This window comes from Somniosus microcephalus, chromosome 11 (assembly GCF_052327205.1).
Source record: "Somniosus microcephalus isolate GS21.2 chromosome 11, FLI_Smic_1.0, whole genome shotgun sequence".
Classification (NCBI taxonomy): Eukaryota; Metazoa; Chordata; class Chondrichthyes; order Squaliformes; family Somniosidae; genus Somniosus; species Somniosus microcephalus.
The window spans coordinates 24653512-24797690 of NC_140997.1; the positions used below are offsets into that span (position 1 = coordinate 24653512).

General features: G+C 44.8%; 1 protein-coding gene across 5 annotated transcripts; it reads left to right on the forward strand.

Annotated features, from left to right (window-relative positions):
- Positions 1-10997: 10997 nt before the first annotated feature.
- Positions 10998-107830, forward strand: LOC147110395 (uncharacterized). 5 transcript variants are annotated; one of them, XM_086000370.1, is made up of 20 exons: positions 10998-11045; positions 16646-16763; positions 24610-24739; positions 32520-32613; positions 34600-34750; positions 36709-36880; positions 43474-43599; positions 50883-50948; positions 54421-54543; positions 55494-55649; positions 63268-63321; positions 64499-64716; positions 66441-66520; positions 72432-72524; positions 85510-85590; positions 87960-88067; positions 98088-98209; positions 99874-99996; positions 105499-105556; positions 106046-107830. In XM_086000370.1, exons 2-20 carry the CDS (start codon positions 16664-16666, stop codon positions 106118-106120), a joined length of 2130 nt encoding a protein of 709 aa, XP_085856496.1. In that variant the 5' UTR covers positions 10998-11045; positions 16646-16663; the 3' UTR covers positions 106121-107830. The 5 variants fall into 5 exon arrangements, with proteins under 5 accessions (XP_085856496.1, XP_085856498.1, XP_085856499.1 ...); XM_086000372.1 differs by having other exon boundaries at positions 24613-24739; XM_086000371.1 differs by lacking the exon at positions 10998-11045 and adding an exon at positions 11067-11384.
- Positions 107831-144179: the final 36349 nt, after the last annotated feature.

Sequence of the window (144179 nt, forward strand, 5' to 3'; positions counted from 1 at the left end):
CCTCTAAGGCTTGTATGTCCTTTCTCGGATAAGGAGACCAAAACTCTGCAGAGTACTCCAGGTGTGGTCTCACCATAGCCCTGTACAATTTGTAGTAAGACATCCTTATTCTTATACTCCAAAATAAAGGCCAACATTCCATTTGCCTTCCTAATTGCTTGCTGTACTTGCATGCTAACTTTGTGTTTCCTGTACGAGGACACCTAAATCTCTCTGTTAGCCATGGATAGATCACTTTTCCCATGGAGTTTTTATTTCTCAATGGAATACATATTCGTTGAAAATTTTGGAATATTTCTTTAAACGTTTGTCACTTCTTATCTACCATCATACCTTTTAATCTAATTTCCCAATCTACCCTAGCCAACTTGCCCCTTGCACCTATTATTTAAGTTTAAGACTCCTGTTTCACACTCAAACATAATGTGAAATTTTATCATAGTATGATCACTCTTCCTCAGAGGATCCTTTACTATGAGATTACTAATTAACCTGTCTCATTACACAATATAAGATCTAAAACAGCCTGTTCCCTGGTTGGTTCCATGACGTATTGTTCTAGGAAACTGTCTCAAATGCATTCTAGGAACTCATCCTCCAGACTACCTTTGCCAATTTGATTTGCCCAATCTATATGAAGAATAAAGGCCCCCCATGATTATTGTATTATCTTTGTTACAAGTTCCTATTATTTGTTGATTAATACTCTGCCCAATGGTATTGGGGGCCTATAAACTACTCCCATCAATGTTTTCTGCCCCTTGTTATTTCTTATCTCCACCCATACTGATTCTACTTCCTGATCTTCCAAGCCAAGATCCTTTCTCACTACTGTCCTTATGTTATCCTTTATTATCCGGGCTACCACCACCCCCCCCCCACCTTTTCCATTCTGCCTGTCTTTTTGAAATGTCAAGTACCCAGTAGGTGGAAACTCCCTCAAGAGTTCGACTACAGTGGGTGGAGGCAGTGATCCAGATTACCAGTGGCAGCAATCGACGTGACACCAAGGTCAGAGGGGCCCAGTTCACCTGACTGAAGGAGTGTACGCCATCATTTTCAACCACTGCAAAGCCTGTATATGGTTCTCTACTGAAATTAAGTGTTTTTTTTTGCATATACCCCCGACTACACCCTGGGTACAGTGTGGATGCTACAATTAGTACCAGTGTCCAGATTAGGAGGGGCATAAATTAGCCTGGATTCCTATCTCTGGTGTTCCTATCCAGTGTTTCTTACTGTACATACATGTATATAAAGCAGCAAGGCCGGAGGAAAACGTAGCTCGGGGGCCAGCTCCCCAGAGGGTGAGTTCGCGCGCATGTTCTGCTGCACAGGATTCTGATGAGGACCTTGATGGGGCGGCCTTCAGAAGCAGGGTGATGGGCATGCACGCCAAATTGCTAGGTGCAATGGCAAGCCTGCTAGAGAGCCTCTTGGCAATATCAAGGAGCATAGAGGAGTCTGCCTCCAACATTGCACAGGGCATCTTCAAATGTCATCAGAAAGCCCTACCTCAAACTATTGCAACAGTAAGAAAACCACTTAACCGAGCTGCCCCTTTGGCTTTTTGGGTAAATGGGTTACATGGTGTGGTGCTTAGCAATACAGACTAGCAAGGTCTCAGCTTCGATACGCAGTCTGCACCGAGTTAAACGATCTCAGCTATGGTGGCAGTACACATGCTACAGTCGGCCTCACCATCCTGGGCTAGGGAGGGACAAAAATAATATTCACAGTATTCCAGCTCCTGAATGCAATCCAATGATGCCTGCTCGAATGTGTGTGGGCTGGGCTTGGTTGTAATGTATGTATGTATGAAAGTCAGACATGGAGTGGATATATTGCAGGGGATATATTGCTGGGAGTACTTTTTATGTACTTTTTACTATACTGTGAAGCATATGAATTGCTGGGAGTACTTCTATGTATGGACTTATTAAACTCTGGGCATATGAATTGCCAGGGCGAATTAATAAACTGTGGGCATATGAATTGCCAGGGCAAATTAATAAACTGTGGGCGGATGCATTGCTGAGGATGCTTCTATGTAAGCTTGAATTTTTAAACTAGTGTGAATAAAGATCATTTTATTTATAACAAACTTATCTGTCATTGTTACGCTTATTTGTAATTCTCAAGGTCCAAACAGTAGTAGGAGAAAGTCTTACATATGATAGTGAGGAAGAAAGCTGTAGACTGCAAGGAGATATCAATGGACTAGTCAGGTGGGCAAAAAAGTGGCAAATGGAATTCAATCCGGAGAAGTGTGAGGTAATGCATTTGGGGAGGGCTAACAAGGCAAGGGAATACACAATAAATGGTAGGATACTGAGAAGTATAGAGGAACAGAGGGACCTTGGCGTGCATGTCCACAGATCCCTGAAGGTAGCAGGCTAGGGAGATAAGGTGGTTAAGAAGGCATACGGGATGCTTTCCTTTATTCGTTGAGGCATGGAATATAAGAGCAGGGAGGTTGTGCTTGAACTGTATAAAGCACTAGTTAGGCCTCGGCTAGAGTACTGTGTACAGTTCAGCTCACCACATTACAGGAAAGATGTGATTGCACTCCAGAAGGTACAGAGGAGATTTATCATTCTAAATTTGCTGCTTAAGTCCGTGAATGAATGGAATACCTTTCAAGCACTACCAGGTCTGAGTGAGCACCAATTTTGCTCTTGGTGCTGAAGCCCAGTAGCAATTTGGTTGAGACTATTCCAGATTGACAGGATAGGATGAGAGAGTGGATTCATTCCATCAGTCTGCACTGGATTCAAACCCAGGTCAATGTTCTAACCCACTGAGCTACCCTGTGCCCTTGGATCACATAATCTGACGCACATAAATTTCTGTTTTGTTACATTGCTGCACATAGCTATACAAGGCAATAATCCAACTGAAGTGGGGTCAGGTGAATACATCAACAACAAGAGCAAAGCTCAGGCTTGTAACTGTCAGCTGAACCCTGTCTCAAGCTCATCATCTGTTACTATTTATTAATGATACCAAATGGTGAATTATCATTGCGGTGTGCTTTATTTTTCTTCCTTTTATTCCCTCTGGAAGGTGGTGACTATAGTTGGGCTATGGTTCTACAGGCTTCTGGCATCTCGTCCAAGTGGCTGTTCTTCCATGTGTGAGCCCTGGTCAGTAAATGGCAGTATCTTAGTCAATTAGGGAGGCATTACAACCTAGCAAGATTCCAAACCAGCATTAATTGACAATTAAAATGATTCTAAGTTGCAAGAAGAAAAAAAACTTTCATTTGCCTTATTGGTTAAAGCACCGTTCCAATTTCTAATGCACTCTGTAAATCTCATTGACCTCCTGATGTTGTTTTGCAGATATGGATGATCATCTTAGGCAATGAAACTACTGTAGCTTGTGGCTGCAGGGAAAGTTGCACGGATTCCAACACGGAGGAGAGCTGCAAAGAGGTGATGGGCATGAAGTATTGCATCAAGTGCTGCCTGAATCCTGAGTGCAATGCGGAGGTGTTGTCCAGTCGTGGCACATGGATAAGACAGATCACGTGTAACACGCTTATTATTCTTTTGCTCGTCATTTCAACCAAATCAGTGGTACAGGAAACTCTCGATTTACCGGCACCTAAATAACCGGAAATCTCTGTTAACCGACAAAATTCAGGAGTTGGTTCAGGTAAGTTTTACTTCATATTAGTGGCCGTTCCTGGATCTGTGGCCATGTAACCGGGGTTCCTGCACCTGTTGCTAAGCAACAGGGACATTTGGTCTGTGGCCGGAGTTCCTGCACCTGTTGCTAAGCAACAGGGAAGCCTGGATTTGTTGCTGTGTACGGAGCTCTCGTACCTTTTAACTATACCTATCTGTAATCCGGACTTTTTGATAAACTGGCCCCACGCCGGTCCCGGATAAAAAAGGCCATGGAGGGATTTGACGACAAGGATGAGAATTTTAAAAATTGAGGCATTGGTTAACTGGGAGCCAATGTAGGTCAGTGAGCACAGGGATGATGGGTGAACAGAACTTGGTGTGAGTTAGTCATCAGCAAACAAGAACATTTTCGGCAGAGGTCTTAGTTTGGTTTGCAGACGGTGGAGATTGTACAATTTGCCATCTGTCTTGAAGCGAATATACACTCCTTTAACCAAGTTCCTGAAGGCATTAGTAAGCACAGAAACAAACAAGGTGGGAGCTAAAACACAACCCTGTTTGACTCCATTGAAGACAGAGAAGGGGTTGGAAACTTCAGCATCTTCCATGACTCTGGCCATCACGGAACTGGCAGATCATCTGGATAAACTTTTCAAGACAGCCAACTTTGGCCAGCAGTTTCCAGAGGCCCACTCTGCTGACTGCATCAAAGGCCTTTGTGAGATCAACAAAGACCCAGTAAAGGTAAAGTTTTGTTCTCAACGCTTTTCCTGAAGTTGTCTGGCAGTAACGACCACAGTAATACCTCTGCCTTTTCTGAATCCACACCGGCTATCAGGCAAGAATTTCTCAGCTATATGCTCGATGTAATGATTTAGGATAATCCTGGCAAGGATTTTCCCTGCAATGACAAGTAGGGAAATTCCTCTGTGATTGTCACACACATATCTACTGCTCTTGTGTTTGAATAGATGGATAATGGCTGCATCTCTTATACTTTTAAGGGATTAATTCTTTTCATCACATCAGTCGGAAAATATCAGAGACTGAGCTAGTTGGTATCCTCCAGCTTGATATGTTTTAGCAGGTATAGCATCAGAGCCTGGATCCTTGCCACTGGAGAGAGACTTGATAGCCTTATTGGTCTCAGGCAATGAAGGTTCTTCAGCAAGAGACACTATGATCGAACTTTGAGGTAGTTGATCTATGACCTGATTTTCGTGCTGTATTTAGTATATTCTTAAAATGGTTCGCTGATCCGTCCAAGAACTGGGTCTGTCAGTCAACAAGATCGAGCCATCAACAGTCATTAGGGGAGTGGTGCCTCTAGGGGACAATAGGTGGTTTGTAGTGCCTCATAGAACCTTTTCATATCATGCATATTGGTGTACATCTGATTTTCCTCAGCTTTGTCACTCCACCACTTATTCTGCATGGCTCACAGCTTTGTTTGAAGCTCACTATGCTTATTGTTGTATGCAGCTTCCTTTGATGTTGATGGTCTTTCAACCATGCTTGGTGAAGGGTGTGTTTCACAATTCAGTGATCTCCATGTCATTCTCATCAAAGACACTATATATATGCAAATTATTATTGCCGATTCCTCCACAAATATAATTTTGACCAAATAGTGCTTGTTACATATCTCGGATAGAATTTTCTTCCTACTCACACTGGAGTTAGTGGAGGAAAATTTCACCCACACAGCCTAATATACACTAATACATTTTGATTCAATGCTAAACAATGAAACACAGCACATCTGATCATTAGACATTAACTCTGACATAATACTCCACCTCAGTTTGGTTTGCATTAATTCTGAACTGAGAGAAAGCGTGGATGCAATTGAAGAGGGGAGCTTGTAAATTTAGAGAGTCTATGACAATATTGGCAGTAAAGAATCATTCATTTTTAATTAAAATGTAAATGCTGTGATATCGTTTTTGTATTGGGGACAAGGTGGGTTTTTAGGTTTGTATCGTTGTATTTCTGCAGTGATTTGGAGGCAGCACAGGTCAGCTCTAGAGGTAGCTGTGACGCAAGAGCAGGGTTAAGATAAGGCAAAGCAACTTCACACACATTCACTGCCAATTATGCCCCTTTTTATACAATAGGATAGCATACAAAACACAGTGCAATCACAGACAACCGTACCAAGGACAGATATCTCACAAAATTGAACCTAATGCTTAGAGCACAGAAAGACATAGAGAAACTGTATCGGAGCACCAGCAGGCAGATTACAGCACCTATAGCCTAAAGCCTAATTCAGTGACCTTTGTTAACTCTGCTTTAAAGAAAGAGTATTAAACTATGACAATATATAGGAGAACTTTCCATATCCAAGAGAACTGAGAAGCTTCACTACTGGCGATCTGCGCAAACATTTTAGATCAATTTAAAACTATGGCATGCAGCTTGAGCAGACGTCTGGCTGAAGCACATAGCCTTCTGCAGGGTTATTTATGGTTGTTGCAGCAAAGATTATGCTGGTTGGTTCATTGGTCTACACATGTTTGGACTGTCTCAAATCTGATATTCAATCACTTTTTTTCCACTCTGTACCAGCCATCTTCATCATTTCTTTGCCCCACCTCATCCCAATAGCTGAGGTGATTACTAAACCAAGAATGTTTGTCATTTAAGAGAATTTGCCATCTGAAATATTTGTATTCAGTTACAGTTTTGTTGGCTGTGCCCCTTTAGAGGCGGTGCAATGAAGGTTCACCAGATTGATCCCTGGGATGCGAGGGTTGTCCTATGAGGAGAGATTGAATAGATTGGGCCTAGACTCTCTGGAATTTAGAAGAATGAGAGGTGATCTCATTGGAACGTATAAGATACTAAGGGGGATTGACAGGGTAGATGCCGAGAGGTTGTTTCCCTCGGCTGGAGAGTCTAGAACTAGGGGACATAGTCTCAGGACAAGGGGTCAGCCATTTAAGACTGAGATGAGGAGGAATTTCTTCACTCAGAAGGTTGTGAATCTTTGAAATTCTCTACCCCAAAGGGCTGTGGATGCTGAGTCATTAAGTATATTCAAGGCTGAGATACAGGAAACTTTCGATTTACCGGCACCTAAATAACCGGAAATCTCAGTTAACCGGCAAAATTCAGGAGTAGGTTTTACTTCATATTGTATTTGCCTTCCTCTGACTGTTACTGTGCAAGGGTGTGGCTGCAGCTGTTGCTAAGCTACAGAGACGCTTGGAACTTGTGGCCATTGTTCTACACTTGTTGCTAAGCAACAGGGTTTGTTGCTTTATACGGAGCTGTCAGCTCTCCCTATCTTTTACTATAGCGTTCGGTTATCCGGAGTTTTTGATGAACTGGCACCACGTCGGTCCCGTCCGTGCCGGATAAAAAAAAGTTTCCTGTAGATAGACTTTTGGACTTTAGGGGAATAAGTGGATATGGGGATCGGGCGGGAAAATGGAGTTGAGGTTGAAGATCAGCCATGATCTTATTGAGTGGCGGAGCAGGCTCGAGGGGTTATATGGCCTACTCCTGCTCCTAATTCTTATGTTTTTTTTAATTAGTTCCTGGGATGTGGGCATTGCTGACAAGGCCAGCATTTATTGCTCATCCCTAATTGCCCTCGAGAAGGTGGTGGTGAGCTGCCTTTTTGAACCGCTGCAGTCCGTGTGGTGAAGTGCAGCCAGAAATCGAGGAGCAGCCACCTTAAAATAATGGAAGAGGGGCTGCAACCTCTCACACTCTACATAGACGTGGAACACGGAGCCCTCCAGGCCGCAGAAAATATTTTCTCAGTATAAGTAAGTATAACCTGGCAGCGGACAAGTCTTCCCACTTGCATTGTTCCACGGAAGCTCAGTGTAAGCTCGAGGAACAGCACCTCATCTTCCAATTAGGCACTTTACAGCCTTCCGGACTCAATATCGAGTTCAACAATTTCAGATCATAACCTCGACCCCTATTATATTTTTATGTATTTTTTATCCACACCTTTGGTTTGTGCCTTTTCCTTTTTTTTCCTCTCCCCATGGCAGCGGTCTCTCATTCTGCCAGCGCATTTCACACTTCATCTAGAGCCATCTTTTGTCTCTTTTACCTGTCCTATTACCATCTCATCTCGTCTTGAATACCTCTTAATGTCTCTTCACTTCCCTTTTGTTCGTTCATAGAAACATAGAAGATAGGAGCAGGAGTAAGCCATTCGGCCCCTCGAGCCTGCTCCGCCATTCAATGAGATCATGGCTGATCATCCAAATTCTGTACCCTGTCCCTGCTTTCTCCCCATATCCCTTGATCCCTTTAGCCTTAAGAAATATATCTAACTCCTTCTTGAATATATTTAATGAATTGGCCTCAACTGCCTTCTGTGGTAGAGAATTCCACAGGTTCACCACTCTCTGGGTGAAGAAATTCCTCCTCATCTCTGTTCTGAATGGCACACCCCTTATCCTTAGACTGTGACCCCTGGTTCTGGACTCCCCGCCATCGGGAACATCCTTCCTGCATCTAGTCTGTCTAGTCCTGTTAGAATTTTATAAGTTTCAATGAGATCCCCTCTCATTCTTCTAAACTCCAGCGAGTATAAGCCCAATCGACCCAATCTCTCCTCATATGTAATTCCTGCCATCCCAGGTATCAGTCTGGTGAATCTTCGCTGCACTCCCTCGATGGCAAGAACATCCTTCCTCAGATAAGGCGACCAAAACTGCACACAATACTCAAGGTGTGGTCTCACCAAGGCCCTGTACAGCTGCAGCAAGACATCCTTGTTCCTGTACTCGAACCCTCTCACTACGAAGGCCAACATACCATTTGCCTTCTTAACCGCCTGCTGCACCTGCATGCTTACCTTCAGCAGCTGGTGCACAAGAACACCCAGGTCTCGTTGCACTTCCCCTTCTCCCAATCTATTGCCGTTCAGATAATAATCTGCATTCCTGTTTTTGCCACCAAAGTGGATAACCTCGCATTTATCCACATTATACTGCATCTGCCATGCATCTGCCCACTCACCCAACCTGTCCAAATCATACTGGAGTTTCTCGGCATCCTCCTCACAGCACACACGCCCACCCAGCTTTGTGTCGTCTGCAAACTTGGAGATATTACATCTAGTTCCCTCGTCTAGATCATTAATATATATTGTGAATAGCTGGGGTCCTAGGACCGATCCCTGCGGTACCCCACTAGTCACTGCCTGCCACTCGGAAAAAGACCCGTTTATTCCAACTCTTTGCTTCCTGTCTGCCAACCATTTCTCTATCCAAGTCAGTACCTTGCCCCCAATCACATGTGACTTAACTTTACACGCTAATCTCTTATGCGGGACCTTATCGAAAGCCTTCTGAAAGTCCAAATACACCACATCCACTGGTTCTCCCTTATCTATTCTACCAGTTACATCCACAAAAAATTCCAGTAGATTAGTCAAGCACGATTTACCTTTTGTAAATCCATGTTGACTTTGTCTGATCCTGTCACTGTTTTCCAAGTGCTCTGCTATTACATCTTTTATAATGGACTCTAGCATTTTCCCACTACCGATGTCAGGCTTACTGGTCTATAATTCCCTGTTTTCGCTCTACCACCTTTTTTGAATAGTGGGGTAACATTAGCTACCCTCCAATCCATGGGAACTGTTCCAGAGTCTATAGAATTTTGGAAGATGACCAGCAATGCATCTACTATTTCTAGGGCCACTTCCTTAAGTACCCTAGGATGTAGATTATCAGGGCCTGGGGATTTATCAGCCTTCAATCCCGTCAATTTCCCGAACAACATTTCCTACAAATACTGATTTCATTCAGTTCCTCCCTCTCATTAGACCCTATGTTCCCCGACATCTCTGGGAGATTATTTGTGTCCTCCTTTGTGAAGACAGAACCAAAAGTATGTATTTAATTGGTCAGCCATTTCTTTGTTCCCCATTATAAATTCCCCTGATTCTGACTGCAAGGGACCTATGCTTGACTTCACCAGTCTTTTTCTCTTCACATATCTATAGAAGCTTTTACAGTTTTTTATGTCCCCTCAAAGCTTACTCTCATACTCTATTTTCCCCCTCTTAATTAATCCCTTTGTCCTCCTTTGCTGAATTCTAAACTGCTCCCCTCCCCCATTTCCCAGCCCCCAAACTGGCCTTTTAATCGGTAGCAAAATACTGCAGATGTTGGAAATCCGAAATAACAACAGAAAATGCTGGAAAAACTCAGCAGGTCAGGCAACATCCATGGAGAGAAATTTGAGTTGACGTTTCGGGTTGGACCCTTCTTCAAAACTGGAAAGAAAAGAAACTAGATCGGAGGCAGGGCTGCGATCGGACAAAAGAATAAAAGAAACAAAAGAAGTAAAAGAGATTAGAAGCTAGACGAGATGGTAATAGGCTGGGATTAGGTGTAAAGTGTACTGGCAGGGCAAAAGATAGCTGCCAGGTGTGAGAGAGAAACAAAAGGAAAGGGGGGGGGAAAGGAGTGGAACAATTACAAGAGAAAATGAAATGGGGGCCGAGCTTATGATCTGAAATTGTTGAACTCGATATTGAGTCCGGAAGGCTGCAGACTGCCTAATCGGAAGATGAGGTGCTGTTCCTCGAGTTTACGTTGAGCTTCCGTGGAACAATACAAGAGGCCAAGGACGGTGAGGTCTGAGTGGGAATGGGGCGGTGAATTAAAATGACAGGCGACCGGAAGCTCGGGGTCACCCTTACGGACTGAACGGAGGTGTTCCGCAAAGTGGTCACCCAATCTGCGTTTGGTCTCCCCAATGTAGAGGAGACCGCATCGTGAGCAGCGAATACAGTATACTAGATTGCGAGAAGTACAAGTAAATCGCTGTTTCACCTGGAAGGGGTGTTTGGGGCCCTGGACAGTGGGAAGGGGGGAGGTATAGGGGCAGGTGTTACATCTCCTTCGCTTGCACGGGAAGGTGCCAGGCGAAGAGGAAGGGCTGTTTGGGGTGATAGAGGAGTGGACTAGGGTGTCTCGGAGGGAGCGGTCCCTGCGGAATGCTGAAAGGGGAGGGGAGGGGAAGATACGTTTGGTGGTGGGATCAATCTGTTTCATGTCCTGCCTTTTTTTCTCAGTTCTGACGAAGGGTTTCGACCCGAAACGTTGACTCTATCTCTCTCTCCACGGATATTGCCTGGTCTGCTGAGCTTTTTTTCCCCCCAGCGTTTCTCTGTCGTGGTTTAGATCTTCGGAAACTGGGCGGTCGCCATGGTAACGTGCCCTGGAAGTGCTCGCTCGCTGACCCGGCGGTGACGGTGAGCGCGGTAAATGCGAAGGTGGAAACGGCGGTTGGAGCGAAAACAGGGGGTGGGGCGGTTGGAGCGAAAACGGGGGGTGGGGTGGGGCGGAGCGGACGGAGGGGGTGGAGCGGGGCGGGGCGGGAGAAGAAGAGAAAAGAAGAGCCGAGCGATCGGAAGGAACACAGGTGAGCGGCGACCTGGGGTGGGGAAAAGAATTTGGTGGAGCCGGGGCGGGAGGGCGAGCTGAGACAGAGACACGGCTCCCCAAGGGAAGCAGGCAAGCAAGCGCGGCCGGGGGTGCCCTGAGGCCTGTGGTCTGCTCGGCCCTCTCCCTCACCCCACACACCCCGGGGGTGGAGAGCCTTTCACTGCACACGGGGATGAGGGCAATGGCAGCAGTGAGGCGAAAGCCCCGGGGAACCCGAGCTGCCCTGCCGCCATTTTCTGGTTAGAGGGAGTGGGGTGGGAGCTGCTCACTTCCAGCTGCCATCGTGTTTGCTGTTTTGTTTCACTTGTAACTTCAGGTAAGGGTTTGTTTATTCTCTTTTTTAATTGTGTGTATGTGTGTTTATTTCTTTAAACTCAAAGTTGCTCAGTCACTTTTGAGAGTTGCACCAGCTCCCCGATTATTAAGCAAGACCGCAAAATAAAACTTTTCTGAACTGTGTGCCATATGTGAAAAATGGCCTTGTGGGGGACCTAAGCAGTTATATCCCAGCATGAATTAGCACTTAATAGTCCAATTTCACAGCTTTTCAGTAACTAATATTTCATCTATGATATATCCCCCCCCTCCATTTATTGTGTATCTTTGAATTCTCTGTTTTTGAATAGAAAATACAAAGCTCAAGTCAAATTGTTGCTGCTTTGTAACAGACGAACATGCTAACGGAAAGGTTTTTGAAAAGTGCAGGATGACAGGTGCTAGAAGCCTGTTGCAAGGATTCGAGGAAGGCTTCCCTTTGTATACAGATCATCATTAAATAAATTGATGAAGCGATGTTGATTTTCGAAATGATTCCATGCTTACAAGTTGCGCGAGGTTTGCAGAATATGTAGGTGTACAAAATAGGTGGGAAAGGTACTTGTTCAAAATATAAGGATGTAGACCTACCAAAACAACCAGGACAATGATCTGGATCATTCCTGTAATATTCAAGAGAGAGAATGAAATGACAATCTCCATGGGAGAAGTGGTAAGAAGTAAGGTGTGAAATTGGACTATTAAGTGCTAATTCATGCTGGGATATAACTGCTTGGGTCCCCACAAGGCCATTTTTCACATGTGAGCATAGGCAGACTACTTGACCATAGGGCCAGAGGGAGAGAATCAAAGCAGAGCCGGATCCTGTCCTCTGATCATGGTCACACAAGGGCACTTCCAGCAATTCAGCAGTGGAAATATTAATGCATATTTTTCACTCCCTAACCCAGGAGTGTTGAGGGCAATTATAGAACCCCTGCTGGGATCACCTAATTCAGCGGGGACTGGGAATCGAACTTGGGACCCTGCTGCTCCATGCAGCTTAGCTACTTGCTTTAATTACTTGAGCCATCTGGGAGAAAATTAGATCGTTTCAAACAGACATGTTAGGATTCAGTTGGAGGGAGTGATTTGTGCAAATAATATTACTGTCTTTCCCCCCCCCCCCCCCTATTTGTTTTTACTTCCCTTTATAATTGGGGATAAAAAGAAACAAAATAATTTCTGCGTACAGTTCTGGTCACCACATTACAGGAAGGATGTGATCGGATTAGAGAGGGTACAGAGGAGATTTATGAGGATGTTGACAGGACTGAAGAATTTTAGCTATGAGGAAAGATTGGATAGGCTGGATTTTTTTTGGAACAGAGGAGGCTGAGGGGAGATTTAATTGAGGTGTATAAAATTATGAGAGGCCTAGATAGAGTGGATCTGAAGGTCCTATTTTCCTTAGCAGACAGGTCAATAACCAGGGGGCATAGATTTAAAATGATTGGTATGAGGGTTAGAAGGGAGTTGAGGTGAAATTCTTTTCACCCCGTGTGTAGTGGGATCTGGAACTCGCTGCCTGAAAGGGTAGTAGAGGCAGAAATCCTCATCGCATTTTAAAAAGTACTTGGATATGCATTTGAAGTGTCATAACCTACAAAGCTACGGACCAAGAGCTGGAAAGTGGCATTCGGCTGAATAGCTCTTTTTCGGCCGACACAGACACGATGGGCCAAATGGCCTCCTTTGCCGTAAATTTCTATGATTTCTTTAAAACAGAATTTGTAAATTGGTATCAGTTTGACTTGTATTCAGTAACAGTTCACTGGCATGTAATTTAAACACAGATTTACGTAATTACAACTGTTCTTGTACCTTGATTTAGTTTTTATGTTTATAATCAGTGCCACGCAATTATTGAAGAATAATAAAGCGTTACAACTCCCCCTCCCCCTTTCAAACTGGCTATTTCTGATAGCTGGTTGTTAGCATTTCCAGCTATGGATTTCTGCTCATGTTTAACCAGCTTGTCACAGAACTGCCTAAGAAGTCTCCGAACTTCAAAAAATGTAATTTGGAAAGGTTTGGATACACCATATCACAGGCTTGCATTATAGGTTTGTGACCGTATAAATTAAGCACCTGTCTTCAAGCATTTTGTATTTTTAATCTGTTGCTATTAAGATGCTAGTTGACTGTGGGGGAAATGAGCCTTCAATTTCATTAATTTTCCCAAAATGTTCTGTACATTTCCACTGATTTCTGCCTTTGGACCAACTGGGAGATCTGGCTTCTGTCACAAAGTACAGAATGTTGAGGGAGAAAATAAGAGTAACTCAACCTCAGCACTACACACAAATACTGTCTTCCTCCTCCTTTAAATAAAAAAATAAAAAAAACCTTGGCTTTGTGACATGTATCACATTCCATGTATACAGGTTTGTGAGTTTCTTATCTGCTGGGCCTAGATTGGCGTGTTCAAGGGATTGGTAACTGGGCCAGTGGAGCAGTCAACGCCTTTTACCGTGCTCCATCCTAAACAGGAAGTTTGTGCAGACTTTTTATAAACTGCTTTCAACCAGCTGTCTCTAAGGTTCAGTCATTTCAACTTCAGTTGTATTGTGTTGGCAGATCAGTGAGAACTACTGATTCTGTGCCTTAATTTTAAATGCCGGTGCATGCCACGTATTCAACCTTCTTGCATCTCCCTGATACAGGAAACTTTTTTTTTATCCGGCACTGACGGGACCAGTGTGGTGCCGGTTTATCAAAAAGTCCGGATTACAGAGAGTTATTATAGTTTAAAAGGTACGAGAGCTCCGTACACAGCAACAAATCCAGGCTTCCCTGTTGCTTAGCAACAGCTGCAGGAACCCCGGCCACAGACCAAGCGTCCCAGTTGCTTAGCAACAAGTGCAGAAACCCCCGATTACACAGCCACAGATCCAGGAATGGCCACTAATATGAAGAAAAACTTACCTGAACCTACTCCTGAATTTTGCCGGTTAACCAAGATTTCTGGTTGTTTGGATGCTGGTAAATCGAGAGTTTCCTGTAGTTTTTATGCTCGATCAGTGAGGAATTTAGTTCCACTGTTCACTCGGATAACCCACTGCAGATTCCTTGGGATAGGGTTTCCTGCCCTTGAGTAAAATGTACTTGACGGCCAAACAATTTTTTTTTCTTAATAACAGAAAATGCTGGAAAAACTCAGCAGGTCAGGCAACATCCGTGGAGAGAAATTTGAGTTGACGTTTCATTTTTTCTTGTCAGTTTGCTCCCCCGCTCCTAAAGGTGTTTTCATTGTGGTACAGTTCTTTCCCCATTACTTCTAAAGTCTGCATGATTCACGTGGCCCTCGACAGTGAGTGAAAGCAGGCTAACTTATTCCGAGGCGCATCACAAACCAGCATGTTCAGTCCTTGCCCAATGTCCAGGTGCGCACTTCCAGCACGAGTTGCTGAATAGCGATCGTGAGCAGGAATGATGGTTAATTTTTATCTCCCTAAGCAAAGGGCACCGAGGGTAATTGTAGTATCTGTACCATCACTCCAGCTGAGAACCGCTAGCCCAGTGTGACCAGGGATTCAATCGGGGACTTCTCTGGCCGAATGGCTCAGTTACTCACTGGGTCCTATTCTGCACCAAGTTCAGCTCTCCCATCACCCCAGTCATCTCTGGCCTACTTTTGCTCCTGGTCCCTGAATGTATCAAATTTAAAATTCTCCTCCTTGTGTCTAAATCCATCCATAACCTCCTATTTCTGTACTCTCCTCCAGTACTACAGCTCTTCCTGAACTCTCCACTGACTCCAGCCTTTTGGGCATTCATCCTTCCTTCGCCCCTTCACTGATGACCTAAGCCCCATGCTCGCGTTCCCTCCCTAAGCTTGTCTGTCTCTCCACCTGCTTCACTTCCTTTAAGACTGTCCTAAAACCGCCTCTGTGGCCAAGCTTATGATTACCCCTCCTGGTAACTCCATTTTTGGCTCAGCATCCATTTTTTCCTTGCTTCTCTGTGAAGCTCCTCGGGGTGTTATTCTATTAAAGACACTATATAAATGGAAGTTGTCAGATTGCTTAACAATTCTATCAGTGGAGCACACAGTAAACAATTTTAAGAGAACTTTGCAGATGAATGAAGATTTAATGTTGTAAGGGTAAAACAAAAAAAATTCTGTTACGTGTTAAAACATGATTTCCAACTGCAAAACACCAAGTGAGAAACAGGCAGATATGGGGGAGAAAAGCCAGTTGCGGGTTTTTCCAAGCTGCTCAGGCACACCTCCTGGAGGCTGACTTAAGAGCAGCATTGGCAGAACCTTAAAATCAAGGCACTTGCCATATTCTCTGGAAGAAGGAAGTGTTTCAGTGGAAGGGAGGACCGTAACATTTAAAACTGGGCAGTGCAGTAAGTGTTGACAGTGGCTTCGGTAACTCTGTAGTGAAATGTATTATTTCTATATTGTTCCACACACTTAATAGTAAAACTGACCAAAATGTGGGTGTCGAAGATGCTTTTGGAGAAGGAGTCAGTGAGAATTGGAAAGCTTTATTTATATTGGTCCATTAGTTCCAACTTTACTGTCACACTTTAAAAGTACCTCTTGCTGTTTCAACCCAACAACTGTTAGTCCATTTTTTGCACACCACCTAAACAATTAGATTTACTTTAGGTACAGGAAACTTTGTGCTATCCGGCACCGACGGGATCGAGCTGTTGCCGTCCCATCAAAACTGCCGGACAAACCAGCGCTAATGTTGAAACATACGGAGATTTTGAGCTCCGTATTTGGCAACAAACCCCGTTGCTTAGCAACAGCTTCTAAACAGTCGGCCGTACCTTGCAAGTGTCTCTGTAGCTTAGCAACAGCTTCAGCGAGACCTTGCAGAGCCTGACTGGTGGAAAAAAAAGCAACGAAAGGTTTTTTTTCTTAACGAAACGGCTCCTGATTTTTGCTGGTGACTCGAGCATTCCGGACAGTTAACCTCCAGATAAACCAAAGTTTCCTGTACAAGGGATCAAGTGGTGTACGGTATTACAAATTGGGTTAGAGAAATTCTCAATAGTTCTGATCCATGCATAGCCTTTTTTTTTCCAAACTGTTCATTTATCCAGATGCAATTGTATTAATTGTGGGTTGTGGCAAAAATTTGTACATGTAGTCAGAACTCAACCGGGAGGTTGTGGTTAATGTGCATTATTGGGCAGAATAGAGGGAATCCTGTTGTTCCTGACCCAGGAAAAGACCAGTGCTGGCATCAGTTCAAAAAAACAAACTCATTCTCACAATATGAATTTCTCTCTTTACAGTTGTGAGTGGGACTGCAGATGGAGCCAGAGGAGGGAGAGGAGAGTGTTATTGTAATCAGCGACACTGAAGGAGAGAATGATGGTGAAACTTCAGTGTTCATTGTAGAACATTCTCCAGGTCTGACCTTGTTTAATAGCTGATGAAGATTACACACTTGAAGCATTGATTGATCTTTCTTTCCTTACAGACACTGCTTGACCTGCTGTATTTCCAGCAACTTCTGTTTTTATTTCAGCCTTTGTGATTAACATAACTGAACTTTTCTCACATGGCAGCTGTTGATGATTCTGCCATTGCCATTTACACCTCATCTAGGCTCATCTTTTGTTTCTTAACTTGTCCTGCCATCATCCCTTTTTGTCTTTTAATCTCTCCTGCCTTCCATCCTATCACAGACCTTCCCTTTTGTTCTTCCCTTTCCCTTCCCCTGCACTTGCTTAAAAATCTGTCGCATCTCTAACTTTTTCCAGTTCTAACGAAGGGTCATCGACCTGAAACCTTAACTCTGTTTCTCTCTCTACAGATGCTATCTGACCTGCTGAGTATTTCCAGCATTTTCTGAGTTTATAACTGAACTCCAATTAAGGATTTGGAACCAAAATCATTTAATTTCCAAAATCTTACAATTTGAACATTGGGGCAAACACTGTCGCCAGTGGTGTGGTCTGTGGAAAAATATAGCACTTAAATTTTCAAATCCTTGCTGCTTCCTTTTTTTTTTGAAAGCGTTTGATTTGTAGCCTCCATGTTATGTTTGCTCATAATGAACACTTCAGTAGACGGGTGTGCAGACCTGCTCCCAGGCTACCACTGATTTGGCTTTTAAGCCTGCTGGTGTACAGTGAGGTGGCAACCACATGTTGTTGTATTGGTGATTATTGAAATGCGTCAAGCACTTCAACACCTCCTCCTTTTATTTGTTTTCATAGTTTACTGGGCTGACAAAACTTTGTCTTCAATTGCAGACCTCGAGTGGTTCTTCTTTTGATAGAACTCATCTGATTGCAAAGCGACTCCTGTAAAATCCCCATGTCTCTCAAATATTTTTCATGGAGGCTGTACTGACTCTCAAATACATTTTTAAAAAAATCTTGAAATTGCCCAGTGAAGAATTAATTTTGCTTCGAACCCAGAACTTAAAACTTGTTCTGCACGATCATATAACTGGCTGCACAGAGCCCACCAGTTGAGCGCTGCAAGTTGGGTCTAATAAGTGTGCACAGTTAGGTTATCCCGAGGTTCTTGTACCAGCCAGGTTAAACCACAGTTTACTCAGACGGCCAGCTGTTTTGAACAGGCTGCTGCCCCACTGCATGGGAGGCAGTAGCATGTCTGGTGTGAGGCGGCAGCAAATCTGAACGTAGACCCACAGTTTGAGAGCCACTGTTCTACAGTGTTTCAATTCCTCTGCTTTTAGGTAGTCTGTATGTAAGATTTTTGTGCGGATTTTTTTTTTCAGGGCAGCACGGTGGCATAGTGGTTAGCACTGTTGCCTCACAGCGCCAGGGACCCGGGTTCGAATCTGGCCTCGGGTGACTGTCTGTGTGGAGTTTGCACATTCTCCCCGTGTTTGCGTGGGTTTCCTCCGGGTGCTCCGGTTTCCTCCCACAGTCCAAAGATGTGCGGGTTAGGTTGATTGGCTATGATAAATTGACCCTTACTGTTAGGGGGATTAAATACGTGGGGTTACGGGGATAGGGTGGGATATGTGTTGGTGTAGGGGTTACGGGGATCGGGTGGGATATGTGTCGGTGCAGGCTCGAGGGGCTGAAATGGCCTCTATCTGCATTGTGGGGTTTCTGTGATTTCTGTGATATCGTGAATGGAAAACACCTGCTTTTGTGTTGCCAGAAATTCAAAGTGTCAGTTGGCACAGAAGTACAAGTATTTTTTTAATGTGATACTAAAGTAATAATGGATGGCTGCGTGCACTGAGGAGTACATGCAGTCAACTGTAGGTTGATCGGAGGATAACATTGCACGTTGAGTCATTCAGTTGACCTGATAGTACAGGTAGACTACCCTTTATCCGAACTTCCGAAACCCTCTAAAAACCGAAGGTTTTTTCGTTCAGCGTAAGTCGTGCGCACGACCCCCGCCGGCCCCGACCCCGACCCCCCCGCCGACCCCGACCCCCGCCGACTTACGCTGAGCGCCAGCGTAAGTCGTGCGCACGACCCCCGCCGGCCCCGACCCCCGCCGGCCCCTGTGGTGTATGTGCCTTTAAGAGCAATTATGGTGTATGTGCCTTTAAGAGCCCCAGGTGTGCGTAATGCCGGTAATTGCCACTTGGGCTATATAAGCCTGTGTATTGTGTATATCCTTTAGAAACCCCCCCCCCCAGACTTGCTTAGTAAATACCTATGAACCAACTCCTGTCTTCAGTGTCTTTATCTACACACGGACACTACAGTGGCGACGAGAATGGAAACGGACTTACCTGCAATTCGGCAGCACCTCAAGGACATCGATTCCTCCAGCGTCCAGAAGACTCAAGGAAGTAAGAGAAACTGTGGTTTCACCAGCTGGCCAAGCTGGTGACAGGTACTGCGCTAATCCTTCCTGGGCGTCAGGCTGGAGCTCCAGCGGCGGGCTCTACAGCTGAGACAGGCAGCGAAATCGGAGGCAAGCAATAACGGACTGGGAGGGTGCACTCGAGAGACGGCCGGCGCGGCAAGCAGGTCAGCGTTTAGACCTCCGTCGGGAACGAGTCTCCAACAGTGAATAAACGGAAACCACAGTAAAACAGTGTTGTTATCGGTAGCAGCGGCGGGAAGCGCCATATCGTTGCTACAGAGAGAAAAAAAAAAAGCGCGGGAAGCGCCATATCTTTTCTGAAATGCCTAAATCTGGTAATATTGAGGCTTTTGATGGCGAAATAGAAGATTGGACCACATACGTGGAAAGAGTAGAGGTTTATTGCACTGCAAATGGAATAACAGATGAAAAAAAAGCTTCAGTACTTCTGAACTTAATGGGCGCGAAGACATACGGGCTGTTACGAAATTTAATCACTCCAGCCAAACCAAAGGACAAGACTTTTAAAGAAATTGTTGATACCCTGCAGGAGCATTTAAACCCAACACCGCTGCTGATAGCGGAACGATTCAAGTTCTTCAAGAGAAATCAACACAAGAATGAAAGTAACGCTGATTACCTAACCGAATTAAGAAAGCTATCAAAGTACTGCCAATTCGGAGCAGGACTATCGGATTATCTTCGAGACAAATTTGTTTGCGGTCTCTTAAGTGAAGGAACACAAAAAAGACTGCTTTCTGAAAAAGATTTAACATTGGACAAAGCTTTCAGTATGGCTATATCATACGAAGCAGCAGCAAAAGGAGCTGCAGAGATACAACAAGAGACACAGGACTTCGGCACCCATAAAATGACACACGAGTTCGGAAGATGTTATCGCTGCGGCAGATCCACCCATAACCAGAGGGACTGCTGGTTCAAGGGCAAAGCATGCAGGCAATGTGGTAAGATTGGACACATTGCACGGGTATGCCAATCTGGACAAAATAAATCCACTGACAGAAAACAAAAAATCAATAAAGAAAAGTACAGGAAGGTACAAATGATGACGGACAATAGCTCCGAAGACCAGAATAGCGATAGCGACTCCGGAAACAAGAGACTAAGCTGTCTCAAATTACATAATGTACTTGCCAAAGAGGATTACCAAACCATTTGGGTTACCCTCACAATAGCAGGGTCCCCAGTTAAAATGGAGCTAGATACAGGATCAGCTCTAACCGTAATAAATTGACGAGATTACGAGAGGCTATTTTCGCATATACCTCTAAAAGACACATCCATTATCTTAAAAACATATACGGGGCAGAAAGTCTACCCAAAGGAAAAATAAGGGTGCCTGTGGTATACAACGGCAAAGAAATACAAAAGTTGTATTTATACATTCTACAAGATGGTGGTCCACCGTTGTTGGGACGTGAATGGATAAGGAAGATATGTTTAGACTGGCACTCCATTCAGGCACTGACGGTGACCAGTAAGGAAAAAACAATGATGACATCATACCTGAACGATTAAAAGACATCTTGGCCAACGCCAAAGAAGTGTTTCAAGAGAAACTAGGAACCTTGAAAGGCATCACCGCCTCAATAAAAGTGGAAGATACAGCAATTCCAAATTTTTTTAAGGCAAGACCGGTGCCATACGCAATACGTCCGGCAGTCGAGGCAGAGCTGAAGAATTTGGAAAAGGCAGGCGTATTATCCAAAATAGATTGGAGCGAATGGGCAACACCCATCGTTCCAGTCATGAAAAAAACATTGAAAAATAACTCTGAGGAACAGAAAAAAATTCGCATCTGTGGGGACTTTAAGGTGACTGTAAACCCGGTCCTTCACATGGTACAGTATCCTCTTCCGAGGATAGAAGATATTTTCGCCTCACTATCCGGAGGGAAACGTTTCACAAAAATTGACTTGGCACAGGCATATCTACAGATGGAGGTTGAGGAGGCCTCTAAAAAGTATCTCTCAATAAACACACACAAAGGCCTGTACCAGTACAATCGACTGGTTTTTGGAATAGCATCAGCTCCAGCTATCTGGCAAAGAGCTATGGAGCAAGTCCTGCAAGGGATTCCGGGGACTCAATGCTACCTAGACGACATCCTTGTAACAGGAGAAAACGACAACGAGCACCTTGCCAATTTGGAGCAGGTGCTCACTAGGCTGAAAGAACGGGGCCTACGAGCAAATCGCCCCAAGTGCGAATTTTTCCAAAATCAGATATCATCTTGTGGCCACATAATTAATAAGGAAGGGTTGCATAAGTCACCTGAAAAAATTGAAGCAGTTATAAAAGCCCCAGCACCTGAAAATGTTTCACAATTAAGGTCATTCCTGGGATTAATAAATTACTATCATAAATTTTTACCGAACTTATCAACTATTCTACACCCTCTTAATGATCTTCTACACACAGGAGTGATTTGGAAATGGAACGAAGACTGTAAACGTGCCTTCCATAAATGTAAAGACTTAATCACATCCGAGAAAATTTTGGCTCATTACAACCCATCACTACCAATCAGACTGGCGTGCGATGCGTCCCCTTACGGCATAGGAGCGGTATTGTCCCATAGATTGCCTGATGGCTCGGAACGGCCGATAGCTTTTGCGTCACGCTCATTGAACTCAGCTGAGCGTAACTATGCCCAGATAGACAGGGAAGCACTCAGCCTGGTATGGGGAGTGAAGAAATTCAACCATTACCTACACGGACAAAAATTTACCTTGCTGACTGACCATCAACCCCTCATCTCCATATTCAACCCTAAAAAAGGTGTCCCCATTATGACGGCACAAAGACTACAGAGGTGGTCCCTTTTTCTAGGGGCACACCAATACAACATTGAATACAAAGGGTCAAAACAGCATGGGAATGCTGACGGTTTATCACGCCTACCGTTGCCAACGATAGAAGAGGCACCTACAGTAGACCCAGTAGAGATATTCCACTCTACCATAGTGGAATGTCTACCGGTGACAAATTCTGCCATTGAAAGGGAGACAAGAAATGACTCTACTCTCTCACGGGTCTACGATTTAACAGTGAAGGGATGGCCAGCACATGGCGAACCACTGTTGCCAGCATTCTCGCAAAGAAGAGAACAGCTGTCAGTGTGCCGAGGAACCTTGACGTGTGGCTCCAGAGTGGTGATTCCACCCAAACTCCAGGATAAAGTGCTAAAGGAGCTTCACGAGGGGCATCTGGGTGGAGTGAAAATGAAGAACCTAGCTAGGGCGTTTGTATGGTGGCCAGGTATCGATGGAGACATCGAAGACATGACCAAGAGCTGCCTAGGATGCCAGAAGGTCCAAAATGCTCCGCCACAGGCCCCTCTACATCCATGGGAGTGGCCCTCATCTCCCTGGCAAAGGGTACATATCGACTTTGCTGGTCCATTTATGGACTCCATGTTCTTAATCGCAGTTGATGCACACTCCAAGTGGCCGGAGGTAATAAAGATGTCCTCCACCACCACGGAAAAAACCATCACAGTATTAAGGACCATATTTGCCAGGAATGGGCTGCCGGAGCAGATATGTTCTGATAATGGACCGCAATTTGTGTCCGAAGAATTCAGAAAGTTCTTAAATTACAATGGGGTAAAGCACTACACGTCCGCCCCATACCATCCCGCCACCAATGGATTGGCTGAAAGGTTTGTCCAGACCTTCAAGAAGGCCATCAAGGCCATGGGTAATGAAGACATAAAACTTCAGCACAAGGTGGATAACTTCTTATTTGCATATAGGAATGCAACGCATATGGTTACTAACCAAACTCCCGCCATGATGTTCTACAATAGAAACCTAAGATGCCGGCTGGATTTGGTCAAGCCCAACATCCGAAGGGACGTGGAGAACCGGCAGTTTCAGGGCATGAATGAAAGGCCAACTAGGGCCTTCCAGATAGGCCAACCGGTTTTGGCCCGGGACTACCATACCGAGAAATGGCAGCCTGGAACTATCTGCACACGATTAGGACCACTGATGTATACCGTGGACATCGGAGACAGCATAATAAGGCGCCATGCTGACCAAATCATCAAGTCATCCGAAAAGGGACAACCTACACCACCACTTTATACATCTAACGATGAAGTAGAGATACCCATATCTACCTCCGATCCGGTGATACTGGAGCCCGATGAACCCGACACTGGCCTTCAAGCCGAATCAGCCTTGCCAGAAGAACCTACTACACCACCAGAAACTACTACACCCCCGAGGCGTTATCCGGACCGAGTCAGGAAGCCTCCTGAGAGACTAACTTATAATTAATTAATACAGCAATGTATATTATTTTGCATATAACATGTAATTAATAATTACTTAAAATATGATGTACTAGTTAGCTAGAAGGGGAGGAATTGTGGTGTATGTGCCTTTAAGAGCCCCAGGTGTGCGTAATGCCGGTAATTGCCACTTGGGCTATATAAGCCTGTGTATTGTGTATACCCTTTAGGAAACCCCCCCCCCCCCCCCCCCACAGACTTGCTTAGTAAATACCTATGAACCAACCCCTGTCTTCAGTGTCTTTATCTACACACGGACACTACAGCCCCGACCCCCGCCGACTTGTGCTCAGCGTAAGTCGGCGGGGGTCGGCTTACGCTGAGCGTCAGCGTGGGTCGTGCGCACGACTTACGCTGAGCGTCAGCGTGGGTCGTGCGCACGACTTACGCTGAGCGTCAGCGTGGGTCGTGCGCACGACTTACGCTGAGCGTCAGCGTGGGTCGTGCGCACGACTTACGCTGAGCGTCAGCGTGGGTCGTGCGCACGACTTACGCTGAGCGTCAGCGTGGGTCGTGCGCACGACTTACGCTGAGCGTCAGCGTGGGTCGTGCGCACGACTTACGCTGAGCGTCAGCGTGGGTCGTGCGCACGACTTACGCTGAGCGTCAGCGTGGGTCGTGCGCACGACTTACGCTGAGCGTCAGCGTGGGTCGTGCGCACGACTTACGCTGAGCGTCAGCGTGGGTCGTGCGCACGACCCCCCGCCGACCCACCTTCCGAAATTCTCCGAAAACCGAAACACGGCTGGTCCCGAGGTTTTCGGATAAAGGATAGTCTACCTGTACAAGCAAGTCCACTTTTGCTGTTTGATCACATTTTGCCGGTATTTATTTGGAAACTCTTAAATAATTTTGCAACATGGGGGGAGGGTGGAATATCCAGGGGATATAATTGAAAAGGAACTCTTGATGGTTCTGCTTATTGTAACCTTGGAAGAAGCTGTAACGTCTCAGCTGTCCTCGGTTGAGCTGTATAGGCCTCGGTTGAATTTTGTGAATATTTTACATTCAGTTTCTCGTGTTTGTTCACTAAAAGCATTTAATTGCGTTCTTCAGTCCCTTAAGTCTAGCGAGTAAATTAGTGGATATTTCAGTTTTGATGAAATCTGTTTCATTTCTTCGCAGAAGTTGCTGATGCATCCAAGGAGAAAAGCACGGAAGTAATTGACGAAGAATGTGGGCTTGCCATTACATACAGTAAAAAGGGCAATGTGTTGCCACATGCACGTTACGACTGTGTGGAGCAAGACTTTATGTATGTAGCACTGAGGGTTGGTTGAGAACATCTAGTTAGGTGTGAAAGCCTTTCAAGTTTAAATAATCTGATACTTCTTCATCTCCTGAAGATTTCAGTTGAACTCTCTTGTTGCAGTGATTATATGCCTGTAATGCAGTAACTTATTGTATTAACAACAGCAGCAACTTGTATTTATATAGTGCCTTTGACATAGTAAAACGTCCCAAGGTGCTTCACAGGAGTATTATATTCCCCAGGGGAATGGTAGTACAGTGGTTATGTTACTGGACTAGTAATCCAGAGGCCTGGATTAATGATCCGGAGACGTGAGTTCAAATCCCGGCAGCTGGGAATCCATAGTGTTGTGTGGCACTACCACCGTGCTAAATGGGATAGATTCAGAACAGATCTAGCAGCTCAAAACTGGGCATCCTTGAGGCGCTGTGTGCCATCAGCAGCAGCAGCAAAATTGTATTCCACCATAATCTGTAACCTCGGCCCGGCATATCCTTCACTCTACCATTACCATCAAGCCAGGGAACCAATCCTGGTTCAATAAGGAGAGTAGAAGAGCATGCCAGGAGCAGCACCAGGCATACCTAAAAATGCGATGCCAACCTGCGGCAGCTGTAACACAGGACTTGCATGCATGTTAAAAAGCGGAAGACCGGGCTAAGTGATCCCACAATCAACGGATCAGGTCTGCAGGTCTGCAGTTCTGCCACATCCAGTCGTGATTGGTGGTGGACAGTTGAATAACTAACGGGGGGAGGAGGAGGCTCCATGAATGTCCCCATCCCCATCCATGGAGCCCAGCACGTGAGTGCAAAAGACAAGGCTGAAGCGTTTGCAACCATCTTCAGCCAGAAGTGCCGAGTGGATGATCCATATCGGCCTCCTCTTGAGGACCCCATCACAGAAGCCAGTCTTCAACCAATTCGATTCACTCCACGTGATATCAAGAAACGGCTGAGCGCACTGGATACAGCAAAGGCTATGGGCCCCGACAACATCCCGGCAGTCGTGCTGTAGATTTGTGCTCCAGAACTAGCTGCGTCTCTAGCCAAGCCGTTCCAGTACAGCTACAACACTGGCATCTAGCCGACAATGTGGAAAACTGGCCAGGTATGTCCTGTGCATAAAAAGCAGGACAAATCAAATCCGGCCAATTACTGCCCATCAGTCGACTCTCCATCAACAGCAAAGTGATGGAAGGTGTTGTCAACAGTGCTGTCAAGCGGGACTGATTCCCAGTTTGGGTTCTGCCAGGACCACTCCGCTCCAGACCTCATTACAGCCTTGGTACAAACCTGGACAGAGGAGCTGAATTCCAGAGGTGAGGTGAGAGTGACTGCCCTTGACATCAAGGTAGCATTTGACCGAGTGTGGCATCAAGGAGCCCTAGTAAAACTGAAGTCCATGGGAATCGGAGGTGGGGGAGAACTCTCCACTGGCTGGAGTCATACCTAGCACAAAGGAAGATGGTTGTGGTGGTTGGTGGTCAATTATCACAGCCCCAGGACATTGCTGCAGGAGTTCCACAGGGCAGTGTCCTAGGTCCAACCATTTTCAGCTGCTTCATTCATGACCTTCCCTCCGACATATGGTTTAAAAATGGGGATGGTCGCTGATGACTGCAGTGTTCAGTGCCATTCGCAACTCTTCAGATAATGAAGCAGTCCGTGCCCGCATGCAACAAGACCTGGACGACATTCAGGCTCGGACTGATAAGTGGCAGAGTCATTGCCTGGCACTTGTGTGGCACGAATGTTATATCTCCAACAAGCGAGAGTCTAACCACTGCCCCATGACATTCAACTGTATTACCATCGCCAAATCCCCACCATCAACATCCTGGGGGGGGGGTCACCATTGACCAGAAACTTAACTGGACCAGCCACATTAATACTGTGACAACAAGAGCAGGTCAGAGGCTGGGCGATTGTCTCCACTCCTGACTCCCCAAAGCTTTTTTACCATCTACAAGGCACAAGTCAGGAGTGTGATGGAATACCCTCCACTTGCCTGGATGAGTGCTGCTCCAACAACACTCGAAGCTCGACACCATCCAGGACAAAGCAGCCCGCTTGATTGGCACCCCATCCACCACCTTAAACATTCACTCCCTCGCGCACCGTGGCTGCAGTGTGTACCATCTACAAGATGCACTGCAGCAAACTCGCCAAGGCTTCTTCAGCAGCACCTCCCAAACCCTCGACCTCTACCACTTAGAAGAGTAAGGGCGGCAGGCGCATGGGAACACCACCACCTCCAAGTTGCACACCATCCTGACTTGGAAGTATATCACCGATCCTTCATCGGCGCTGGGTCAAAATTCCTGGAACTCCCTCCCTAACAGCACTGTGGGAGTACCTTCACCACACGGACTGCAGCGGTTCAAGAAGGCAGCTCCCCACCACCACCTCAAGGGCAATTAGGGATGGGCAATAAACAAATAAAAAAAAAAAAGGCAAAAAAATTGTCACCGAGCCACATAAGGAGAAATTAGGGCAGATGACTAAAAGCTTGGTCAAAGAGGTAGGTTTTAAGGAGCTTCTTAAAGGAGGAAAAAGAGGCGGAGCGGTTTAGGCACGGAATTTCAGAGCTTAGGGCCTAGGCAGCAGAAGACACGGCCACCAATGGTTGAGTGAATATAATCAGGGATGCTCAAGAGGGCAGAATTAGAGGAGCGCAGGTATCTTGGGGGTGGGGGGTTTGGGGGGCTGGAGGAGATTACAGAGATGGGGAGGGGCAAGGCCATGGAGGGACTTGAAAATAAGGATGAGAATTTTGAAATCGAAGCATTGCTTAACTGGGAGCCAATGTAGGTCCGCGAGCACAGGGGTGATGGATGAGCGGGACTTGGTGCGAGTTAGGATACGGGCAGCCGAGTCTTGGATGACCTGAAGTTTACGTAGGGTAGAACGTGGGAGGCCAGCCAGGAGTGCATTGGAATAGTCAAGTCTAGAGCTAACAACGGCATGGATGAGGGTTTGAGCAGCGGATGAGACGGGTGATGTTAGAGAGGTGGAAATAGGCGGTCTTCGTTATGCCACGGATATGTGGTCGGAAGCTCATTTCAGCATCAAATATGACACCAAAATTGCGAACAGTGTGGTTCAGCCTCAGACAGATGTTAGGGAGCGGGATGGAGTCAGTGGTTAGGGAACAGAGTTGTAGAAGGGACAAAATAATGGCTTTGGTCTTCCCAATATGTAATTGGAAAAAAATTCTGCTCATCCAGAACTGGATGTCGGACAAGCGGTCTGACAATTTAGAGACCGTGGAGGGGCCGAGAGAAGTGGTGGTGAGGTAGAGCTGGGTGTCGTCAGCGTGCATGTGGAAACTGATGCTGTAATTCCCTGATACCTTCCTCTAAATTGGATAATGGTATTTTTTCGTTCCAGTAACATCAGACAGCGCACTACATTATTTTTAGTCAGTATGTTTTCTAGGGTTGTTGGTGGGTTTTGTTGAGGCCATAATGTATATATTTTTAATTCAAGAGTCGGATGATCTCTAAAGCACTTGTGCTTCATTCATAATGAGTTTATGGCCGCAGTGTCCAAACTACAGCCTGTGGGGCATATGAAGCCCTCGTGCTCTGGCAAACTGAGGCATCTCAGTCCTATTTGTGTTTATGGGGTTCTGGCGAAAGGGCGTCAACCTGAAATGTTATAACTTCCTCTCTCCACAGACGCTGCCTGACCCGCTGAATGTTTCCAGTATTTTCTGTTTTCATTTCAGATTTCCAGCAGTTGTAGTGCTTTGCTTTTTATTTTGCTATTGGCTGGTTTATCCTGTTTGGATTCATTGGGTGAGCCTGGAGATTTAGTTTTTAATGTTATTTCCTCATTGGCAGAGATATACTAAATTGGAACACCAAGATCTGTTGGTGTCAGCAACTTGAAACATGTGCAAATGAATGGGAATATTTGGATTTAAGCGTGGTGTGTGTGTGGGGGCTGCAAGGCTCCGTAATAGATGTGTTTGGCCCACAGTCAAAAAGCTAGGATATTTCTAGTTTATGGAATCACCTGAATCCTTTGTAAGTCTGTATTTTAATATATAATAACAATGTTATTTCTCTGTGATCCACAAGTTTAAATTCAAGGAATTCTGCAATGGCTGTCACATAGAAACATAGAAGATAGGAGCAGGAGTAGGCCCTTCGAGCCTACTCCGCCATTTAACGAGATCATGGCTGATCATCCAAACCCTAGCACCCAGTCCCTACACCGACAGCCATCCCACCCAAGCCCTATCCCCGTAACCCCATGTATTTAATCCCCCCCTAACACTAAGGGTCAATTTTTATCATGGTCAATCAACCTAACCCGCACATCTTTGGACTGTGGGAGGAAACCGGAGCACCCGGAGAAAACCCACGCAAACACGGGGAGAATGTCTGTGCAAACTCCACACAGTCACCCAAGGCCGGATTTGAACCCGGGTCCCTGGCGCTGTGAGGCAACAGTGCTAACCACTATGCCACCGTGCCACTCGCACAGTTAGTCTGTCAGTGAGGATATTATCATGATCTAATTGAGGTGTTTAAGATGATTTGCTAGAGTAGATAGAGAGAAACTATTTCCTCTGGTCGGGGAGTCCAGAACAAGGAGGCTTAACCTTAAAATTAGAGCCAGGCCATTCAGGGGTGATGTCAGGAAGCACTTCTTCACACAACGGGTAATGGAAATCTAGAACTCTTTGCCCCGCCCCACCAAAAAAAAGGCTAGGTCAATTGAAAATTTCAAAACTGAGGTTGTTAGATTTTTGTTAGGCAAGGATATTAAGGGTTACGGAACCACGGCGGGTAGATGGAAATAAGGCATAGATCAGCGTGCGTGAATTTCAATTCAGCAACAATTTAAACTTTTATATCTTTGATTTTTTTTTCTGGTCAAAAATGTCTTTGTTGGGAAATGGAGCCTTTTTCAACTTTGTTATCTAGCATCATGCACTCTCCTAGTAACACTCATTCTTCTCTGCTCCATCAGTGCCTCTTAGACTAAACATCAAAAGTGCATCCCCTCTGTACTTGTTTACATTTTTTCCACTTTCTAAACAAGTCATCCTCTTGGCCCTTCAGTAGATTGACACTTTTGTGCCACTTAATGGACAATTTTAGACCCCACCAACACTGAACTGGGTTGAGATCTTCCAAGCCCATATTAGAAATGTAGATGAAGGGTTCCAGACCTGAAATGTTAACTCTGTTTCTCTCTCCACGGATACTGCCTGGTCTGCTGAGTGTTTCCAGCATTTTCTGTTATTTTAGAAATGTAGATCCCTGGCAGCAAGCCGAAAGAAATGACTTCCATCCCATCAGTCTGCTAGATTCTAATTCAGGTCCAAGGCGTGAAGGAGCCATGTATTTACCTACCGCATTAACCCTCTCATCTCCAATTCAGAGTGGTTTAAAAATAACACTGCTTCATATAATTATTTTAAAAATGAAGGAGGAAATGATTACAAAGACAATAATCTCATCTGAAAGGTACAATAATTTGGTTCACAACATTCAAATCGTGTCATTGAGAAAATGTTTAATCATCTATAGTGCACCTCACTTAAATACACAATTCACACATGCTTTGACCAAAAGAGTGGGGAGATTCGGGGAATAGTACTGGGAGGTGGCGTTATCTCATCCTGCTTTCACGTCTGAAACTCGTCCATTAATTTTCATGCTCTTTTTCTCATTTCCAAGAGGAAGGAGAGGAGTTAACAGTTGGGCCACAATTTCCTGCAGCTAAATACTGGGAAGACCATCATCTTTGTCCCTGTCACAAACTCCATACCCTTGCTGCAGACTTCATTCACCTCCATGGCCACTGTCAGCATGAATTAAACTGTTGCCAACGTCAGTGTGCTATACGACCCCTAGCTAAGCTTTAAACCTCATATCCTCTTATCACCGACTGGCTCCGTAACATTACTCTTCCGCACGAGCTCAACCCACCAGCTGCTGAAACCCTCATCCACGTCTTTGTTACATCATGACTCAGCTCTTCTAATGTTCTCCAGCCAGCCTCCCATCCTGCACCCACTGTAGACTTTAGCTTATCCAACACTGCTGCCCGTATCTCTCACCAAGTTCTGCTCACCCATCATCCTGCCCTACATTGGCTTTGGGTCCCCCCCATTATCTCAAATTTAAAATTCTCCTCCTTTGTGTTTAAATCCCTTCCTATCTCTGTAACCTCCTCAAACCCTACAAATCCCCACACCCCATTAACTGTCAGTTCCTCTGACTAGCCCTTATGCATCTATCACCACCCACCCCCCACCACCATTGGCCCCATGCCCTGAAAGTCCCTCCCTAAACCCCACTTTTCAACAACATCAACAACTTGCATTTATATAGAATGGTTACAACACGGAAGAAGGCCATTCGGCCCGTTGAGCCTGTGCCGGCTCTCTGCAAGAGTACCTCGGCTAGTCCCACTCCCTTTCCCCATAGCCCTGCAAAATGTCTTATTTCAGGTACTTATCCAACTCCCTTTTGAAAGCCGTGATTGAGTCTGCCTCCACCACCCTTTCAGGCAGTGCATTCCAGATCCTAACCACTCACTGCGTGAAAAACGTTTTCTTATGTTGCCTTTGATTCTTTTGCCAATCACCTTAAATCTGTGTCCTCTGGTTCTCAACCCCTCCGCCAATGGGAACAGTTTCTCTCTATCCACTCTGTCCAGACCCCTCATGATTTTGAACACCTATCAAATCTTCTCTGCTCTAAGGAGAACAACCCCAGCTTCTCCAGTCTATCAACGTAACTGAAGTCCCTCATCCCTGGAATCATTCTAATAAATCTTTTCTGCACCCTCTCTAAGATCTTCATATCCTTCCTAAAGCGTGGTGCCCAGAATTGGACACGGTATTCCAGTTGAGGCCGAACCAGTGTTATGCAGGTTCATCATCATTTCCATGCTTTTGTATTCTATACTTCTATTCATGAAGCCTAGGATCCCGTAAGTTTTTTTTAACTGTTTAACCTGCCTTGCTACCTTCAACAATTTATGCACATATACCCCTAGGTCTCTCTGTTCATGGACCCCCTTTAGGATTGTACCATTTAGTTTATATTTCCTCTCCTCATTCTTTCTACCAAAATGTATCACTTCACATTTTTCTGCATTAAATTTCATCTACCATGTGTCCGCCCATTCCACCAGCCTGTCTGTCCTCTTGAAGTCTATCATTATCCTCCTCACTGTTTACTATACTTCCAAGTTTTGTGTACACCCACATCCAAATTACATGTCCCATATGTTTCACAGAGGCGTAATCCAAAAAACTGGACGGCAAGCTATAGAAGGAGATATTACAGGGCTGACCAAAAGCTTGGTCAACGCATGGTTTTAAGGAGACTCTTGCAGGAGGAGTATTTCCTTAAAACTCACCTCTGGTCAAGCTTTTGATCACCCCTATTAATATCTCCTTATTTGGCTCGACTTCATAGATATAATCAAACATATATATATATGGAAGTGATTTGGGACATTTTCTATTTTAAAGGTGCTATATAAATGCAGGTTTGTGTTATCTTTCCCAAATAAAGCACAGGGTTAAAAACTACCTCTTGCTCGTATTTTACTGTATCTAGGTGCGCATAGCATGGATCCCAACAACGCAAGGCAGTTGGTGGGAGTGAGGCATCTGATGATTATTGAATTCCAGAGTTAAATAATCAGTAACCATTTTCAACACCTATCTTCAAAGTTTTAATTTAAGGAATTTGATAGATTATATTCTTCCATAAAGGATTTAAAATAAAATGTCTTGTCTGTTTTAGGCGCACAGAAAATGAGATATCGGAGCCTGCGGGCAACAATTTAAATTTCTGTGAACAGTGCTATTGTTACATCTGTGACAAGCCTGCCTCCCAGGTGGGTAGTTTTTACACAAATCATATTGCATCCTTTTATGGATTAAATGTGTAATGGTAAAACATTATGATGTCCTGAGAGAGAGAATTTAAATTTAGTTATCAGTCCAGGAGTTTTTCCAGGAATATTGTTGAGAAATGGCTGATAGTACCCTGACCTGCAGGCCAGTTGCATGCAAAAATATTGTTGCGATTTAGTTCTGAACATTAGTGTCTGTTTGTACTGTACCAGATGGTGCAGTATCTGATGGTTTTTCTACGAGTGGCGTGAGGAGCATGATCGTACTGGCTGCTTGCACCACTCTTAATTCAAAGAAAACAGGGCTAATAAGGCACAAGATCAAAGAACCCAGGTTCGATTGCTGTCTGAGATGAGTTAGCTGGATGACAATTGGCCTTCGAACCCTGGGCTAGGGAAGGAAAGGAATGGAGAAAATGATGTATGCACACAGCTCTGTTCGTGGCTCTCTGACTGACTTTCTTGAGAGCTGATGGGAGAGTCGGCACTTTGCTAACGCTAGAAACTTAAAGGCAGTCCAACAGGCTGTCTGTGTATTTCTTAAACAGTTTGCTTTAAGTTTTTAAAAAGTTAACTTTGCACCTGAAGCAGATGCACAATGAGGCCAGCCCTTCAAAGTCATCGTGCTGATATCTGAAATTGGTGGCATAATACTGAAGTTTAGCATCAGTGCAGTCAAATGATAGCTTTACATTGATGCAGAGTACAATTAGCATTAAGTAAGGATTACTGCATTGAACAGGAGATGGTGAGCTGTCAGTTTCATGGCTACCTTTATTTAATATAAATGTGCATTGACAGTAGGCTATTTCCTTCTAATCTGCTTTCAGTGCCGTAGAAGTTAAAAACATTGTTTTTCCCTCGTAAACCTTGTAAGCCCAAACATTTGGTGTGCATCCCAACAGGCAGACTCATTTGCTTCCCATCTCATTTTCTCTTCTCTTCCCCTGAAAGTATTTTTATCTCTTGGGTGGTGATTTTGTTTGCTAACTCGTTCCTAGCTCAACAAACCATTCTCTCTGGAGTATGTCTGTTAAACTGCTGGTCTTGACTTGAAGGGGAACCATCCATTTTATTTGTGTTTTGAGTTAATGGCCCAGAAATTCGGGTCTCCACGGTTGAGTATGCACGGGGTACTCACCCGTAGGCCCAATGGAAGTGCCGGTTTCCTGCATGCACTGCGCATGCGCGGGAAACCGGCACTTCCGTTCCTCTGAACGAAGGGGTTCAGAGGTCGAACGCGTGCGCAGGAGGGGCTGCGCGTGCGCATCGAAATTCGTTTTTTTTTTTACAGGTTTTCCCGGGAAGGTAAGCCTGCAGAAGTTAGAAATGTAAAAAGCAGGCGTAAGGCCTGCTTTTTACAAGGTAAGTGGTGAATTAATTAAAATTTAAAAAAAATTTCCACAGGTTTATTATTTTAAAATACTTTAAAGCAAGGTAAGTTTATTTTTAGCCCCGTTAGAAAATAAAAACATTTTCAAAAAATTAAATTATTTAAAAGTTATTTCATGTAATTTATAGTTTATTAAAAAAATGTGATTTTTAAAAATGTATTTGAAGATTTAGTGCTGTTTTAGGGCCGTAGTATTTATAAGTCTTGACAGCACTTCCTGTCAGACTTATGAATGGAGCATTCCCTGCTCCGATTGGCTCCCCATGGCCCACGTGATCCATGGGGACGCATCGAACTAACTGCGCCCCTGGGATACGCAAGCACTGCGTGCCGGCAGCTGGACCAGGCCCCGGATCGGAATTCCACGGGGGCCCACAGCTCAGCGGCCGGCGCGCAAGGTAAGTGCAGATCCGGGGCTTGCACCCGCGGGAAGCCCCCGACCCGAATTTCTGTGCCAATATTTTTATAATCATCTTGCACATTTCTGTTTGATGAGGTTGGCATTCTTTCTCGCTAATTTGTATTTTTTCTAATTTACAACATCCTTCCCCCTTTTCACCCCTCCTCCGTATTAGTGCCAATACTGGAAGCTTCCTTCGATTTGCCATTGCAATGCTCACAATAAGAGTACGTACTGGAAAGCACATCGTGATGTTGCACTAACAGGTGCACTCTCAATTTTCAACTTCAACCTGGTTGACATTGATTCAGAGCTTCGACATGGAGGTAAGCATTATCACTGGGCATGATTAGAGTTCATTAGCAGCTTCTATATGCTAAATGTTAGTGCCTAGATAAGCAAAAACGTAATGCAGCCTAGAATTCTGTTTTACCAAACCCACACCACAGTCACTCTTATTGTACAGAAATCCAGCTCCTAGCATAAGTACAGAATCCTGTTCCAAGCATATTTTTTGTCAGTTCTATTTTTAGCGAGCTGCATATTTTAAAAGTCTAATGACTATGTAACTTTGTACTTTTGAGTTCTGCAAAGCTAGCAAATTTATGCTGAAATACTGAATTAAGCATAACATTTCATGCAGATTAGTTGTGCAGTCATCCAGATTCATCTGTATTGATACTGATTTAAGATAGTCAGCAGTTAATTACACAATAGTAATAGACTGTCGAATGTCATAGACTGCAGATACACACCCTCGGCGGCTTATGAACCTCAGCAGAGCTAAGAGATTGAATTACTACTTCAAAATGACTGTTTGTTTGGCATTTGATCTTTATGCAGCGTTATTTAAAAAAAAAAAGTCTTCTGTTTAGTTATTCTAAATACGTGGTGGATGTGCTAAGTGTGTTGGAAACAGTGACATAAGTGAAGAGATAGCACAAATGAGTGCAATACATGTTACAGCTTCAGCCCTAGGGACTTTCCAGGCTAAGGACAAGTGGGCACACTATTGAATCATACAGACTAGAAAAGTCCCAGATTTATTCTTTGCTCTGTGCTGAGGTTAACTGAACATACCTGGGGTGTGGTGGGAGTGCTCCAGTTAGCTTCCATGTTCCTTGGGCAGGAAGAGGAAAAATCAGCTAAGATTCTCTCTCCTTACAACTACCCAGTAACCTTGCTGGAAAGTGCATGTGTATAGGCTTGGCTGTGATGAGTGAAGAAAGGGCCACTTAGACAAGGTACAAGAGGGCGAGAAGGGCCCATGGAAGCTATATCCTAGCATGAATTACAACTTTCAGAAGAGGAAAGGGGAATACTGCAGTGTCACTCAACATAGTATTTTTCTGGCAATAAGTGATCAGAAAGCGTTGAACATAACAATATGTGGAACATCTATTAATTTGTTCCTGAGCATAGTGAAAGTTAAGAAGTTCAAAAACCTTTCTCTCAATGAGAGAGAGAGAGAGAAAAGTAGCCTGTATTGCATAAGCATAAAGGTAATTTACACTTGTCAAACTTCCATATCTATCTCTCTTACGTGCCACACACACACTGTCTTTCTCCTTCGCTTCCCCCCGCCCCCACACACATTTGCTGATCACTTTTATATGTTGTTGAGCATCAGCTTGGTGTAGTGCCAAGCTTACTGGGGCTGGTGGTTCATGTGGACTTCAAAGATCTCACGGCACTATTCAAAGAAGAACAATGTTTTCCCACTGTCCTGGCCAACATTCCTACCTTACCTAACACCACTAAAGCATTAACTGTTAATTTCACTTCATTGTTGTTTATAGGGTCTTGCTCTGTGGAAAATGGCTGCCTCACTTGCACACAAAACAGTGACTGCTTAATATTCATTCAGTATGAGCTCTTTGGCACATTTCAGTGAGCTATAATAAGGTGCGATTGACCACCTTTCAATTCAGCTAATGGGGATTCTCTGTACTTGGCGCAATGGACAAAGTTACACATCTGTGAAGCCTCAGATACTAGCACAAGACCTTCCTCTTCATTACTGGGAGTTCAACTGAGAAGCAAACACCTCACTTACCATGCTATTGTATATGTCACTGGGCTGACATGTTTTCAGCACATGGAGATGGGGAAGGTCCTGAATACTTCAATCTTTGGAGTATGTTGTTTTCCTGTGCTGCCATCTTTGACCTTCATGAAATAAGTAATGACTTAGAAACTGAGTAATTTCTGTTTGACTCTATATTTACTTTGGTGTTATGGAGGGATCATCACCATCTAATGCATACTTTTAATTGTTTTTCAGGTGCCTTATTGCAGACATTTTGGTTAGAACTTGCCTTGGAATATAATAAGTATTTGATGGGGATAATAACCACTCGGAACAGCTTGATTCCGTGTATTTGTATTTGTCACAACCAATTCAAAAGGTTGTGTGAAATGTGCCAGATGAACCATGTTGAGATCCGGTTGTACAGGTAGGACACTGTCAGATCTGAAATCTGTCGTCTTTGTTATCATTTTTAAAATGCCTTGGAGAAATACACTAAGTTGAGGCTTGAGTGCATAATCTAGGCTCACACTTCTAGTACTGAGGGAGTTTTGTACTATCGGAGGTGTTATCTTTTGGATGAGACGTAAAACCGTGGACCCGTCTGCCTTCCAAGTTGGACGTAGAAAATGCCATGACACTATTTCGAAGAAGAGCAGAGGAGTTCTCCCCGGTGTCTTGACCAATATTTATCCCTCAACCATCTCGCCAAAATCGATTAGCTGGTCATCATTTCATTGCTGTTTGTGGGAGCTTGCTGTGCACGAATTGGCTGCCATTTTTCCTACATTACAACAATGACTACACTCGCCACTCCCTGCCAGGCAGCTCCTCCCACACCAAGCCGCTCACCCCACGCCACTCTTCTCGCATCTCCTCCCTATGCCACGCCGCTCCACACCAGGCTGCTGCTCCTTGTGCAGGGCTGATCCTCTCCTCGCCATGCCACACCTCTCTTTCCAGAATGAAACTATGCTACTTGCTTGGGAACCACTAACCTGAAAGTGAGCTCTCGCTTAAAACAACAAACAACAACAACTTACATTTATATAGTGCTTTTAACGTAATAAAATATCCCAAGGCTCTTCACCGGAGCAAAAACAAAATTTGGCACCGAGCCATATAAGGAGATGTTTGGGCAGATGACCAAAAGCTTGGTCAAAGAGGTAGATTTTAAGGAGCATCTTAAAGGAGGAAAGAGAAGTAGAGAGGCAGAGAGATTTAGGGAGGATATTCCAGAGCTTAGGACCTAGGCAGCTGAAGGTACAGCCGCCAGTGGTGGTGATTAAAATCTGGGACGTTCAAGAGGCCAGAATTGGCGGAGCGCAGAGATCTTGGAGGATTATAGGACTGGAGGAGGTTACAGAGATAGGGAGGTGCGAGGCCATGGAGGATTTGAAAACAAGGGTGAGAATTTTAAAATCGAGGCGTTGCTTAACTGGGAGGCAATCTAGGTCAGCAAGCGTAGGGGAGATGGGTGAGTGGGACTTGGTGCGAGTTAGGACACAGGTGGCAGAGTTTTGGTTGACCTCCAGTTTAGAGGGTAAAACTAGGGAGGCCAGCTAGGAGTGCTTTGGAATAGTCCAGTCTAGAGGTAAGGCATGGACGAGGGTTTCAGCAGCAGATAAGCTGAGGCAGGAGATGGAGACTGTCAATGTTATGGAGGTGGAAATGTGCGGCCTTAGTGATGGGACGGATATAAGGTAGGAAGCTCCACTTGTGATCAAATATGACACCAAGGTTGCGAATAGATTTGGTCAGCCTCAGTTGCAATTTTGCTAATTAGGTGCGGTTGGAAATTGATGAATCTCGTTTTGAAAATTATTTCTGTTCAATCATTTATTTTGTGTACAATAATAAACCAGCTTTTTGATTTAGAACCATGTCTCCTCTCACTAGAGTGGTTTCCAGATCAGTAGCCAGTATATGCAACAAGGGTTCCATATTATGATCTCTGGAAAGCTTGTGTCAATTCCAGTGAGCAAATTATAGTGAAAAGGGTGTTCTGTTCAGCCTGTGGACATGGCTACATTGCCAAGTATTGTGTGTGTGTGTGTGTGTGTGTGTGTACACGGTCACACATTGGTTTGTACAGAGCAAGAGCTTGCTTATTGGAGTCGTCCTTGACACAATACAAGAAAGGTGAGTGCCCTAAATCATATCCGCTGTAAAATTAGCAAATTACAGTAGGGATTTATGAAAAGACTAATAGGCCATTAAAATAAGTGTTTTTCTCCTTTTTCAAGAACATAAGAAATAGGAGCAGGAGTAGGCCACATGGCTCTGCCATTCAATAAGATCATGGCTGATCTGCCACCTCAAATCCACTTTCCTGCCCTAACTCCACATCCCGTGATTCCCTTAGTGCCCAAAAATAGGTAGATTTAATTAGGGCAATAGAATCATAGAATGGCTACAGCACAGAAGGAGGCCATTCGGCCCATTGAGCCTGTGCCGGCTCACTGCAAGAGCACTTCAGCTAGTCCCGCTCCCCCACCCTTTCCCCGTAGCCCTGCAAATTTTTTCCCTTCAGGTACTTATCCAATTCCCTTTTGAAAGCCACAATTGAGTCTGTCTCCACCACCCTTTCAGGCAGTGCATTCCAGATCATTACCACTCGCTGCGTAAATGAAGGTTGATTTGTGACTATTTTGTGTTTTATTTGGATTTTCGAACTTTGGCTTCTTTATGATGTTCACTGACATATTAATTAAAGTAGACCTTTAAAAGTGAACCACTTAATCAATGCTTCCTGATATTACCTCATTCACTCTCTTCAACTTTGGTAGTTTCCTGCACTATTGGCTATGATTTCTCTTTTCAAAATCGCCTTCTTTATAATATCCCAGTACAGGAAACTTTGTGCTATCCGGAGGTGAGCTATCTGGCAACCTGGAGCCACCGGCAAAAATCAGCAGCCGTTTTTTATTCTTTTTGTTTTTTTTTTGCTTTGTTTGAACAGTCAAGCTGTGCAAGGTCTGTAGCTATAGCAACAGCTTCAGCTACAGAGCTTGCAGGCCACACCCGAGTGTTTAGAAGCTGTTGCTAAGCAACAGTGTTGTCAAATACGGAGATAAGAATCTCCGTATCTCTCAACATTAACTCTGGAGAGTGCGGCAGTTTTGAGGCAACAGCAGCAGCTCGGTCCCGTGGGTGCCGGATAGCACAAAGTTTCCTGTACTTCAATAGTGTAGCAGAGAACACTGAGCTATGCTGTGTGCTAACACCATTTCAGTGCGCAGTGGCTTACACGCAGTAACGACGCTGTCTGTATGTTCAAGTCCACGTTTGGATTTAGGTGTTCTGCACGTATGTACTTGAACACATACTGTACCTAGACGCAGTGTCGTGACTTTGTGTGGTACAGGAAACTTTGTGCTATCCGGAGGTGAGCTATCCGGCAATCTGGAGCCACCGGCAAAAATCAGCAGCCGTTTTTTATTCTTTTTGGTTTTTTTGCTTTGTTTGAACAGTCAAGCTGTGCAAGGTCTGTAGCTATAGCAACAGCTTCAGCTACAGAGCTTTAGGGCCACACCCGAGTGTTTAGAAGCTGTTGCTAAGCAACAGTGTTTGTTGTCAAATACGGAGATAAGAATCTCCGTATCTCTCAACATTAACTCTGGAGAGTACGACACTTTTTAGGCAACGGCAGCAGCTCGGTCCCATGGGTGCCGGATAGCGCACAGTTTCCTGTACTTGGCATTTTGGGCAAAGACATTAGTTGATGTTGGTTGCAGTTGTGCACACAGCGCAGTGCAAGATATTGGACCGCCTTTTCAGGTGATCTACCTGAATGTTTCCAGAATCAAAAGGCATCAGAAGAAGTATGCTGCACCTTTGGAACTGGCACACTGAAAGATGGCATGGCACAGTGCCAGAGTGATGGTATAAAGACAGCATTAGATTGCACTGTAGCTAATATAATACAAAACGCTACCTGGCCGCCTAATAAACTAAAGACTGAATACATTTTACTGTCTGTTTAGTGTCAATAGCCTTTTAGCAGGATCTGAATGAATAGATCACAGGTTTACATAAATAGTTCTTCTGTTGATTCAGCTGGCTATGGAGGTGAGTAGCTGATCTATACAGACCAGGAAAGTCCCAGGTTTGATCTCCAGACTATGCTGAGTCTGCTGAGGCGGTGATAGGAGTGCTACAGTTAGCTTCAGTGCTCTAGGTAAAAGAGGGGAAACTTGCTAAGGTTTCCTGCTATTGGTTGCTGTACACTGACCTCTGCTGGTAATGCATGTTTATGGCTGTTGGACAAAGCCAAGATCTGGCTGGCTGACACTCGCTTTCTGGGCTCAGACATGAAGTATGGCTGCACGGCCAAGACATTGTCCAGGTCCCTTGGAACTACACCCCAGCATAAGGTCGATACCTTAAATAGAGAGGAGACAATTGGTGGACAAAGGGAAAAGTTTTAAAAATTTGATCATTTATTTGGAATAAGTCGCTAAGTGTGTGTACATTCTGTTCTTAAGATCAGCCTAATTGGTCCAATTGACAATATGCAGCACTGAAAAACTAGATGAATATTATTGTATAGACTTACTAGAATGTGAGTTGAAGTTGTAGATTGACCTTCTAAATGTACTTGAACAGTTGAAATATATTGGTCAAAATTGCATTTTCTACTGTTTGCATTTAGGGCAGATGTGCTTTTTAAAAAAAAAAAAAAAAAAATGTTTCAGCCCAGCACAAATTTATGATGTCCATGTGAGGCTGACTTGGTGATCAAATGGTCAATTATTATATTGAATGAGAAACACTTGTGGTACAGTTAAGAAGTCAGAATTGACAAAAAAAAAAGTAATGGCCTGGATTTTGCATAGATAATAACGGTGAGGCTAACGGCGCTCACTATTATAATGGAGTAAATCGGACAGCAATTTCTGGCGTCTGCACAAGTGCAGTTAACCGTGGAAATCCAGAAGTTGCTGTCAGAGATGGCCCCGCTCCTCCACAGGGTGTGATGTAACAGCCCTCACCGATGGACTCTGCACTGAAATCCATGCAATGGCGTGAACTTGCGGTATTTGCCCACTAGTTCCCCACTAAAGACGCCAGAAAAGTTAGGACTGGTGTATTCGGGGGTAAGTGATTTTTAAAAAATGGCTACTACAGGAAACTTTGTGCTATCCGGCACCGACGGGACCGAGCTGTTGCCGTTCCCTCAAAACTGCCGGACACTCCAGCGCTAATGTTGAAACATACGGAGATTTTCAGCTCCATGTGAATCAACAAACCCTGTTGCTTACAGCTTCTAAACAGTCGGCAAGCGTCTCTAGCTGAAGCTGTTGCTTAGCTACAGACCTTGCAGAGCTTGACTGTTGAGAAAAAAGCAACGAAAAGAAAAAAAACGGCTCCTGATTTTTGCCGGTGGCTCGAGCTTGCTGGACATTTAGTCTCTGGATAACACAGTTTCCTGTACCAAGCATCCTCTCTGGCCCTGAAAATTTAATTTTACAAGTGTGGAGTGTCAATCCTTCAGGAGTTAATTATTGTTGGATATTTAAAAAAAAAAAATGAAAATACATTTTTACTTTTTCTATCTCTCTCTTAATCCCATCTCTTTCCCAATCTTTATTTCGTTTTATGTGCATGATTTAAATCTAATTATACTTCCTGGTTTAGACTCTGCATGCCTCAGTGAGGATTCTTCAGTCTGCTTGAAGAGCCTCGCTGTTTCTTGATCTACTTGCACATCCCCAGTAGAGGGCCCCGAACTAGATCAGCCGCTGGCTTAAAGCAAGTCAATTCAATTCAAATCGCTTTATTGGCATGATAAGGTACATCTTATGTTGCCAAAGCATCAAAATACATTTATGGTTGAACACACAAACGCAGTTCTATTCATACAGTGTATAAACAGGTATATCCCTGAGTGTATAAATATACATTCGCATTATTTATATATACTCTTTTCTTAGGTTTACTGGTTGTCCCTCTGTTCATGGTCACTGCTCAAAAGTCTGCGAAAACTTTGTGGGCAGCTGTCAGCCAAGTGAACAGTGAGCTCCATTCCTTTGCCACTGACTGCAAAATCCAGGCTGTTGTATATCTGATACTATAATGGTACACACCTGGAGCAGGTGTTTATGTGTACTGGTTACAGACGTATGATGTTTCAGACTTTGACTTCCCATCTTAAAATAAATGATTTCTGACCGACAAGCATTTGCTTTTGTATTCAAAAGTATGAAGAGGGCTTAAAGCAGAATTAACAGGTGCAGTTTTGGGATTGTTCAAAAGGAGCTGGTGTAGCGGTAATATGGGTAGTTGTCAACCCCTTATGCTGGATAGTTGATCTGGATTTTTTTTCAAAGAAGCAGCTACTGCCTGTGCTTCAGTGAATACTGCGAAGAGAGTAGGTAAATTAAATCTCCCTGCAGCTTGGGACCTGAGTAGTGATGCGCTATCAATTACTCATAAAAGACGGAGAGTTAGGAGAGTAACTAAAGGCTTTTATTAGCAAAGAACAGAGCATGCCTCTCGTGGTTGACTGGGTTCCAAGAAGGCAGGGGGCTGCAGGTCAATCACCTTTATACCTGGGCCTGTGGGTGGAGCCAGCCGAGACATGTTGAGGCATGCATAGGTACAACAGTGTGCAACAACAACAACAACAGTGAATAACAATAACAGTGGTTTACCACAAGTAGTTCCAACTGCAGCAGCTTAATCTCACTCACCAACATGTTCTATCGCAAAATGTAATTTCCACATTTCAAGTTGTGTAATCTGTGTCTACCTGTTGCCAAATCTTCCCAAACACTGCTGGATACATTTTTCCTCACTAGTCTTTGATGGCGGTTTCCTTTATAGCCAGGCTTTGGTTCTGTCAAGCAGACAATTGGTGTAGCTTTTGAATCTAGCTCTTCATAAATTTGTTCTTTCCTATGTACTCCATTAAAATTTGTAATGCATTCTATTAGCTGGCATAACCTTTTGTTGCAGGGTGTTGTTGTGTGAACAGTTTGAGTGCCTTTTCCTAATGTTATGCCTTTCTTCCCATAGTTACACGCCTGTGTTTAATATGGTGGACAAGTTTCTGCATCAGGCCGAGAAGGAGAAGTCGAAAGCAGCTGCCATAATGATGATTGGGGTGGCAAAAGAAATTCTCCTTCACAAACAACATCCACAGTTAGTTGTCTTTTTTTGTTGTTGTTTTCTTCTGAACTGTTGTTAATTTGACCTGGGGCTCCCTTATTAATGAACCACCAGGTGCCTTTACTAAGACTTGCAGACCAGAAAATCCTGGTTTTGATTCTTGTTAGAAGATCTCAACCAGGACAGCAGTTAGACCTCCATGGTTACCCTCAGTTCCTCTGACTTAAGAAGGGAAAAAGACCAGGGTTTCTACTATTGTTTGCTATGCAATAGCTCCTGGTGTAAAGTGCATGCGTGGACATCTGATGAGGACAGGATCGGGCTTTGCTGTAATATCCTCCACAGTTCAATGTCCTGCTGTCTAGGCTCATGTATGAAGAATGCCAACTTGAGTGAGGTACTGAAGGGCTGCTGCTGCCCATGGTCGTGTACCCAAGCCAGGGGCATTGGTGAGAGAGCACTTGCCCTTTTTCTTGAAGATTTTAAGTTATATTGAATTATAAGAGAGGTGACCTCATTGAAACACGTAAAATTCTTAAAGGGCTTGGCAGGGTGGATACTGGAAGGATATTTCTCCTGGCTGGGGAATCTAGAACTAGGGGTCACAGACTCTGAATAAGGGGTCGGCCATTTAGGACTGAGATGAGAAATTTCTTCACTCAAAGGGTGGTGAATCTTTGGAATTCTCTACCCCAGAGAACTGTGGATGCTCAGTTGTTGAGTATATTCAAGACAGATCGATAAGAGTTTTGGATACTAAAGGAATCCAGGAATGTAGGGATGGTGGAGTTGAGGTAAATGGCAGAGCAGGCTCGAAGGGCCGAACAGAAACATAGAAGATAGGAGCAGGAGTAGGCCATTCGGCCCCTCGAGCCTGCTCCGCCATTCAATGTGATCATGGATGATCATCCAAATTCAGTACCCGGTCCCTGCTTTCTCCCCATACCCCTTGATCCCTTTAGACTTAAGAAATATATCCAACTCCTTCTTGAATATATTTAATGAATTGGCCTCTACTGCCTTCTGTGGTAGAGAATTCCACAGGTTCACCACTCTCTGGGTGAAGAAATTCCTCCTCATTTCTGTCCTAAATGGCATACCCTTTATCCTTGGACTGTGACCCTTGGTTCTGAACTCCCCGACCATCGGGAACATCCTTCCTGCATCTAGTCTGTCCAATCCTGTCAGAATTTTATAAGTTTCAATGAGATCCCCTCTCATTCTTCTAAACTCCAGCGAGTACAAGCCCAATTGACCCAATCTCTCCTCATATGTCATTCCTGCCATCCCAGGTATCAGCCTGGTGAATCTTCGCTGAACTCCTTCCATGGCAAGAACATCCTTCCTCAGATAAGGCGGCCAAAACTGCACACACTACTCAAGATGTGGTCTCACCAAGGCCCTGTACAACTGCAGCAAGACATCCTTGTTCCTGTACTCAAACCCTCTCGCTACGAAGGCCAACATACCATTTGCCTTCTTAACCGCCTGCTGCACCTGCATGCTTACCTTCAGCAACTGGTGCACAAGGACACCCAGGTCTCGTTGCACTTCCTCTTCTCCCAATCTATTGCCATTCAGATAATAATCTGCCTTCCTGTTTTTGCCACCAAAGTGGATAACCTTGTAGGAATTGACGAATTCCTACGAATTATATACAGTTAGCCAGAGTCATTCAGTGGTTCTGCCACAACCTCACATTTATCCACGTTATATTGCTTCTGCCCAATCACCCAACCTGTCCAAATCATCCTAGAGTTTCTCGGCATCCTCCTCACAGCACACACGCCCACCCAGCTTTGTGTCATCTGCAAATTTGGAGATATTACATCTAGTTCCCTTGTCTAGATCATTAATATATATTGTGAATAGCTGGGGTCCAAGACTGATCCCTGTGGTACCCCACTAGTCACTGCCTGCCACTCGGAAAAAGACCCGTTTATTCCAACTCTTTGCTTTCTGTCTGCCAACCAGTTTTCTATCCAAGTCAATACCTTGCCCCCAATCCCATGTGCCTTAACTTTACACGCTAATCTCTTATGCGGGACCTTATCGAAAGCCTTCTGAAAGTCCAAATACACCACAGCCACTGGTTCTCCCTTATCTATTCTACCAGTTACATCCTCAAAAAATTCCAGTAGATTAGTCAAGCACGATTTACCTTTTGTAAATCCATGTTGACTTTGTCCGATCCTGTCACTGTTTTCCAAGTGCTCTGCTATTACATCTTTTATAATGGACTCTAGCATTTTCCCCACTACCGATGTCAGGCTTACCGGTCTGTAATTCCCCGTTTTCTCCCTACCACCTTTTTTGAATAGTGGGGTAACATTAGCTACCCTCCAATCCATGGGAACTGTGCCAGAGTCTATAGCATTTTGGAAGATGACCAGCAATGCATCTACTATTTCTAGGGCCACTTCCTTAAGTACCCTAGGATGTAGATTATCAGGCCCTGGGGATTTATCAGCCTTCAGTCCCATCAATTTCCGTAACACCATTTCCTTACAAATACTGATTTCTTTCAGTTCCTCCCCTTCATCAGACCCTATGTTCCCCGACATCTCTGGGAGGTTATTTGTGTCCTCCTTTGTGAAGACAGAACCAAAATATGTATTTAATTGGTCTGCCATTTCTTTGTTCCCCATTATAAATTCCCCTGATTCTGACTGCAAGGGACCTACGCTTGACTTCACCAATCTTTTTCTCTTCACATATCTATAAAAGCTTTTACAGTCAGTTTTTATGTTCCCTGTAAGCTTACTCTCATATTCTATTTTCCCCTTCTTAATTAATCCCTTTGTCCTCCTTTGTTGAATCCTAAACTGCTCCCAATCCTCAGGTTTACTGCTTTTTCTGGCCAATTTATATGTCCTCTCCTTGGATCTTATGCTATCCCTAATTTCCCTTGTTAGCCATGGTTGAGTCACCTTTTTTGTTTTATTTTTATGCCAAACTGGGATGAACAAATTCTGTAGTTCATGCGGTCTTTGAATGTTTGCCATTGCCTATCCACCGTCAACCCTTTGAGTGACATTCCCCAATCAATCCTACCCAACTCGCGCCTCAGACCATCATAGTTTCCTTTATTTAAATTCAGGACCCTAGTCTCTGAGTCAACTACTTAGAATTCTTCATTAAGATGGAGAATCATCATATTATGATCGCTCCGACCCAAGGGGCCTCGTACAACAAGATTGCTAATTAATCCTTTCTCATTACGTAATACCCAGTCGAAGATGGCCTGATCTCTGGTTGGTTCCTCGACATATTGGTCCAGGAAACCATCCCGTATACACTCCAGGAATTCCTCCTCCACAGTATTGTTACTAATTTGGTTAGCCCAATCTATATGTAGATTAAAGTCACCCATGATGACTGCTGTGCCCTTATTGCACGCTTCTCTAATTTCCCTTTTAATGCCATCCCCAACCTCCGCATTACTGTTTGGAGGTCTATATACCACTTCCACTAACGTTTTCTGCCCCATGGTATTTCTCAGTTCTACCCATACAGATTCCACATCATCAGAGCTAATATCCTTCCTTACAGTTGTGTTAATCCCTTCTTTAACCAGCAATGCTACCCCAGCTCCCTTTCCTTTTTGCCTATCTTTCCTGAATATTGAATACCCCTGGATGTTGAGTTCCCAGCCTTGGCCACCCTGGAGCCATGTTTCCGTAATCCCAATCAAATCATATTCATTTACCTCTATTTGCGCAGCTAATTCATCCACCTTATTCCGAATGCTCCTCGCATTAAAACACAGTCTTCAGGCTTGTTTTTTTAATGCTCTTAGACCTATTAGAATTATTATTTACTGTGGCCATTTTTGATTTAAACCGTTGATTTCTCTGACTGCCACTTTTGTTTTTCTCCTTCCTATCTTTTGCTTTTATCCTTGTTTCCTCTGTCCCCCTGTTCAGGTTCCCAACCCCCTGCCATTTTAGTTTAAACCCTCCCCCAGAGCACTAGCAAACACTCCCCCTAGGACATCGATCCCGGCCCTGCCCAGGTGCAAACCGTCCGGTTTGAACTGGTCCCACCTCCCCCAGAACCGGTTCCAATGTCCCAGGAGTTTGAATCCCTCCCCCTTGCACCATTCCTCTAGCCACGTATTCATCTGAAATATCCTTCTATTTCTACTCTGACTAGCACGTGGCACTGGTAGCAAACCTGAGATTATTACCTTTTGAGGTCCTATTTTTTAATTTACCTCCTAACTCCCTATATTCAGCTTTTAGGACCTCATCCCATTTTTTACCTATATCGTTAGTGCCTATATGCACCACAACAACTGGCTGTTCACCCTCCCCTTCCAAAATGTTCTGTAGCCGCTCTGAGACATAACAAGTAGGAGCAGGAGTAGGCCATACGGCCCCTCGGGCCTGCTCCGCCATTCAATAGGATCATGGCTGATCCGAACTTAGACTCATGTCCACTTCCCTGCCCGCTCCCCGTAACCCCTAATTCCCTTATCCGCTAGGAAAGTCTCTTATCTCCGTTTTAAATTCTTGACCCTTGCACCAGGGAGGCAACACACCATCCTGGAGTATCGTTTGCGGCCGCAGAAACGCCTATCTATTCCCCTTAAAATAGAATCCCCTATTACTATAGCTCTCCCGCTCTTTTTCCTCCCATCCTGTGCAGCAGAGCCACCCCTGGTGCCAGGAAGTTGGCTGCTGCTGCCTTCCTCTGATAAGCCATCCACCCCAACAGTACTCATTTCCCCCCCCCCCCAACAGTACTCAAAGTGGTGTATCTGTTTGAGAGGGGTATTGCCACAGGGGACCCCTGTACTACCTGCCTGCGCCTAGTACTCTGTCTGTTGGTCACCCCTTCCCTTTCTGCCTGTCCAACCTTTGCCTGCGGTGTGACCAACTGCTTAAACATGTTATCCACGAATTCCTCAGCATCCAATTGCAGCTCCAGCACCGCAATGCGGTCTGCCAGTAGCTGCAGCTGGATACACTTCCCGCACACATCTGTGTCCCCGAGTTCCCACATAGCGCAGGAGGAGCATGCCATGAGGCCGAGCTTTCCTGTCATGACTTGCCCTTTAATTAATTCAAATTAAATTAAATCAAATCAATCCCACCAATTACACTACAGTTAAATGATATACTTAAGGGCCCTGGTTTACCAACAGTCCCCGCTACACCACAGAGACCGTTAAAAACTATAAACCAGAGTTAAAGTTTAAAAAGAGAGAAATACTCACCAACCAATCACTTACCTGCTTCCTGGTGACGTCACACTTTGATTACTTTTTACTTCCCTCCCTCTGAGCTCGGAGACTGGTATGCCTCTCGAGCCTCGCCGCCGTTTAAATTTGCCGCCGTTTAAATTTACCGCCGCTGCCTCGCTCCAATCAGGTCCGCAGTGGGGCCTCTCGAGCCTCGCCGCCGTTTGACCTACTCCTACTCCTATTTCTTGCGTTCTTATCTTATCCCTATATAGATGCTATTAAGCCCCCTAACTAACCTCCGCTGAAGGGACCGTGGGATTTTTGGTTGATCAGAGACCCCAGCTCCCTGCATCATCATTCCAAGAGAATGCACACAACTTTAACTCTCCCTTCATCCAATGCCCAGTGAGCTATCTGAACCACCCTCCTCCACCAACCCTCAATGTAGTGTGCTAACAAATTGTTTAAACATCTTGAGTTCCTTACTATGTTCATCTGCAAGTGCCACATAAGTTAACCTGTAACGTGTCATTAACCCAACAAAGCAGGTAAACCTTGCTGAATTCAGTTAAGATCTTTATTAAAGAAAATTACCACTTAAGCTATTACATTTATTTATTCCTCAAGTTTTATTTTCTTGTGTTCTTCTGCCACCTCACTGTATTTTCTCTGGTGGGACTGAGAAGCTGACTTCATTCTAGGGCTTTGACAGTGTTGGCCTGTAACTGGCTGCTAGGAGTTATGACTGAGTGGGAAAACGTGACTTGCCCTTAGCATGTATTCTCCTGTCTTCCCTCCACTTTCTCTTCCACCCTACTGCCCCTTCCCCCAATCCACAGGACTGGAGACAGAGAAAGGAACAAGTCGGAGACCTTTTTTACCCCCCTTGTCTCTCCAGAAGATGTTGACTCTGGACTGGGATAGGATTCCACAGGCACTGCTTGCTGTCTGGTGACTTGCCCAAGTGACAGTTATGCACTGTTGAGACCCTATGCACAGTGAATATCAGCTGCTTATTTAGATATGGGTGGCCTCACAGCTAACCCTATCCTGCCCTCGCTTGTTGGCCGCAAGCATTTCCAGGAGTTGCTGGATAGCAATCTGGTGGAGGCTCTTTTTTTGCCCCCCTTCTAAAACAGATTCTAAATGGAGCATCCCTACCAATGCCCAGCTGAGATCAGTACAGAAAACGAGTGAACCTGGAACCTCCCTGGTCTGTATCTTCTTAGGCAGTCCCTCGGAACCGAGGATGACTTGCTTCCACATTAAAAATGAGTTCTCAGGTGACTGGTCCAATGCGGGACCTACAGTCTCTATCACAGGTGGGGAAGACGGTCCAACACCGCCTTCAGTGTTCCAGTGCAACCTGAGGAAGAGTGTGTTTGAAGACCAGGACCTTAAACCTGGCACTAAGCTCATGGTCTACAGAGCAGCAGTGATACCCGTATAATCTCAGCTGCTCATGGATAAACTTGCTGAGCTATTGAGGGCCTTTACTAAAGTCTGTTCAATCACACACAAATAGAATTGGTCAAAAAAATTGTCCAGCTCCATCCCATTCGGGATACAGTGGAACTTTCTTTCGTTCCTTCTCAAAGTAACAAAGCCAAAACAAATCTTCCCAAATTCAAAGTGATGATTTAAAGCAGTAAATAACCTTCGGAGATTCCCAACTCTGTGCACTGTAAATAATAATTCATGGGTGGGGGCCATGCCCAAAGGAATTTCTACTGCTTGAAGCGTAGTGAGTGCATGCTGTGCTCAGAATTGACTATTCCACACATTCATATCCAATCAAAAAGTGCAGTATAATTTTAACTTACAAATATGTGTTCATAATCAAGTTATGAACAGCGCAGCAGCTAATGTATATCCTAGTCTGCCTTTGGGCTGGTTAATGGAATCTTCCTAATGCTGCTTGCTGTATAATTTCTCTCTTCTGGCTATTGTATATCTGAACAGCCTGTTACATAGTAACTGATTGCAGGCCCCTGTTCCTGCAACAAATCACAACAGGACAAGGTCATTTCTGCCATCCCTATACAGCACTGTCTAGAAAAATACTTATTTTTCCTATTTTGCTATAAACAAGTTTTTTGCCCAATTCATCTACTTCGTGTTTTAACAGGGAAGTTTTCAACAAAGATGACCAGACCTCAACTCCGAGACAGGCTGTACCAATTTTTATGCACAGGTAAGATGTGCATGTGTATTTAATTTATATAAAAGTGCTAATCATGCACAGCGTGATACTTTTCAGGTGGGATTCCATTAGAATTGGGAGTTCTGGTAAAGTATCTCCTCACAAATTGTTAACCGTACTCTCGTTCAGATGCTGACGGGCATTTTCAGCATTTCTGTTTTGTAATTAGATTTCCAGCACTTGTAATTTTTCTTTTTGTCTGTGTATTGTAATACCATGTACACACAAGCTGGTTCCATGTTGTAAAGTCTGTGCATTTCCAGGTCATGGTTTCCTTGGTTAAGCCACTTCAGAACATGCATAATCTGCAACTGCCCCCTTTTCATGTCCTGTTCTATTACGCCAGTTGAAACTTGCTTGCAGTTACCAGTATGAAAAGATGCACTACAACAAGAAACTAAATGAGGGTTTTAAAGGCGCGATGTAAATGCAAGTTGTTAACTTTCACTTGATTTTATTCCACTCTACTGAGCACCACATTGTGATGTGACATTCCTTGACTGCCAAATTCAACTGCCTGAGTTGCCTGTTTGTGCTTAATGTCTACTTGATGACTTTGGGGCAATTTTCAGCTATCACCGGGTGAAAAATAGGCGATGGCGACTTGGCAGTCCGTGTTACACCGTGCGGGATTGTTGATGTCAATTGTGGGTCGGCGCTCAAATTTCTAGCCGAGTAGTAAGCCTGAGGATTAGGAGGATTTTAGAATTCAGCAAAGGAGGACCAAGAAATTGATAAAGAAAATAGTTTACTTTCATATTCTAACGAGACATAAAAACAGACTGTAAAAGCTTCTATCTATAGGTATGTAAAAAGGAAAAGATTAGCAAAAGTAAATGTGGGTCCCTTACTGGCTGAAACAGGACAAGTTATAATGGGGAATAAGGAAATGGCAGCGAAATTAAACAAATCCTTTGTGTCTGTCTTCACGGAAGAAGACGCAAAAAACTTCCCAGAAATAGTGGAGAACCAAGGCTCTAGCGAGAATGAGGAACTGAAAGAAATTAGTACAGGTAGACTACCCTTTATCCGAACTTCCGAAAACCGAAACCCTCTATAAAAACCCGAAGGTTTTTTCGTTCAGCGTAAGTTTTAGAGGGTTCCGGTTTCGGAAGTTTGGATAAAGGGTAAGTCGTGCGCACGACCCCCCGCGGACCCCGACCCCCGCCGACTTACGCTGAGCGTCAGCGTAAGTCGTGCGCACGACCCCCCGCCGACACCCCCCCCCCCTCCCCCGCCGGCCCCAACCCCCACCAACTTACGCTGAGCGTCAGCGTAAGTCGTGCGCACGGCCCCGACCCCCGCCGACCCTGACCCCCGCCCCCCCGCCGACCCACCATCCGAAATTCTCCGAAAACCGAAACACGGCTGGTCCCGAGGTTTTCGGATAATCTACCTGTATTAGTAAAAAAAAAAGCATTGGAGAAATTAATGGGACTGAAAGCCGATAAATCCCCTGGACCTGATGGCCTACATCCCAGGGTTTTGAAAGAGATGGTTAGAGAGATAGTGGATGCACTGGTTGTTATTTTCCTAAATTCCATAGATTCTGGAACGGTTCCTGTGGATTGGAACCCCACTATTTTAAGAAAGGAGGGAGGGAGAAAAGGGTGACCGACAGACCAGTTAGCCTGACATCAGTAGTAGGGAGAATGCTAGAATCTGTTATTAGGATGTGGTAACGGGGCACTTGGAAAATAATAATAGGATTGGGCAGAGTCAACATGGATTTATGAAAGGGAAATCGTGTTTGACAAATCTGTTAGAAATTTTTGAGGCTGTTAATTGATTGTTTTCTGTCCATTAACCAGAGAGTAGGAATAAATGGGTCATTTTCGGGTTGGCAGGCTGTAACTAGTGGGGTACCGCAAGGATCAGTGCTTGGGCCTCAGCAATTCACAATCTAACATCAATGATTTGGATGAAGGGACCAAATGTAATATATCCAAGTTTGCTGATGATACAAAGCTGGGTGTGAATGTAAGTTGTGAAGAGGATGCAAGGAGGCTTCAAGGGGATATAGACAGGCTAAGTGAGTGGGCAAGAACATGGCAAATGGGATATAATGTGGAGAAATGTGAAGTTATCCACTTTGCTAGGAAAAATAGAAAAGCAGAGTATTTTTAAAATTTTTAGATTGGGAAATGTTGGCGTTCAGAGGGACCTGGGTGTCCTTGTACACGGATCACTGAAAGTTAATATGCAGGTACAGCAAGCAATTAGGAAAGCAAATGGTATGTTGGCCTTTATTACAAGAGGATTTGAGTATAAGAGTAAAGACGTCTTACTGCAATTATATAGGGCCCTGGTGAGACCACACCTGGAGTACTGTGTACAGTTTTGGTCTCTTTACCTCCTTTACCAGGGAGGATATACTTGCCATAGAGGGAGTGCAACAAAGGTTCACCAGACTGGTTCCTGGGATGGGGGGATTGTCCTATGAAGAGAGATTGAGTAGACTAGGCCTATATTCTCTCGCGTTTAGAGGAATGAGAGGTGATCTTATTGAAACATATAGAATTCTTACAGGGTAGCTGCAGGGAGGATGTTTCCCCTGGCTGGGGAGTCTAGAACACGGGGTCACAGTCTCAGAATAAGGGGTCGGCCATTTAGGACTGAGATGAGGAGAAATTTCTTCACTCGGAGGGTGGTGAATCTTTGGAATTCTCTACCCCAGAGGGCTGTGGAGGCTCAGTTGTTGAGTATATTCAAGACAGAGATCGGTAGATTTTTGGATATTAAGGGAATCGAGGAATATGGGGATAGTGCAGGAAAGTGGAGATGAGGTAGAAGATCAGCCATGATCTTATTGAATAGCGGAGCAGGCTAGAGGGACCGAATGGCCTACTCCTGCTCCTATTTCTTATGTTCTTATAGAATCTTACAGCACCGCAGAAGTCCATTCGGCCCATTGCGCCTGTGCTGGCTCTTTGAAAGAGCTTTACTCCCTGGCTCTTTCCCCATAGCCCTGCCAAGTTTTTCCTTTTCAAATATTTTTTTGCCAATTATGTTAAATCTGTGGTTAGCGACCCACCCGCCAGTAGAAACAGTTTCTCCTTATTTACTCTTGTCAGAACCCCATCTCATTTTGAACACCTCTATTAAATTTCCCCTTAACTTTCTCTCTTCTATGGAGAACAATCCCAGATTCTCTAGTCTCTCCTGCTCATTTTCTGCCAGCAACAGTGGTTTGATGCTTGTATCATGGAAGACTAAATGTCCAAGCTTCAGAATACAACATACAGATGTAAAACTGAAAGAAGTATATAAAGTCCCGCAGAGTTGGAAATCAGGCTATTGTCAGAATAAGTATTATCCATGGAATTTCGCTTGGATGGAAGCAAGAAGAAATCGGGATCAGACTAGTCAAATACTTTCTCTTGTAGTTGTACTTGTTTATCACTGCTGTTAAGGCATGGTGGCAGCACGCTTTACTTCGTATGGTTTTATTTTTGTTTTGCAGAATCACCAATTCGTTGCAGAGAATGCTTGTATTGAGTGATTTCCCCCCTTATCTATTTAACACGTTGAAAGCCTTCTATAAATCCCTTGCACTTCCTTCTTACTGCTATGTCTTTACTAATAGGTGAGTGTTTCTGTTATAAATCTGTGATATTAAAATATGTGCTTGGGAATGCTTTAATTTTAATCTGGGTGGGCAGCCACCATTTAAATAGGAGGAGAAAACCGTGAGTTGCTGCCTTCTCAAAAACTTTCATGGAAGTACCAATGTGGGTTCCACTTGGTGGCCTTGGCCTTTTCTATTGTTCTACCTCCCTGATGAAAGGGATCTTCTCTGCCGCTATTGGGTATCCCACTTAAAAACACGGCCATTTCCAAACTAACTGGACTTTGCTGTCCTTGCAACTGCAACATAGTTGGGAGGTGGAAAGGGGGGATAAAATGAGAAGCAAATAGAGAAAAGATTTAATGAAACTCTGGTGTATAAAAGATGTCCAGTTAAGTCATCTGGATGAGGAACAGGAACTTGGTATCATTAATGCAACAAATGCGTCAAAGGGGAAAATGCAGTCTTTCTTTCTGGGGTGAATCTTCCCATCAATGCTCCTGTTAAAATCATAATTAAAAAGAATTATGATCAATATCCTTTAAGCTTCTGCCTTTCTGTTAATTTTTATTGATTGATTGCAATACTCTTTTAATGATCTCAACGTTCCACCAAGCGGCCACGCACCAATCGGGAGGTCCCGCGCAGGCCGTTCACCAGCCGCTGCCGCTGGAAGAGATACCACGCATGCGCAGCCGCGCAGCAAATTTAAAGGGCCCACGCAGGAAAAAAAATTAGAGGGAACATTGATTACAATCAGTCCCAACTTTAATACATTCAAGTTTTTTATAAAAGAACTTGAGTTGGTACGAGAGCAAAATACGTTCTACAGTACAGTTTTGCTGATTCTGTACATTTTTAAAAATAAGTTTTATAAGATGCTTGCTGATTACATTTCTTGTTTTTATAGTATAATTTAGTCACTTGTCCTCCAGAAAGATAACTCTTCAGAGTGTGTTTGTTCACAGTCTCAATGTGCTGTCCTGGGACGACCATTTCCTGACCTCCATCCTAAGGGGTCAAAATATCACCGGGCACCGACAGAAGAAAGGCAGAAAGGAAATGTTATGGGAGGATCTCCTTGTAGTGCACGCACGGGTGGAAAGAATGGAGGCAAGACAAGAGTATGTTTCTTTTATTTAAAGTTAATTCCATGCTGCTGCAACCAATAGCGAAGTGTGTGGCTTTTTTTTCTTGTAACTGATTTTTTTTTAAAGCGTAATTTGACATTTTCTTTTGTGTTCCATTTTTAAGGTCCTTTTAAAATAGAGGTGATTATGGGGTGAAACAGTCGATTTCTCTCTACCTTGTCCCATCTCTTCCCAATTTTTAAAGAACCCTGATAGAAACGGACAGCTTATGGTGGTTGAGTGGTCTAGAACAAGGGGACCTGGATCTAAGATTAAATGTAAGAGGTTTAGGACAGCGAGCAGGAGAAACTTTTTGCACAGAGTTGGTGTTTGAAGCAGAGACCATGTCAAGTTAAGAATAGGTTAGATAGATGGCTAAAAGAAAGGGAGATAGAGATATGGGAATAGGGTGGGCACATGATATTAGGACTACTGTTTGTGTGGAGGATAAACACCAACAGGGATGGGCCGAACAGCCTGTTGGTATGTTGTAATGCTATGCTTGCTGTCGAGGTTTTGGCAAGGTACTGGTGCCCATGGAACAGTATCCAGCAAGGAGTCAATATCTTGAGAAAAAATGGGTGGAGGAAAAACTGCTGTGTCTGAAATAAAAACAGAAAATGCTGGAAATACTCAGCAGGTCAGGCAGCATCTGTGGAGAGAGAGAAACAGAGTTAACGTTTCAGGTCGATGACCCTTCGCCAGAACTGGAAAAAGCTGGAGATGGAACAGATTTTTAAGCAAGTGTAGGTGGGAGAGGGGAGGACAGAACAAAAGGGAATGTCTGTGATAGGATGGAAGGCAGGAGAGATTAAGACAAAAGGGATGATGGTGCAAGGCAAAAGGAGATGGTAATGGGACAAGTTAAGAAACAAAAGATGACTCTAGATGAAGTGTAAATGGCAATGGCAGAATGATCGACAGCTGCCATGTAAGAGAAAAAAAATGAAATAAAAGATGGGGGCAGAGGTTATGGTCTGAAATTGTTGAACTTGCTGTTGAGTCCAGAAGGCTGTAAAATGCCTAATCAAAAGATGAGGTGCTGTTCCTTGAGCTTACGTTGAGCTTCATTGGAACAGTGCAAGAGGCCGAGGACGGTGAGGTCCGAGTGGGAGTGGAGCGGAGAATTAAAGTGACAGGCGACCGGAAGCTCATGGTCACCCTTACAGACTGATCGGAGGTGTTCCGCAAAGCGGTCACCCAATCTGCATTTGGTCTCCCCAATGTAGAGGAGACCACATCGTGAGCAGCGAATACAATATACTAAGAAGAAAGGCAGAAGTACTTCTTGCAATGATGGAGATTACAGAGATAGGGACGGGCGAGGCCATGGAGGGATTTGAAAACAAGGATGAGAATTTTGAAATCGAGGCGTTGCTTAACCGGGAGCCAATGTAGGTCAGCGAGCACAAGGTTTTATTTTTTTGCTGGAAATCAAAGTTCCAGTAGTTGTTGAAGTAAAATATCTGTAATTGCTATGGGATTCTAATAGCATTCAGTCACTTAAATAGTCAAGCCAGACGTTGATACAAATGCCTCATTAGCTTGGCATGGTGCAGAAGATTGCCTGGACATCCCTCCCCATTGTTACTGACTGATATATTGTGGAACAAATCTAGTACATAACATAAGAAATAGGAGCAGGAGTAGGCCAATCGGCCCCTCGAGCCTGCTCCACCATTCAATAAGATCATGGCTGATCTGATCCTAACCTCAAATCTTCTATCACTCTCCATCCCACCCGAACCCATGTGATCTCCTGGGAGAGGCGAAAAACCAGATAAAAAACCCAATGGCCAATTTGGGAGAAAAAATCTGGGAAATTCCTCTCCGACCCATCTAGACGATCGAAACTCTTCCAGGAGATCACTCTGTCCCTATATTTTCTACAGTACTTACCTTCTGTAAAGGCGATCTCCACCCCAGCCAGGAACAGGGATAAAACCATCTCCTGAAATCTAACACAGAATTAGAACACAAGAAGTAGGAGCAGAACCAGGCTACACGGCCCCTGGGCCCGCTCCATTACCCACAGGGCCATGACCATTCCGAACCTAGACTCATGTCCAATTTCCTGTCCGCTCCCCGTAACCCTTAATTCCCTTTACTTCTAGGAAACTATTTCTGTTTTAAATTTATTTAATGATGTAGCTTCCACAGCTTTCTGGGGCAGCAAATTCCACAAACCTACCACCCTCTGAGTGAAGAAGTTTCTCCTCATCTCAGTTTTGAAAGAGCAGCCCCTTATTTTAAGATTATGCCCCCTAGTTCTAGTTTCACCCATCATTGGGAACATCCTCACCGCATCCACCCGATCAAGCCCCTTCACAATCTTATATGTTTCAATAAGGTCGCCCCTCATTCTTCTGAACTCCAATGAGTAGAGTCCCAATCTACTCAACCTCTCCTCATATGACCACCCCCTCATCCCCGGGATTAACCGAGTGAACCTTCTTTGTACTGACTCGAGAGCAAGTATGTCTTTTCTTAAGTATGGACACCAAAGCTGTATGCAGTATTCCAGGTGCGGTCTCACCAATACCTTGTATAACTGCAGCAATACCTCCCTATTTTTATATTCTATCCCCCTAGCAATGAAAGCCAACATTCCATTGGCCTTCTTGATCACTTGCTGCACCTGCATACTAACTTTTTGAGTTTCGTGCACCAGGACCCCCAGATCCCTATGTACTACAGTACTTTCCAGTTTCTTGCCATTAAGATAATAACTTGCTCTATGATTTTTTTCTGCCAAAGTGCATAACCTCACACTTTCCAGTATTGTATTCCATCTGCCAAATCTCTGCCCAGTTACTTAGCCTGTCTATGTCACTTTGCAGGTTTTTTATGTCCTCACTCACTACTTTCCCTCCCATCTTTGTATCATCTGCAAACTTTGATATGTTACACTCGGTCCCCTCCTCCAAATCGTTAATATAGATTGTAAAGAGTTGGGGACCCAGCACTGACCCCTGCGGAACACCACTAGTTACTGATTGCCAGTCTGAGAATGAACCATTTATCCCAACTCTCTGCTTTCTGTTAGAGAGCCAATTCTCCACCCACGCCAGAATATTACCCCCAATCCCGTGATTTTTTATCTTGAGCAATAATCTTTTGTGTGGCACCTTGTCAAATGCCTTTTGGAAGTCTAAATACACTACGTCCACTGGTTCTCCTTTATCCACCCTGTATATTACTTCCTCAAAGAACTCGAGCAAATTTGTCAAACATGACTTCCCCTTCATGAAACCATGCTGAGTTTGTCGTATTAAATTATGTTTATCCAAATGTCCCGTTACTGTCTCCTTAATAATGGACTCTAACATTTTACCAACCACAGATGTTAGGCTAACAGGTCTATAGTTTCCAGCCTTCTGCCTACTACCCTTTTTAAATAAGGGTGTTACATTAGTAGTTTTCCAATCTGCCGGGACCTTTGCTGAGTCCAGGGAGTTTTGGAAAATTATTACCAATGCATCCACAATCCCTACCGCCACTTCCCTCAAGACCCTAGGATGTAAGCCATCAGGTCCAGGGGATTTATACGGCTTAAGTCCCATTATTTTACCAAGTACCACTTCCTTAGTGATTTTAATCATATTTAGCTCCTCTTCCCCCTAGAGCCCCCTGTTTGTCCAGTGTTGGGATATTCTTAGTGTCCTCTACCGTAAAGATTGATACAAAATATTTGTTCAGCGTTTTTGCCATCTCCATGTTTCCCACCATTAATTTCCCAGTCTCATCCTCTAAGGGACCAACATTTACTTTAGCCACCCTTTTTCTTTTTATATAACTATAGAAACTTTTGCTATCTGTTTTTATATTTTTTGCTAATTTACTTTCATAATCTATCTTCCCTTAATCAATCTTTTAGTTATTTTTTGCTGTCTTTTAAAGACTTCCCAATCGTCTATCTTCCCACTAGATTTGGCTACCTTATATGCCCTTGTTTTTAGTCGGATACTATCCTTAATTACTTTACTTAGCCACGGATGGCTATCTTTTCTTTTACACCCTTTTTTCCTCCGTGGAATATATATTTTTTGGAAGTTGTAAAATAACTCCTTAAATGTACACCACTGATCATATACCGTCTTACCCTTTAATCTATTTTCCCAGTCCACTCTAATCAATTCCGCTCTCATACCTTCATAGTCTCCTTTATTCAAGCTCAGCACGCTTGTTTGAGATCCAACCTTCTCACCCTCTACTTGAATATGGAATTCAACCATGTTATTCACTCATTCCAAGGGGATCCTTTACTGGGACATTTTTAATTAATCCTGTCTCATTACACAGGACCAAATCTAAGGTTGCTTGCCCCCTGGTCGGTTCAGTTACATACTGCTCAAGAAACCCATCCCTAATACACTCAATGAACTCATCCTCAAGGCTGCTCTACCCAATTTGATTTGTCCAGTTAATATGATAGTTAAAATCCCCCGTAATTATAGCTGTTCCCTTATTACAAGCCTCAACTATTTCCTGATTAATACTCCGTCCAACAGAGTTGCAACTGTTCGGAGGCCTATAGACTACGCCCACTAGTGTTTTTTTCCCCTTATTATTCCTTATCTCTACCCAAACTGTTTCACTATCCTGCTCCTTTGACCCAATATCATTTCTCTATTATAGTGATTCCTTCCTTTATTAACATAGCCACCCCACCTCCCCTCCCTTCCTGCCTGTCCTTCCTGATTGTTAAATAACTTGGTATGTTTAATTCCCAGTCATGGTCAGCCTGCAGCCATGTTTCTGTAATGGCCACAAGATCATATCCATATGTAGTTATTTGTGCCGTTAACTCATTCATTTTGTTAGGAATGCTACGTGCATTCAGATAAAGAACTTTGAAATATGTTTAGTGACACTTAGTTCCTGTTTTTTCCCCTTTTACTACTTTACCTTTTACTCCATACCTTCTGTCCCTTCCTGACATGTTCTGTTTTTTAATTTCCCCACTGCTACCTAAGTCTATGACCTTCTCCGTTGTCATTTCTGTTATTTGCTCTCTAGAAACCTCCCCCCCACTAATTAGTTTAAAGCCCTCTCTACAGCCCTAGTTATATGATTCGCCAGGACTCTAGTCCCAGCACTGGCCAAGTGGAGTCCGTCCCAACGAAACGGCTCCCTCCTGTCCCAGTACTGGTGCCAGTGTCCCAAGAAGCAAAACCCATTTCTCCCACACCAGTCTTTGAGCCACGCATTTAACTCTTTAATTTTATTTATCCTAGCCAAATTCGCTCGTGGCTCAGGTAATAACCCAGAGATTATTACCCTTGAGGTTCTGTTTTTTAATTTGACCCCTAGCTGCTCATACTCCTTTAACAGAACCTTCTTCCTTGTCCTATCTACGTCGTTTGTACCAACATGGACCACGACAACTGGATCCTCCCCCTCCCACTCCAAGTTTCTTTCCAGCCCAGAAGAGATATCCTTAACCCTGGCACCGGGCAGGCAACACAGCCTTCGGGACTCCCGCTCTTGACTGCAGAGAACCCTATCTATCCCCCTAATGATACTATCCCCTACCACTACAACATTTCTTTTTACTCCCTCCACTTGAATGGCCCCCTGTACCACGGTGCTGTGGCCAGGTTGCTCATCCTCCCTGCAGTCCCCGCTCCTGCCCTCACAGGGAGTAAGAACCTCAATCCTGCTTGACAAGAGCAAGGGCTGCGGCTCCTTCAACACTACACCCTGGATCCCTGTACCTTCCTCACTCGTAGTCACACCGTCCTGTCCCTGACCACGGAATACATCTGCAGTAATTAATTTCATAGGTGTGACCACCTCATGAAACAGAGTGTCCAGGAACTTCTCCCCCTCCCTGATGTGTCGCAGTGTCTGAAGCTTGGTCTCAAGCTCTTTAACATGGAGCTTGAGTTCCTCTAGCAGCAAACACTTATCGCAAATGTAATCACCGTGAGCCTCAATGGGGTCCACCAGCTCCCACATTTCGCAACAGTGACACATCACCTGTTCACCCATATCTGTGTAATTAATTAAATTTCTTCTTATTAGTTATGAAGACCCTCTGCCCTGATATATAGATGATAATATTACACCACTATTTAATAGGACTTACCAACTTAAAGGTATAGAAGAGAAGGAAGAGAACCTACCAACCAGCTGATCACCAACCTCCCTCGTGGAAGCTGTCTGGGGGACCTGTCCGGTTAAATTGTCTTACTGCTCCACGTCCGCAGTGTTGGATTAGCCTGAGAGGGAAGCAAAACAGAGCAACAAGCACCCCCTCACCTCCCACTTGCCCGAAGTCTGCCACTTACCAAACTCTACTTATACTCAATGCGACCGCACTCAGCCTGCAGCTCTAAGCCCGCCCCTTTTTATACCCGGATTCTACTTCCGGTTTCAACTCCACAACAGCTTAATTTACTCTTTAAAAAAAATTAAAAATAAATAAATAAAAAATTAAACTTACTTCAAATAATTCACTTTTTTACTGTGTAGATTTTAGCTGGGAATTTGCTTTCAGCTTGCCATCTTTTACAAAATGTGCTGCAAAGAATTCCTCCTTCTCTGCAGGTCCTGGGACCTAGAAGATACTTTTAAAAAATGCATCTGGTTTTACAGAGCAGGTTCTGCTTCTACGAAGTGGCACATTGACGGTGCCTGGTGTTTTATAGGCCAGACATACTGCATTAATTCAACACTGAGATCCCACAGTGTGATGCACAATCTACAATATGACTTTGGTGGATTCAGTTTAACAGAAACAATATGCGACTGCCTCACAGATCATATTGTTTGGCTTTGCGTCACTTTAGCTGGTGCAAAATGAACTTTTTAAATTCGCACCACTTAAAATATTTAGTGTCGACAAAGAATGGACTATTGCCTTGGCATTTTGCTAACTTCAAAACAAAAAGTAACCAGCATGAGCAGGACGCCAGTTGTCCACATAACAGTCACTGACCTTCACTGTATGTGAAATGCTTTGAGACATTTCTGAGACTTCATAAGTTATGATATAAATGCAAGCCTTGTCTTTCGATAGAACCAGAAGCATAACTCCACTGCTCTAAGTAGGTTGTGGACTTTCAAGTATAACTGTGCCATTAATGAGCCACTTTTGATAAATATCCAACAGTCCCAACTATAACTGGATTCACACTTGAACCTATACTATAGACACCTCTGTATAGAGACTTTGATGTAGAATATAGACTTGTTTTAACTGTTGTTTTATCATCTGGTTCAAACAAGGGTTGAATCTTTCACTGGTAAGCTGCTAAACAACTTTTGATGCCCAGAACATGAGAAGCAATTCAGTTATTTGGTTGTTCTGAATTACTGCATAATAAAATTTGACTAATTCTGCAATGTATAGATTTCTGTTATAGTGAACGCTACTTCTGATTCCATCTGATAAAGGACTGGTAGGCCATGCCTTATTAGTATTTGAAGTGTATCTGACTGACTAATATGCAGAGGCTATCTGCAAATGTTGACTCCTGTTTGAGTTTAATACACTTGAGTGGTATAGCATAGCACTATTAGAAAGTCATCTGAGGCCTCTGGCTACATGGGTGCTGCGATTTGGTATTTAAAAACCTGCTAACATGTTTAAATATTTTTCTTTCAGGTACAGAGAGTTGGTCCGATACCTACGAGTGATCAAATGCAGTGACACGTTAAAGTTAGTGTGCACATTTTCCAAATCGATATATAAATATTGGCTGCGACTGCTGCCAATGAAGTTCAAGTCGTTGCGCATGCGCAGTTTGAAAATGGCGGTGGTTTTTACCCAGAACACTCCGCGTGATAGAATACGCCCTATAAATACTGCAGGGGCCTGGTGCGTGGAGAAGGCTTGGCGGTGGGGGTAATTCCCATGGGTGCGCAGTACCGCCAGTCGGGTGATGGGGATGGAAGGTGGAGAGAAGATTTCGGAGCGGGGAGGAGGCGGTGGGGCGCAGGGGAGCAATGGAACCGGTGGGGAGGCTTTGCAAACACTTGGTGTAGGCCTCAAGCCCTGAACAAGAACCTACAGGCCCCACTTTTGCATCGAGCGGGTCGGCAGCATCGCTCTTGCCAAACAGAGCCACATCAGGAAAAGAAAATCTGCACCAACAAAACTCGGCAAACGTCCATTTTTTTTCATTTTCTTCTCCTTTCCCTTCATACGAGCTCGCGCTACAAAGAAATAAACCTTCGCAACCCACCCCCCGCAAAATTCTTACACATTAATACTTAAACCATCCCAGGATATTACAGGAAACTTCTCGATATCCGGCACCGACGGGACCGGCTGATGCCGATCTATGAAAACTTCCGGACAGACCAGCGCTAATGTTGAAGGATACGGAGGTTTTCATCTCCGTATCTGACAACAAACACTGTTGCTTAGCAACAGCTTGTAAACCTTGGAAGCGTCTCTGTAGCTTAGCAACAGCTTCAGAGAGGCTTTCCAGAGACTGACTGACTTTAAAAAAATGCTAGGAGGAGAAAAAAAAAAGAAGAAAAACCTAACAAAACGGCGGCTGATTTCTGCCGTTAGATCAAGGTTTCCGGACATACAACCTCCGGATAAACCGAAGTTTCCTGTATATATTATTAAACTAACCCAGAGCTCCACAGATTTATGCGATGCTACGTTATTATTATACATTAATACTTAAACCACCACAGATGTATACGCAGAATGCTTCTGAGCAGCAGTTTGTTGTCAGCAGGCACTGATAAAACTATTCAATTGTTTAAAAAATATTTATGAATTTTCTATACAAAGTACACTGCCTGATTTTAGTTGTATTGCTTACATCTTCGAGCTGTGCGTGAGTTGAGTGTTTCTCTTTCCCTTTTTTTTTGATTAGGCTGCGAGCCCTACAAGATAAAGTTCCATTCTACTTTTGCAAGTATGGCGATTTTCACTCCGCTGCGCAATCGTTTCATCTTAATTCCAACCTTTCTTGCTGCACAGCCTGCCGCTTAACGCCTTATCAGTACATGGTATACTTAAAAATTTTCAAGACTGGAACGGTACCTGCTGGTTGTGAACTCACAGATGAAGGAAGATGGACATTTGTTAAAGGTCAGCCTCTAGTTTCTAATCCAGTGAATCAACCTGCTCGTGTTTAAACTGATGAGCTGCTCTTGGAGTTGGTTCTAGTCTTTATTCCACTGAGTCTTCCAATCTTAGCCTTCCATTTCCTCTCCTCCAATTTTCTCCTGTCCCCCCTCAAAGGTGCTGGGGTATAGCTTTAGCGGCATTAGCCACTCTCCTGTGCATGCATAGACAGTTGACTGACAGGATCACAACCAAGCTCCATTCTGTCCAACGTCCACACATGCCATACTTTTCCAGGAATCATCACTGGCTAGCAATTTAGAGCAGGAACCCTGGCTAATTTTTCTCTCCATCTGCCCAGTCCTCCCCATGTCCGCAGGCTTTGATGCCAAATGTAGCATCCCTACTCTATACTGGCTGTGATCAGCAAAGGTAGCATCAAACCTTTCTATGCTGTGGTTCAGTTTTATGCGAGGCAGTATCCTTACCAATTGAGCTATTGCGGGCACCTTTTCCATTTCTCTTTGCAAGATATCCTTTTCCCCCCCAAGGGACTCTTTGAGCTGGTGTATTGGGAAGGCTCTGAACCTTTTGTGTAACTTTTTCCACTGTTACTTTGTGGATCACCAGCAGGCAGTACGCTTGTTTCTAGATGAAGTGTATTTTGATTTTTTTTACTTTTGTGACTATTATTATCGTGCATGTAATATCACAATTGATAAATGTAAAAAGTGAGAATGCATACACCATCTTTGAGGAACAAAACCCACAAGAAGAACTTCAAATATACAGCATTAGCCGTATTCCAAGTTTAGAAATACCCTTTTGAATTGTTTTTAAAATGGCCTGGTAATTTAAAAGTTAATAATTGGGTAATTTTTATGGTCGAAAATCATGGCCAGGTCTGCCACTGAGAGTAAATTGCCAATTGAACCAGATTTTGAATGATGCTGAATTTCTGGTACAACCTTGGCCTTGCATGGGAGTTGTAATTGAGGGTGCACTGGCCCATAAGAGAAGCTTTATTATATGAAATGATTTCCGATGACCATGCCTTTTTAGAACAATAACCAGAAGATGAGTTCAATGGTCTTGTTATTCTACAGTGCAATAATTCATTAAAAAAAAAATTATGCATCTGTTGAAGCACCTTGGGATGTTTTTCTAGCTTAAAGGCGCAATATAAATGCAAGTTGTTTTACTTTACTTGCTCTTCCTCTTCCCTTCACCCTGTATTGAAAGGACAAGTTGTTGGCTGCCTACAGGCAAAATGAAAAGCTGTAGCTGTGATGCCACAAGGCCTGGTTTGCAGAGAAGAAACTATTGTGATTTGCGGAGAAACATAATTGGGACACTTTGCATTGTGGTACAGGAAACTCTCTTAACCGGCACCTAAATATCCAGAAATCTCTCTTAACCGGCAAAATTCAGGAGTAGGTTCAGGTACGTTTTACTATATATTAGTGGCCGTGTAACTGGGGTTCCTGGATCTGTGGCCATGTAACCGGGACTCCTGCACAAGTGCCGTGTAACCGGGGCTCCTGTACCTGTGGCTGTGTACGGAGCTCTCGTACCTTGGTAAGTATACCTCTCTGTAATCCGGACCTTTTGATCAACCGGCACCACGCTGGTCCTGTCGGTGCCGGATAAAAAAAAGAGTTTCCTGTACATTGTTTTGTGTTTGCCTCCAGTGTTTTTGTCCACATCATAGAAGGTCTCATTTTTACTTCATTATTTTCTGTTCGAAGGCATTACTTCGGTAAAGAATTGTTCACTACTAAAATGCGCACTCAGGATCCTATTTGTGAATGGCGTACTCTATAGAGACGTAAGTACTTTTGCAGCATTTTGATTAGCACTTTACTGATTTTATCATTTTACAGTTGTAAACTGCCAATTATTTTTCAACCTTCCAGTGATTACATCACAATTGTTGATCCTTCAGTGTGAGAGCAGTATTGTGCGTCAGTGTCATTGAGAGAAATGTCTGTCTAGTTGGTACTGATGGCTGCTGCTAGCACAGTGACCCAAATCCGAATATGTCACCTCTTTTCTCCCTTGCCAGAAAAAGTTAAAAATATATATAAATATATTAAAGTGCAAGATTCTGTGACAAACGTTAGTTTTTGTCCTTTTTTAAGATTTTTTGGATTCTTTATTGTAAGCCATAGTCCACACGCAGGGTTAAGATTAGTTATTGCCATCTGTTTTCTGCATCTAGAGGGAATTTATGTTCCAATCTGGCTAAAAGTCACTTTGAGACAGGGGAGAACATGTTCTGGAAGTTTAGGGTGTGCATAGTCTGATTGTTGCCATTGTGCATGGTTGGGAATGGCAGGTCCCTGAATGGGTATCAATAGGGGAATGTTTATGCATCAGTAAGTTTGTAGCTAGTTTTTGTTGAAACAAGAGTGGCGATTTTTCAACTGCTAACTGCCTGTTTCTTGCTTGAAAAGCAGAAAGACCGCAATGGAAAGTGGGGGGGGGTGTAATGATCAGTAACATGTCATTCTAGAATGGTACACTAGGTGGAGCTGTCTGTATATAAGAGTGGGCTACCCACGAGGCACCAGGCTACCCACAAGGCAGTAGTCAAGATGGATGCCTGTACTAGTCCACATGGCTGAATAAATGACTAGCTCCAAGCTAGCTGTTCATAATGATAATGTCTATGTATTTATGAACATAACATGGTACCAGGATTGGTAAAATCTGCTGAATATTGTGAAACGCGACATGGAGACTTTGAAGCCACCGGAGGGTTTGAAACTCACGGGGAATGTCGACTGCAATTGGCGGACTTTCAAACAACGATTCGAACTCTACATTGCAGCCATCGGGTTCGGTACGATGCCAGACGCAAGGAAAATAGCGTTGCTGCTCACGGTTACAGGCCCGCAGGCGATAGAGGTATTTAATACGTTTGTATTTGATCAAGAGGGGGACAGAGGAAAAAATTGACTGTGCTAAAGAAGTTTGATACACATTGTTCTCCCAAAAAGAACGAGACTTATGAGAGGTACGTATTCCGTTCATGGACACAGCAGCAAAATGAGACTTTTGATAGCTTTGTGACCGATCTGAAACTGAAAGCACAGACATGGATGATTTCAGCTCAGAGAAATTACATGATTCGTGACCAGATTGTGTTTGGTATTCATGATAAAAAGGTCAGGGAATGTCTGTTGAGAGAAACCGAACTAACATTGGAAAATGCTGTGAAAATATGCCAAGCCAGTGAGCTAGCTCAAAAGCACGCGAAGATTTTCAGTGAAATTAATAATAATGCGATTGTAGTAAGTGATGGTGCTGTGTCCTACAAGGGGAAGAAACATGGGCAGAACAGAAATGCAAAGCAATCGGAGGATGGAATTTTTAATTGTAAACGCTGTGGTTACAAACACCTGTCACGACAATGCCCTGCGTTTGGGAAAATGTGCACAGAATGTTATGGAAAGAATCACTTTGCCAAACAATGCTTTTCAAAAGTAAAAACAAAGAAAGGGCAACAAGTCAATGTGATTGAGGACACTGATTTTAAGTGAGACATTTTTTGTACGAATGGTGTCATTTGACAACATAGAAAAGGATACAGAAAATGTGCAGCCCTCAGGAATGGACAATGCTGAACATAAAGTTAATGCAGTAAAAGAGGACAAATGGATGATGTCACTGCAGGTAAATGGAGCATTAGTTACATTGAAACTAGACACTGGGGCAAAAGCAAACTTAATCAGTATGAGTGACATTAAAAAATATGAAAGAAAAGCCCAAAATACAGAAAAAGTCAGTACTACTGAAGAACTATAATGGACAGAAAATAGATAGCTTAGGTGTATGCAGACTTAGTGACAGTCAAAGACAAAGTGCATCATCTCATGTTTTCTGTTGTGGCTGAAGGACTTGATTCAATACTAGGTGACAAAGCTTGTGAGGACTTAGAACTGGTCAAGAGAGTCTACCGTATAAACTGTGCCATAAGCAGACCAGATGACTCAGTGGATTCTGTAGTGAGTAATTTCCAGGATGTGTTCAAAGGATTTGGAGTTCTACCATTCACTTACAAGATCCAGCTAAAGGAGGATGCTCAGCCAGTGGTACATGCTCCACGGAGAGTTCCAGCACCCCTGCGTGACCGGCTCAAGAAAGAACTGGACAGAATGACCACACTAGGAGTCATCAGGAAAGTCGAAGAGCCAACAGACTGGGTTAACTCCATGGTATGTGTAAAGAAAAAGAACAATGATCTAAGAATATGCATGGATCCAAAGGACTTAAATGCAAACATAAAACGTGAACACTACCAGATTCCCAAGCGAGAAGAAATCACCAGTGAAATGTCAGGTGCCAGATACTTCACAAAGCTCGATGCCTCACAAGGATTTTGGCAACTAAAACTGGATGAAGAGAGCACCAAATACTGTACCTTCAACACACCATTTGGCAGGTATTGTTTCCTCCGAATGCCTTTTGGGATAATATCTGCATCTGAAATCTTTCATAGAGCGATGGAACACATAATTGAAGGTCTGGAAGGAGTTTGGGCCTATGTTGATGACATCATCATCTGGGGCTCCACACTGAAAGAACACAATGAGAGACTGACTAAAGTGCTACAGAACATACGCCGGAATGGGCTGAAGCTCAACAAAGCCAAGTGTCAGTTTGGCATCCAGGAAGTCACTTTCCTAGGAGATAATCTATCTGGTAAAGGAATAGAGCCAGATATGGAAAAAGTAAACGCCATACTCAACATGCCCCGACCCACTGATAAAAAAGGAGTGCTACGCATCATGGGGATGATAAACTTCATTGGAAAGTTCATTCCTAACTTGTCAGCCAAGACAGCCTGTCTGCGAGACCTGCTACATAAAACAAATGAGTTCGCATGGACAGAAAGACATGAACAAGAGTGGATGAACCTCAAAACAGTGCTGACAACCACACCTGTACTCACCTTCTTTGACCCAACAAAGAGAATCAAAGTGTCAACGGATGCATAAAAAGATGGCCTAGGCGCGGTCTTGCTACAAGCAGAGGGTGAAGATTGGAAGCCTGTTGCCTATGCCTCCAGGTCTATGACTAATTCTGAGTGTCGATACGCCCAGATTGAAAAGGAATGTCTAGGCTTGGTAGTTGGACTAGAAAAGTTCCATGGCTATATATATGGACTTCACAGTTGAGACAGACCACAGCCCACTGGTTGCCATCATAAAAAAGAACCTGAATGAGATGTCTCCAAGGATTCAACGACTCATGATGAAGCTGCAAAGATATGACTTTGAACTGATCTACACACCAGGCAAACACATAGTGTTAGCAGATGCACTATCCCGAGCACCCACAATGAGTCATGTGAACTCTACTGAGGAAGACGTGGATGTTTGTGAGTATGGTCACTGCTGCGTTGCCCGTGTCAGACACAAAATCAAAGCAAATAGCAGAAGAAACAGTAAAAGATACAGTGTTACAAACAGTAATAGAGAACATTCATCATGGTTGGCCAAAAGGTTCCTGTCCAAAGTACTATCACATCAGGCCAGAGTTAAGTGTCGCAAGTGGACTATTACTAAAACAGAACAGAATAGTCATTCCACAGGCTCTACGTCAAGACATACTCAAAAGGGTTCATGAGGGACACCTCGGAATTGAAAAATGCAAAAGGAGAGCAAGAGACACTGTTTATTGGCCTGGCATAAATAAGGACATTGAGAACATGATAGGCAAATGTGAGACATGTCAGAAACACCAAAACAAACAAGCAAAGGAACCAATGATAGTAGCTGACTTACCAACAGCACCATGGCAAAAGGTTGGTATGGACCTCTTTCATTTGAATGGTAAAGACTATCTAATAGTGATTGACTACTATTCTAACTATCCTGACATGGCGCTGCTCTCAAGCACATCAGCAAGCAGTGTCATAATGCATGATAAATCCATCTTCGCCAGACATGGAATTCCCAGGATTGCCGTTAGCGACAATGGTCCGTGCTTCAACTGTAAGGAGTGGCAACAGTTTGCAGCACATTATGACTTTCAACATATCACATCCAGTCCTTTGTATGCTCAGTCGAATGGTAAGGCAGAAAAAGGTGTTCAAGTTCTCAAGCAGCTACTGAAGAAAGCGACAGAAAGCAAGTCTGATCCTTATCTTGCCCTGCTGAGCTACCGAGCCTCACCTTTAGACTCTGGTTCTTCACCTGCTGAACTCTTAATGGGTCGCAAGTTGCGCACCACGCTACCCTGCTGTGCAAAAGAAAAGCAGAGTAAGGAACTGAGACAGAGACTTGAACTGCTAAAGCTGAAACAGAAATCATACTATGACAAGTCATCCAAAACTCTGAAACCATTGACAAGGGATGATGTTGTCAGGATTGAGGATCCAGATGCATGGAACGGGAAAGCTACAGTTCTTGAGGAAGTAGGACCAAGGTCATACACTGTTAGAACTGAGGAAGGACAGATCCTCAGGAGGAACCGCCGTTTCCTCCTTAAAAACACGAGACTATCCAAGAGCAAATCGATGACAATGCCGCAACTGAATCTTGTCACTCACCACCAGAACAATCTAACACAAACAGACATACAGGCTCTCATGAAAACACATCAGACTTACCTGTGCTGAGAAGATCCACACGTGAAGTAAAAAAGCCTGATAGACTTAATCTTTGAGTACAAAGAAAACTATATTGAAAATGTATTGACTGTTGTGAAGATGTTTGTCGTTATGATTGATTGATATTGATTTTGTTTAACCTCTAAGGAAGGGGGATGTAATGATCAGTAACATGTCATTCTAGAATGGTACACTAGGTGGAGCTGTATGTATATAAGAGTGGGCTACCCCCGAGGCACCAGGCTACCCACAAGGCAGTAGCCAAGATGGATGCCTGTACTAGTCCACATGGCTGAATAAATGACTAGCTCCAAGCTAGCTGTTCATAATAATGTCTATTTATTTATGAACATAACGGGGGGGACAGTGGAATTGCACCTTGGTTGATCCATTGAAGGCCCACCTGATGCAATTTTCAGGCTAGCCTCTAAATGGAGAAGTAGCACATCCTGTTTTGGGCATAAGGCTGCTTAAATATGCAAATCGAGGCCATACGCCGGTTCAAGGGAAAGAGAAAATTGTATCTATGAACACTCATTTGCTATTTCAGTAACCTAACAACAGACTTTTAGGATATATTCTCTGATTGAATTGGTTTAGTTTTGGATGAGCTAGAATTCTGTGTTTTTGTGCTGTAAGAACTGATTAAGATCTGGTCTTTCAGACTTTAATTAGAAAAGGGAAGCTATTTAAATAAGCTGGCACTACAGACAGCTTCTGCACTGGGACCTTGCAAAGCTATATTGGGACCACAGACAGAGGCCACACTACTTTCTGTCCTGGATGGCTTCAGTGTATGTCCTTGCCTGCTCCTTCCTAGACTTGTAACGTAACATGAACTCAAATCTCTCTCTCTCTGTCTTCCCCCCCCCCCCCCCCAATCTCCTCATTGCTGCCAAACCCAGTGTGCTAGGGGTTAGAATGTTTTTCAGATACTCCAGACTTCAGGCAGTTTAAAGTATTTTCTTGGATTATACAAAATTGCTGCTGTGGTTCTCAAACGTAACCATCGCACATCAGCACTTGAGCCTGAACTCTTAACTGATTCCGATTGAGAGATTTTATAGCTGATTAGTGTGATGGGATGTGATCTGTGTGTGTATGTTTCTCCCACATGCAGGTTCACTGCTGGAACAGACTGATTCAAATTCACTGCAGTTCGTTCACACTGAAAGAAGATGAGCTACAAGTGCCGCCTCCTGTATTTGTGAATGTAAGTTAGTCCCAGTAACCTAAACTTGCTGGACTATAGTAAAGTGATATGGTTTAGCCTGCGAGTGTATACGCTGTCAACTAGCATTTATAATAACATTTCTCACATAAGCGGGTGTCTCAGAGTTCATTAGAAGAGGAGATCCAAATAGCCACTGAATAGGAACCATCGCAGTTTACAACACAAAAGGAGGCCACTCAGCCCATTGTTTGTGTGCTGGCTCCTTGCTGGAGCAATAACAAACTAATCCCATTGTCCTGCTCTTTCCACATATCACCTGTATCTTTCTGTGCTTCAAATATTTATTCACCTTTTCTTCATGGTCTCTGTCTCAACTATTCTCTGAAGCAAAGAATTTTATGCTTGCAACAAAACTCTGCACAAAGACATTTTTTTACAACAATCTGGTAACTTAATACCAGACGGACTGAATTCAATTTCATAATTTTAACTTAGTACAACTATCTGGGTTACCAGTCCACTAGGCTACTGCACCCATAGTGACAGATCTCACTTGTAATATGGTGGCATAGTGGTTAGCACTGTTGCCTCACAGCGCCAGGGACCCAGGTTCGAATCCGGCTTTGGGTGACTGTCTGTGTGGAGTTTGCACATTCTCCCTTTGTTTGCGTGGGTTTCCTCCGGGTGCTCCGGTTTCCTCCCACAGTCCAAAGATGTGCGGGTTAGGTTGATTGGCTATGATAAATTGACCCTTAGTGTTAGGGGGATTAAGTACGTGGGGTTACGGGGATAGGGTGGAATATGTGTTGGTGTAGGGGTTACAGGGATCGGGTGGGATATGTGTCGGTGCAGGCTCGATGGGCCGAAATGGCCTTTCTCTGCACTGTGGGGTTTCTGTGATTTCTGTAATGGGTACCAATATCAAAAATATTGTATTATGAGGGAGAGAAAGAGAATGCTGAGTGGAAAGTTAAGTGCATATAAATTTGTAGGCAAACAGTCCTTATGAAATCCCTATTATAAATCGTGAGTAATAGTGTGTACATTTTAATAGTCTAAATGCAGTGCAGATTTCCACAGATTTCCTCATTCTCACTTATGATGTCCTAAATAGTCATCCTTTCTTAATCTTTTAGAAAGAAAGAACAAACTTAAATTTACATAGTGCCTTTCACATCCTCTGGACATGCCAAAGTGCTTCAGTTAGTGAAGTACTTAGTTTAGTCACTATTGTAATGCAGGGAACAGCACCAACCGCTGTACATGGCCTTCTTTGACCTCACAAAGGCCTTCAACACTGTCAACCGTGAGGGATTATGGAGTGTCCTCCTCAAATTCGGCTGCCCTCAAAGTTTGTCACCATCCTCCACCTGCTTCATGACGACATACAAGTCGTGATCCTAACCAACAGTTCCACCACAGACCCAATTCACGTACGGACCGGGGTCAAGCAAGGCTGTGTCATCGCACCAACACTCTTCTCGATCTTCCTTGCTGCAATGCTCCATCTCGTCCTCAGTAAGCTCCCCACTGGAGTGGAGCTAATCTACAGAACAAACGGGAAACTGTTCAACCTCCGTCACCTCCAGTCCAGATCCAAGGTCGTCCCATCTGTCGTCGAATTACACAGTATGCAGATGACGCTTGCGTCTGCGCAAACTCGGAGATCAAACTCCAAACCATCGTCAACACCTTCATTGAAGCATACGAGAGCATAGGCCTTACACTAAACATCCGTAAGACAAAGGTCCTCTACCAACCTGCCCCTGCCACACGGTACTGCCCCCCCCCCCCCCCCTGATTATCAAAATCCACGACAAGGCCTTGGACAACGTGGGCCACTTTCCATAACTCGGGAGCCTACTGTCAACAAGGGCAGACGTCTATGACGAAGTCCAACACCGCCTTCAGTGTGCCAGTGCAGCCTTCGGACGCCTGAGGAAGAGAGTGTTTGAAGACCAGGACCTCAAACCCGGCACTAAGCTCATGGTCTACAGAGCAGCAGTGATACCCGCCCTGCTGTATGCCTCAGAGACATGGACCATGTACAGCAGGCACCTCAAAGCACTGGAGAGGTACCACCAACGCTGCCTCTGCAAGATCCTGCAAATCCATTGGCAGGATAGGCGCACCAAAGTCCATGTTCTCGCTCAGGCCAACATCCCCAGCATCGAAGCTTTGACCACGCTTGATCAGCTCCGATGGACGTGTCACATCGTCTGCATGCCCGATACGAGAATCCCAAAACAAACGTTCTACTCGGAGCTCTGACATGGCAAGAGAGCCCCAGGTGGGCAGAGGAAACGCTTCAAGGACACCCTCAAAGCCTCCTTGAAAAAGTGCAACATCCCCACCGACACCTGGTAATCCCTGACCCAAGACTGCACAAAGTGGAGGAGAAGCATCCGGGAAGGCGCCGAACACCTCCAGTCTCTTTGCCGGGAGCAAGCGCAAGGAGTGCACGTCAACCCAAGCACCCCACTGTCTGCCCCACCTGTGACAGAGATTATAGGTCCCACATTGGACTCATCAGTCACCTGAGAACTCATTTTTAATGTGGAAGCAAGTCATCCGAGAGTCTGCCTAAGGAGAAAAGCATAGTCCCACAAACAGCAATACGATAATGTCTGTTTTGGTGGTGCTTTAAACATGTGTTTTTTTTAATATATTGAGATAATTGGCTGTTGGCAATTAAATTGGTTGACTTGGAGTAGTGCAACATACTTTTATATGGAAAATTTCAAATATAAACCGAAGTTTAATTGACCTTAATAAAGGCTCCATTTTTTTTTACTGGCACACTGTGTTGAAGAATTTTACATTGTAGCCTGCAGGAGTGACACCGTTGCTAATCTCTGAAGAAATTACACACGCGATCCAATTTTTACATAAAATAAAAGTTGTGGAAAAAGTGTTAAAATAATGCATATTGGTGTCATTTACACCATGATTGTGAATAGAGTAGTGTTGACAGCTTGGGGTGTATTCACACTACAGATGTAACATCAGTGCGAAGCAGTTTTGTTTCATCCCAGCATTTCATTTATAGTGTAAATACAGCACGAATCGAGTATTTGGGCCTGACCCAACACTGGAACGAAGCAGAGTTGAGACTCCCTGGAGGGAAGCCCTGCTTTGGTTAGGAGTCAGCTCGGGCCATCCCACTTGATCGACACGCAAGTGTCGAAGTGACTTTGCGAAATGGTTTCTGTTACGTCCGTGAATAATTGAGACACGGACAGCAGGAGTGAACAAAGTAAGTCTTTACTGGTGGAAGTCAATAGTGAAACTAAAAACACAGAGGCTCAATAGCGCCTTTTATACAGGGGTGGTGACTGCTGGTACTGCAGTCTGAGACCAGTTATTCTCTTAAAGGTACATACACAACAATTCCTCCCCTTTTAGATAAACAGTACATAACATTCATTTAACAACAATCACAATTACTGTTGCTAGATACATTGGTTAAGTTTAAGCAATTATAAGTTCAGTCTTTGAGGAGGCTTCCTGATTCTGTCTGGATAACGCCTCTTTGGGGTATCAGGTTCTTCTGGCAATGTTGAGTCGGGATCAATGTCGTTGTGTGGTTCATCTTCCAATATTACCGGTTCTGCGGTAGCTGCAATTGGAACGTCGATTTCATTACCAGGTGTATCAGATCGTGGTGTGGAGTTGACGTTTTCCCGTGACTCTAGAATCTGGTCAGCATGGCGTCTTACAATGCTCTCCCCAACGTCCACGGTATACATGAGAGGTCCTTGTTGTGTACAAATCGTTCCTGGCTGCCATTTCTCAGTGCGGTAGTCCCAGGCCAAAACTGGTTGACCTATCTTAAAACTCTTGGTCGGCCTTTCATTCATATTCTGAAACTGCCTGTTCTCCACATCTCTTCGGACGTTTGGCTTAACCAAATCCAAGCGGCATCGTAGTCTTCGGTTGAAGAACATCATGGCTGGAGTTTGGTTGGTAACCGCATGTGTTGCATTCCGGTAGGCAAACAAGAAGTTGTCCACCTTGTGTTGGGGTGTATCTTCATTACGCATTGCCTTGATAGCCTTCTTGAATGTTTGGACAAACCTCTCGGCCAATCCATTAGTGGCTGAATGATATGGGGCAGATGTGTAATGCTTAACACCATTGTTCTTTAAGAACCTCCGGAACTCTTCAGACACAAACTGTGGTCCATTGTCAGAGCAAATCTGTTCAGGCAGCCCATTCCTGGCAAATATGGTTCGTAAGACTGTGATAGTTTTTTCCGTGGTGGTTGAGGACATTTTTTATTACCTCTGGCCACTTTGAATGTGCATCCACCGCAATTAAAAACATCAAGTCCATGAAGGGACCAGCAAAATCAATGTGCACCCTTTGCCATGGAGATGAGGGCCACTCCCATGGATGCAGAGGAGCTTGTGGTGGGGCGTTTTGGACCTTCTGGCATCCTGCACAGTTCTTGGTCATCTCTTCAATTTCTTTATCGATTCCCGGCCACCACACAAACGCTCTGGCTAAGCTCTTCATTTTTACCCCACCCAGATGACCCTCATGAAGCTCATTGAGCACTCTATCCGTCAACTTAGGTGGAATTACTACTCTGGATCCACACATCAAGGTTCCTCTGCACACTGACAGCTGTTCTCTTCTCGGCGAGAATGCTGGCAGCAGTGGTTCGCCATGTGCTGGCCATCCCTTCACCGTTAAATCATAGACCCGTGATAGTGTCGGGTCATTCCGTGTTTCCTTTTCTATGTTTGCATTCGTCACAGGGAGACATTCGACTATGGTCGAGTGGAATAACTCCATTGGATCCACTGCAAGGTCGTCGTCTTCCACTGTCGGCAACGGTAGACGTGACAATCCATCAGCATTTCCATGCTGTTTAGTTCCTTTGTACTCAATGTCATATTGGTGTGCCCCTAGGAAAAGGGACCATCTCTGCAGCCGTTGTGCTGTCATTATCGGTACGCCCTTCTGAGGGTTGAAAATGGAGACAAGAGGTTGATGATCGGTTAGTAGAGTAAATTTTTGACCGTGCAGGTAGTGATTGAACTTCTTCACCCCCCACACTAGGCTGAGGGCCTCTCTGTCAATCTGGGCGTAGTTACGCTCGGCAGAAGTTAACGAGCGTGACGCAAAAGCTATCGGCCTCTCTAAACCATCAAGGAATTTATGTGACAGTACCGCCCCAATGCCGTAGGGAGACGCATCACACGCCAGCCTGATTGGCAGTGCTGGGTTGTAGTGAGCCAATACTTCCCTTGAAGTGATTAAGTCCTTACTCTTCTGAAAAGCACGCTTACAATCATCGCTCCATTTCCATGCTACCCCCGTTCGTAGCAGGGCGTTCAGTGGGTGCAGAATTGTCGACAAATTCGGCAAAAACTTATGATAGTAATTCACCAATCCGAGGAATGACCTCAGTTGCGACACATTTTCAGGCGCTGGGGCCTTAACAACCGCTTCAATTTTGTCAGGGGACTTATGTAACCCCTCTTCATCAATCACGTGGCCACAATACGATATCTGTTTCTTAAAAAATTCGCACTTGGGGCGGTTGGCTCGCAGCCCATGTTCCTGTAGTCTAGTGAGCACCTGTTCTAGGTTGTTAAGGTGTTCACTGTCATCTTCACCTGTTACAAGGATGTCGTCCAAGTAACACTGAGTCCCCGGAATCCCTTGCAGGACTTGTTCCATCGCTCTTTGCCATATCGCCGGAGCCGATGCTACTCCGCATACCAATCGATGATACTGGTAAAGACCTTTGTGAGTGTTTATTGTGAGATACTTCCGAGCGGACTCCTCAACCTCCATCTGCAAATATGCTTGTGCTAGGTCAATTTTTGTAAAACGCTTCCCTCCAGACAGTGAGGCGAATATGTCTTCTATCCTTGGAAGAGGATATTGTACTGTGTGAAGGACCGGGTTCACCGTCACCTTGAAATCCCCACAGATGCGAATCTTCCTTGGCTCCCCGGACTTATTGCTTAACGTTTTCTTCATGACAGGAACGATGGGTGTCGCCCACTCGCTCCAGTCGACCTTAGACAACACGCCCGCCTTCTCCAGCTCTGCCTCGACGGCTGGGCGAATTGCATATGGTACCGGTCTTGCTTTGAAAAACTTGGGAACTGCATTCTCTTCTATTTTTATCGAGGCGGTTACGCCTTTAAGTGTGCCCAGTTCTTGTTGAAATACCTCTTTGGCGTTAGCTAAGATTGTTGACAATCGTCCAGGAGTGACGTCTTCATCTTTTTTACCGTCCACCGTCATTGCATGAATGGAGTGCCAATCTAAGTTTATCTTCCTGATCCATTCCCGTCCCAATAACGGTGGTCCACCATTTGGCAGTATGTAGAGATACAATTTCCGTATTTTCTTGCCGTTGTATTCGACAGGCACCCTTATTTTTCCTCGGGTATACTTTTTGCCCCGTATATGTCGTCAAGACGATGGATGTCTCTCTCGAGGGTATGTGTGAAAATAGCCACTCGTAGTCTCGTCGATTCATGACGGTTAGCGCTGATCCTGTATCCAATTCCATTTTAACTTGGGACCCTGCCATCGTGAGGGTGACCCAATGATATACCTATCAATTTATCCAATGAAAAGCGACGAGCTAAGAAAGTAACTATAGGTTTTTATTGGCTAAATAACAGAGCCCACCCTCGTGGGTGATCGGATCCAACAAGGAGGAATACCAGCCAGTCGACCACCTTTATACCTGGGCAGGTAGGTGGAGCCGTGGGCGGAGTCAGCAGTGGTCAGCCCAGGTATAACAGTGTGACAAGAGGCGACCTCGCATAGTGATACAACAGTGTGAACAGTGATAACCATAGAGTAACGATATAACCGTGATAACTATAGTGTAACGATAGTGAACGACAAAAGTGGTTTACCACATTCACCCCTTGTTTAGATTTGAGTCTGGCGGGGTGAAGTGTACTACCAGTTCTGGTATGTCAGTCTGTCCGGAGGCCTTGTAAGCCTTTCTGATCGTCGCAGCGGCGGTGTTGCATTATCCGGTGTTAATGCTGGTGTCTGCGTGGTCGGCGAAGGCTCGTGGGGTTCCGGCATGCCGTCTACCTCGGGTGGCATGGGGGGGGGGTGTGTAACGGTGGTGTCTCAGGAGTGCCCGAGGGTGCGAGGTCTCGTAAGGAGACTGTGTCCTCCCGCCCGTCTGGGTATGCCACATAGGCGTACTGGGGGTTGGCGTGCAGGAGGTTCACCCTCTCGACCAGGGAGTCCGTTTTATGGGCCCTCACGTGCTTTCGCAGCAGGACGGGCCCCGGAGAGGTCAGCCAGGTTGGTAGCGTGGTTCCTGTAGTCGACTTCCTGGGGGAAACAAACATTCGTTCATGGGGGGTGGCGTTAATGGCAGTGCACAGTAGTGACCGGATGGAATGCAGCGCTGCCGGGAGGACTTCCTGCCAGCGGGAAGTTGGGAGGCCCTTAGACTTTAAGGCTAAGAGGACGGCCTTCCATACCGTCGCGTTCTCTCTTTCCACCTGCCCGTTCCCTCGGGGGTTGTAGCTGGTGGTCCTGCTTGCAGCGATACCTCTCGCTAGTAGGAACTGACGGAGTTCCTCGCTCATGAAGGAGGAGCCCCGGTCACTATGTATATAGTTTGGGAACCCGAACAAGGCGAAGAGGTCGTTCAGGCATTTAATGACTGTGGTACTGGTCATATCTGGGCAGGGGAAGGCAAAGGGGAAACGGGAGTACTCATCAACAATGTTGAGGAAGTACACATTGCGGTCAGAGGACGGGAGGGGCCCCTTAAAGTCGATGCTCAGGCGCTCGAAGGGACGGGTGGCCTTGATCAGGCTTGCTCTGTCCGGCCTAAAGAAGTGCGGTTTGCACTCGGCACAGGTCTGGCAGTTCCTAGTCATGGTCCTGACCTCCTCGATGGAGTAGGGCAGGTTGCGGGCCTTAATGAAGTGGTAAAGTCTGGTGACTCCGGGGTGGCAGAGGTCGTTGTGGAGGGTCTGAAGTCTATCAATTTGCGCGCTGGCGCATGTAATTCGTGAAAGAGCATCGGGGGGTTCGTTCAGCTTACCTGGCCGGTACAAGATATCATAATCATAGGTGGAGAGCTCGATTCTCCACCTCAAGATCTTGTCATTCTTGATTTTGCCCCTCAGCTTGTTATTAAACATAAAAGCGACCGAACGCTGGTCGGTGAGGAGGGTAAATCGTTTGCCTGCCAGGTAATGCCTCCAGCGTCGTACCGCCTCCACAATCGCCTGGGCCTCCTTCTCGACCGACGAGTGTCGGATCTCAGGGCCCTGTAGGGTCCTTGAGAAGAAGGCCACCGGTCTCCCCTCCTGGTTAAGGGTAGCGGCTAGGGCGAAGTCGGATGCATCGCTCTCCACTTGGAAGGGGATGGACTCATCCACTGCGTGCATTGTGGCCTTGGCAATGTCTCCCTTAATGAGGGAGAAGGCTGCGCACGCTTCCTCCGTAAGGGGGAAGGATGTGGACTTCATGAGGGGTCTGGCTTTGTCTGCATAATTGGGCACCCATTGGGCATAGTAGGCGAAGAGCCCCAGGGTTCTCTTTAGTGCCTTTGGACAGGTGGGGGAGGGGAAGCTCCATGAGGGGGCGCATTCTTTCGGGGTTGGGGCCGATGACTCCGTTCTCTACTACACAGCCGAGGATGGCAAGGCGCGAGGTGTTAAACACACATTTCTCCTTATTGTAGGTGAGGTTCAGCCGTTGGGCCGTACGGAGGAATCTCTCCAGATTAACGTCATGGTCCTGCCGGTCGCGGCCACAGATGGTGACGTTATCTAGGTAGGGGAACGTGGCGTGCAGCCCGTTCTGGTCAACCATCCGGTCCATCTCCCTTTGGAAGACCGAAACCCCGTTGGTGACGCCGAAGGGAACCCTAAGGAAGTGGTTGAGGCGGCCATTCGCCTCGAAGGCGGTATACTGGCGGTCCTCAGGGCGGATAGGGAGTTGGTGGTAGGCCGACTTAAGGTCGATGGTCGAGAATACTCGGTATTGTGCGATCTGATTGACCATATCAGATATGCGGGGAAGGGGGTATGCGTCCAGCTGGGTGTACCTGTTTATGGTCTGGCTGTAGTCGATGACCAGGCGGTTTTTATTGCCGGTCTTAACGACCACGACCTGGGCACGCCAGGGGCTGGTGCTCCCCTCGATGATGCCCTCCTTCAGGAGACGCTGCACCTCGGAGCTAATGAAAGCTCTGTCCCCGGCGCTGTACCGCCTGCTCTTGGTAGCGACGGGTTTGCAGTCGGGGGTGAGGTTAGCGAACAGGGAAGGTGGCGGGACCTTGAGGGTGGATAGGCCGCAGGTGTTACGCGGTGGGCGGTTTAAAATCTGTTGGTTGTCGACTGTGAGTAGGGGGAGGGGTCCGCCGTATGCTAGCGTGACGCTTTGGAGGTGGGATTGGAAGTCTAGACCTAGTAGGACGGCAGCGCATAGCTGGGGCAGGACGAGGAGTTTAAAATTTTTATACTCCGTGCCCTTAACCGACAGGGTCGCAACACAGTAGCCGCTGATGTCTGTGGCGTGGGACCTCGATGCCATCGAGATCCGGTTGCGCGTTGGCCGGACAGTGAGGGAGTAGTGGCTCACCGTGTCTGGGTGGATGAAACTCTCCGTGCTTCCGCTGTCGAACAGGCAGGTCGTGGCGTGGCCGTTTACTTTGATGTCCATCATGGACTTGGACAGGTGGTGTGGGCGGGCTTGGTCCAGTGTGACGGAGGCTAGTGTATAGCTGAGCGAGTTGCTGTCGTCTGCGGGTGAGGCGGTGGTCGGGTCTGGAGGCACGGTGGCGGTCGAGCGTGGTGGGTGAAATGGCGGTGCCCACGAGGTTGGACAAAATGGCGGAGAAGATGGCTGCCCCCACAACTCACATGAGGCACTGCTGGTGTCGGTTGCCTGGATCAAAGATGGCCGCCCCCGTGACTCACGTGGGGATGCTGGCCTCTGTGGCCTTGATGGAAGATGGCCGCCCCCACAGCTCGCATGAGGCACTGCTGGCCTCTGTTGATCTCCCTCTGCAGGCCTTTGCAAAGTGGCCTTCAGGCAGCTCGAGCAGGTTGCGTTTCTGGCTGGGCAGCGCGCCCTCGGGTGTTTCGCCTGGCCGCAGAAGAAGCAGCCGGCGGCCCGATCGCGGGGGTCCGATGTCGCAGCCGGTACCGGGGGTGGCGGTCCCGATCGGGTCCGGGACGCCGACGCTGAGGTAGGTCCCAGGGGGGGTGCTGCGGGGGGTATTGCGGTCGGGGTCGGTCCCGAGTCCCAGGGTCGCAAATTACAGTACCTGGAATATGCCTCGAGGTCCCGATGGGCCACTTCTAGGGAGCGAGCGAGGGCTGCAGCTTTGTCCAGGTCGAGGTCCTTTGCTTCAAGCAGTCTTTGCCGTGAGTAGTCGGACCGCAGGCCTTTCACGAAGGCATCGCGGACATTGTCTTCAGCATTTTCTGCCGCCGTTACCGCTTTAAAGTTAAAGTCCCTGCCGAGTGCTTGTAGCGCCTGTAAAAATTCATCTACAGACTCTCCTGGCTGTTGCGGGCGGGATCTTAGGAGGTGTCTGGCATACATGGAATTTACCGGGCTCTGGTACTGTCATTTCAGCCGGTTGATGGCGTCCTCGTATGTTTTAAGGTCCCGGATGAGTGCGAATACTTTAGGGCTCACTTGGGCGGTCAGAACTCTTAGCTTGGATTTCTGAGGCACGCCGGATTCTCCCAGATAGGACTCGAAACAGCTCAGCCAGTGTTCGAAGTCGAGGGCTGAGTTTGCTGCCTGTGGGTTTAGATCCAGGTACGGTGGTCGGAGGGCTCGCAGCCAAGCCGGCTGCTGTGGCTGTTGTAGCTGGGCGTCTGGCTGGTCGTTTGGCTGCTCAAGTAACGACATTTTAAAATTTAGCCAATAAAATTGATATACCTATCAATTTATCCAATGAAAAGCGACGAGCTAAGAAAGTAACTATAGGTTTTTATTGGCTAAATAACAGAGCCCACCCTCGTGGGTGATCGGATCCAACAAGGAGGAATACCAGCCAGTCGACCACCTTTATACCTGGGCAGGTAGGTGGAGCCGTGGGCGGAGTCAGCAGTGGTCAGCCCAGGTATAACAGTGTGACAAGAGGCGACCTCGCATAGTGATACAACAGTGTGAACAGTGATAACCATAGAGTAACGATATAACCGTGATAACTATAGTGTAACGATAGTGAACGATAAAAGTGGTTTACCACACCCAAATGGTTCGGTGATCCTCTTTTGTGATTACATTGTGAAGTTTGAGACAGCTTAGTCTCCTGTTCCCGGATTCACTATCGCTCATCTGGCCTTCGGAACTACTGTCCGTCATCTTTTGTATTTTCTTGTACGGTTCCTTTGGTAGCCTTTTTGTTGTCGCTGGTCTTCTTCCCAGACCTGCAAACTCGTGCAATGTGTCCCATCTTCCCGCATTGCCTGCATATTTTGTCTTTGGACCAGCAGTCCTTCTGGTCATGGTTAGTTCTGCCGCAGCGATAACATTTTGCAAATCCCCGTGTCATTTCGTGGGTGCCGTATTCCTGTGGTTTTTGTTGAATTTCTGCAGCTCCCCTGGCTGCTGCTTCATACGATACTGCCACGCTGAAAGCCTTATCTAGCGTCAGCTCTTTGAGAGTAACTTCTTCTGTGTTCCTTCACTCAGGAGTCCACAGACAAATTTGTCCCGTAGGGTATCTGCCAGTCCTGCTCCGAACTGGCAGTGCTTTGATAGCTTGCGTAGTTCCGTAAGATACTCAGCATTGCTCTCATCTTTGTGCCGAGTTCTCCTGTGGAATTTAAATCTTTCTGCTATCAACAGCGGTGCAGGGTTTAAGTGTTCCTGTAGGACAGCAACAATTTCGTTAAAACTCTTCGCCTTCAGTTTGGCTGGAGTAATCAGGTCCCGCAATAGGCCGTACGTTCTAGCGCCCATTAAGTTTAGCAATATCGATGCCTTTTTCCCCTCCGCTATTTCGTTTGCCTCGAAATATACCTCGACTCTTTCCACATACGTGGTCCAGTCCTCTATTGTATTATCAAAAGCAGTGATACAGCCAGTCTTCGGCATCTTGCAAATCTAAAATGGCGCCTCCCGCGCTTTGCCTTCTTCCCCGCTGTTGTTAGCGCTGCTTTCCACGGTTTCTTGCGCGTTTAATATTGATTTTTTTTTTTCTTTTATTATTTTCCCGTCGTGGAGCGGACCCTCTGGGACACTTTCCTCCCTCTTAGGTCCGAACGCTGCCCGGCTCCGAAGCACCGGCCGCGCCCTGTGTGCTCCACCCTCTCTCTCTTTGCTTCCCGACTCGCTGCCCGGCCCCGTTGAAAAGCCACCCGATCGAGCTTCAGCCCGCCGCAGCCCAGGAAGGATCAGTGCACTACCTGCTACCAGCCCGATTAGCTGGGAAACCACAGACCGAGGAACCAAGCCTGGCTCTGGACAGTCTCTCCTGCAAGTTTCCAATCCGACGATTTGGAGGGCGGTTGCCCACGGTCGACGCCCGTTTCTCGAGTTTCTTTGGATTTTTTTTTTCTTCTGGCTTCGACCTTCAATAACGTTGTCTGAGGTGCTGCCGAGTTGCAGGTAAGTTCGTTTCTTACTCGTCGCCAGTGTTACGTCCGTGAATAATTGAGACACGGACAGCAGGAGTGAACAAAGTAAGTCTTTACTGGTGGAAGTCGATAGTGAAACTAAAAACAGGCTCAATAGCGCCTTTTATACAGGGGTGGTGACTGCCGGTACTGCAGTCTGAGACCAGTTATTCTCTTAAAGGTACATACACAACAGTTTCAGCTTTACACTGATGCTAAACCTGGATGGTGCGAATACTTGTTTTGAGAATTTATTGCTGGGGGGGCACCTAGAGGTGAGTTGATGTTAGGAACTTGTGTTAATTGCTACAACGTAAATCTATTCAGAAGTTTAACAGTTGGTCATGAAGGCTGTGTTTTAAGGTTGTGCTTTAGAAATTGATTCCTCAATTAATATATAAACTTTTTAAAACATTTCTCATCAGAGCACTGCTGCCCTTGCGGTGGCAATCCTTGAAGATCTGAAGAATGGAATAGTGGGCTTACCTAAAACCTTTTCATCAGTGGTAGGTCTTTTGTCTAAATGCCGTGCCGGATTGTAACAATTAAATGCAATAGATCCTCTGAGTTATGGGTATTTTGGGAGCTACTATTTTATTAAGTGACAGTATTACAGGAATTAAGTTCCTTTTGTAGAGCTATCTGAGCAGTAAATAAATGCCCAATGTTATAGGTCTAGATTTGTAGAAACCTAAAACTGTGTAATGCCTTTCTAAGAAGCTGATTTTATTTTTAACTTAAAGGCTCCCATTCTGTCCTGCTCATTGTATAATATATATCCAACACACAGCATTTTTCTGACATTCTGCTGTCTTGGTTATATGTCAATAATTGCCCCCACAAGTAAATCACATTGTGTATAGGTGGCCTGGAGAACATTGGCAGTGCTCAGCACAAAAAAATCCCTAAAATTAACAGCATAAAATAAAATATGTAATAAGGCAATAGTTTATTCTGTATATTAAATCTGGAACATTGACCTTTCATTGGAGTAACTACCAATACATGATTATTAGCTCCCCCATACTCTCTGTCCTATGCGCCTCTGATCACCTGTTGATAGCTCCCCTCTCCAGAATGTGTACAATTGAATCTTGAGTAACTACACAACTAAATAGAAATACTAGACAGTCACACCATGTCACTGAGCATCCGTGCCAGTTCTAATGAAGGTGTAGCTGAAATCTTTTTCTTTGAGATGCTGATTGACCTGCTTGTGTATATCTGGTATTTCTGATTTTTATTTTGGATTTCTAAAAACCATGCTTTCTCTGATTATCTTTAAACACATAATTAGTTTGCCAAGAGTGTCATTTAGTGTTTCTGCTTGCACCAATGCTGAAGTTGTAGTGTAAATCCGGAGTCAAGGCCCAACCTGACTCTGGAGCATTGGAGAGCGAGACTCCCTGCTTCCATTTCACATTACAGAGTGTAAATCCAGTGCAGTGTCACACCAACTGTGTAAAGTGCCCGGACCAGACACTTTGCACATCTATCTAGAGTTATTTAAAATGTTGAGATTGCAGATGCTGCTGCTCGCACTGTCTAAACATTGAAATTTTACCTGCTGAGAGAGGAGTTCGGGATGTCTGTGTAAGCACAGGTGCAGAACTCCGTTCTGGGCAGCTGCATTCAAATTTTACTAGGCAATGTAAAAAGGATAATGCCTGACTGAAACCAAAACCACAACAATTTGTCTCGGACCAGTAAATGCAGCCTCAATCAGACATTCAGTAACTCAAACTGAGAACTTTTTAAAACATGATTAGATATCTAAAATAGTCTGTTCAATGTGCTGTGCCTTCACCAAAATTAAAATAGGATTTTGATGTTTAGGACACTTTTTTAAATGTGCTTGCATCCTGAGTTCCACACACTGTGTGCTAAACGTCTGTTGAAGTGGAGTTGGCTATAGTCCTCTGTTGTTCATGTACATTGTGTTGTCTAATGCTTGGCAAAATAGTTTTGTGTGGCAACTTGATCTGCAAATGTAAAGCACCAAGTGCAGCCAGTAATGTCCTTAGCTATCTAAATCTCATGGAACCTGGAGTACTTGTTGAGTTAGCTGTACTTGATACAGAGCCTGGCAAAAGAAAGAGAACCTATCCAGGAAACTGAAAACTTGCCTGAAATGGTAGTGGCTGTTAATACGTGGATGAACACGCACGATGCTTCGCTGGGGCACTGGAGTCTAAACCAGTGGAGGGAATGGAGCTAGGACCGTAATCGGATTGTAATAAACTGAAAGGAGTGCTGGTCATCAAATTAGCGATTTCAAACTTGAGTTTCAGTAGAAGAAAAACAATTATTTTCAACAAATTTGTATTGTCCACATTATTCAAATACTCCAATCAGGATATTTTAGTTACAGTGCTACTTCCAGTTACTGTACAACACAGTATGATTTATTTTTTTACTCTTATCCTAAAGATGTTATTCATTCTTTTACATGGTTCTAGATAGTAGCAGCTCTCCAGTACCTGGTGGTTGTTGATATATGCAAGCATGAACATTGAGTATTGGTTGGTTATTTGATCAAGTGGACCATTACATCATGGTCCAGTTCTGTCCTCAAAAAAGCATCTATACCTACACTTCCAGCAGGGGATATTCAGTGATCAAGAACAGGAATGATAGCCAATTTGTCTCCCTCCTCCCACCACCACCAACCCCTCCATGAAGCCTGGGAACTGAAACAAATTGTAGATATTAAGGTCCTATATCATTTCCAATTGGTTAGTTCTCAGAGATGCTGCCTTTTTACAATGAAACAAGTAGGTCTTTTGTTTTAATGGTTTAGTCCCAATTTAAGTTTATATAAAATTCCATGAAGACTTGCATGAATGAAAGCTAATATAAAATGTTCTGTTTACAGCTTCACAGGGAATCTGCATTGATTCTTATAACGGTGGCTGCTGCCCAGATGTTGCACAAGAATCTCTCCATGATGAACATTGTTCTGCCATTAATTGTAGCTTACGGGGTAAGAACAGTAAGATTACTGTAACTAGTTTATTTTACTTTTGTCTTTCCCTTTCCAAAATCCATTTCTGGAGATTGATAGATGCTTTCAGTATGGAAGGCAGTTGATTCCATCTTTCCTCCTTCCCTCACCAATCAATTTGTTTCAGTGCAATTTCTTTCACAAAACTAATTTTAATCATTATGTTCACAATGACTCTGAAAATGCTGAAATACAAGTATAATTTCCATGGCTACCTCCATAGAAACATTTTCACAGTGGTATTTTTGAAATTGCGCCTAGCTTCATGATATTTAGAATTGCATTTTATGTTAACACTAATAACACTATTAATGTAAATTTAGCCCTCTTCTTCCCAATTGTTTCATTCCATTATTTCATTTTGCTACCCTCCTTTTATTCTGGAAATTTTCTTTCTTTCCCCCCCCCCTACCCCTACTATTCTTAAGATGTTGACTCATTTCACTGAATTCCACATTTTCCTGGACCTCCATTCCTGACTACAGCTGAGAGGTGGGATTCAGGAGAGGGAGATGGAGGGTATGTTTAATAAAAGGAAAAGTTTAAAAAGGAATAACTAGATGGAGTGGCTTTATGGTAACTTTAAAAGTGGCCCTTAAACAAGTCACTGCCTGGGATTGTGGCTTTTCACAAAACATTAGTGCCTGGTGGAGCACCTCCACAGTTGGACCGGATTCCATCCTCTCCTGGTCCATGCAAGCATTTCGGCAGATGCAGTTGATCCACTGTCTCAGAAAGCTTATTCTGAGTCATGAGAATCCTTTGCTCCTCTGAAATTAACAGCTTCCCTGCCGATCGAGATAGCTGACAATAACTACTGCATCCCTGCTGTGGGACTGAAAATTTCTCCAAACCGTTCACCTCAGTTAGTGCTGCGGTGATGCTTGTTGTCTTGTTTTAGTAACTAGCACAAACTCTTGGTCTGACATGGAGTTTGGAATTAAATTTCCACTCATATATTTTGCATCTCTCAAATTCTGCATTGGGGTGGGGGCAATTACTCCTTTTGATGAAGGCATCTTGGGATGGGAGCAAGATTTGGAGAGTGGCACAAATAGATTAAAATTGAATTTCTGTTGGCCTTGTTCCCCTGTTTACTGATGTCTGCTTTGTCATTAAAATGAATACAGGGGAAAATAAGTCAGCCAACAGTCTTTGAGAATTCTTTGCTATTTTTCCTTGGTGTATCTGCTGTTTTCACTCATCATTCTACGTGAAAGTAGAGTAACTGATATTCTAGTTTGAATATTTCACTTCGCCCATGTGATCTAGTGCTAGATCTTTTTGGACTCCAGCTGTCACTGTTCCACTGGGCCCTGGATCTGTGGCCCCACTGATCAGCAAGGTGTCTGGTCTAATGGCAGGTATTGGATCCTTAGAGCCCCGAGGGACAGCAGAATGCATTCTTGCCACATGTGGTCTGGAAGCCACTATGCAAGCTGCTCTCTGTTCTTTGTAATATTGCCATCAGAGCTGCAGTGTGTGCTTCCATGGAGGTGAAGTCACCAACTGGTCCCTGGCCGTTTCTTAGCTGGGGATCTGCTGCATATTCCAGTGAAAGCTGACGCATGCGCCATTGGTTTCTGTAACAATGACAGAACTTCCATGATGTTGCCACAAAAGAACTGTACACTCGAGAGTTATACCCGTCAGTTGCCGCGCATTCTCAGAGCTTGATTGCAGAGCCTGTATGTAGGTATGATGTTCCTTGAACATTCTTCTTTTCAGGTGAGTACCCATGAGTTCTGGGTCCCACAACTCGATAGCGTTCTCCCTAGCTTCTCCTAGGAAGGTGTCACATCCTCCTTGATCTTAGCTGGTATGGGGCAGTAAGAAAGCAAGTGCTGCAGAGGGTAAGTTGGAGGGGGTTGGTGCAGAAGAACACTGGGCAGGAAGTGTCCGGTGGATGGGTTGCACTCTGCTGTTCTCTTCCTCATTATCATCATTTCCCCCATTGCTGTGGTGGATCTGCAGGAAAGATGAGTAGAAGTTAAATTGGTGAGCATTATCCCCTTGGTATTAAGGAGACAGAGAAAGGGATGGAAGGTTGTTTTTGTATGGTGCTTCACAGTGATGCCAAGATGACAGTGTAGATGTTTAGTCACTAACCTGGCACCAACAATAGGGTACGGTAGCATAGTGGTTATGTTAGAAGACTAGTAATCCAGAGGCCTGGACTAATAATCCAGAGACTTGAGTTCAGAATTTGAATTCAGTTAATTAAATACATCTGGAATAAAAAACTAGTATCTGTAATGGAAATCTGCTGTCCTTACCCAGTCTGACCAATATGTGACTCCAGACCCACAGCATTGTGGTTGACTCTTAACTGCACTCTGAAATGGCTGAGCAAGCCACTCAGTTATATCAAACTGCTACAATACAATAAGAATAAAACCAGGCGGACCACTCGGCATTGATTTGGACACGACAAAGGCACGCCCAGCCCAGTCGATTCTGCAAAGTCCTCCTCACTAACAGCTGGGGACTTGTGCCAAAATTGGGAGAGCTGTCCCACAGACTAGTCAAGCAACAGCCTGACCTAGGTATGATTCTGTGAATATGACATCCCAGACTTCTTCATCGCCATCCTTGGGTATGTCCTCTCCCATCGGCAGTCTCACTTGAGGTATGCAGTCGAGAGGTAGTGGCCCCGGGAGTCCTCAACATTGACCCCAGACCCCATGAAGCCTCATGGCATCCGGTCAAACATGGGCAAGGAAACCTCCTGCTGATTAGCACCTACTACCCTCCCTCAGCTGATTAACCAGTACTCCTCCATGCTGAACACCACTTGGAAGAAGCAAGGGCACCGAATGTACTTTGGGTGGGGGACTTCAGTGTCCATCACCAAGATTGGTTCAGTAGCACCACTACTGACTTAGCTGCCAGACTGGGCCTGCGACAGGTGGAGAGAGAACTAGCTCGAGGGAAAAAGCTACTTGACCTCATCCTCACCAATCTACCTGTCGTAGATGCATCTGTCCACAGTCCAAAGATGTGCGGGTTAGGTTGATTGGCTATGATAAATTGACCCTTAGTGTTGGGATTAAATACGTGGGGTTACGGGGATAGGGTGGGATATGTGTTGGTGTAGGGGTTACGGGGATCGGGTGGGATATGTGTCGGTGCAGGCACGATGGGCCGAAACGGCCTCTATCTGCACTGTGGGGTTTCTGTGTGATGACAGTGTTGGTAGGAGTGACCACCTCACAGTCCTTGTGAAAACAAAGTCCCGTTTTCACACTGAGGACACCCTCCATCGTGTTGTGTGGCACTATGGTGCTAAATGGAATAGATTCAGAACAAATCTAGCAGCTCAAAACTGGGCATCCATGAGGGCTGTGGGCTATCAGCAGCAGCAGAATTTTTTTTAAATTCGTGTATGGGATCAGGGCGTCGCTGCCAATGCCAGCATTTATTGCCCATCCCTAGTTGCCCTTGAGAAGGTGGTGGTGAGCTGCCTTCTTGAACCTCTGCAGTCCGTGTGGTAATGGTACTCCCACAGTGCTGTTAGGTAGGGAGTTCCAGGATTTTGACCCAGCGACGATGAAGGATCGGCGATATACTTCCACGTCAGGATGGTGTGCGACTTGGAGGTGGTGGTGTTCCCATGCGCCTGCTGCCCTTGTCCTTCTAGGTGGAAAAGGTCGCGGGTTTGAGAGGTGCTGCCGAAGAAGCCTTGGCGAGTTGCTGCAGTGCATCCTGTAAATGGCACACACTGCAGCCACGGTACGCCGGTGGTGGAGGGAGTGAATGTTTTAAGGTGGTGGATGGGGTGCCAATCAAGCGGGCTGCTTTGTCCTGGATGGTGTCGAGCTTCGAGTGTTGTTGGAGCAGCACTCATCCAGGCAAGTGGAGCGTATTCCATCACAATTCATAACTTCCTGGCCCGGCACTCCTACCATTACCATCAAGCCAGGCGGCCAACTCTGGTTCAGTGAGGAGTGTAGAAGAGCATACCAGGTGTACCTGAAAATGAGGTGCCAACCTAGTGAAGCTACAACACAGGACTACATGCATGCTAAACAGCAGAAGCAGCATGCTATTGACAGAGCCAAACGATCCCACAAGCAACGGATCAGATCAAAGCTCTGCAGTCTTGCCACATCTAGTTGTGAATACTAGTGGACAATTAAGCAACTAATGGGAGGAGGAGACTCCATGAACAACCCCATCCTCAACGATGGTGGAGCCCAGCACGTGAGTGCAAAAGGCAAGGCTAACGGATTTGCAACCATCTTCAGCCAGAAGTAACGCGTGGATGATCCATCTCAGCCTCGTCCTTGGGTCCCCACCATCACAGATGCCAGTCAAGGAGCCCTAGTAAAATTGAAGTCAATGGAAATCGGAGAAAACTCTCCATTGCCTGAAGTTGTACCTAGCACAAAGGAAGATAGTTGTGGTTGCTAGCGGGCAATCATCTCCGCCCCAGGACATTGCTGCAGTAGATCTTCAGGGCGGTTCCCTTGGCCCGACTATCTTGGCTGCATCATCAATGACCTACCCTCCATCATAGGGTCAGAAGGGGGGATGTTCGCTGATGATTGCAGTGTTCAGTTCCATTCGCAACTCCTCAGATAATGAAGCAGTCCGTGCCCGCATGCAGCAAGACCGAGACAACATTCAGACTTGGGCTGATAAGTGGCATGAAGTGGCAAGTAACGTTTGCGGCACAGAAGTGCCAGGCAATGACTATCTCCAAAAAGAGAGTGTAACCACCTCCCCATGACATTCAATGGCATTACCATCATCTAATCCCCCACCAACAACATCCTGGGGGTCACCATTGACCAGAAACTTAACTGGACCAGCCACATAAATACTGTGGCTACAAGAGTGGGTCAGAGGCTGGGTATTCTGCGGTGAGTGACTCATTTCCTGATTCCCCCAAAGCCTATCCACCATCTGCAAACCACAAGTCAGGAGTGTGATGGAATACTCCCCACTTGCCTGGATGATTGCCGCTGCAACAACACTTAAGCTCGACACCATCCAGGACAAAGAGCCCGTTTGATTTGCACCCCATCCACGCCACCTTAAACATTCACTACCTCCACCGGCGTACCTTGGCTGCAGCATGTACCATCTACAAGATGCACTGCAGCAACTTGCCAAGGCTTCCTCGGCTGCACCTCCCAAACCCGTGACCTTTTCCACCTAGAAGGACAAGGGCAGCAGACGCATGGGAACACCACCACCTCCAAGTTCCCCTCCAAGTCACACACCATCCTGATTTAGAAGTATATCGCCGATCCTTCATCGTCGCTGGATCAAAATCCTGGAACTCCCTCCCTAACAGCACTGTGGGAGTACCTTCACCACACAGACTGCAGCGGTTCAAGAAGGCGGCTCACTACCACCTTCTCGAGGGCAATTAGGGATGGGCAATAAATGCTGGCCTTGCCAGCGACGCCCACATCCCATAAAAAATGATTAAAGAAAAACCATGTTGACTGTCTAATCATGTTATGATTTTCTAACTGACTTGATACCATTTCCTTAACAATGGATTCCAGCATTTTCCCAATGACTGATGTCAGGCTAACTGGTCTGTAGTTCCCTGTTTTTTCTCTCCCTCCTTTCTTGAATAGCGGTGTTGCATTTGCAACCTTTCAATCCACTGGGACCATTCTAGAATCTAGGGAATTTTGGAAGATCAAAACCAATGCATCCACTATCTCTTCAGCCACCTCTTTTACAACCCTCGGATGTAGGCCGTCCCATGAGTTTCTCTGGTATTTTCTCCACTTGTATTAATTACGTTAAGTTCCTGACCCTTGGTTCCCTGCTATTTTTGGTATGCTTTTTGTGTCTTCTGCTGTGAAGACAGATAAACATAGAAACATAGAAGATAGGAGCAGGAGTAGGCCATTCGGTCCCTCGAGCCTGCTCTGCCATTTAATGAGATCATGGCTGATCATCCAAATTCAGTACCCTGTCCCTGCTTTCTCCCCATATCCCTTGATCCCTTTAGCCTTAAGAAATATATCTAACTCCTTCTTGAATATATTTAATGAATTGGCCTCAACTGCCTTTTGTGGTAGAGAATTCCACAGGTTCACCACTCTCTGGGTGAAGAAATTTCTCCTCATCTCTGTCCTAAATGGCTTACCCCTTATCTTTAGTCTGTGACCCCTGGTTCTGGACTCCCCTGCCATCGGGAACATCCTTCCTGTATCTAGTCTGTCTAGTCCTGTTAGAATTTTATAAGTTTCAATGAGATCCCCTCTCATTCTTCTAAACTCCAGCGAATATAAGCCCAATCGACCCAATCTCTCCTCGTACGTCATTCCTGCCATCCCAGGTATCAGTCTGGTGAATCTTTGCTGCACTCCCTCCATGGCAAGAACATCCTTCCTCAGATCAGGCGACCAAAACTGCACACACTATGCAAGGTGTGGTCTCATCAAGGCCCTGTACAACTGCAGCAAGACATCCTTGGTCCTGTACTCAAATCCTCTCGCTATGAAGGCCAACATACCATTTGCCTTCTTAACCGCCTGCTGCACCTGCATGCTTACCTTCAGCGACTGGTGCACAAGGACACCCAGGTCTCATTGCACTTCCCCTTCTCCCAATCTATTCCGTTCTACCGTTCAGATAATCTGCCTTCCTGTTTTTGCCACCAAAGTGGATAACCTCGCATTTATCCACATTATACTGCATCTGCCCAATCACCCAACCTGTCCAAATCATACTGGAGTTTCTCTGCATCCTCCTCACAGCACACACGCCCACCCAGCTTTGTGTCGTCTGCAAACTTGGGAGAGATTACATCTAGTTCCCTCGTCTACATCATTAATATATATTGTGAATAGCTGGGGTCCTAGCACCGATCCCTGCGGTAACCCACTAGTCACTGCCTGCCACTCGGAAAAAGACCCGTTTATTCTAACTCTTTGCTTCCTGTCTGCCAACCAGTTCTCTATCCAAGTCAGTACCTTGCCCCCGATCCCATGCGCTTTAACTTTGCACGCTAATCTCTTATGCGGGACCTTATCGAAAGCCTTCAGAAAGTCCAAATACAGCACATCCACTGGTTCTCCTTTATCCATTCTACCAGTTACATCCTCAAAAAATTCCAGTAGATTAGTCAAGCACGATTTACCTTTTGTAAATCCATGTTGACTTTGTCCGATCCTGTCACTGTTTTCCAAGTGCTCTGCTATTGCATCTTTTATAAAGGACTCTAGCATTTTCCCCACTACCGATGTCAGGCTTACCGGTCTGTAATTCCCCATTTTCTCTCTACCACCTTTTTTAAATAGTGGGGTACATTAGCTACCCTCCAATCCATGGGAACTGTGCCAGAGTCTATAGAATTTTGGAAGATGACCAGCAATGCATCTACTATTTCTAGGGCCACTTCCTTAAGTACCCTAGGATGTAGATTATCAGGCCCTGGGGATTTATCGGCCTTCAATACCGTCAATTTCCCAAACACCATTTCCTACAAATACTGATTTCATTCAGTTCCTCCCTCTCATTAGACCCTATATTCCCTGACATCTCTAGGAGATTATTTGTATCCTCCTTTGTGAAGACAGAACCAAAGTATGTATTTAATTGGTCAGCCATGTCTTTGTTCCCCATTATAAATTCCCCAGATTCTGACTGCAAGGGACCTACACTTGACTTCACCAGTCTTTTTTTCTTCACGTATCTATAGAAGCTTTTACAATCAGTTTTTATGTTCCCTGCAAGCTTACTTTCATCCTCTATTTTCCCCCTCTTAATTAATCGTTTTGTCCTCCTTTGCTGAATCCTAAACTGCTCCCAATCCTCAAGTTTGCTGCTTTTTCTGGCCAAATTATATGTCGTCTCCTTGGATCTTATGCTATCCCTAATTTCCCTTGTTAGCCACGGTTGTACCACCTTTTTTGTTTTATTTTTATGCCAGACCGGGATGAACAAATTCTGTAGTTCATCCATGCGATCTTTAAATGTTTGCCATTGCAAGTAACATTCCCCAATCCATCCTAGCCAAGTCGCGCCTCATACCATCGTAGTTTCCTTTATTTAAATTCAGGACCCTAGTCTCTGAGTCAACTACTTCATTCTCCATCTTAATGAAGAATTCTATCATATTATGATCGTTCCTCCCCAAGGGGCCTCGCACAACAAGATTGCTAATCAATCCTTTCTCATTACATAATACCCAGTCTAAGATGGCCTGATCTCTAGTTGGTTCCTCAACATATTGGTCCAGGAAACCATCCCGTATACACTCTAGGAATTCCTACTCCACAGTATTGTTAGTAATTTGGTTAGCCCAATCTATATGTAAATTAAAGTCACCTATGATAAATGCTGTGCCCTTATTGCACGCGTCTCTAATTTCCTGTTTAATGCCGTCCCCAACCTCCGCATTATTGTTTGGGGGTCTGTATACAACTCTCACTAACATTTTCTGTCCCATGGTATTTCTCAGCTCTACCCATACAGATTCCACATCATCAGAGCTAATATCCTTCCTTACTATTTGGTTAATCTCCTCTTTAACCAGCAATGCTACCCCACCTCCTTTTCCTTTTGCCTATCCTTCCTGAATATTGAATACCCCTGGATGTTGAATTCCCAGTCTTGGTCACCTTGGAGCCATGTCTCCGTAATCCCAATTATATCATATCCGTTTACATCTATTTGCGCAGCTAATTCATCCACCTTATTATGAATGCTCCCTCGCATTAAGACACAAAGCCTTCAGGCTTGTTTTTTTAACACTTTTTTTAGTCCTTTTAGAATTATTATTTACTGTGGCCCTGTTTGATTTACACACTTGATTTCTCTGCCTTCCACTTTTTTGCTTTTCTCCTTCCTATCTTTTGCTTCTATCCTTGCTTCCCTCTCCTCTGTCTCCCTGCACCGGTTCCCAACCCCCTGCCATTTTAGCTTAAACCCTCCCCAACAGCACCAGCAAACACTCCCCCTAGGACCCCGGTCCCGGTCCTGCCCAGGTAATAACCGTCTAGTTTGTACTGGTCCCACCTCCCCCAGAACCGGTTCCAATGTCCCAGGAATTTGAATCCCTCCCCCTTGCACCATTCCTCTAGCCACGTATTCATCTGAAATATCCTTCTATTTCTACTCTGACTAGCACGTGGCACTGGTAGCAATCCTGAGATTACTACCTTTTTGAGGTCCTATTTTTAAATTTTCCTCCTAACTCCCTATATTCAGCTTTTAGGACGCATCCCATTTTTTACCTATATCGTTGATACCTATATGCACCACGACAGCTGGCTGTTCATCCTCCCCCTCCAGAATGCCCTGCAGATACAAAATATTTGTTTAACGTTTCTGCCATTTCCTTACTCCCCATAATAATTTCTCCTGTCTCAGCCTCTAAGGGACCAACGTTTACTTTTGGTACTTTTTTTTTCCTTTTTATATACTTGTAGAAACTCTTACAATCTGCTATTATATTTCTTGCTAGTTTTCTCTCATTCTATTTTTTCCCTTTTTATCAATTTTTTGGTCAACCTTTGCTGGTTTATGAAACTCTCAGGCTTGCTATTATTCTTTGCAACATTATAAGCTTCTTTCAATCTAATGCTATCATTAACTTCTTCATTTAGCCACGGTTGGATCACTTTTCCCATGGAGTTTTTGTTTCTCAATGGAATGTATTTTTGTTGAGAATTATGAAATATTTCTTTAAATGCCACTGCTTATCTACCGCCATACCTTTTAATCTATTTTTCCAATCTACCTTTGCCAACTCGCCCCTCATACCTATGTAATTGGCTTTATTTAAGTTTAAGACTCTAGTTTCGGACTTAGGCAAGTCACTCAAAATTAATGTAAAATTCTATCATATTATGATCACTCTGCCCCAGAGGATCCTTTACTATGAGATTGCTAATTAACCTGGTCTCATTACACAATACAAGATCTAAAATAGCCTGTTCCCTGGTTGGATCCATGACCTATATTGTTCTAGGAAACAGGTATGAATTTCCTTATGCTGATTAATATTGTTTGTGGTAATTCTAGAAAAATTTCTGGGCTCTGAAGCTCCTGTTCGACAGCCTGAGCGTGAAAGAGGAGGTCTTGCACCATTTCTGTGCCATGTTGAGCAGCAATATTTATGTATATAAAAGCATGTTGATTGATACGTAAGTAAGATTTCACTACTGCTGGTGGTAGATCTGGATATTTTGTCGGTATTTTAATCCCCCCCCCTCAGCCATTTGTTTAGATGGTTATGTTGAGTGGGATTATAAGTCATTAGTGTAAGTAGTGCACCATGGGAAGAATTGCATTACTAAATATTATGTATAATATCAATGCCATATCTGTCATAAATTAGGTGGGTCACAACATTCCAATGGCATAGTATCTTGATGGGAAAATGCATCCCAAGAGTGCCAATATTTATTTATCTGCAGTATGTGTTACTGTAGGCAGCAGTGTGATTGGTCATTGGTATTCCACGCCTACCAAGTATCATTGGGTGCAAAGCCCTCTACTGGTGCTTAGAATATGCTGAGCCATTGTAGTGTTTTTGCAGTCTCCTGTGTTTTAGTCTAACAGTAGTAAGAAGATTGTCACTGCAACCTGCCAGAATAGGAACTGTGGAAATAAATTGCCACAATAGCATTTGCCTCTATCAGCCAAAACCTGGTTGTAAGCACTGTAATATGCTAACCTAGAACGAGATTCTTTTTCCATCTCAACTGAAATAGTGAAAAACAGAAATAAATTGCACATCACTTCCAGCTGATTCCCACCTGTTCAGTTGAACCCATTAAGTGCCAGCCAGTTCTCGCCCAATCAACCCAAGTGCAAGTCTGTTAATCGTGCAAACTCATGAATTGCACAGTTCCCCCCTTCCCTGGGCTGACAAGTCAAATGAACTCTTTGGCATCCATTAACAAGGAAGTGTGAGCTGCAGTTTTCCTGTTCAATCCCTTCCAGTAATGGCCAGAGTAGAGACTGTTGCATTTTTTTTTACACTTCCCCCGCCCCTTACTGCAGTAAAATCTGACCTGAGGTAAATGTAGAGACTGGGGAAGGTAGCTGAATCCCCTCCTCTCTGCCCTCTTCCCCTCCAGTCTGCCTCCTCCCCCTTTGCACCACTCCCAGCTGGGTCCATTTATCCCCCCACCTCCCCTCAACCCTGCTTGACCTGAATACTGAATGTGTCATGACTTCCCATGTGCAAGAGAGTGGTTATACTATATACGGTTTTGCACATTTAATCGAGCACTTCTAAGAAAACAAACATGATCTTTTATATTAACATTTGTTCTGTAAAGATTTCTACTGTAATTACTACTTAATCACCCCATTATGTGGGTAACACAAGCTTTTACCACTAAACCTGATTGCTTGCATGCCCATCATACTTAAAGCAGAATTGATGTCTTGTGAAAAGCTTTTATATCATCTAAACAATGACCATGGGCACCATTGATGACAGTCTGTCTCCAAACAGGATGCCATTGTGATTACTAAGAATTTCATGAGATGGCATGTGAAGCACCGACCTTCCAGATAGAGCTCAATTTGAATAAACTGTGATTATCTCGCTACTTGCGCCATAGTAAAAATAAGTTTTTACCAGAATTGCCAAGTCTTGCTTAATTCCTTTAAAGTCCCTTTTTAATGCATGGCGCTAAATTTTAGCTGTTTGCAGCCTGTCATTGTTTCCCTCCAAAATATCCCACTGTTTTCAGTGGTCTGACCTTAGTACTGCCAAATTTGCTTTTCTATTATTAAAATCTTTGTCAAAGATGGTAATATATTTATTTAAAGTGTATTTCTCAACTTTATTTAGGTTTAAGTGTCATGATGCAGACTATGTCTCTGATCTGGTGACCCTCTTCCTGTCCTTTAAACAAGCTACTATCCAATCTGTTAGCATTCCTGTGCTCAACATTCTTGTGGAGGCGTGGCATGAGTGAGTATTTCTGGAATCTGCAAAGATCCCATTAAATTTTAAAAGTAATGTCAAGTGTCTCGAGTTAGCTGCAGTGTGGTACAGTAGGACTTTTTAAATGTCTTTGGCATCTAGATTTTTAAATGTTATTAGCCTTTAATATGATTTCAAAAGGGGTTCAAAACAGCAGAGTCCCATTGTTCACACCTGCCCAAAATAAAAGTCGTGTACTGATAGAGGATCCAGGCCCTGTGTTTGACAAATTTATTAGTTTTTTGAGGATGTAACTAGCAGGGTAGATAAAGGGGAACCAGTGGATGTAGTATATTTGGATTTCCAAAAGGCATTCGATAAGGTGCCACATAAAAGGTTATTACACAAGATTAGGGCTCATGGGATTGGGGGTAATATAGTAGCATGGATAGAGGATTGGTTAACGGACAGAAATCAGAGAATAGGGATAAGCGGATCTTTTTCAGGTTGACAGGCTGTAACTAGTGGGGTGCTGCAAGGATCAGTGTTGGGGCCTCAGCTATTTACAATCTATATTAATGACCTATCCAAGTTTTCTGATGATACAAAGCTAGGTGGGACAGTAAGCTGTGAGGAGAACACCGAGTCTGCAAAGGGATATAGATAGACTAAGTGAGTGGGCAGTAAGGTGGCAGATGGAGTATAATGTAGGGAAATGTGAGGTTATTCACTTTGGTAGGAAGAATAGAAAAACAATATTTTATAAATGGTGAGAAACTTTAAAATGTTGGTGTTGAGAGAGATTTGGGTGTCCTTGTGCAAGAAAGACAGAAAGCTAGCATGCAGGTACAGCAAGCAATAAGGAAGGCAAATGGCATGTTGGCCTTTATTGCAAGGGGGTTGGAGTATAAGAGTAAGGAAGTCTTGCTATAATTGTACAGGGCCTTGGTGAGACCACACCTGGAGTACTGTGCACAGTTTTGGTCTCCTTATCTAAGGAAGGATATACTTGCCTTGGAGGCGGTGCAACAAAGGTTCACTATAACAACAGAAAATGCTGGAAAAACCCAGCAGGTCAGGCAACATCTGTGGAGAGAAATTTGAGTTGACGTTTCGGGTCGAACCCTTCTTCAAAACTGGAAAGAAAAGAAAATAGATCGAAGGCAGGGCTGCGATCGGACAAAAGAAGTGAAAGAAACAAAAGAAGTAAAAGAGCTAGACGAGATGGTAATAGGCTGAGATTAGGTGTAAAGTGTACTGGTAGGGCAAGAGATAGCTGCCAGATGTGAGAGAGAAACAAAAGGAAAGGGGGGGGGGGGGAAAGGAGTGGAAAAATTACAAGAAAAAATGTGTAATAGGGGCCGAGGTTATGATCTGAAATTGTTGAACTCGATATTGAGTCCGGAAGGCTGCAGAGTGCCTAATCGGAAGATGGGGTGCTGTTCCTCGAGTTTACGTTGAGCTTCCGTGGAACAATACAAGAGGCCAAGGACGGTGAGGTCTGAGTGGGAATGGAGTGGTGAATTAAAATGACAGGCGACCGGAAGCTCGGGGTCACCCTTACGGACTGAACAGAGGTGTTCCGCAAAGCGGTCACCCAATCTGCGTTTGGTCTCCCCAATGTAGAGGAGACCGCATCGTGAGCAGCGAATACAGTATACTAGATTGCGAGTTCACTAGATTGATTCCTGGGATGAGAGGGCTGTCTTATGATGAGAGATTGTGTAGAATGGGTCTATACTCTCTGGAGTTTAGAAGAATGAGAGGTGATCTCATTGAAACATACACAATTCTGAAGGGGATTGACAGGGTAGATGCTGAGAGGTTGTTTCCCCTGGCTGGAGTGTCTAGAACCAGGGGGCATAGTCTCAGGATAAGGGGTAGGCCATTTAAGACCGAGATGGGGAGGAATTTCGTCAGTCAGAGGGTTGTGAATCTTTGGAATTCTCTGCCCCAGAGGGCTATGAATGCTCAGTCTTTGAGTATATTCAAGGCTGAGATAGATTTTTGGACTCTAGGGGAATCGAGGGATATGGAGATCGGGCAGGAAAGTGGAGTTGAGGTCGATGATCAGCCATTGAATGGCGGAGCGGGCTCGAGGGGCCGTATGACCTCTTATTTCTTATGTTCTTAAAAACAAAGAGGCTTTTTCTCCTCCTTACAAGCTGGTGTAATATTCAGGATCTGTTTCTTTCCCTAATAAAATACTACAAAAAATATTTTTAATGTTTACTATAGGTTTTCTATTTGGCACTTTATAATTGGGACACTGTTCTGTACCAATAGAGTCTCGTATCTTATTTGCCTGGGTGATATATAAGCATAGGAACTTGTCCTAAGGTGTTTTAAAAATGATTTTGTCTTTGAATCTGTTGGTTTCTTTAAAAAAAAATCCTTCTGTTTTCTCCACTTCTGAAGATACTGGCTCTTGCTGGCATATAGGTATGGTGGGGCTGGCTTGCCCTTTGATACCTTGCTCAAACGTGTGCATCTTGGCAGGCTGTTCAACCATCGGGACCATCACTGGGAGCTTGATCCTGTCCTCTTTTCTTCCCCCCCCACTTCCCTCAGCTCAGGGATGCTGAGGCCAACTGCTACCTTGGTTGAAATCAGCTAACTTAGTGCAGACTTTAGTGTGTTAGTGTCGTGGTTATGTTACTGCATCATAGCAGTTTCAGAATTTGAATTCTGTTTAAACATAAACTAAATAATCTGGAAATAAAAAGCTGGTATCAGTAATTAAGTGACTATGAAGCTATTCGATTGCCGTAAAAATCCAACTGGTTCACCAATCGCCTTTAGGGAAGGAAACCTGCCGTCCTTACCCGGTCTGGTAAGGAAATAGGGATGGGCAATAAATGCCGACTTTGCCAGTGACGCCCCCATCCATGAATTAATTTAAAAAAGACTAAGGATCAAACCTTCCTGGTCTGAATGACTCCGTATCACACTAATGTATTTAGCCACCACGACATTGGAAATTTTTTTAATTCCTCCAGTTTTATGAAGTAGTTTAAATATATGTTCGGAGGATGTGAGACGCAGAGCCTAGAATCCTATTTTCTACATAAAATTTCTCAAATTATTGTTTTCTATTCTCCATTCTTAATATTTGCCCAGCAATGACTGTAAATAGACCTGTAATTATATAATGGATATCTGAGAGAGAGAGTTGTAAAGCTTTAATACAATGGAGAAAAGAAATGGACGGTCTCTGAGGGCACTGCAACCCATAATAGCAAAACTGGAGCAGTTTAAAATCTGTCATTAGAATCCAGAAAGAAATTATAGATAATTGCCTTCCACCTGGGTATTTGTGTTTTAAACAATTTCTAGAGCTTTAAACAATTCTAGTGTTCGTTCTATGAATTGGTCAATGAGTTAATTGAACACTTGATTGCAATCGTCTGTCACAGCCCTATTTAAATTTTTAAAAATTACTATTGTGAACCAGAGTTAAAATTAAAATGACTGGATGGTTTCCCATATCACTCTTCATTTGCACATATTGCCTACAAATACTTAAAGTTCAATTCACAAAAGCACTCCCGATGGTTTTATATAGAATTTTACAGCACAGAAACAGGCCATTTGACTCGCAAACAGGTCAATGCCGGTGTTTGTGCTCCACATGAGCCTCCTCCCACTTTATTTACTTCATCTTTCCCAATCAACGTATCCTTCTATTCCTTTCTCCCTCGTGTACTTGTCTAGCTTCCCCTTAAATGCATCTGCGCTATTCACCTCAACCACTCCATGTGGTAGTGAGCTCCACATTCAAATTGCTCTCCGAGTAAAGACGTGTCTCATAAGTTCCTTGTTGGATTTATTAGTGACTATCTTCTATTTATGGCCCCTAGTTTTGGACTCTCCCACAAGTGGAAACATCTTCTCTACATCTAACGTCAAATTCCTTCATCATTTTAAAGACTATCAGGTCACCTCTCAGTCTTTTTTCTGGAGAAAAGGCAGAACAGGCTCGAGGGGCTGAATGGCCAACTCCCCTTCCTATATTCCAAATAGCTATCAGCACGCACTTTCTACACTCCACTCGTGAAGAATTGGTTGATGTAGCAGATGGCTGATGATGCCCATGAAGCAGTACCCTGCATGAGTTAGTGCCTTCAGTGGGTTGTTGGAAGCGCACGGAACTTCATCCATGATCCAGCTTTCTGCAATAAATTCATCAAAAATAACTGGCACACCAACACTTGATAGCTGTACAGGCCATAGAAGTAAAACAGCAGTATCTTGTCAGTTACAATGTTGAAAGATTTCTACCTCCAGCAGCTACCTGCCAGGTGGGATCATCTTCCTGGTAGGCTTTCCTGCGTATCCTCGAGTGACTCCATTGAAAGTTTTAAGGACTGCTACTTCACACTGAGATGAAAGTAGAGCTGTCCAACCCAAGGAAAACCTGCTACCAGCTGGGTAATGCTACTAGAATGACTTGGCAGCAAGGGCACCTGAGAATATCTGGGGTCTGAAATTCCCCTTGTCTGCTAATTTTAGTGTAAATGTAGGGGCAGATCAAAAACTGGTGCCGAAAATGTTAACTGATGATTTGGCTGTGTTTAGTGCTCTTCGGCAAGGCTATTACAGTCTACTCTTTATTCAGATTCAGATCCCTGAATTTCAACTTTACTGTGTTATTTATGTTGCTTAATTCAAATTATTGGATAATTCAACAGTTTTAGTGCAAGAAAAGACTTCAAATTATCAGCTGTAGATTATGCTAATGAATTGATGCAGCATTTCTCAGCTGCACAGTAACATTGATGTATTTTACTCCAATCAGACCTGGAGTTAGTGATGATTTCAAACTAGCACCACAGCAGTGAGTGGAAAATAGTAGTGTTTTCTGCCCATAACCATTGGTGTAGCGTGGCACTGACTGGCATATTGCAGTTGAGCAGAAGTGTGAGAGACCTGGGAGCAGAGAAGGCCTAAGAGGTGTATGACTTGGCAAATCTCAAGTACCTCAGTGTGGCATCAGAAAGCTCAGACTCACAAGGGAGATCAAGACTGTGCCATCTGATCCACAAAGACCTCCAGGGACAGTCTTCTATCTGCTAGCACTGCCCAGTGCTAGCAATCATTGTCATCAACTTTATATGAAAAGGACTTTCCAGACACGCGCACAAAGAACATCGCAAGAGTCCACCATTTGTTTGGCTGTTATACAGCTGATGATTCATTTTCTACAGCATTAAAGAGTGACAGACTCCAAGATATATTAAATGAATTTATTTGATTTGGTTGTGCAATGCTACTTGTCCATGTGTTTAATGTGTCTTTTTGTCATATTTGCCTCTTGTGTGATATGAACTCTCTGTTGTGGATGTGCCCTACTAAGTCTTCCCAGAGTTGAGGAAGTCACATTGGTGGTCCATAGCCAAGTGATGAGTTGAAAGGAATTCAGAAAGCCCATCAATTATTTCTGCAACTAACACTGATGGATCTGGATTAATATCTCCGATCAGACAGTGGGCTTATATTGGAAGTAGGATTCTGTCACTGTAGCTAATTTGTGACCATATTCTTTCACAGATTCAAAACCAAGGAATGTCTCTGGACACAAACACTTCACAGTTTTCTACAAAATAAGGTATGATTTGTAAAATAACAATCTGTGTTGTCAAATTCTTTGATATGCACTACAAATTTGGGAGGAGGGAAATAAGGGTAATTACATAATAGTTCCTTAGAATCTTCATTATATATCAATCCCCTTATAATTAGGCCTCACAGCATTTAAAAAAAAAAAAAAAAATTCCTTACTTGCTTTTGATTTCCCTTGTCACACATCATACATCACCAAGACGGCAGTCAAGGAGCCTTTCCCCATATCTTCATCATGCTGCTATGTAACCCGCTTGTTAAAGAATGTATCCCAGAGTGATTGTATTGCTGGGGGTAATTCCTAGCTTCAAACCTATGTCCTAGCACTGCACAGCATGTGTTTGAAGACGTGTGCCACCTTCCTGCTCTCAGGATTCGACTCCCATTGGGGTTAAACCATTTCATTTGAAATTCTGTGGCAGCTCTGAAAGTCATTTTGAGAATCATGAAATTTCTTTCCCCTCTGTTGATGCAGGTTATTCCAGCCATGGAAATGCTGAACACGGCACAGTTTATAGAGTTACGGAATAAAATAAAACAGCTGTTTTAAGAAAAAAAAAGTTTGACTCATCCTGGAGCCTATCCAATGCGATGGCCACTGGAAAAGGTGGATTATGATGGCAATACATCCTTGGATACTAATTACTGAGACATTGGCTCCTGAGATGACATATATTACAATGACCAGATGTCTCTTAACTTTAATCTGCATTATCATACAACCATTAAAAACTAGGCACAAATGGAAATCCTGCAGTTTTTTTAAAGAAAATATCAGTCACCATTGACAATTATTCCACTGTTCATAAATAGCGTCTAACCGTGAGGATATCAACATCGTTATTAGAAAACAATTAAAATATTGGTGTTAAGGGATCCAGTAAGTGAAATTATTTTCTCCCTATTCCTTTTATTTTTCTGTGTTACCAGGTTAAATATATTGTGCTGCGATAGTCGGAGGCATTTGAAAACACGAGTAAAAATTGGGTTGGGTGGGTGGCGGTTTAATTGTCCCAGTGAGGCTTGTCTTATAATATTTATTTGTTCTTTACTTTATGATCTTTCCCCTAGAAAGCACAGTATGTGTGTATACCTGGTTTTGTAGAATTGACTTGAACATTAAGCAAATACAACATAGTGAAGGCCGAATCTGCCATTTGTGGATACTTTGTGGGTTAATGAACTTCTGAAAGGGAAAGATAGAGTAACATTCTGGGTAGAAGTCCTTCATTGCTCTGAATTATTTTAGTGATATGTTTTCTCATACTTTTGATGTAACGAGAGGTTGGACAGAATGCCCAACTCATTTTGGCTTCTCCAGCGGCATCTTTTATACAGTGGTGATTGACGGTCGGTGCTGTGCAAATAACAAAATCCTGCAACATTGTATTTTTGTATAGAATCCTTTCAAAAAAAATTGCATTGGCCGGAATTGTAATACAGAATGATCCATTTATATAGATTTTAAATCTGTCTTTCTGCTAACCTCTGTCAGTGAAGGAATGCCCTTCCATCGGCAAGGGCATCATTTTTACACTGCAGTCTACTGGTGTTGCTTTCTCCTTTTCCATTTAATTCTCCCTTAAATTTGTGAAGAAACAAACTGTTAAATGTTTCACTTTTGAAAACCTTTTCCAAATATTGAGGTTTCCCAAAGTTTACTTGTGATTTCTGTTTTTGTGCTCTGGGAACCGTGCAAGTTTTTGAGCCCATTTTGCTGCCATGTGTCTATTTTGAGTTTACATGTGCTTTTGTCACTGTTCCGCAAAATGAATCTTACTAATTTGATGCCTTTCATAATTAAGGGATATTCCGTGATGAGGATTCTAAAAAGAGAATGAAATCCTTAACCTTTAGAAAAATCCTTTTAAACTCCTCTGAATCTTTCATGCCCAACTTAGGTATTTTTTTACGTGCAGTAGAATATCTCTTTATACCTCAATGTTTTATGGTTGCTGGCAGCCTCTGTGCATATGTGTGTGGGGTACCAGCCTTTGGTGCTATATTATTTTTTGGCATTGTCACGATATAAAAACCTGGACCTGCTTTTAAAAAAAATAAAAATAAAAATAAAAAAAAAACCCACTTGGCTGCAGGAGGTCAAACATATGCAATTGCTATCTAACATTTTTGTTCCAAATTTTTTAGGAAAACCGTATATATTTTTCTACAGGTTCAGTGTTATTCATGTCTTTTTGCAATCTGGTTTACAATGTATTCATTTAATAAATTTAATAAATTTTTCAATTCCAAAAAAAAATCTGCACATCACTTGTGTACGATGTTGCGTTCAAGTTCGGAGCCTGTTTTGTGTGGTAAGGAGTTGCTGGTAATGTCCTACGCTACTTGGGTTCGAAAAGGTGACAGTGTACAGCTATACCCTTCACTTAATTGGAGCATAGAACATTAAATACAGAGCAAGATGGTAATTTTACTAGTAAAAGGTGCACTGCCATAATCACCGACTAAACATAAAAGCCTGCACTTCTTCCATGAGCCCCAAAGTGAGAACTCCAGGATTCAACAAGGTCAGTCTGCAGAGGATACATTTTTTTGCTTTCTGTCTCCCTTTGATCTACGGTCCTTTGAACTTTCTTATTTATCCCAAACTCCAAATGCACGATCCTAAATACTGTTCCTCAACATGTTGAAATTGACTCATTCCAATATAGTGAAGGCCAAATTTTCCAAGCCTTCAAACTCTAGGAACTCCTTACTTCTTTCACTTTTCCCTTCTCACAACCTACAAGCTTTTAAAGCTTGGCTTCATTTAATCATGACTTTCTGACTTAACTTCTCATCTCCTGCTCTTGGTGGCATCCTGCACAATGGACCTTAACTTTTGACCTCGACTTCTAAATTTAAATAAAAGAAAAATTAGAGTATTTAAAGACTTCTTTAAAGGGTATCGGATGGAAGTATAAATCCTTCTTTGGGATGGAAAAAAATGACGACAGTAGCCAAATGAGATTTAAAGATGCAAGGATCAAAAATAGCGAGGAATGGGAGTTATACAGAAGACATTTGAGAATAACTAAAATTAAAGTATAAGAGGATAGTAAAAAAAAGTCATTGTAAAAACATGACCAAGGGGACCGGGGATCCCAAAGATATGTATGTGTGTTTTCTCTATTTAGCTTAAAAGTACAATTAAACCAGAAGGGGGCCCCTTAATGGATGTGTCAGATAGAACTATTGCATGAATACGCCAGGTAGAAATAGGACATAGCACCATGAAATAGTAGGCATGTTAAACAATTTATTAGTAATCATTCTTCACAAATGAAGACACTAGACATCTAGTCATAAGAACTATAACATTGTCGAGGTGAGGAAACGTGCATTAATTGTTTCATGATGCCTGGGCCCAATGGAATAAAGGGTCTGGCTAATCTGTAATACAGGGGATAGATTTGAAAAGACTGTGACTAATCCTGATTCCAAAAACAAGGAATGAGTTGAGAAGTGGAACTTCAGACCATATTCGTTTCTAACCCTAGTACTTCAAAGGAATATACAGAATACTGCCAAAATTCATCTAAAGAGCAGTGAGGCCACGAGGAATAGTCAGCATGCTTTGTCTGTTCAGCAGAACCCTCCCCCCATTTGTTTTAATGGACGGAACGTTGCAGGTTGGCAAGCACAGAAGTGGAAAACCCAACCAGTAAGTCTTGCCTTAATCTGGTAGATATTTGGGTGAGTGAAAGAACATTGGGATGTAGAGAGTGAGGACTTACCTATGGTAATGCTGAACCTAAAAAAAATTGAGTAAAAATCCCAAAGGCATAACAACTTATATTAATGCAAAATTTATTGATGATTCCAAGCTATGTGATCAAGTGACAGACTTGGAACGGTTATTTTCAGATTCCTTTGCTTGTCAGCAAATTCAGTGGAAAAGCTAAAGAACAGCAGATGGAATTTTAATGTAGATAAATGTACGGTACGGGAGATGTGAAATATACATAAAAGGGATGGATGTCTAATGTAGGCTGACCAGACGTCCCTGTTTTCTGGGTACAGACCCTGGATTTGGGAATGTGTCCCCAGTTTAAAATTCTCCCTGAAACTGAGTCTTTGATTTTTTTCAATACTAATACACAGAAAGCCGATTCTCGGCCCATTTGAGTTCAGGAAAGAATTTCTGGAGCGGGTTGAATGGAGGTTCGATGGTGGCCCCGCCTTCCCACAGTGCAGTGTGGCTGAGAAATGGCCCCATCTATAGCTCTGGCCCCACTACACTGTAGGGGATTGAGTCACCTGATCCATGTATCATCCAATGGTGACTGGCTGGAGGGCGGGACCTTCAAATGCATGAGAGAAGCCAGGTGAGAGGTGGTGGGTGAGTGGATTTGATTTACCAGTTTACCTGTATGGTGCATTTTTTATTGAATAAGGGAAGGCAAGCTCTAAATTCTCCCGCCAGGAAGAGGTTTGTTCATCTGAGGCGGTGTTTCATGGAAAATCTCAAGTCTGTTGGGAACAGATTTAAAATTGAGAAATTAAAATTTAGGGTTTTTGGGAATGAGTAGATGGTACAGCACCATTGCCAGAATACACCCAATTTGTGATTCGGTGTATGTAAAGTGAAAATGTCATTGCCCAAAAAAAGCGCAATTGCTGCTTGAATACCCTGCTTCAAAAGGATTTTCCATATTTACGACCAACCAGAAAATAAACATCTATTATGTTCAATATGCCAGTCAGTATTTTCCATTTTGAGTGGAGGCAGGACATCTATAAAAGAACACGAAGGTACCACCAAACATAAAGCTGCTCTTGCAGCACATGCTAGTTCAAGTTCTGTTACCGAGCCTACACAAGAGTGAGTTTGACCTTGCTTTGCAAGAAGGAATATATGCATATCATACTGTCTGACATAATCACAGCTTCAAGTCAATGGACTGTACTTCCAATTTAAATAAATTCAACTCAAAATTCTCGTGTGCACAAAGTGAAGCAATAGTTGCAAATGTTTTTGCTCCATGGGCAAATGATGAACTAATTGAAGACCTGCAAGATGTTCAATATGTGTCACTGTTGATGCATCGGATAACAGACGTGTAAAATTGCTTCCTGTCTCGGTCCGCTATTTCAAGGCTTATGAAGGCAGTTCGGAGTGCAGCTTGGAACAGAGTGTAAAGCTTTGAGTTTTGTGAATCTTAAAGGTTGATTTTTTTTTTATAAAACTAGCCTTGTGTGCTTGCAATTAGCATTTAACTTAAATTTAAATTTACTGTTTCAAGTTTTAAGTTTCTTCCAGGCTTGGGCAAGACAAGCTCTATGCTTGAGAGCAGGTGAGAGTAGTTAATTAATTAACTGGTCTAATCTGGTTCGGTAACTGCCAGAGAGCTCATTTATTTAAATCTCAGCAGTATAAATAAGGGAGGCTAGAGTGCAGTTTGTCAGGGAGTGCAGCTTGGAACAGAGTGTAAAGCTGCGAGTTTGGTGAGTGAGGGGAGTTTGGGGAGGGAGGTGTTCCTTTCTTTATCTTTGTCAGCTTCCAGGAGAGCAGGAGTTAAAAAGCTGCACAAGAGGGGACAAAGGACCAGCGGGAGTTCGGCTCTGTGACACCTCCCAACCGCATTTGGAGAAAAATAAAAGGTGACATCACAGGGAAAAGGGTAAGTGATTGGTTGGTGAGTATTTTGCTCACTTCTCTTTTAAAGCCCAGGAAATGTATTGAAATGTATTAGTAATTGTAAGGTTTCATTTGTACTAGTTTACTAGCAGTAATAAATCTTATTAGGTGTAGTAGGGTTTATTAATTAATTCATAAAAATAAATTAATTAAGACTCAAAGATGGCAGGGCAGGTGATGTGTTGCGACTGCAGTATGTGGGAGCTCTTGGACACCAGTGTGATCCAGGACGAACACGTCTGCGGTAAGTGTCTGCTGCTTGAGGAGCTTCGGCTCAGAGTTGATGAGCTGGAGGCCAAGCTGCGGACTCTGCGATGCATCAGGGAGGGGGAAAGTTACCTGGACGCTTTATTCCAGGAGGCAGTCACACCCCTTAGGATAGGGTCTTCTGATTTGGTCAGGGACAGGAGGATGTGACTGCGAGTGGGGCAGGTATGGGGATCCAGGAATGGAGGAGCCTCAGCCTTTGCAATTGTCCAACAAGTTTGAGGTTCTTGTGGCTTGTATGGATGAAAGTAGTGGCTGCAGGGTGGATGAGCAAACTGACCACGGCACTGAGGTACAGGAAGCCATTCAAGCAGGGGGAGTTAATAGGAATGTAGTGGTAATTGGGGACAGCATAGTTGGGGATAGATACAGTTCTCTGCAGCCAAGAGCGAGAGTCCAGACGGCTGAGTTGCCTGCCCGGTGCCAGGGTTCGAGACATCTGCTCTGGGCTGGGGAGGAACTTGCAGTGGGAGGGGGAGGAGCCAGTGGTCGTGCTCCATGTAGGTACCAACGACATAGGTAGAACTAGAAAAGAGGTTCTGCTGAGAGTATGAGCAGCTAGGGGCTAAATTAAAAAGCAGAACCTCAAGGGTAATGATGTCTGCATTATTACCTGAGCCACGAGCAAATTGGCATAAGGTAAATAAAATTAGAGAGATGAATGCGTGGCTCAAAGACTGGTGTGGGAGAAATGGGTTTCGATTCCTGGGGCACTGGCACCAGTCCTGGGGAAAGTGGGATCTGTATCGTTGGGACGGTCTTCACCTGAACCGTGCTGGGACCAGTGTTCTGGCGAGTCGTATAACTAGGGTGGTAGAGAAGGCTTTAAACTAAATATTGGGGGCATGGGATCAAATTTGGGAAGATGTGGTAATTCAAAGATTAGCGACAAGGCAATAGAGAAAGGTATTAATATGGGAAATGTTAAACAGACCGTGACAGGAAAGGATAGAGTACAAATCTAAGAGTAAATCAACAGATAAGGCTAGAGGTTACAAAAATAATAAAAGGACAAAACTAAAGGCTCTGCATCTGAATGCACATAGCATTCGAAACAAAACAGATGAACTGATGGCGCAAATAGAAATAAATAAATATGATCTGATAGCCATTACAGAAACATGGCTGCAGGATGACATAGATTGGGACCTGAATATTGAAGGGTACATGACATTTAGGAAGGTGGGAAAAGGTGGAGGGGTGGCTCTGTTAATTAATGATGGTATTAGTACAATAGAGAGGGATGACCTAAGTTCAGGAAACCAGGGATGTAGAAGCGGTTTGGGTAGAGATGAGAAATAATAAAGGCAAGAAGTCACTTGTGGGAGTTGTGTACAGGCCCCCTAACAGTAACCACATGGTAGGATGGAGTATAAAGGAAGAAATAATGGGAGCTTGTCAGAATGGTACAGTAATAATCATGGGGGATTTTAATCTGCATATAGACTGGAAAAATCAGATGGGCAAAGGTAGCCTAGATGAGGAGTTCATGGAATGTTTTCGGGATAATTTCTTACAACAGCACATTCTGGAGCCAACCAGAGAGCAGGCTATACTAGACCTGGTATTGCACAACGAGATAGGATTAATTAATGACCTCATAGTGAAGGCGCCCCTAGGTAGCAGCGATCATAATATGATTGAATTTTACATTCAGTTTGAGAGAGAAAAGAGTGGGTCCAAGACTAGTATTTTAAACTTAAATGAGGGCATGAAAGCAGAGCTAGCTAAAGTGAATTGGCAAATTAGGTTAAGGGATAGGTCAATAGAGTTGCAGTGGCAGACATTTAAGGGGATATTTCAGAATACACAGAATATATACATTCCAACAAGATAATTCCAAGAGGAGGACCCACCATCCGTGGTTAACTAAAAAAGTTAAAGATAGTATTAAACTTAAAGAAAAAGCATATAATTGCGCAAAGATGGGTGGCAGGTCAGAAGATTGGACAGAATATAAAAAACAGCAAAGAATGACTAAAAGCTTAATGAGAGAAAAATTAAAGTACGAGAGAAAGCTAGCTAGAAATATAAAACAGATAGTAAGAGTTTCTATAGCTATTTTAAAAAGAAAAGAGTTAACAAAGTGAGCGTTGGTCCTATAAAAGGTGAGTCTGGGGAATTACTAATGGAAAATAAGGAGATGGCAGTTGAATTGAACAGGTATTTTGCATCGGTCTTCACTATAGAAGATACAAGTAACATCCCAGAAATAGCTGTAAATCAGGAAATGGAAGGGAGGAACTCAAGAAAATTATAATCACCAGGGAAGTGGTACTGAGCAAATTGTTGGAGCTGCGGGCTGACAAGTCCCCGGGTCCTGATGGACTTCATCATAGGGTCTTAAAAGAAGTGGCTAGTGAGATAGTTGATGCGTTGGTTTTAATTTTCCAAAATTCCCTAGATTCGGGGAAGGTTCCATTAGATTGGAAAATAGCAAATGTAACTCCTTTATTCAAAAAGGGAGGGAGACAGAAAGCAGGAAACTACAGGCCAGGTAGCTTAACATCTGTCCTAGGGAAGATGTTAGAAGCTATTATTAAAGACATTATAGCAGGGCACTTAGAAAAGTTCAAAGTAATCAGGCAGAGTGAACACGGTTTTGTGAAAGGGAAATCATGTTTAACCAATTTATTGGAGTTCTTTGAGGAAGTAACAAGTGCTGTGGATAAAGGGGAACCGGTGGATGTACTGTACTTAGATTTCCAGAAGGCATTTGACAAGGTGCCACATCAAAGGTTATTGCGGAAAATAAAAGCTCATGGTGTAGGGGGTAACATATTGGCATGGATAGAAGATTGGCTAGCTAACGGGAAACAGAGAGTAGGCATAAATGGGTCATTTTCTGATTGGCAAGATGTAACGAGTGGTGTATCACAGGGATCAGTGCTGGGGCCTCAACTTTTTACAATTTATATAAATGACTTGGATGAAGTGACCGAAGGTATGGTTGCTAAATTTGCTGATGACACAAAGATAGGTAGGAAAGTAAATTGTGAAGAGGACATAAGGAGGCTACAAAGGGATATAGATAGGTTAAGTGAGTGGGCAAAGATCTGGCAAATGGAGTATAATGTGGGAAAATGTGAAGTTGTCCATGTTGGCAGGAAGAATAAAAAAGAAGCCTATTATCTAAATGGTGAGAATGCAGAGCTCTGAGATGCAGAGGGATCTGGGTGTCCTACTGCATGAATCGCAAAAGGTTACTATGCAGGTACAGCAAGTAATTAGGAAAGCTAACAATGTCATTGTTTATTGCGAGAGGAAATTAATACAAAAGTAGGGAGGTTATGCTTCAGTTATACAGGGCATTGGTGAGACCACATTTGGAGTACTGTGTACAGTATTGGTCTCATTTAAGGAAGGATGTAAATGAACTGGAAGCAGTTCAGAGAAGGTTTACTAGAATAAAACCTGGAATGGGCGGGTTGTCTTATGAGGACAGGCTAGGCTTGTATCTGCTGGAATTTAGAAGAGTAAGAGGTGACTTGATTGAAACATATCAGATCCTGAGGGGTCTGGACAGGGTGGATGTGGAGAGGATGTTTCCTCTTGTGGGAGAATCTAGAACTAGGGGTCACTGTTTAAAAATAAGGGGTCGCCCATTTAAAACAGAGATGAGGAGAAATTTTTTCTCAGAGGGTCGTGAGCCTTTGGAACTCTCTTCCTCAGAGGGCGGTGGAAGTGGAGTCTTTGAATATTTTTAAGGCAGAGGTAGATAGATTCTTGATAAGCAAGGGTGTGAAAAGTTTACGGGGGTAGGTGGGAATGTGGAGTAATTGGACCAGCCATGATCTTATTGAATGGCGGAGCAGGCTTGAAGGGCCGAGTGGCCTACTCCTGCTCCTAATTCGTATGTTCGTGTGAAAACTAAACTTGTGGATTTTGTCGAACTTAAAGGAGAGACGTCTGAACTTATTGCAGCTGAGATAACAAATGTTATGAATAAGTATGGAATTGGAAATAAGGTTGTGGCCTTGTCAGCAGATAACACAAACTCAAACTTTGGTGGCCTACACAGACATGGAAGAGAACATGTGCACACCAAAGTAAACGCGAGCTTAAAAAGCGAAGTGATAGGCCTTGGATGCCCTGCTCAGATCATACACAACTGTGCCCGAACTGCAAGGGATACAAGCCTGGTCGACACAGAACATTCTAATTAAGATTTTTGGATGTTTTCAAATATTCACTGTTTGCGTAGAAAGACTGAAAAGTTTTTGAGAGTATGTGGGACAAGAATATCAGAATATACTGGGATACAGTGATGTCAGATGGTTGTCAATGTTACCTGCTTTAGAGAGGATCCTTCAACTTTGTGAGTCGTTGAAGTCATTTTTCTTGTCAGAGGAAAGGTGCCCAGTAGGTCTTCACAAAATATTTGAAGACCCATGTACCGAACTCTGGCTTGCTTGTATCCATGCAAACATGACCCCTTTTCATGACGCAATCAAGTTGTTTGAGGGAGCTGATCTCTTAAACAGTCTCAAAGAAGCTGGTTACAAGGTATGAAGAAGACTTTGTGGCTGTTTTAGTGAGAAAACTACTTGGAGACCTAGAAGAGAGGGTCGTGACACGTCAGTGCTATCTTAATGCGTCCAGATCTTTCTTCAATGCAGCCATAAAATGCATACGTGCATGGGGAAAGCTTTGAAGCGTCTGCTTTTAAAGAAAGTTCTTTTAAGATCCAAGATTGAAACAGCAGTTAAGTTACTGCAGAAGAAATGCCTTAATGTGACAATTAACGAGGATGCACAGGGATGACGTAACTTGAGTTTGTGATGGGGAAACTGTGTAAATGGAATAACAACGACAACAATCACAGTACTGTATGTGGCAGGTGGGATGAAGTAATTAAGCATTTCAGGGAATCCTCAGTACCACACGCAAATATTAAATAAATGGCAGAACTGATGCTGTGCCTGCCTGGCAGTAATGCTCCAGTCGAAAGGATGTTTTCTGTCACGAACAGCCTGTGGACGGCAAAAAAAAAATCCAGATTCAAAGTTGAAACTGTGAAAGCCATTCTCACTGTCAAAACAACACCGTCTTGAGTTCTGCAATAAACTGAGCAAGAACAATCAAATTCTAAAACAGATACACTCTTCAGAGAAATACAGCTATTAATCCAGCAAGCTTCTGTAGTGCTACCAGCATCAAGAATACTGCGAGCACAATTCTTTGTCTGTTTAAGGGTGGGAGTTTTTTTATCTATAGACAATTTCCGTCTCCTAGACATTTTTAGGGAACTGAAAATTAACAGTGACTTTTTTATGTATTACTAAGCATATAAACTGTACAAAATCATTTTGTTTGTAGTTTTATAATGCAGCACTAGGTGGCGAGTGTCATTTCTGTTAATTCTCATTAAAATTGTAACATTTGTTATATCCACATCATCATTGACTGCGTGATGGTTGATGGAGGTTAATCTCTACGCATATTCCACTAGCAGAAACAACCAAGTTGTCATACTGGCTTTCCTGAAATGCGTCCTGGCTACTTTGCTGTGCAGCCCCCCGCCCATTCTATACGTTCCCACTGAGTTGTGCAGCCACGCAGCGGTCTGCCGGTCCCGCACAGGCTGGGACCAGCTTTTCCAATGTGAAATTTCGCACGTGTGCAACTTTGGGCCGCGAAGCCCGTTAAAGGGGCCGCGCACCCGCAAAAAAAAATTGCGGGGGCAACATTGTGTGTCCCGAGATTTGGTTTTGAAAATATGGTTATCCTAGTCTAATGGCAAAAGTAGTAATGGAAAGAAATGGGCAAGGTTGTTGCCATTTGCTGAAGTAGCCAGTATATTTGGAAGCTATTGAGGAGAACGTTGGTAAGATTATGCTTATTTTACATGTAGATTTGGACATAATTTTCAAAAAGACATTAGAGAGGGTTTAAAGAAATATTTGTTACATTTTGGGGGTTTTACAATAGATACGTTTATGTTCAGCATCAGTGACCGCTCCTGCGAACAGACCTTGCTTCTCCTATTTGCCAGAATCTATATCTTTATGAATCAATATCTAAGTCAATGTAACCAGACCCATTGGGGACAGTTTTCCTCTGCCTACTTGCCTCATTTTTCAATGTGAACAGGGCGGTAGGCCGACAAAAATGGAATACCTACTGTTTATTTGCCGTCTGACTCGATGTTCGAGTGGGCTTCAAAATGGGAGGTCACGCCCAAAACACGTGGGAGCCTTATTTAAGTTGGGGTCCTATGGCATTTGTAGAACCTGCCGCAATTTTGCTGTTCTACAGTGCGAGCGTGTGCTCCACCTGGTCAACTAAACCAGCGGTCCTTAAAGGGACCACTGAAGGTGGCTCAAAAAACTCCTCTTCAACAAAAACCAGTGGCTCAGCACTTGTTTTGAAGGGCCAGGAGGAGGAACATTATCTAGCCACCTGCCAGTCCCTCCATGACTCCATTTCAACCCCCTGCCCCCTGGGATTGCCTCCCCATCCTCCGTTAAAGACTTTCTTCCAGCTGGGCTCCATGATGGCGCCATTGAATTTCCCCCTTTCCCTCCCCAATTGGCTTTTCAGCAATGGCAGCTCGCGGATCAAATTAAAATGAGGTCTGACCTTGCATTGTTCAGGCCTCGCTAGTACCATCAAGCAGGGGTGCGACCGGTTCTGCCCACTGATGCGCTATCAATTACTCATAAAAGACGGAGAGTTAGGAGAGTAACTAAAGGCTTTTATTAGCAAAGAACAGAGCATGCCTCTCGTGGTTGACTGGGTTCCAAGAAGGCAGGGGGCTGCAGGTCAATCACCTTTATACCTGGGCCTGTGGGTGGAGCCAGCCGAGACATGTTGAGGCATGCATAGGTACAACAGTGTGCAACAACAACAACAGTGAATAACAATAACAGTGGTTTACCACATTCACCCCTTGTTTAAAATTGAGTCCGGCGGGGTGAAGTGTACTAAAGGTTCGTGTAAGTAAGTCTATCAGGTGGCCTTGTATGCCGTCCTGATCGTCGTCGTGGTGGCGGCGGTGATGGTGCAGCATCCAACGTTGAATCTGGCATCTCATTGAGTGGTTGGGTGGTCAATGACGGGTCCTGGGGCTGCGGCATGCCGTCTAGCGGGGTTGGGTTGTGGGTAGTGGTGGATGGCAATGGTAGTGTTTCAGGGGCACCCAAAGGTGCGAGATCTCGTGTGGGGGCTGTGTCCTCCCGCCCGTCCGGGTACGCTACGTAAGCGTACTGGGGGTAGGCGTGGGTAGTGGTGGGTGGCGAGGGAGGTGTTTCGGGAGCACCCGAAGGTGCGAGGTCTCGTATGGAGACTGTGTCCTCCCGCCCGTCCGGGTACACCACGTAAGCATACTGAGGGTTGGCATGGAGGAGGCTCACCCTCTCGACCAGAGGGTCCGTCTTATGGGACCTCACGTGCTTCCGCAGTAGGACGGGTCCTGGAGAAGTCGGCCATGTCGGTAACGAGATCCCCGATGTGGACTTCCTGGGGAAGGAGAACATTCTCTCATGAGGGGTAGCATTGGTGGCTGTACAGAGCAGTGGCCGAATGGAATGGAGCGCCGCAGGGAGGACTTCCTGCCAGCAAGAGGTCAGAAGGCCCTTAGATTTCAAGTTTAAAAAGACTGCCTTCCAGACCGTCGCATTCTCCCTTTCCACCTGGCCATTCCCCCTGGGGTTGTAGCTGGTGGTCCTGCTTGTAGCGATACCTCTCGAGAGCAGGTACTGCCGGAGTTCGTCGCTCATAAAGGATGAGCCCCTGTCGCTATGAATATAGCTAGGGAAACCGAACAAGGCGAAGAGGTCATTCAGACATTTAATGACCGTGGTACTGGTCATGTCTGAGCAAGGGATGGCAAACGGGAAACGGGAGTACTCATCAATTATGTTGAGGAAGTACACATTGCGGTCGGAGGAGGGGAGGGGCCGTTTAAAATCGATGCTCAGCGTGGCTTTGATCAGGCTTGCTCTGTCTGGCCTATAAAAATGCGGTTTGCACTCGGCACAGATTTGGCAGTTCCTGGTCATGGTCCTGACCTCCTCGATGGAGTAGGGCAGGTTACGGGATTTGATGAAGTGAAAAAACCTGGTGACCCCCGGGTGGCAGAGGTCATTGTGGAGGGTCTTCAGTCTATCGACCTGCGCGTTGGCGCATGTACCACGTGATAGGGCATCTGGGGACTCATTGAGTTTCCCGGGCCGGTACAAGATATCGTAATTGTAGGTGGAGAGTTCGATTCTCCACCTCAAGATCTTGTCGTTCTTGATTTTGCCCCTCTGCTTATTATTAAACATAAAAGCTACTGAACGCTGGTCAGTGAGCAGGGTAAATCGTTTTCCGGCCAGGTAATGCCTCCAATGTCGCACAGCTTCCACAATGGCCTGGGCCTCCTTTTCGACAGAGGAGTGTCGAATCTCGGGGCCCTGGAGGGTCCTTGAGAAAAAGGCCACGGGTCTCCCCGCCTGGTTAAGGGTTGCAGCTAGGGCAAAGTCGGATGCGTCGCTCTCCACTTGGAAAGGGATGGACTCATCCACTGCGTGCATTGTGGCCTTCGCAATATCTCCTTTTATGAGAGTGAAGGCTGCACAGGCCTCTGCTGTCAGGGGGAAGGAGGTGGACTTGATGAGGGGTCTGGCTTTGTCCGCATAGTTGGGCACCCACTGAGCATAGTACGAGAAAAACCCTAGGCATCTCTTCAGTGCTTTTTGGCAGTGGGAGAGGGGGAGCTCCATAAGGGGGCGCATCCTGTCGGGGTCGGGGCCGATGACTCCGTTCTCCACTACACAGCCAAGAATGGCAAGGCACTTGGTACGAAACATACATTTGTCCTTGTTGTATGTTAGGTTCAGCCACTGGGCCGTACGGAGGAATTTCTCTAGATTAACATCATGGTCCTGCTGGTCGCGGCCGCAGATGGTGACGTTGTCTAGATAGGGGAAAGTGGCCTGGAGCGCGTTCTGGTCAACCATCCGGTCCATCTCCCGTTGGAAGACTGAAACCCCGTTGGTGACGCCGAAGGGAACTCTGAGGAAGTGGTAGAGACGACCGTCAGCTTCAAAAGCTGTGTACTGGCGGTCCTCAGCCCTGATGGGGAGCTGGTGGTATGCTGACTTCAGATCAATCGTCGAGAACACCCGGTATTGTGCTATCTGATTGACCATGTCAGATATGCGGGGGAGTGGGTATGCATCTAGCTGGGTGTAGCGATTGATCGTCTGGCTGTAGTCAATAACTAGGCGCTGTTTTCCGCCAGTCTTCACTACCACCACTTGTGCTCGCCATGGGCTGGTGCTACTTTCAATAATCCCTTCCTTCAGGAGTCTTGCTACCTCGGATTTAATGAAGCTCCTATCCCCGGCACTGTAACGCCTGCTTTTGGTAGCGATGGGCTTACAGTCGCGGGTGAGGTTAGCGAACAAGGAGAGGGGGGGGACTTTAAGGGTGGAGAGGCTGCAAATGGTGCGCGGCGGGCGATTTAAAAGCTGCTGGCTGCAGACTGTGAGTGGGGGGAGGGGTCCGTCGTACGCTAATGTGACACTCTTAAGGTGGCACTGAAAATCCAACCCCAGTAGAACGGCAGCGCAAAGATGGGGCAGGACCAGGAGTTTAAAATTTTTGTATTCTGTGCCCCTTACTGAGGGTCACTACACAGTAGCCACCGACGTCCGCTGACTGGGCTTTGGAAGCCAAAGAGATCCGATGTCGCGTCGGCAGGACTGGGAGAGAGTAACTGCGCACCGTGTCGGGGTGGATAAAGCTTTCCGTGCTCCCGCTGTCAAAAAGGCAGGTAGTGGCGTGGCCGTAATGTCCATCATGGACCTGGACAGTTGATGAGGGAGAGATTGGTCCAGCGTCACGGAGGCCAGCGTATGGTCGAGCGAGTCGATGTGGTCGTCAGATGAGGCGGTGGTTGAGCCCTGGTCCCCCGTGGTTGAAGTTGGAGACGTCCGAGATGGCGGACAAAATGGCGGCGCCTATGGTCCCGATCCCCACGCGGCTGGGGGAGCCCAAGATGGCGGACAAGATGGCTGCCCCCACGGTTCGCACGCGGCGCTGCTAGCGTTAGCGGTTTTACCTTTGCAGGTGCTGACATAGTGTCCTTTCTTCCCGCAGCCGGAGCAGGTAGCATTTCTCGCCGGGCAGCGCGCTCTGGGGTGTTTTGCCTGGCCACAAAAATAACATTTCTGTGCCTTGGACATCGCAGCAGCAGTTGAAGGTGGCGGTCCCATGACCCAAGGTTGTGGCGTCCACGTTGCGGAGCGGTTAGGGGAGAAGGCGTCCATATTCCTGTGGGCCGCGTCGAGCGAGAGCGCGAGGGACACTGCCTTTCTCAGGTCCATTTCTCCCTTTTCCAACAGTCTCTGCCGGGAGTAGTCGGACCTTAGACCCGCAACGAAAGCATCTCGGATCAGTCCCTCCGTGTGTGCTGCGGCTGATACTTCTTTGCAATCGCAGTCTCGGCCGAGTATCCGTAGTGCCCGTAGGAAGGCCTCCACCGATTCCCTGGGCTGCTGTCTGCGGGATCTTAAGAGGTGCCTGGCATAGACCGTATTTACCGGGCGTGCGTATTGCCCTTTTAGCAGATCGATAGCCGCCGCGTAGGTCGTCACGTCCTGGATTATTGTATAAACTTGGTGGCTCACCTTTGAGGCCAGGATTTCCAACTTGTTTTCGTCCAGGGTCACAGTTGAGGCTTGCAAGTAGGCCTCGAAGCAACGCAGCCAATGTGCGAATTTGGTAGCCGAACCCGCTTCTTGGGGGTCTAGGTCCAGGCATGTTGGTCTGAGGGCTCGCAGCAGCTCCTGCTGCTCAGCGTTTGGTGCAGCAGCCTGCTGTTCAGCGTTTGTCGACATTTTGTTTTTGCTAATAAAATTGATGCGCTATCAATTACTCATAAAAGACGGAGAGTTAGGAGAGTAACTAAAGGCTTTTATTAGCAAAGAACAGAGCATGCCTCTCGTGGTTGACTGGGTTCCAAGAAGGCAGGGGGCTGCAGGTCAATCACCTTTATACCTGGGCCTGTGGGTGGAGCCAGCTGAGACATGTTGAGGCATGCATAGGTACAACAGTGAATAACAATAACTGGTTTACCACACCCACCACCTACCCAATGTGTACCCAAAATAAGAATCAGCCCCACTGTATTTTTGCTCACTCAAAGGTATCTTGTGCTGCCACATATTCCCTCACCTTCATTAGGTAGATCAATATACACTGAGTTTTTTTGTGTGTTAGTGACTGCAAGTTTAACCTCCTGGAATGATTTATCATGTAAACCATGTAAATATCTCAATGTGTTTACCAGTGAGTAGCTGAGCTCTATAGATCGGGAAGTGTGCATGTACATAGATCCCTGAAGGCAGCAGGACAGGTAGATAAGGTGGTTTAAAAGGCATATGGGATACTTGCCTTCATTAGCCGAGGCATAGAATATAAGAGCAGGGAGCTGTACAAAACGCTAGTTAGGCCACAGCTGGAATACTGTGTGCAGTTCTGGTTGTCACACTATAGGAAGGATGTGATTGCATGGGAGAGGGTGCAGAGGAGATTCACCAGGATGTTACCTGGGCTGGAGCACTTCAGCTATGAAGAGAGACTGGACAGGCTGGGGTTGTTTTCCTTGGAGCAGAGAAGGCTGAGGGGGGACCTGATTGAGGTGTACAAAATTATGAGGGGCATAGATAGGGTAGATAGAAAGGGACTTTTCCCCTTTAGTAGAGGGGTCAATAACTAGGGGGCATAGTTTCAAGATAAGGGGCAGGAGGTTTAGAGGGGATTTGAGGAAAAACTTTTTCACCCAGAGGGTGGTTGGAATCTGGAACTCACTGCCTGAAAGGGTGGTAGAGGCAGGAACCCTCTCAACATTCAAGAAGCATTTAGATGAGCACTTGAAACGGCATAGCATACAAGGCTACGGACCAAGTGCTGGAAAATGGGATTAGATTAGACAGGGCTTGATGGCTGGCGCGGACACGATGATGGGCCGAAGGGCCTCTTTCTGTGCTGTATAACTCTATGACTCTAAGGTTGCAGGTTTGATTCTTGGCCTGTGCTGAGTTAGTGGAGGTGGCCTCGGTACTTGTGCCGATAGTAAAAAAAAAAAAAAAAATTCACCAGGGTTCCAGTGCAGGATTGGTACTGAATATTACTGCTGCTGGAAATGTGCGCTTATGGAGGTCTGTAGAACTGTACCCCAGCACGGATTCGACGGGAGAAAATTGGTGAGGAAAGGGGCAGAAAATGTACTCTACATTTTAAAAAAGCAAAATGATTTTTAAACATCAAGGTGAAATGGATGTCAGGCATTTCATTTGCATTTCAAATGATTTGATTCTTGCAGGACTGGATCTTCAATCAAAACTCCAGGACGTCACGGTTTATGTAATTGATCTTGCTTTTACTTTGCATAAAGCAGTGTGGAGTTTGGAAATGATCTCAATTTGCATTACTTAAAGCCATATCTTATTTTCATGTAAATAGATAGCGTGATTGCAAGAGTAGAATATATTTTGCTGGATATTTCAAACACGTATTCAGGTCTGTCCCTGCATTGGACCACAGTAATTTATTTTTCAAATTTGTATGTTTAAAATCTAGTCAGAGTAACTGTGCTTGCTACATTGAATTTATAGTCCCACTGTTATTATTTCCTGTTTATCAATTTTTTTCCCCTGTAAGTCTTGATTCTTTTCCAAGTTCCCCTCCAAGTCACACACCATCCTGACTTGGAAGTATATCGCCGTTCCTTCATCGTCGCTGGGTCAAAATCCTGGAGCTCCCTCCCGAACAGCACTGTGGGAGTACCTTCACCTCACGGACTGCAGCGGTTCAGGAAGGCGGCTCACCACCACCTTCTCGAGGGCAACTAGGGATGGGCAATAAATGCTGGCCTTGCCAGTGACGCCCACATCCCATGAATTAATTTTTTTTTTTTTAATCTGGCCGCCGCCTTTCTTGCACTCCCTCGCCATACACGCCCAACCATTTTCTTGTTATGTTAGTGACGTGCCTCAATAACTTCAAGACTCGAAGTTAGCAGAATAAAACAAAGCTTTTATTAGCAAAGAAAAGATGCCGGTGGCTGCACCTAGCTTCACCTGGCGTGCTGCTGTTCTACTGCAGGACAAGCCTGGACTTGTCTTAAGTAGGGCCAGGTATGGGCGGAGCTGACACACAAAGGGGGCGGTGCCCTATACACAATACAAGGTACAAACACCGGAGCAGGCAATACAATATATACAGTTAACTACAGAGTCTGATGAATGACATATTTCATCACAGTTAGTTGGATGGGACCTTTCACAATCCCCTTTAAATGTCGTGAGGATTTCCAGTAGTGGCTCCTGACGAGCATCAAAGGGAGATTGATTGTGGAATGATTCATAAAGCGTCACTCAGACTCGGAGTACTAAGTTGGAGTAGTAAACTTGTCCCCTTTTTTTGACTTGCATCTCATCTGAAAGATGGTCATTTAGACCATGCTATTTGTATTACTCTGCAAGTATTAAAAGATGCAAAGCCCACCTAGATGATAGTATCTAATATTGGTCACTAGGCTGTTGATGACCTATTCTTCAATCTATTCCTGGTGACTTTGGAATCCATTTCAAGTGAGAGCCTCGATCTTTGTAACCTCCTTCAGCCCTACAACCCTCCGAGAAATGTGCGTTCCTCCAACTCTGGCCTCTTGTGCATCCCCCACTTCCTTCGCCCCATCATTAGTGGCCGTGCCTTCAGCCCTCTAGGTCCTAAGCTCTGGAATTCCCCTCCCCAACCTCTTTACCTCTCTCTCTCTTATGACGCTGCTTAAAACCTATCTCTTTGACCAAGTGTTTGGTCACCTGTCCTAACGTCTCCTCCTTTGGGTTGGTGTCAATTTTTGTCTGATTGCGCTCCTGAAGTGCCTTGGGATGTTTTACTACGTTAAAGATGCTACATAAATGCTAGTTTTTGGTGTTGATCTGTTGTCGGTATCGATTTATCCTCTTTTGCTCCAGTGCAAAATCCAGACTGACACTTCAGTGCAGTACCGAGGAAATGCTGCACTAGCGTGTCAGCCTAGATTTTGTGCTCCTGTTTCTGGAGTGGGACTTGAACCCATAGCCTTCTGACTCAAGAGGTGAGAGAGTGCTGCCACCCAGCCGAGGTTGACACCAGAAACACTGGGATACCCCTTTAACTCCCGATCAACCTGACTTTTCAACAATAATTTAAAATGATTCCCAAATATGGCCTGGAATTTTCCTATTCCGGAATCCTGGTACATCTCCCCCCCCCCCCCCCCCCGCCCCGGGGTGGGAGTTCTTCCTGTCTCCTCGATCAAACCTGATATTCCAGGATGAGACTATATTGCGTAATTAAGGAGGGCTCCCTGACCTCTGGAGTCTGGGTGGGGGAGGGGCCTGGAGATTGGGTGCGGGGGGGGGGTGGGGGGGCTCAGATCTGCCACGTTGGTCTCTGTGCAGCCTAATAAGCTAGAGGGGAAAAAAATTCAAGTTGGGCACCTTAGCAATTTGCAATCTATAGCATCACCTCCTTGCCCTTTTTAACCTTCAAACACCCCCTTAGGTTGGCATAGCAATACGGGCGCCAGGGACAAAGGGCTATCCCTGGCACCGAGCATTGCTATGGCGCAAATGAGAAGAAGATAGATTAGATACATCACATAGTATAGGCTGACACTTCAGTGCCGTACTGAGCGTGTGATGAAGGCAGAGGGGCCGTCTTTCAGATAAGATGTTAAACAGAGACCCTTCAGGTTGAGTGTGGGTTGTTCCCTTGGTGATAGTGTGAAGTAGTGGAAGGATTTGCAGGCTGATTAACAGTCTGACAGGCTGCAACGCGAACACTCTTTCCATGGCCGTAACCATCTCTATACCAGGCGATAGGGTGGTTAGTCCTATGCGGCTGCAGGGTTTTATGAGCTTCCCCTCAAACCACACGATGAAGGAGGCCACCCACACCCACCAGACGGGAGTATCCCACTAGATGTCAACCCAGGATTGAGAGCTGGAGCTCAGGTCTTTGTCACTGGGATGGTCTGGAGCCGGGTTCGAAACCTGCACCTTCTGACTCAGAGCCCGGACTGCTATCACCTGAGCTAAAGGCTTGCTCCATCTGCATTAAAATATGTATTTAATTGGTCTATTTATTCACTGATCATCGGACATGTTTTAATGACTCTAGGCCCCGTCTGCTCTCTTTCAGGTGGACGTAAAAGATTCCATGGCAATATTTTGAAGAGCAGGGGCATTATCCCCGGTGTCCTGGGCCAATATTTATCCCTCAATCAGCATCGCTAAAACAGATTATCTGGTCATTATCACATTGCTGCCTGTGGGAGCCTGCTGTGCGCAAATTGGCTACTGCGTTTCCCACATTACAACAGTGACTACACTTCAAAAAGTATTTTATTGGTGATAAAGCGCTTGGCGACGGCCTGAGGTGGTGAAAGACGTTATAAATATGCAAGTCTTTTAGTGTAACATAAAAATGACAATCTTAAATGTAAGTTTCTGTTTCAAAGTGAACAGAGGTGGAAAAATAGGAATAACACATAATTGGTTTCCTCTGGGAAATCCGCTCTTATTTTTGTGTGTTTAGGAGGTAATTGGAGACCCAAACATCTTGACCCTGTGAGCAGGACGGGCTCTGGCAGTGATACTTTACAGTGGCTGTTTGCATAGATTTTCATACAATTCATCTCCATGGAAAGTATCTTTTATTTATTTTCCTGACCATTTCCCTAAAGTACAAAGGTTTAGCCAGATTCAAATCTGTGACTTAACCCCTGCGTTGGTGCCTAGTGTTCATAGGGCAGCTCTTAGTCAGAGCTCACTCTAACGAGCTCAGACTTGGTCAGTTAGTTGGTACACACCTGTCTTTGCAAAGAAAGAACTTGCATTTATATAGCGCCTTTCATAACCACAAGCCACCCCAAAGCATTTTATAACCAATGAAGTAACGTGTTATTCACAACGCCTCAGATAATGAAGCAGTCCATGCTTGCATGCAACAAGTGCCAGGCAATGACTATCTCCAACAAGCGAGAGTCTAACCACCGCTCCTTGACATTCAACGGCATTTCTGAATCCTCCACCATCAACATCCTGGGGGTCACCATTGACCAGAAACTTAACTGGACCAGCCACATAAATACTGTGGCAACAAGAGTGGGTCAGAGGCTGGGTATTCTGTGGCGAATGACTCACCTCCTGACTCCCCAAAGCCTTTCCACCATCTACAAGGCACAAGTCAGGAATGTGATGGAATACTCTCCACGTGCCTGGATGAGTGCAGCTCCAACAACACTCAAGAAGCTCGACGCCATCCAGGACAAAGCAGCCCGTTTGATTGGCACCCCATCCACCACCTTAAACAGTCACTCCCTCCATCACCGGCGTACCGTGGCTGCAGTGTGTACCATCTACAAGATGCACAGCAGCAACTCCCAAACCCGCGACCTCTTCCACCTAGAAGGACAAGGGCAGCAGGCGCACGGGAACACCACCACCTCCAAGTCACACATCCAGAATTAGAAGTATATCACCGTTCCTTTATCGTCGCTGGGTCAAAATCCTGGAACTCCCTACCTTCCAGCTCTGTGGGAGTACCTTCACCACACGGACTGCAGTGGTTCAAAAAGGCGGCTCACCACCACCTTCTCGAGGGCAATTAGGGATGGGCAATAAATGCTGGCCTGGCCAGCGACGCCCACATTCCATAACCAATTTTTTTTTTTTAAGTGCATCAGTGTTGTAATGTAGAAAACGCTTCAGCCAGTTTTCACACAGCAAGGACCCACAAACAGTAATGAGATAATGACCAGATCATCTGTTTTAGCGATGTTGGTTGCATTGGGTAGAGCTTCTAGAAGCAGCGTACAATAAATAAGAAAGGACTTTCAGAGATGTACATAACTCCAATTAGGGAGATCCTTCGAAATGACCTTCTGATTACATGTCCGCGCCATCACCAAGACCGCCTATTTCCACCTCCAGAACATCGCCCAACTCCGCCTCTGCCTCAGCTCATCAGCTGCTGGAACCCTCATCCATGCCTTTGTTACCTGTAGACTTGACTATTCCAATGCACTCCTGGCCGACCGCCCATGTTCTACCCTCTGCAAAGTTGAGGTCATCCAAAACTCTGCTGCCCGTGTCCTAACTCTCACCAAGTCCCGTTCACCCATCACCCCTGTGCTCGCTGACCTCCATTGGCTCCCGGTTAAGCAACACCTCAATTTTAAAATTCTCATCCTTGTTTTCAAATCCCTCCATGGCCTCACCCCTCCCTATCTCTGTAGCCTCCTCCAGCCCCGCAACCCCCTGAGATATCTGTTCTCCTCTAATTCTGGCCTCTTGAGCATCCCTGATTTTAATTGCTCAACTATTGGTGGCCGTGCCTTCAGCTGCCTAGGCCCTAAGCTCTGGAATTCCCTCCCTAAACCTTTCCGCCTCACTACCTCTCTTTCCTCCATCTGCCCTAATACCTTCTGATGTGGCTCGGGATCAAGTTTTGTTTGATGACGCTCCTGTGAACCGCCTTGGGGCGTTTTACTGCATTAAAGGCGCTAGATAAACAGACGTCGTTATTGTTGTTCTATTCTGAGGAGCTTGTAATGTGTCTCTGTGATCAGGTTTCAGCCCCTTTCATTTTGGCTTCAGCCCATTTCATTAAGGTATTGGAGCATACTTAGCAGAGGACTGCCATGTCCAGATGTACTCCAACATAATCACTTTTGGTTCTCTAATCCGCCACCTTGTAAAACCACTTTCCTGACAAGTCTAGGTAATTTAGCTTTATTAACACAGTGTGTTGTAGAATTATGAAATATTTAGAGTGCTGGCTAAAAATAGACAGTTATACCAACATGGATTAATCTTGATAGCTTTGTGCCTCTGGTTGCCCTGAATACGAATGCTGCAGCCTATATCAAATGGCCACTTCCGCTGAGAGTAATCTTGTTGCTGTTTGTTCGGCGCCAAGGTGGAAATTTGCAGGCATGAAATGACTAGACTTTGGAACATTTTCTGGAAATTCCTAATAAGCTAATTTGAAAGTAGTCCTGAGGCCAATGACCCCCCCCCCCTAATTTTTTTGGGGGGGTGTGCGGCCCACTCACAAAAGCCGATCCATTGGAGAAGCTGATCCTGGGCCACGCAAGCCGCGCAGCTTAGAGGGAACGTTGCCTGTGGCGTGGGTGCTTTTTTGGCTTCCTGTTGATTAAATGACCCGAGTCCTGAAATTCCCTCATGGGATACTAATGAGAATTTGCCTGAAATTCCAGGTGTTAATTCGATGAAGTGAAACGGTTTAAGGCATCGGCCAAAATAGTGGCGAGAACAATTTCAGACAGACTAAGTGTTCCTACATTAGTTTCCCCTTGCATACCAGCAAAAGGTCATGGCTGCCGTCAGCCTGATTGGCAACGCTTTCCTGCTGCAGCCTCCGTACCAGTAAACCAGGAGTTTAAAAAAACAAGCCAGTTTCTCTTCCCCACATTTTTTTTTTAAATAGAGAAATCCAGGAGGCACCAGACTGGTAATTGCAAGTAAGACACCACCATCACTACTGGTGAAGGAAGGATTAGCAGAAGGGCCATTTGGTTTTCGCCCACTGTTGACTAACCTTTGCAGCAGCGCTGTGTCAGCCATGGCTCAGTTGGTAGCACTCCCTTGCCTCTGAGTCAAGAAGGTTGTGTGGTTCAAGTGCCCCCCTTCAGGAATTTGAGCACAAAGTTCTAGTGCCGGCAGTACTGATGGAGTGCTGCACTGTTGGAAGTGCTGTCTTTCAGATGAGATGCTAAATTAAGGTCCCTCAAGTGGATGTGAGACACTATTTGAAGAAGAGCTCCCTGGTGTCCTGACCAATATTTATCCCTCAGTCTAGAGAGAATGAGGAACTTAAAGAAATCAGTATAAGTAAAGAAATAGTAATGGAGAAATTAATGGGACTAAGTGACGACAAATCCCCTGGACCTGATGAGCTCCATACTAGGGTTTTAAAAGAGGTAGCTGCAGAGGTAGTGGATGGACTGGTATTGATCTTCCAGAATTCCCTAGATTCTAGAACAGTCCCCAAGGATTGGAAGGTTGCAAACATAACCCCACTATTTAAGAAAGGAGGAAGAGAAAAAACGGGGAACTATAGATCAGTTAGCCTGACATCAGTAATAGGCAAAATGCTAGAATCTATTATTAGGGACATGGTAACAGGGCAATTAGAAAATCATAATATGATGAGGCAGAGTCAAGGGAAATCGTGTTTGACAAATCTGTTAGAGTTTTTTGAGGATGTAACTAGTAGGATGGTTAAGGGGGAACCAGTGGATGTAGTGTATTTGGATTTTCAAAAAGCATTCGATAAGGTGCCACACAACAGGTTATTACACAAAATTAGCATGGATTGAGCCTTGGTTAATGGACAGAAAACAGAGAGTAGGAATAAACGGGATATTTTCAGGTTGGCAGGCTGTAACTAGTGGGGTACCGCAAGGATCAGTGCTTGGGCCTCAGCTATTTACAATTTATATTAATGACTTAGATGAGGGGACTGAGTGTAATGTATCCAAGTTTGCTGATGATGTAAAGTTATTGGGAAAGTAAGCTGTGAGGAGGATGCAAAGAGGCTGCAGAGGGATATAGACAGGTTGACTGAGTTGGCAAGAACACGGCAAATGGAATACAGCAAATGGAATACAATGTGGGGAAGTGTGAAGTTATCCACTTTGGTAGGAAAAACAAAAAAGCAGAATATTTTTTGAATGTTGAGAGACTGGGAAATGTTTGCATTCAGAGGGACCTGGGTGTCCATGTACATGAATCACAGAAAGTTAACATGCAGGTACGGCAAGCGATTAGGAAGGCAAATGGTATGTTAGCTTTTGTTACAAAGGAATTAGAGTATAAGAGTAAAGAAGTCTTACTACAATTATACAGGGCATTGATGAGGCCACACCTGGAGTAATGTGTACAGTTCTGGTCTCCTTACTCACCGGCGGCAGCAGCGAGAGCGGCCCTGGGTGGAGACTGAGGAGTTAAAGAGTGGGGAGAGAGAGAGCGGCCCAGGCTCACTGGTGGCAGCAGCGAGAGCGGCCCTGGGTGGAGACTGAGCGCGGAGACCGAGGAGTTAAGGAGCGGGGAGAGAGAGCGAGAGCGGCCCAGACTCACCAGTGGCAGTAGAGAGAAGTAAAAAGTAATTGAAGTGTGATGTCACCAGAAAGCAGGTAAGTGATTGGTTGGTGAGTATTTCTCTCTCGCTTTTTTCCAAACTTACTTTTTGTGGTTTATAGTTTCTAGGGTCTCTGTTGTGCAGCGGGGAGTGCTAGTAAACAAGGGCCCTTGAGTATATCATTTAATTGTAGTGTAATTAGTAGTATTGATTTGATTTAATTTAATTTGAATTAATTAAAGGGTAAGTCATGGCAGCACAGCTCAGCCCCGTGGCATGCTCTTCCTGCACTATGTGGGAAATCAGGGACACTTCCTGTGTCCCTGACAACCATGTGTGCGGGAAGTGTATCCAGCTGCAGCTACTGACAGACCGCATTGCGGCGCTGGAGCTGCGAATGGATACATACTGGAGCATTCGCGATGCTGAGGGCATCGTGGATAGCACGTTTAGGGAGTTAGACACACCGCAGGTAAAGGCTGCACAGGCAGGAAGGGAATGGGTGACCACCAGGCAGAGTAGTAGGTGCAGGCAGGTAGTGCAGGGCTCCCCTGTGGCCATCCCCCTTTCAAACAGATATACCACTTTGGATATTGTTGAGGGAGATGGCTTATCGGGGGAAGGCAGCAGCAGCCAACTTCCTGGCACCATGGGTGGTCCTGCTGCACAGGACGGGGGGAAAAGAGCAGGAGAGCTATAGTGATAGGGGATTCTATTGTAAGGGGAATAGATAGGCGTTTCTGTGGCCGCAAACGAGACTCCAGGATGGTATGTTGCCTCCCTGGTGCAAGGGTCAAGGATGTCTCTGGGTGGCTGCAGGAAATTCTGGAGGGGGAGGGTGAACAACCAGTTGTCGTGGTGCATATAGGTACCAACGATATAGGTAAAAAATGGGATGAGGTCCTAAAAGCTGAATATAGGGAGTTAGGAGGTAAATTTAAAAAATAGGACCTCAAAGGTAGTAATCTCAGGATTGCTACCAGTGCCACGTGCTAGTCAGAGTAGAAACAGAAGGCTATTTCAGATGAATACATGGCTAGAGGAATGGTGCAAGGGGGAGGGATTCAAATTCCTGGGACATTGGAAGCGGTTCTGGGGGAGGTGGGACCAGTACAAACTGGATGGTTTGCACCTGGGTGGGACCGGAACTGATGTCCTAGGGGGAGTGTTTGCTACTGCTGTTGGGGAGGGTTTAAACTAAAATGGCAGGGGGTTGGGAACCTGTGCAGGGAGACAGAGGAAAGGGAAGCAAGGATAGAAACAAAAGACAGGAAGGAGAAAAGCAAAAGTGGAAGGCAGAGAAATCAAGTGTGTAAATCAAACAGGGCCACAGTAAATAATCATTCTAAAAGCACTAAGAGTGTTAAAAAAATCAAGCCTGAAGGCTTTGTGTCTTAATGCGAGGAGCATTCGTAATAAGGTGAATGAATTAGCTGCGCAAATAAATGTAAACGGATATGATATAATTGGGATTACGGAGACATGGCTCCAAGGTGACCTAGACTGAGAACTCAACATCCAGGGGTATTCAATATTCAGGAAGGACAGGAAAAAAGGAAAAGGAGGTGGGGTAGCATTGCTGGTTAAAGAGGAGATTAACACAATAGTAAGAAAGGATATTAGCTCTGATGATGTGGAATCTGTATGGGCAGAGCTGATGAATACCAAGGGGCAGAAAACGTTAGTGGGAGTTGTATACAGACCCCCAAACAGTAATGCTGAGTTTGGGATGGCATTAAATGGGAAATTAGAGACACGTGCAATAAGGGCACAGCAGTTATCATGGGTGACTTTAATCGACATATAGATTGGCCTAACCAAATTAGTAACAATACTCTGGAGTAGGAATTCCTAGAGTGTATATGGGATGGTTTCCTGGACCAATATGTCGAGGAACCAACTAGAGATCAGGCCATCTTAGACTGGGTATTATGTAATGAGAAAGGATTGATTAGCAATCTTGTTGTGCGAGGCCCCTTGGGGAGGAGCGATCAAATTATGAAAGAATTCTTCATTAAGATGAAGAATGAAGTAGTTGACTCAGAGACTAGGGTCCTGAATTTAAATAAAGGAAACTACGATGGTATGAGGCACGAGTTGGCTAGGATGGATTGGGGAACATTACTTAAAGGGTTGACGGTGGATAGGCAATGACAAACATTTAAAGATCATATGGATGAACTACAGAATTTGTTCATCCCTGTTTGGCATAACAATAAAACAAAAAAGGTGACTCAACCGTGGCTAACCAGGGAAATTAGGGATAGCATAAGATCCAAGGAGAGGACATATAATTTGGCCAGAAAAAGCAGCAAACCTGAGGATTGGGAGCAGTTTAGGATTCAGCAAAGGAGGACAAAGGGATTAATTAAGAGGGGGGAAATAGATTATGAGAGTAAGCTTGCAGGGAACATAAAACTGACTGTAAAAGCTTCTATAGATATGTGAAAAGAAAAAGATTAGTGAAGTCAAGCGTAGGTCCCTTGCAGTCAGAATCAGGGGAATTTATAATGGGGAACAAAGAAATGGCTGACCAATTAAATACATACTTTGGTTCTGTCTTCACAAAGGAGGATACAAATAACCTCCCAGAGATGTCGGGGAACATAGGGTCTAATGTGAGGGAGGAATTGAATGAAATCAGTATTTGTAGGGAAATGGTGTTGGGGAAATTGACGGCATTGAAGGCCGATAAATCCCCAGGGCCTGATAATCTACATCCTAGGGTACTTAAGGAAGTGGCCCTAGAAATAGGAGATGCATTGCTGGTCATCTTCCAAAATTCAATAGACTCTGGAACAGTTCCCATGGAATGGAGGATAGCTAATGTAACCCCACTATTTAAAAAAGGTGGTAGAGAGAAAACGGGGAATTATAGAGCGGTCAGCCTGACATCGTTAGTGGGGAAAATTCTAGAGTCCACTATAAAAGATGTAATAGCAGAGCACTTGGAAAACAGTGACAGGATCAGACAAAGTCAACATGGATTTACAAAAGGTAAATCATGCTTGAATAATCTACTGGAATTTTTTGAGGATGTAACTGGTAGAATAGATAAGGGAGAACCAGTGGATGTGGTGTATTTGGACTTTCAGAAGGCTTTCGATAAGGTCCCGCATAAGAGATTAGCGTGCAACGTTAAAGCACATGGGATTGGGGGTAAGGTACTGTCTTGGATAGAGAACTGGTTGGCAGACAGGAAGCAAAGAGTTGGAATAAACGGGTCTTTTTCCGAGTAGCAGGCAGTGACTAGTGGGATACCGCATAGATTGGTGCTAGGACCCCAGCTATTCACAATATATATTAATGATCTGGACAAGGGAACTAGATGTAATATCTCCAAGTCTGCAGACGACACAAAGCTGGGTGGGCGTGTGTGCTGTGTGGAGGATGCAGAGAAACTCCAGTATGATTTGGACAGGTTGGGTGATTGGGCAGATGCATGGCAGATGCAATATAATGTGGATAAATGCGAGGTTATCCACTTTGGTGGCAAAAATAGGAAGACAGATTATTATCTGAACGGCAATAGATTGGGAGAAGGGGAACATAAGAACATAAGAACTAGGAGCAGGAGTAGGCTAATCGGCCCCTCAAGCCTGCACGGTGGCATAGTGGTTAGCACTGTTGCCTCACAGCACCAGGGACCCGGGTTCGAATCCGGCCTCGGGCGACTGTCTGTGTGGAGTTTGCACATTCTCCCCGTGTTTGCGTGGGTTTTCTCCGGGTGCTCCGGTTTCCTCCCACAGTCCAAAGATGTGCGGGTTAGGTTGATTGGCTATGATAAATTGACCCTTAGTGTTAGGGGGATTAAATACGTGGGGTTACGGGGATAGGGTGGGATATGTGTTGGTGTAGGGGTTACGGGGATCGGGTGGGATATGTGTCGGTGCAGGCTCGATGGGCCGAAATGGCCTCTATCTGCACTGTGGGGTTTCTGTGATTTCTGTGAAGATCTTGGCTGATCTGATCCTAACCTCAAATCTTCTATCACTCTCCATCCCACCCGAACCCATGTGATCTCCCAGGAGAGGCAACGAGACCTGGGTGTCCTTGTGCACCAGTCGCTGAAGGTACGCATGCAGGTGCAGCAGGCGGTTAAGAAGGCAAATGGTATGTTGGCCTTCATAGCGAGAGGATTCGAGTACAGGAGCAATGATGTCTTGCTGCAGTTGTACAGGGCCTTGGTGAGACCACACCTTGAGTATTGTGTGCAGTTTTGGTCGCCTTATCTGAGGAAGGATGTTCTTGCCATGAAGAGAGTGCAGCAAAGATTCACCAGACTGATACCTGGGATGGCAGGAATGACGTATGAGGAGAGATAGGGTCGATTAGGCTTATATTCGCTAGAGTTTAGAAGAATGAGAGGGGATCTCATTGAAACTTATAAAATTCTAACAGGACTAGACAGACTAGATGCAGGAAGGATGTTCCCGATGGCGGGGGAGTCCAGAACCAGGGGTCACATTCTAAGGATAAGGGGTAAGCCATTTAGGACAGCTATGAGGAGGAATTTCTTCTCCCAGAGAGTGGTGAACCTGTGGAATTCTCTACCACACAAGGCAGTTGAGGCCAATTCATTAAATATATTCAAGAAGGAGTTAGACATATTTCTTAAGGCTAAAGGGATCAAGGGATATGGGGAGAAAGCAGGGACAGGTTACTGAATTTGGATGATCAGCCATGATCTCATTAAATGGCGGAACAGGCTTGAGGGGCCGAATGGCCTACTCCTGCTCCTATCTTCTATGTTTCTATGAAAGACATACTTGCCTTAGAGGGAGTGCAATGAAGGTTCACTAGACTGGTTGCTGGGGTGAGGGGATTGCCCTATGAGGAGAGATTGAGTAGACTAGGCCTAAATTCCCTAGAGTTTAGAAGAATGAGAGGTGATCTAATTGAAACATATAAAATTCTTAAGGGGCTTGACAGGGTAGATGCTGGGAAAATGCTTCCCCTGGGAATCTAGAACACAGGGTCACAGTCTCAGAATAAGGGGTCGGCCATTTAGGACTGAGATGAGGAGAAATTTCTGCACTCAAAGGGTTGTGAATCTTTGGAATTCTCTATCCCAGAGAGCTGTGGATGCTCAGTCGTTGAGTATATTCAAGACAGGGGTCGATAAATTTTTGGGAATTAAGGGATATGGGGATAGTGCGGGAAGGTGGAGATGAGGTAGAAGATCAGCCATGATCTTATTGAACGGCGGAGCAGGCTCAAAGGGCCAAATGGCCTACTCCTGCTCCTATTTCTTATGTTCTTATAACTAAAAAACAGATTATCTGGTCATTATCGCATTGCTGTTTGTGGGAGCTTGCTGTGCGCAAATTGGTTGCCGTGTTTCCTACATTACAACAGTGACTATGCTTCAAAGGGACTTCATTGGCTTTAAAGCGCTTTGGGCGTCCTGAGGTTGTGTAAAGCGTGATATAAATGCAAGTCTTTTTTTTTTCTCTTTCACCTGCCATCTATTCCATCAGCATCGGTGCCCTTGAAACTCTCTCACATTGGTCCTCAGGGTCCGACCTCGATCAGCCCCAACACCAGCATCGTTTCAAATTAAGAGACTTCTGTCAGGAAAAGAGTGCGAGAGACCACAGGGGTAACCACGAAGTGAATAAATCTGTGACTTTTCTCTCGAATCCCTGCAAGTGCCTGAATGTAAACTTCAGGACATGGAACTAACATGTACTAGCACTATCTTAGTCGAGAGTCTAACCACCGCCCCTTGACATTCAACGGCATTATCAGCGCCGAATCCCCCACCATCAACATCCTGGGGGTCACCATTGACCAGAAACTTAACTGGACCAACGACATAAATACTGTGGCCACCAGAGCAGGTCAGAGGCTAGGTATTCTGTGGCGAGTGAATCACCTCCTGACTCCCCAAAGCCTTTCCACCATCTACAAGGCACAAGTCAAGAGTGTGACGGAATACTCTCCACTTGCCTGGATGAGTGCAGCTCCAACAACACTCAAGAAGCTCAACACCATCCAGGACAAAGCAGCCCGTTTGATTGGCACCCCATCCACCACCTTAAACATTCACTCCCTCCACCACTCGCGTACCATGGTTACAGTGTGCACCATCTACAAGATGCACTGCAGCAACTCGCCAAGGCTTCTTCGGCAGCACCTCCCAAACCCACGACCTCTACCACCTAGAACGACAAGGGCAGCAGGCACACGGGAACACCATCACCTGCAAGTTCCCCTCCAAGTCACACACCATCCTGACTTGGAAGTATATCGCCGATCCTTCATCGTCGCTGGGTCAAAATCCTGGAACTTCCTTCCAACAGCACCTGGAGTACCTTCACCACACGGACTGCTGCGGTTGAAGAGAATGGCTCACCACCACCTTCTCAAGGGCAATTCAGGATGGGCAATAAATGCTGGCCTTGCCAGCGATGCCCACATCCCCGGAATGAATTTTTAAAAATGGTATTCTTTGATTTAGCATTGACATAATTTATTACTAATTCACCAATGTGTCCCTATTAAGGAAGACAGAATCTCAGCGAGAATTGCCGACTGTATGAATATTTTACAGCAGCTTTTGATTTGATTACTAATATTACCATTTATAATTTACAGTAATGTACCAGAGATTGGAGAGTTCAGAGGCTCTATTTTGCAGAGCGAGCCCATGCCAGATCAACAGATGGTCTTTAATTATTATTATTACAATACTGGCAGAGCCGTAGAGGAATCTACGGACTCCGAAGAGCAACGAGCACGGATAATACGCAGCTCACCAACCGCTGAGCTCAGGAGAGAGGCTTATCTCCTGTGATAAGCATCACAGGGGAGACAGCACGGGGCTTACAGTGAAAATTAGATTGGGGGGTGGGGGGGGTGGGGCGTCATTTGACAGATTGCACAGTCCTGACTTGTTGGCAAGAAGGAAGCCTTGGTGATCTGAAGTAGTTGCTTGGCTGCAGGAGCTGAGGAATTTCCTGTTGCTTTGTAATAAGAATGGCTCATCCATTGGTGTGGTTCATTAATCAAACCTTACCGACTAATTAAAGAAAGAACTTGCATTTATATAGCACCTTTCACAACCTCAAGACATCCCAAAGCGCCTTACAGCCAATGAAGTACTTTAAAAAAAAAATTGTTTATGGGATCAGGGCGTCACTGGCAATGCCAGCATTTATTGCCCATCCTTAGTTGCCCTTGAGAAGGTGGTGGTGAGCCACCTTCTCAAACCGCTGCAGTCCGTGTGGTGAAGCTACTCCCACAGTGCTGTTAGGTAGGGAGTTCCAGGATTTTGACCCAGCGACGATGAAGGATCAGCGATATACTTCTAAGTCAGGATGGTGTGTGACTTGGAGGGGAACTTGGAGATGATGGTGTTCCCATGCACCTGCTGCCCTTGTCCTTCTAGGTGGAAGAGGTCACGGGTTTTGGGAGGTGCTGCCGAAGAAGCCTTGGCGAGTTGCTGCAGTGCATCTTGTAGATGGTACACACTGCAGCCACGGTACGCCGGTGGTGGAGGGACTGAATGTTTAAGGTGGTAGATGGGGTGCCAATCAAGCGGGCTGCTTTGTCCTGGATGGTGTTGAGCTTCTTGAGTGTTGTTGGAGCTGCACTCATCCAGGCAAGTGGAGGGTATTCCATCATTCTCCTTACTTGTGCCTTGTAGATGGCGGAAAGGCTTTGGGGAGTCAGGAAGTTAGACACTCGCCGCAGAATACCCAGCCTCTGACCTGCTCTTGTTGCCACAATATTTATGTGGCTGGTCCAGTTAAGTTTCTGGTTAATGGTGACCCCCAGGATGTTGATAGTGGGGGATTCGGCGATGGTAATGCCGTTGAATGTCAAGGGGAGGTGGTTGGACTCTCGCTTATTGGAGATAATAATTGCCTGGCACTTCTGTGGCATGAATGTTACCTGCCACTTATCAGCTCAAGCCAGAACGTCGTCCAGGTCTTGTTGCATGCGGGCATGGACTGCTTCATTATCTGAGGAATTGCGAATGGCGCTGAACACTGTGCAGTCATCAGCGAACATCCCCATTTCTGACCTTATGTTGGAGGGAAGGTCATTGATGAAGCAGCAGAAGATGGTTGGACCTAGGACACTGCCCTGAGGAACTCCTGCAGCGATGTCCTGGGGCTGTGATGATTGACCTTCACCCACCACAACCATCTTCCTTTGTGCTAGGTATGACTCCAGCCAGTGGAGCGTTTTCCCCCTGATTCCCATTGACTTCAGTTTTACTAGGGCTCCTTGATGCCAGACTCGGTCAAATGCTGCCTTGATGTCAAGGGCAGTCACTCTCACCTCACCTCTGGAATTTAGCTCCTTTGTCCATGTTTGGACCAAGGCTGTAATGAGGTCTGGAGCCGCGTGGTCTTGGTGGAACTCAAACTGGGCATCAGTGAGCAGGTTATTGGTGAGTAAGTGCCGCTTGATAGCACTGTCGATGACAGCTTCCATCACTTTGCTGATGATTGAGAGTAGACTGATGTGGCGGTAATTGGCCGGGTTGGATTTGTCCTGCTTTTTGTGGATAGGACATACCTGGGCAGTTTTCCACATTGTCGGATAGATGCCAGTGTTGTAGCTGTACTGGAACAGCTTGGCTAGAGGTGCGGCTAGTTCTGGAGCACAAGTCTTCAGCACGATAGCCGGGATGTTATCGGGGCCCATAACCTTTGCAGTATCCGGTGCGCTCACTGTTGTAATGTAGGAAACGCGGCAGCCAAATTGCACACAGCAAGCTCCCACAAACAGCAATGTGATGATGACCGGATAATCTGATTTTTTTTGTGCTGTTGAGGGATAAATATTGGCCCAGGACAGTGGGGAGAAGGCCACCGCGCTTCTTCGAGATAGTGCCATGGGATCTTTCATGAGGCCTCGGTTTAACGTCTCAACGGAATGGCTGCAGCTCCGACAGTGCCGCACTCCCGCCATACTGCACTGGGGCGTCAGCCTGGATTCTGTGCTCAAGGCTCTGGAATTGGACTTGGGCCCACAAACCCCCCTGGCTCAGAGGCGAGTTCGCTACCACTGAGCCAAGGCTGACACTTGTCACTGGCGACTGTTACCAGACTCCATCTGATAGTGAAATGATGCTGGTGTTGGGGGCAGACAGTGGGGTGGAGCGGGATGGGGGGGTGGGGTGGTATACGGTGCAATTAAGCAGGTTCAGCAAAGGCCGTTCACTCCTCTCAGTGATTCGATGTCCATTTTTGTATCCTGGGCTCTGCCAAGTGCCTGCCTCAAAAGCTATGTACATTCTGTTTTTCATACACAATGTTCTTTTCTTTTCTTTGTGGCTGTCAAGAACAAGGTAACAATTTCCAGAACATTAACCAGAGTCTGGCCATTCTGGCCCAACTACAAGAGGGTCAGATATTTTGTTGATTAAATCAATGGATCAATGGGGGAGGAAATTGGGTTCCCGCGGAGAATCAGCACGGAATGTTGCTGGCCGTCCTTGCTGAGCTATTGTACAGATGACATGGGGTGGGAAGGAGGGGGGTTCATGGCAGGGATACAATACAAATGATATCAAAAAGCTTCAGGAATAAAAAGGGGAAAGAAAACAATAGCAAAATGTCTCATGGATTTCTGTCACCCTTTACAATATTTGCATGTCATTGAGTATTTGGGCCCATGCTAGAACAACTGCTGGAACGAACCTCAGCAGCATTCTTTGGCAGAGAAGAGTTTTTAAAAAATGAAAAGAAAGAACTTGCATGTATACAGCGCCTTTCACGACCGTAGGACGTCCCAAAGCACTTGACAGACAATGAAGTACTTTTTGGAGTGTAGTCACTGTTGTAATGTAGGAAACGCAACAGTCAATTTGCGCACGGCAAGGTCCCACAATCAGCAACACCAGAGCTGGTGCTGGTGCTGGCTGTTGGTGCTGGTGTTGGTGCTGGCATTCAGCTGCGGAGACAGTAGGATTCACAGCAAAACAAATCCATATTAATGAACCGGAATCACATCTCTATTTGGCCATTTCTTTCTTTTCAGTGTCTGTTCTACATTGTCAGGTAAAACTATCGAAACAACACATGGACTTCAGTTTGTACTGCTCAAAGGATTCGATTTTATAACTAACCTGGTGACTGTAAAAGCAATGGGTTAGAAGTTAGCCTGGACCCGATTTCATTTGATTTTGACCCACGCGTTCAGAGGTAAGTCAGATGCAAGTTGACTTTTGTGTTAAAGGAGTCGGAGGTCACATTTTGAGCCAACCCCTTCAATCAAATACATTTCAGCACTGCTGACAACAACACAGCCCGTGAGGTAAATGATTCACCATTGCCCCAAGGCTTGTCCAGCCGTGAGATCTGGTACCAAGCCCCGGGCAGTCAATCTAGTGGGAAACCCAAAAAATGTTACCCTCACCCCCAAGTCATTCAACCTAAAGGTATACCCAAGTTCTGATACTCCCACCTCCAGTCAGTCAATCAAGTAGTATACCCAATATCTTGAACCCCCTTCCCAGTCATTCAGTGGAGGACGGAACACATTTCATTTTCTACATAAAATTTATAAGCTTACGAATACAGCCGTGGCTCAGTGGGTAGCACTCTTGTCTCTAGCAGCCGGTTGTAGGTTCAAATCCCACTCCAGAGACTTGAGCACAAAATCTAGGCAGACACGCTAGTGCAGCACTGAGGGAGTGCTGTTCATTGGATTAGCTGCCGTGATTCCTACATTACAACAGTAACTACACTTTAAAATTACTTCATTGACTCGATTTTAAAATTCTCATCCTTGTTTTCAAGTCCCTCCATGGCCTCGCCCCTCCCTACCTCTGTAACCTCCTCCAGCCCTACAACCCTCCCAGATCGCTGCGCTCCTCCAATTCTGGCCTCTTGCGCATCCCTGATTTTCATCGCTCCACCATTGGCGGCCGTGCCTTCAGCTGCCGAGGCCCTAAACTCTGGAATTCCCTCCCTAAACCTCTCCGCCTCGCTACCTCTCTTTCCTCCTTTTAAGACGCTCCTTAAAACCTAGCTCTTTGACCAAACTTTTGGTCACGTGACCCAATATCGCCTTATGTGGCTCGGTGTCAAATTTTATTTGATTACGCTCCTGTGAAGCGCCTTGGGTATTTTACTACGGTAAAGGTGCTATATAAAGACACGTTGGTGTTGTTGTAAAGCGCTTTGGAACATCCTGAGGTCATGAAAGGCACTATTGAAGTATAAGTTCTGCCGTAAGCAAAATTGGAAAGTGCGGGTGTGTGGGGGTCACGGTTTCCTTTATCCCTCTCTTGCTTGGCTCGTGTCTTCAACGTGCAACTCTTCATCTGGTCTCACCACCTTCGGCTGTAAGGAAAATGATCTACCTTTGTTGTTGGCTTTGAATAAATGCTTGTAGTATTTCTGAATGTACCCTCGCCGTCAACGGCAAAACAAAATCGGGCGAGGTGTAAAACTGGGCGGTCGATTTGCTGTCGTCGTTTTTTTTACCGGATGATAAAAATTAAAATGACCGAAGACATAGAAACATAGAAGATAGGAGCAGGAGTAGGCCATTCGGCCCCTCGAGCCTGCTCCGCCATTCAATAAGATCATGGCTGATCATCCAAATTCAGTGCTCTGTTCCTGCCTTCTCTCCATATCCCTTGATCCCTTTAGCCTTAAGAAATATATCCAACTCCTTCTTGAATATATTTAATGAATTGGCCTCTACTGCCTTCTTTGGCAGAGAATTCCACAGGTTCACCACTCTCTGGGTGAAGAAATTCCTCCTCATCTCTGTCCTAAATGGCTTACCTCTTATCCTTAGACTGTGACCCCTGGTTCTGGAATCCCCGACCATCGGGAACATCCTTCCAGCATCTAGTCTGTCTAGTCCTGTTAAAATTTTATAAGTTTCGATGAGATCCCCTCTCATTCTTGTAAACTCCAGCGAGTACAAGCCCAATCGACCCAATCTCTCCTCATACATGATTCCTGCCATCCCAGGTATCAGCCTGGTGAATCTTCGCTGCACTCCTTCCATGGCAAGAACATCCTTCCTCAGATAAGACGACCAAAACTGCACACAATACTCAAGATCTGGTCTCACCAAGGCCCTGTACAACTGCAGCAAGACACCCTTGTTCCTGTACTCAAACCCTCTCGCTACGAAGGCCAACATACCATTTGCCTTCTTAACCGCCTGCTGCACCTGCATGCTTACCTTCAGCGACTGGTGCACAAGGACACCCAGGTCTCATTGCACTTCCCCTTCTCCCAATCTATTGCCATTCAGATAATAATCTGCCTTCCTGTTTTTGCTAACCTCGCATTTATCCACATTATATTGCATCTGCCATGCTTCTGCCCAATCACCCAACCTGTCTAAATCATACTGGAGTTTCTCGGCATCCTCCTCACAGCACACACGCCCACCCAGCTTTGTGTCATCTGCAAACTTGGAGATATTACATCTAGTTCCCTCGTCCAGATCATTAATATATATTGTGAATAGCTGGGGTCCAAGGACCGATCCCTGCGGTACCCCATTAGTCACTGCCTGCCACTCGGAAAAAGAGCCGTTTATTCCAACTCTTTGCTTTCTGTCTGCC

Coding starts and splice junctions, on each gene's coding strand:
- LOC147110395 (XM_086000370.1), top strand. CDS start 16,664: ATGGAGCCAGAGGAGGGAGAGGAGAGTGTTATTGTAATCAGCGACACT. Junction 24,740..32,519: donor TGTGTGGAGCAAGACTTTAT/GTATGTAGCACT, acceptor TGTCTGTTTTAG/GCGCACAGAAAATGAGATAT. Junction 72,525..85,509: donor CGCCTCCTGTATTTGTGAAT/GTAAGTTAGTCC, acceptor ATTTCTCATCAG/AGCACTGCTGCCCTTGCGGT.